This window comes from Micropterus salmoides, unplaced genomic scaffold, assembly GCF_014851395.1.
Source record: "Micropterus salmoides isolate LMB-PRFRI ecotype aquatic unplaced genomic scaffold, ASM1485139v1 Ms_hic_scaffold_18, whole genome shotgun sequence".
Lineage (NCBI taxonomy): Eukaryota > Metazoa > Chordata > Actinopteri > Centrarchiformes > Centrarchidae > Micropterus > Micropterus salmoides.
In genome coordinates, this window is record NW_024040928.1 from 13132961 (window position 1) to 13254856 (window position 121896).

At 40.4% G+C, this 121896-nt stretch overlaps 5 protein-coding genes and 1 long non-coding RNA gene across 9 annotated transcripts; 2 read left to right on the forward strand and 4 right to left on the reverse strand.

Annotated features, from left to right (window-relative positions):
• Positions 1 to 46896: 46896 nt before the first annotated feature.
• On the reverse strand, positions 46897 to 47840 carry LOC119908484 (mitoregulin-like). The gene is made up of 2 exons (XM_038726192.1): positions 47603 to 47840; positions 46897 to 47246 (listed from the first exon to the last, which is right to left on the reverse strand). Exon 1 carries the CDS (start codon positions 47774 to 47776, stop codon positions 47606 to 47608), a length of 171 nt encoding a protein of 56 aa, XP_038582120.1. The 5' UTR covers positions 47777 to 47840; the 3' UTR covers positions 46897 to 47246; positions 47603 to 47605.
• A 1285-nt stretch (positions 47841 to 49125) lies between these two features.
• Positions 49126 to 69254, reverse strand: scml4 (Scm polycomb group protein like 4). Of its 3 annotated transcripts, none has more exons than XM_038726191.1 (7): positions 68881 to 69254; positions 64646 to 64928; positions 59201 to 59403; positions 57223 to 57352; positions 54645 to 54854; positions 53444 to 53589; positions 49126 to 51149 (listed from the first exon to the last, which is right to left on the reverse strand). In XM_038726191.1, exons 2-7 carry the CDS (start codon positions 64887 to 64889, stop codon positions 51024 to 51026), a joined length of 1059 nt encoding a protein of 352 aa, XP_038582119.1. In that variant the 5' UTR covers positions 64890 to 64928; positions 68881 to 69254; the 3' UTR covers positions 49126 to 51023. The 3 variants fall into 3 exon arrangements, with proteins under 3 accessions (XP_038582119.1, XP_038582118.1, XP_038582117.1); XM_038726190.1 differs by having other exon boundaries at positions 54645 to 54857; positions 68887 to 69251; XM_038726189.1 differs by having other exon boundaries at positions 54645 to 54857; positions 68881 to 69250.
• Positions 69255 to 70727: 1473 nt separating this feature from the next.
• On the reverse strand, positions 70728 to 85023 carry sec63 (SEC63 homolog, protein translocation regulator). Its single transcript, XM_038726188.1, has 20 exons — positions 84778 to 85023; positions 83909 to 84008; positions 82391 to 82505; positions 82033 to 82145; positions 81849 to 81910; positions 81221 to 81279; positions 80973 to 81023; positions 80750 to 80858; positions 80325 to 80419; positions 80059 to 80191; positions 78281 to 78373; positions 77917 to 78062; positions 77664 to 77811; positions 76897 to 76979; positions 76654 to 76722; positions 76390 to 76545; positions 76081 to 76254; positions 75632 to 75832; positions 73709 to 73813; positions 70728 to 72393 (listed from the first exon to the last, which is right to left on the reverse strand). Exons 1-20 carry the CDS (start codon positions 84899 to 84901, stop codon positions 72256 to 72258), a joined length of 2274 nt encoding a protein of 757 aa, XP_038582116.1. The 5' UTR covers positions 84902 to 85023; the 3' UTR covers positions 70728 to 72255.
• Positions 85024 to 86066: 1043 nt separating this feature from the next.
• On the reverse strand, positions 86067 to 90830 carry iyd (iodotyrosine deiodinase). The gene is made up of 5 exons (XM_038726798.1): positions 90613 to 90830; positions 88378 to 88575; positions 88100 to 88259; positions 87825 to 87981; positions 86067 to 87578 (listed from the first exon to the last, which is right to left on the reverse strand). Exons 1-5 carry the CDS (start codon positions 90797 to 90799, stop codon positions 87396 to 87398), a joined length of 885 nt encoding a protein of 294 aa, XP_038582726.1. The 5' UTR covers positions 90800 to 90830; the 3' UTR covers positions 86067 to 87395.
• Positions 90831 to 90855: 25 nt separating this feature from the next.
• On the forward strand, positions 90856 to 95848 carry LOC119908880. 2 transcript variants are annotated; one of them, XR_005445350.1, is made up of 4 exons: positions 90856 to 90942; positions 91394 to 91535; positions 92409 to 92483; positions 95000 to 95848. It is a non-coding gene; the product is annotated as an uncharacterized LOC119908880 (long non-coding RNA). The 2 variants fall into 2 exon arrangements; XR_005445349.1 differs by lacking the exon at positions 90856 to 90942 and having other exon boundaries at positions 91069 to 91535.
• Positions 95849 to 97253: 1405 nt separating this feature from the next.
• On the forward strand, positions 97254 to 121583 carry ppp1r14c (protein phosphatase 1, regulatory (inhibitor) subunit 14C). The gene is made up of 4 exons (XM_038727358.1): positions 97254 to 97574; positions 113855 to 113938; positions 114899 to 114931; positions 119041 to 121583. The coding sequence occupies exons 1-4, from the start codon at positions 97341 to 97343 to the stop codon at positions 119113 to 119115; spliced, it is 426 nt and encodes a 141-aa protein (XP_038583286.1). The 5' UTR covers positions 97254 to 97340; the 3' UTR covers positions 119116 to 121583.
• Positions 121584 to 121896: the final 313 nt, after the last annotated feature.

The following is a 121896-nucleotide window of genomic DNA, read 5'->3' on the forward strand; positions in this document are numbered from 1 at the left end:
TCAGAACTGAAGAAGTCCTTTGGATGAGGGATGAAACGTCTTCCAGTATCTTCAACCAAGTCCAGTTGCCCTTCATTTTAACCTTTGTTGGATAACTATGACCTGGATGACTGAGAATCTTCATAGACATAACTCAAAAAAATAATGCAAACTGTTGCGTTTTTTTTTTTATTGTTGAGACTAAAAATTTGTTTTTAGAGTGTAATAAATCTGGAGATGTAATAAATCCAAGGAGATGAAAAAGAGATACATTAGACTTTTAAAAACTAATTTTAAACTTAGCACAAAGGGAGCTGCAACTCAGTATCAGCAAATATTACTGCCCTGACAATACCATCTTCTCTTCTTCTCTCAAGTGCCTGTTGGCATGTGCACATTTGAGGCTTGTGTTGAGTGTGTGTGTGTGTGTGTGTGTCAGCATTTTCTTGCAACCTGTGTACAAAGCAGCAGGTGATTTCCAACACTTGGCACCAGTTGAAGCCAGAGGGCAGTCACCCCCCATTGGCCCTCCGTGTGCTCTCACAAGCATCCAGCACACACATACACACCTTGTTCTAGATGGGCAGCGGCAGTTGTATATGAACAATTGCTAAAGCTTCCAGACGGAGTGGGGCTAGATTGGATCTATACCAGCTGTCAGGCTGACATTTACCCCCGACAGAGGGATCACCAACACTCAGGACTGCTACACCAGGGAGTGTTGCTGCTTCTGCACTTTCCAGCCTTCTTCATGCTGACCAAAACTTTTTACACCAACTCTCTTTACTACCATTGTTTTGCTTTGCCTGTAGGCACTAACACACCATGCTGAACTCAAAGAACTAGCACAAAGAAATGCTGATCAACCACTTTGCACTGTCACATGTCATTTGTTAAATGTTAAGGCACTTGAACACACCTCTAAGACAATGGTCATTTTATCACTTTATCCTGTGATAGTCAGTGTCTCATTGTCTCATCCTACCATTGTCTCAACGTGGACATACATCACAAGTGGTGAACAGCAGATGATAAGGTCCAGTAAGGCCCAATGAGGGAAAATAAGGGCATCCAAACAGTTAAGCTCAGATCCTGCCTGTTTGGCAACACCTGGAAGTTGCCTCTAAGATCAATATTCTTCATACATGTTTACAGTCTATCTATCCTGATTGTCCATACTGTAATTTTACATTATCTATTCTGTTAATGTTTTTTAATCAAATCAAATTGAGGATCTAAATATAGAGGGTGTGGTATGCTGTTCACATTGTAAAGCCCCTTGAGGCAAACAAGTGATTAGTGATATTGGGCTATATTAATAAAATTGACTTATTGTTCAACTAAAGAGGCTCTACAATTTGCCCTGACTGTCAGCTTCTCCTCCTGGTCCATGTAAATGGTAAATGATCTATATTTGTACACGATAAAAAAGAAAAAGTTGGGAGAACTTTTAAGGCAACAAATTCCAATAAAATTTTACATTGGACAATTAAACTGAACATTTTAAGTTTTGCTTAAGAGTTTGATTGACTTTCAGTTTTAACTTTTCTTAACCCAAGTTATCCAACGAAGGTTAAAAATCAAGGGCAACTGGACTTGGTTGAAGATACTGGAAGACGTTTCGTCCCTCATCCAAAGGACTTCTTCAGTTCTGACTGACTGGCAGGGAAACTCAGCTATTTAACCTCAGTTGTGTCGTTATCCCGGGTCATCGATACCGCTGGTTTGTTAGTGTTCCTTGTTGCTGTGACGACAGTCGTTACAGTCGTTAAGACTACCTGTGGCCAAGACTGAACGACCATCGTTGGTATCTTCACCTGAGGCCAATAGGTTACGTTTGTTGAGTTTCCTGGGAAGTGATGAAAGGACAGCATTGTAAGTGGGGGATAAGTGGTGGCGTAGACTCCCTCCTCTGTTCAATGATGGCTTCTCAACCCTGGTGTAGATGGCTTCCTTGACGCCTCTTTCAAATCATCCATCTTCTCTGTCTAAAATGTGCACCTGGTGGTCCTCAAACGAGTGTCCTCTGTCCTTCAGATGTAAGTAGACTGCAGAGTCTTGACCTGAGGAGTTGGCCCTTCTGTGTTGAGCCATGCGTTTGTGTAGTGGTTGTTTAGTCTCCCCAATATACAGGTCTGTGCATTCCTCACTGCATGGGACCGCATACACTAGATTGCTTTTCTTGTGTTTGGGTGTGCGGTCTTTGGGGTGTACCAGCATCTGTCTTAGTGTGTTCTTGGGTTTAAAAAACACAGGGATGTTATGTTTGTTGAAAAATCCTCCTGAGTTTCTCTGATACTCCAGACACGTATGGAATCACAATGTTGTTGTGTTTGACCTTCTTTTCCTCGTCCCCTGTAGTTTTGTTCTTCTTGGATCTTGTGGCTGTCTTCACAAAGGTCCATTTAGGGTATCCACAGGCTGTAAGTGCCCCCTTCAGGTGGTTCTGTTCCTTCTCTCTGGCTTGGGCGCTTGTTGGTATGTTTTCCGCTCTGTGGTGCAGTGTTCTCATGACCCCTAGCTTGTGCTCCAGTGGGTGGTGTGAATCGAAGAGTAGGTATTGGTCTGTGTGTGTGGGTTTTCTGTAAACACCAATCTGCAGGCTCCTGTCCTCTTCAATGTGTACAGCACAGTCCAGGAAGGCCAAACTGTTGTTGTGAACATCTTCTCGTGTGAACTTGATGTTACTGTCCACAGAGTTGATGTGTTCTGTGAAGGCTTGCACTTCCTGGCTTTTAATTTTGACCCAGGTGTCGTCCACATATCTGTACCAGTGGCTCGGTGCTGTTCCTCTGAAGGAGTTGAGGGCTTTGTTCTCCACTTCTTCCATGTAGATGTTTGCCACAATCGGGGATACCGGTGAGCCCATGGCACAGCCATGCTTCTGTCTGTAGAATCCACCGTTGTACTGGAAGTAGGTGGTGTTTAGACAGAGGTCGAGTAATTTACAGATCTGGTCAGGGCTGAGGCTAGTTCTGTTGTCCAGGGTGTTGTCTTGTGTTAGCCGTTTCCTAACGGTTTCTACTGCCTCTATGGTGGGGATGCAGGTGAACAAAGAAGTCACGTCATAGGATACCATGGTTTCATCTGGATCCAGTTTTAGTCCTCGAACTTTGTTTACAAAGTCAATAGAGTTTTGGACGTGGTGAGGCGTGTTTCCCACCAATGGAGCTAAGATGGTGGAAATGACAGTTGAGTTATGACAACTTCTTTTGAAATTAAATTAAACAAACAAACTATTTTGAGTTAGGGGAATTAACTTTTTCTCTACAACCAAAGGCAATTTCTGTTACCACTTACTTAATTAGTGGTAGCTTAGAGACAAGTGTTTAAGTTGTTTACCCATAAAAATGAAGTGGCTCCAACTAGGTTTTAACCTTATTTAAATGTAGTGTTTATGTGATATCTAATTAATTATCATAATCATGAACACAGGATTTAAGTTACAAACCATTGTAAAAATTAGGTTGCCCCAAATAGAATTTCTTCAGAAGTTTATTTTATCAACATTTTTTATAGATATATACTGCGTAATGAATTGCAGTGGGGTATTGAACAAATTTTATTTAAAACTTGTAAAATGTTAACTCCACTCATTAAACATTTTGTTTAATTACAGTGACAAAGTTCTAAGCCAGTGTTCATTAAATCTTAGCTTTCAATGCCCAACAACCTTCTGAGAACCTGCAGTGTTTTTATACAATTTCACACAAAAATGTATTTTAAAAACAAACATAGTCCCTCTTTGGACTAAAATATGTATTTCTTCAAACATAATCTTTATTTTGTCAACTGTCCAGACAAGATTTGTTGAACATACAGAATATCAAAAGCAACTTAACAGAGAAACAATTTCAATTTTGTCTTGTGTTCTGTTTTTATCCTCTTTACTTGACTACCAAATACACTCACTGGCCACTGTATTAGGTACACCTTGCTAGTACCAGGTTGGTCTCCCCTTTGCCTTCAGAACTGCTTTAATTCTTTGTGGCAACTTTCAACAATGTTTATCTAAATCAGTAAATTAGAATTTTTATCTTGCAGCCATGCAATTAATCAAGTGGTGGTAACAGATCCCCTGAATTACTTTTTAGAGTGTAGGAGAAATTATTTTTAAAAATCAATATGGTATACTGCAACGGTGTTTCCATAGAGTCACATTTCTTTAAGGTTTTCTGCACCCAGTGCAATGTCTGTTGGAGCTAATGTATTGAGAAAGAAAATTCAACACCAGTAGCCAGAGATTATCTATGGAGCCAATCCCATCAGCTGACACTGGGCAAGAGGTGAGATACACCCTGGACGGGTCGGCAGTTCATCACAGGGCTGACACAACCATACACACTCACAATCACAATGAACGGCAATTCAGAGTGACCAATTAACCTACTTGCATGTTGGAGGAAGCCGGAGCAGCTGGGGAGAGAGAAGTGGAGTCTATGTTTTTAAATACCAAAACTGCAGTTTCTGGATTTTCACACATCACCAACCTCAAGTAACAGGGACATAAAAGGAACGTAAAAGATCAAAATGCATCTGTCACAGTTTTCCTCAATTATCTACTTACTGTGCTTTCAGACCAAAAGCGAAGCGAGCGTTTTGAGTTTACATACAAAGTCAATGCAAAGACGCGTAGAGCTGCGATTTCCTGTCGGGTAGCACGAAGCGACACGCAGGCAACGTGAAGGCAACGCGAAGACAACGCGAAGAACTTTGCGTGAGTTGAAAATTTCCAACTAGAGTGAATTTTCGCGGGTTCTAATCGACTTCTCGCGTTGTGTGTGAACACTTGCAGCGAATGTACTCACGCGAGGAAAGCGTCATGAGGATTAAATTCGCGTTTGGTCTGAAAGCACCATTATCTCACTTTTTATTTTTTTTCTTGCACAACTGGCTACACAAATTAACACTTTTTATACAGTATGAAATGTTCTTTACATAGGCTTTGTGCTTGTATTTATTGCTTTTAAGGTATGATAGCATTCCACTAGGATCATTTAACATTCATTTAGTAAAAGAAAGATAAGTGACAGCCTGAAAGCAACAAAGCAAAGGCTAGGAGTAATAGAGGCGGTTGCAAAGAGAGTTAACTGTAAGATGGAGTCGTAGAGGTGTTCCAAGACATAAACCATTTGGAGGTACAGACCACCAGACACTGCTGTCCCAAAATCACTCCTTGTGAAGTAGCATCCTGGCTATATACAAGTATTTTGGTGGAGCCCTTTAAGTCAGCATGAAAGTTTATTTCCAAACCCTTTAATGCAGAAGGATGTGTTTCCATTGACTTGAAACCTACATATAACTCTTTTCCAGATATTCACCAAATATACAAACAAAAACACAGATTCAAGCCAACATGAAAATGAAACAAAATAAACCAAACTATAATATCATATATGAATAAAATGATGACACAAGATAAAAGCACTAAAAGCTAAAATTATTATTTATTTTCATTGCAGTCATTACCAAACTAAAACTACCGCCATATCTGAAAGGTTTGGCTCACGTTTGAATATATATATATAAGGAATATTACTGGTGTAGTACAGCAGAGGCTGTCAAAAGGAATGCCATATATTAATTGACACAAAAAGCTAAGATAGGTTGTTCATGTTGCTTTGAGTACACTATAATTTTGCTTGAAATTCAGTCAGCCCAGCAGGACAAAAGTGTTTTTTGAACCCTGCTAATGCATTCAGTGTGATTCCAAATAACATTTGCAGAAGGCTTTTCAAGTTCCAAACATCATTAAAAAATGTGGTCAGAGGATGTGTTTAGCATAATCAAATGTGCTTCACTACAACAGAGTGTAGTACGCATCATGGCAGGGTGCGGAATATCCCCTCATGCTTTCTCTATGGAAGTAATCATTAGGCCATCGAACTGATTTAATGGTAGTGTAGGTAGAGGAAGCTTGCAGGGACAGCTGCGCTACCAATCAACCTGTGCATATGTGTATGTGACTACTGTCGCATCTTGCATCCAGAGCTTACTGAAGAAGTGTAATGATTTGATTACCTCATTTTGGCTACAATGGATGTCACGCAGTGGAAATACAAGAGATTCTCAGGAGGGAAATGGCAAGGAACGACAAGGTTTTTCCAAAGATGAAAATACAAATCCTGCACCCTAACCACAGTAAAAACAAACAAAAGCTTAGGAAGTTGGTGCAGTATGTTGCAACTTTGAAATACAAGCTGACACAATGTTAAGACTCATTGAAGTGTAGTGAAAAACTTGTTGGTGCAGTCATATGCAGGGAAACTGCAGGAGTCAGGACAGATGCAATAAAGAGTGAGGAGGCTTAAGGCTCTGCATAAAGCAAACTTGATGGAGAAAAACATGGCCATTAAAAAAGAAGATCAGCAAGTAGAGAAACAGCAGGATGTGCCAAGTGTGTCTCTCAGGTATAGCAGGGTCAGTGCATGACTTGGGAAAGTGTGGAAAGGAAGAAAAATAGAAAAAAGTTATGTGGTATGTAGTGAAACCAAATTATATTAATTATACCTCCAGTCTATGATGTGTTATGATATTCCCTGTGTTCTGACAGTGGGATGGAGGGGGATTTGTGATGTCTGGGGAGTTGAGAGATTCTGTAGTGAATGCACATGTACAGCTGCAGTAGCCATATGGCTACATGTCTGAAAATTGCAATGAAATTAAATTACACAAAAATTAATCAAACCCCCAAACTTACATTGAAAAATGATAAGAAAGTGGTTTTAATTCAGTAAAACTTCACTGCATAGGGCATCTCTGCCAGCTAAAAGAATATCAAGGCCATTGAGGTAGGCCAGAGAACAATTGCTGATACCTCGTTACAGAAACTGAGTGCAATGGTGTCAGTTGAGATGTGTCTGGGAAGCAACATAAATCCTTGAAACGACATTATTCACCAGCCAACACACTGAAATGAACAGATGTCAGACAGTTGACCAGTTCATAAATATCTTTCCCCCTGAGGATCAGTTCTCTCCCAGTTTACCATGTTTGAGTTCTTTAAAAAGTCTCCTAAAATATACAAGAACATTCAGTCATGAATTGAAGTGGCATCTACATTACAGTCAATTTATGTCAGTTTCCTCTTAAATATCACTGTCATTTGCAAGTATTTCAGAGGTCTTTAGGGATGTTGCTGATGTTAAACCAGATGAGAAAAGTGTACTGTTTTTTTTAACAGTATAGTACTGTAAAAGCATTTTCAGGCTGCATATGCCACATAAATGCCAGCTAGGCTGGGCAGATGGCAGACAGAGGTAGATTTGGGGAAAAAAGCTGATAATCCCAAAGGAAATGAGCACCACCTTGCAGCCTTGCTGTTGTTGTTTTTGTGGTCAGAAGTGCAGCAGACCGTAGATTTACTGAAGCTCACAGTACCATGAAAGGACACAGTACACAAGCTATATAAAAGGAAATTCTTAGCAGTACTGAGTCTGCAGTAAACCTGGAGCAGCAGGGTATGAAGGCTACTGTGTTGTGTGGTGAGATTGGATTGTTGCAAAGTCATCTCCAGTAGAAGATACAGCAGTGATGGGAGCTAATGAGATACATATGAAATAACTGACTGGAGCAAAGATATTTCTTTTTTGTATCTTTGTGGTAAGTTATCTACAGTGCCTGGAATGGGAGGTAGATTAAGGAGATATGGTAGAGAATGTTTGCAGAAATATTGGTTTGTTTGCATCTTAATCGCAATTTTATGTTAATTACTGGTTGTTATGTTTTAATATGCTGGAGATTTGTTGCCATTAAAGTCATTTAAAGATGTGGTATTATGCTCATTTTCAGGGTCAAAATCTTATTTAGGGGTTGTACCAGAACAGGTTTACATGGATTAATTTTCAAAAGACACCAGATTTTTCTCATACTGCACATTGCTGCAGCTCCTCTTTTCACCCTATGTGTTGTACGCTCCGCTCTTGAGCTACAGAGTGATGCATCTTAATTGTACAAAATCTTTGTTTGGAGTTGCACATGCGCAGTTCCCAGGTAAGGACTACTAACCAATCAGAAGCAGAGAAGGACGGGTTGTTAGAAAAAAGGTAGTGTGATCCAAATCAAAGCCGCTTCAGACTGCGACCATAACCTAGTAGATGGTATAAGTTACTCACAACATCATTGTTCCACACCTTACCATAAACCACTACAAAAATCTCCATATTTCAACTCAATTTTACATAAAAATTGGCCAAACAATTTCAATGTTTGCTCAGTAGCTTTCACATCGGGGGTAACAGTAGCATTATAGTTATAACTTTAGCTGTGTTTGCCAACGTTTACAACCACTCCACACTTTAACAGTCTGTGAAGTTACATTGCCGTGTTTATTTTAAATATAATTCACAACCAATAAAGCATACTTACAGGTTGTGATTGTGAATTTCCAGGCACAAACGTTGAACTGTTGCCGGTGTTCTGACAATCTATGCTGCCTTGCTGAAAAATGCTACCACAGCGCAAATCGATAGACTCGACTCAACTCGGCCCTGCTCCGTTTTCCATTGCAGACAGTACCCAGAGATAGTACGTAGCTTGTCGTCCTAGTGACACCACACACAACTGCCGCAACATAATTTTCAATGTGACACACACACCAGCGATCCACACAGCTTTCTCTTTTTAAAGTTAAAACGTTTCAACATTCCTCAGAATGTAAAGACAGATAAGCGGTATGAAAACCTTCCAGCGGTGTTTTCCTCTGGAAACACCTCCGGGAGCAGAGGGCTCTGAGAGTGGGCAGCTGGCCGGCCTCACACGCTCCTCCCACGGGTTGGTACAGACTTCCCCCGCAGCCACTTGCGGAGCTCCTCAACTCCGAAAATATTCAAGCGTTTTTGTTCCGCCATGACTTCTCGTAAAACTGTCAATATTTCGAAATCTAAACAGCTGATTTCTCACCTCAAAACTTCTCAGAAGTGGATTTAGTGATGAAATTCCATACGAAAACTGTAAAATATAAAACTTTCTGTTGCTGGCCTCGGTCTGGTGCAGCAATGACGATGCAGTGAATGGTGAATATTCTCTCTGACCAATCAGCAGTCTGTCGTGTTTTCACGTTACATTTTAGTATCCCTCAGCTCACTTGGAATCTCAACGGAAGTGAGGTGATACGAAAAAAAGTACCTGGGAGCAGGTACAGGTGCAACATTTCTACAATGGAAAACCAAATAAAGGCGAGTCGAGCCAAGTCGAGCTGGTACTGTGCAGTGGAAAAGGGGCTTAAGTAAAATCAAAGGGCCTCCGCTCAGACTAGCTTGGTTTGAGGGCGTGCCTGACCCCGCTTGGCAAGCTTTATGACGTGTTTTCATTGTGACGTCAAAGTGAAGGAAGGGAAACGACTGGACTACAAATGAGCTGTTTTCAAGCAGTTCAGAGCAGAGCTTTCTGTGGGAGATGGGAACTCCCTTTGGGCTGGACTTCGGGCTTTTTCACTTTGCAAACCTGTTACATGCACAAAAAAGATATACAGAGAGGGAAAAAAGCCAAAAAGCATAATAACACCTCTTTAAATGGTCAGAGTATTATTCAGCCTGTGAAAACAGTTTTATAATATTTTTTTCCTCTCAGCTTGTGCTTGGATTTCTAGCAGAAAGCCTGAGTTTGAAAGATGTGAGAATTTTCTACGAGTCTAAGGTAAGACACTACCGAGATGCATTATGGGAAATATAAAATCCACTGTTTGTGAAGTAATGTTTCCTTTTGGTCAGGTCGTGTTAAGATCATTTGCTGAGCTAAAGTAAGCCAAAGGTGACAGCCTGTGACTCTCCCATAGTGTAGGTCAGACTCTGTCTCTCCTCTGTGTCTCATGAGTTAACTGTCTGATGCAGCTGTCTTGATAATGATGCACTCTGTGGTCCATTTCCTAGGTAAACAAAGGTCAAGATTATCTTTATTTTGTTACATTTCATACAGACTGACTGGCTCTCTTTAGAAGGGGTTACATTTGACTTGAATGACACACAGCGTAACTTAGGTTAACTTAGCATAGTGTCTTGTTTTGTACCAATATCCAATAGAATCTTTCCACATGTATCAAGGGGTGAATCCTAGTGAATCTCTATCTATGTCTTTCTGACAGGAGGTATCCTTCAGATTTGGTCTTGGTGCTACACTTTGTTCAACAGCTGGGCTTCAATAAACAATGCTCTGTAAGACATCAGACAAGAGTTGACCTTCTCCCAAGAATTTCTATAACACTGTTTGGAGGCTGGGACGATTATGACTAAAAGTCAGGGTATCTCGGCGTCTGCTGCTTCAATTTAACAGTTCTTCTTTTTATCTGTCACTTGTAAGTTTGCCAACTTTGTGGAAGTGCACTACTAAATCACTTAAGTGGCCCTTTAATTGCAAAGTGTGCATAGAACCTTGTTACTAGAGAAGAAAACCAATATTGAACAATGTTTTATGTCCATTGCCAATGGTAGTAAAAATGTGCGCTTTGTACTATATCTATGCAGAAAGAAAGATTGTGGTTACGGTTGATTAAAGGACAAATTGCAGGTTGTTGACAAAACACCAACTCCAGTCTACTGCATGACATATGATGCACTATGTGCCCATTTACCACCTTGCCCTCACTTTCTGCCTTACATATAGGACGTACTACTTACTAGCAGTTTCTGCATTGGCAGTGAACATTGCCATTGGATGTAAATTGCAAGTTGCAGAATTGTCCAAAATCAATGTATGTCTTGGCGGATTGGTATTGATTCCACCACCAACTATGGAACATACACATGAATGACAAATGAAATGAAAATCCTGAATAAATTAATGGAGAAACATAACAAATGTTTTCATGCAAGGCACAAGAGTTCACTGAACTTTTGAAAGAATGCTGGTCTTCTAACTAGCAGAGTTGCACAGACTTTTGAAGCTGTTCTTTGCGCACACGGTGGAACCACACCATATCAAATTTTTCATTTAATTCATCACCCATCTGTGAATTACTGACAGCTTTTATTTAAGCTTTGTACTTGCTGATAGAATTTGGGTTTTAAATTGCTGAGTGGGCTTTTTCAATCAGCAGGGTCAGCCATCCAATTAGCCTGTTGTCGAGGCCTGTAGTGACTTCAGAAATTATTGAGTTTTGTGTGAACAAGCTTTAAGTAAAAGTGTAGGGCAGTGTATGTGACTACTGAAAAGAGGGCTGTTTTGGGGATGCCACAGTGTATTAAGTGAGCCTGCTTTTGGTGTCTTGGTCATAACTCAATGAGATATTGGTGAGGGAATGTGCCTGCTTGATAAAACCATTGACAAATGCACACTTCCAGCCAGCATTTTTAGATTAGGGGGTGTGAATGGTGCAGCTTGCCACATGCTCTTGTAGATCTGTATCAACGTAGCCTGATGTCCTCCTCCATAATCATGTTACTCAGGATAGTATATCATTCCGAATTGGGTTCTGTGTATTATGGTGCCAGGGAGTGAACATGATTTCAAAATAAAATAAATATAATAAGACATAGTGTAAAATTGAAAAAAAGAAGGAAATTCATCATTTGTGTCTTGTTCTTGCTCTTTTTCTTCTCCTCTGTGCTCTCTAAGTCAGTCCAAATTCGAACTGCATACATCATCCACAGTATCCATGCCAATAAACGAATACGAACGAAATAGACGATAAGCGATAAAGCAGCATGCCTTATAGGCTAGTGCTTCACAAATATATGTGCCCTGCTCACACTGCAGAACGGACAGTGTGAATCGTAAAGGTAATACTCTGGATCACTGCTGTGTCTTGGACAGGTTGTCCCTAAAGGCCATTACATCCACAATAACATATATTATTTAGTTTGAGGGGACACATGATTCATGTACACAAGGTAGCTGTGCACAAGTGTGAAAATTGGATTCATGTTAAATGGAACATGAAAAGGAGGCAATGGGGAGAAATGGGACAAGTCCAAACACTGATAGTGGATACATATCGTTGACTGAGACAGTCACAGTTATAAGCATTCATTTCCTATGATTTAACAGGGCAGATGCACCAAAAGGGGGACTATCATTGGTAAGACATACAGCTATCCTCTGTATGAAACATTTACAACAACTTTTTATGATGCATGTCCATGAATAATATGTTACAACTTTCCTCTTAAGGCTGGTTCACTGACTAATGAATCAGTCAGATTTGTTATGTGACCTGTACGAGGTTAAATACCCTTGGAATCTATGTGTTTAGACAGCCGGCAGAACAGCAGCTACATGCTCTACTGTGCTACAGTGTCTTAACATTTTATTAAAGCTTCAATGTCTATCACATTTTGGAGTACACTATCCGTCCATGATATATGTTTAACTACACTGCATGATTAAACGTTTTCTCCAGAAAGCCTTAGAGGAACTTTAAAGCCTTAATCAATATTTTTATATTAACAACAGATCACATAACAAGAATAGTGTTGCTCATAGTGATAATAAACCCAGAGATAATTATCACCCCTCTGCAGTTCTCCTCAGCTATGTAGCATCTTGCAGCTCATTGTTCTGGTTTTACAGCCTGCAACTTTTCGAATAAGTGTTACCACTCTCTTCAGCAAAAATTCTCATAGAAAACCCATTGTATGCTACCTGCCCAACACAAAATGGCAGATAGACAAAGTTAGCGGCTAGCTGGTGAACATATTGGAACATGTAGCTGCTTAAGAGCCACATGAGAAGTTGGGAAAGTATAACAGAGCTGAAAGGAGAGTGCAGATTGAACTTACATTATGTAGGAGGCCAGAAACATGACTCTGAATGAATGCTAATGTTGATCTTTGTCTGCTGAATGTGTAAATAGGCACAATAAATATATCTGACTTATTTTAGACAAAAATAAATAATAAAGCAGATAATTCATATTTGAACAGCTACTTATAAACAGTTCATATTTCTGCATTAAATATATGGCAAAGGTAGCCTAAGTGTAGCCGCATACCCTACGTGTCTAAAATGTAGCTACACGTCACAATGATGCAGACCACAAGAACTGTGATTGGTCGGCTTGGTAGCATCATATTTCTTCCTACACATTTCTGTATTTTCCATCTTCACCACTTTTTTCAATTTCCTTAGACGCCTTCTCTTTTTTCTGCGTTTCGGTAATTTCACTAAAAGTAACCACTGCTCAACATCAATCAGCTCAAACTCCAACATGATCTACTCAGTTTTAATTACCATTGTAGCCTATGTAGTAGCCTACATCAACAAAAACAGTGGCTGAACTCTTGACTTTTTTTCTGTCTCTGTCTGCTCTCTGCTGTCCTTTAACTATGGGTTTCAGTAGATGGGTGATGCTGGCTCCCTGTTAGAGGTCCAGAGAGCACAGAGAAGTGGGACTGATTGCATTTCAAACATGGTGAAATCACAGCTGATCACTGACCAAGTCTCGACCTGGATCATTGTTTGACCCTGTTTTGTTTAAATGTGCTGATGTACATTTGGTTTAGTGTAAAAGAAGAAGACTGAGCAGTACGGAAAGACAAAAAATGTGCTTACTTGAGAAATGTGTTCATCAGTATTTAAATATGAGCATGTGCATGCTTAGCTTAGCAAATAAGATTCATCCTTCTTTGAGTGCATTAAAAAAACAACAATATGAATGTTTCCCGTCACTTAAATTGGTTGAGACAGATTCAGCCAACACGCATCAAAATATTGAATATTACCATCAGCCTCATTCTCTCCCTCGCTCCTCTCCTCCTTCTCCATTCACCCAATCCAATGCGCTGTCAGTACACAAGCACAAACTCAATCTGCTTCTAATGATTGCTTTATTGACGAGGCGAGGGTCTATTCACTCACGCAAGCCTGCAACAACTATAGGCCAAATCAGTAGGAGAGAGAGGGGAGAACAAACACTGAGAAAGCCAGAGATGGAGAGGCAGCAGGAGAGGATCTGAGCCGTATTTACTCTGGACTAAATAATGGTGAACTTGTCAGAGTTTCAGTAGCAGTACTTTGCAGTTAAAATACAGAAAAAAGTAATCTGTTGGCTACTGTATATCAAGTGTATCTGAGCTACACTGAACAATCAGACTGATGAGACTGATGCAAGATAAAGTAATATTTACAAAAATGTCTTTCCTTTATTTTTAGCCATGCCAGCTTTGTGGCTCTGTGGGCAATGTCAATTTGTCGGTAGGTCTGTCTTTCACTTTGGTCCACACTGAAATATCCCTTAAGTATTCTGAAGCTAATCAACCACTCGACAAGCATTACTGATGAAGTCCTATACTGGCGCATTAAGAAGGTAAACATTCTACCTGCTAAACATTAGCGTGTTAGCACCGTCATTGTGAGCATATTAGCATGCTGATCTTTAGATCAATGCACCACCTTGCCCAAGTAGCTAGAGCCTCACCCAGCTGCTAGCATGGCGTACACTCTTAGTCTTGTTCACTTCAAAATAGCTTCTTTCTTCTTTGGCGCTATATTTGAGACAAACATTTTGTTTTTACTAGGTGAACTGTTACACAGTGTACATATTTGCCATTAAAATACATGACAGATCATTTCATAAACTTCACTCACACTGATATGTTTCTCAATCTGCAAGCAGCTTACAGTACATTTTAAGACATCTTCATTTTTCCTGATGGAATCCTCTGAGATAATTCCTGAGCTTGGGACATTTCTCACGAGGATTTACATTTTTTTTAAATTTCATATTAACATTCAGTGTGAGCCTGGGGTATAATCACCAGTATCATATCTAAGAATAATTCTTGACAGCCAGCCTCATCCACCATAACAAGATTAAATCTCTATGAGATGCTGGCTAAATTGAGCTAAAAAACAAGTAAAGCTACAGTACTACTGCCCACCCACTTGGATTACACTAAAGTATTGTGTCTCCTTACAAGCATTACAGTAGCTTGTAAGATCTATGCATATATACACGCTGTCAGAGAAGTTATTGCTTATTTTCTCTCACACACTGTAGATACAACATGAGAGTTGTAAGGTCTAAAATAACGATTTGTGTTTTGTGTTAACCACTCCCTTAGCAAATATGTTAGCACTGCCTAAATATTGCAGTTTGAATCGCAAATTACAATTGTCAAGGACTTTTATTTTAACACCAGCCATGTGCTACATAAATATTACACAACAGCAATGCCACGATAAACATTTATTATTTATTCATGAATGTCTCCTGAAACATGTCTTGAACCTTTTAAGAAAGTGCTATGCAAATTCATTTCAAAGAAAGTGATTCAATCTTTCATTTCAAAAGGGGCCGGTAATCCCAACACTGGAAATTAAAGTGAAGCTCACACAAAAAAAAACAATCTCAAACCATCTGATCCCTGTATCTGAGCGACAAAGATCGACAGAAACGCCCGCTCAGAGATGAAAATGGCGGGGAAGAAATGCAATTCTTATTTATCAGTTCTGTGTAAAGGAGCAGCATTTGACTTTTCTGTGGAGAGAAAGCTCCTCATGTCATACAGAGAACTCTCTGAATTAATGAAAGACGCTCAAGACGTTCTTTATTAACATCTGTTTGTTGTGGCTTGGGGACCATCAGCAGTTCAGTGAATTAAAAATACATTTTTGTTGTTTTGTGCTGCGGGCGCCAGTGGAGAAGGTCAACGTGCAGAACAAAAAAAAACGACAAACTAGTATGTCAAGTATCAGGGGATGTAATTTTTGTGGTAGATATTTCAACCAATCTGTAGCCACATTCTGTATTTTCCCTCAGTCTGCACATTTGAATAATGACTAAACATCAGGGGGAAAAAAGGCTTTGAATGAAATCACTTTGTATCATTTCTCTGCTCCATTCTCCTGCAGATGCCTCTCTAAACACATCCTGTCCTCACTGTGTCATATAGACCTGTGCAACAGAAACATGGAGCCAAGACTACTGATTGTTTCTTTACATCAGAGAAAAAGACATCAATGTGTGTGTGTGTGTGTGTGTGTGTGTGTGTGTGTGTGTGTGTGTGTGTGTGTGTGTGTGTGTGTGTGTGTGTGTGTGTGTGTGTGTGTGTGTCACTGCTGTTGAGCATCACGGAGGCTGGAGAATTGAAGTTGCTGACTGGTGCTGGAACAGGCCTTGTAAATCTGCTTTTATTCCCCTCCTCCACCTCCTCTTTCTCTTTGTCGCATTTCAGATGCGTGAGCCATTCCAAGAGAGGATCACTGATTAGGGGTGTGTGTATCGGTACACTGTATACATGTGTTTATGTGGGTGAGAGAGAGAGAGAGTGAAAGAGGCTGGGAAAGAAGTGTGCTTTTGCCTGCGAGTCAACATCTGTGTGTGTGTGTGTGTGTATATGTGTGTGTGTGCGTTATGTGTGCGCTTTGGCTTGAGCAAATGAAGCCCTCATGCCTCTGTGTGTGTTTTTGCGTGGGTATTTCTGGTGATTTGTAAGAGCAAGAGGATCACAAATTCCTCTCAAAAGCTTCCCTCCCTCTTCTCCTTTGCGGTCTCATTTTGACGGCGGCTGGCACTGCCAACTGATCCTCTTTATACTGTATGCCTTTGTGTAGAAACCCATGCCATGCGTTTGCCCATTACACTGCAACTTCAATGCACTGCATGTAACACATTTGTCCAAATTCAATATACATGTAAACCCCGTGTTTTGCTGCCTGCAGTGATCACATTAGAGCTGACAGGAACTACAGAGGCTCATTTAGATAACTGATACAAGTTGGTGACAAATAAACAACAAAGTGTCTTTGGAAGGTATTGGCCACCACAAGCTTCTCATAGATTCTCTACAGGAGGGATGAACACCATTCTGAAAGATATTCTCTCATGTTGAATTTTGATGATGGTGTTAGAGAGCCCTGTGTAACACTTCAGTCCAGAATCTCCCACAGGTGTTCAATTCAGCTGAGCTCTGTAACTGCGTAGACCAGAGCTAGTTATGTTAATCATTTCATACTCATCAAACCCCTCGTGCCCTGTGTGGAAGGATCTGCATTCAGTTATACAGTTTTGTCCTTTAATTTGTCTCCCGTTGACTCACAGGTAATCAAGAAGAACATCCCATTTGCTGGGAATTAAGGTTTAAATGGCACTGATAGTTACAGTAAATAATATATTTATTATTATATTATTATTATTATTATTATTAGTAGTAGTAGTAGTAGTAGTAGTAGTAGTATTAGTATTATTATTTCTTTTTATATTATTTTATTTTATAAAACAATTTATAATTAAACTCGTGTTAAATTCACCGTGGGACACCACTCTTAAAGAAGTGAAAATTGAAAGCTATTGATGGATAACTATTACCAAAATAACCATCATTGGCTAGTAAGTTGAAGGACGTAGAACAGGTTGGCGATTTAAAAGATAAACAAAAGCAAAATACAATATGAAATCTAACTAAAATGCACTAAACTAAAAGGACAAAAAGATGTGTGTGATAAGGAGAGCGTGTGTGTGTGTGTGTCTGTCTGTCTGTGTGCGTGTTGGGTGTGCGAAGAAAGAATCTGTTTCTGTCTATCTGATCTGCACCGTAAGCTATGTGAAGCTATATAACGCCCAGGTACATTACCAGTCTATAAAGGAAGAAAAGTTGCTTTGGTGTGCTAGTTGTTTGCTGGAAAGTCCATTGTGGAGTGACCAGGTCAGGTCGGGAAGAATTGTGGTTCCGTCACACTCTGTTGCTGTGTTGCGTTCCAGTCGTGCAGATGGAGCTCCGTTTGTTCTCTTCAGAGTTTCTACTTCTAAGCTACTTTGTTGCTTCTGTTAGCATGTGAAGTTAGCAGGAAGACTTTGTGTCGTAGCCAATGAGTTGGTGTGCAGGGGGGGGTTTGGTTCTGCTGCTCCGAGCAGGACACGAAGCTGTAGTGGTCGAGTCCAGAGAAAAGAGAGAATGCAGAAGTTGCACTAAGGTTTTATTGATCACAGGCCCTAACAGTGTTGGAGCCCTAGGCGAGATTTTAAATTGGCGCCAACAGACTGTTTTCTTGCATTGTAGGGAATTTATGGGGTAGTCTTTTTGAAATGCAGAAGCATTGGTTTGGTTTCAGTGGTGGAGGGGACTCAAATGAAGAAGAGGGTTTGGGGGAGAATTTTAAGCACTGAAGACTTAATTTCCTGCATTCTGGTGAGAAATTCTGCACCTATATATGTTAGAAATATCTTTATTTATATAAAGGGAAACACAAAATTCATTCAGCAGGTGACAATTCGAAATCTAAAAAATTAAAAGAATGTAATGCAGTAAGGCTCTCAGGCTTTCTGTAGATATTACTTTTAAATATGTTTTCTCCTGTAGATCAACTTTTCTAATTTAATAAAATCCCTGCTGAGTCAACACACATGATTTAGTCTTCCTTTCCCTTTTTTGTCTTTTGTTTGTTGTGGAACCTCTTCAAATGTGCATGTGGCACCTTTTCACCTCAGTGATAAATACATTTTAATTCAGTTAGAAAGTCCTGTACTTTAGTAGCTCATGTGTTTCAGCAGGTTTTCTACTTATGTTCAAAACTTTCTGCACATTCAGAATCTCTCCCACATATCTGTGTATTCTCTGACATGTAGAGAAAAAAGTCCGAATATTACGAGATCATCATTTAATATTTTTCAAATCTACCTGCTCTATACTCCGCTTTGCATAAAGTTATTGCTCCGGTAGTAGTTTGACTGACACAGTTTGGGACTGCATGTTGCATAGGAAACTAACTGACAACAATTGAGACCGGCGGAAATCTCACCACAAATCAACACAAATTTTAACTTCAGCACCTCCTCAGCTAGGCGGAGTTGATTCGTGCCAAGTTGAAAACTTTCTCTTGCGGCATCCCCCTAACATTTTACGCCCTAGGCAACCGCTTATGCCACGGGCCAGCCCTGATTGATCAGTTGACATCATGAGTACCTGAAAGCTAGCTCCATGAGCTGAATTCACACCTAGTTGTGACTTCTTGGAGGATTCTGGGAAACTCAGTACAATGACTCAAATGATAAAAGTTCACCTTAGACCACACAAATGAACCACTTCATCTCTGATTTCACAGAGTCATGTTGTTCTTTGTATTTACTGATGTGTGACTGATGTTTGAGCTGGATGTAATGAGTGAGTGTTTGATGGTTGTTTGCTTCTGGATTAGAAGTTTTATTACTTTCATTTATGTGCTTTGTTCTCTTGAACCATCACAACCCCAGATGACCCCAGGGACTCTTTTGTCACCTGGAGCTATGCTACAGGGGGAAAAATGTGTTTGGTCAAAATGCAGGAATAGTTTTCAAAAGTTCCTTAAAAGGTTCTTGGTTCCCTTGACAGGTTCCTGGGTTGAAGATTGTTTGCAGAGGGGACATTGTTTCTAGAAAGACATGTTGCTGTTGAATTTTTTAGATGTAATTTTTCATGCTGTAAGCACCACAAACAAAATTTCTTTCAGTTTTATTCTCTGTTTTCCTTGGTGCAAAAACAAAACAGTAGTGACTTCTACAGGCACAAGAATGATAACAGAGATAAAATATACAAGGACAGACAAAGAGGAACAGAGTGACATACAAAAAAACTACGTATTACAAAACAAGACAAACCAAACAAGGAGTGTACTCAAAACAGTAAAAATAATTATAATAATAATAACAATAATATCATGCAATTACTGTGATTTAAATTAGTATAATAACAGAATATTTCAGGGAAAATATGTTAAATATGTCTTGTGTTTATGTGTATGACTGTAATTGTGTGTATATTGGGGAGGGGGCTCAAATGATGATTATTGACAATAATAGACAATAATAATGATAGACAATAAAACATTATTGCTTATTTTCCTTTTTGTTATTGTTACATTCATTCTGTATGTAACTATTATTAAAAACACCCCCATGCAAAAAAATCTCAAAGATGAAAAATGGAGTAAAAGACAGCAATCAATAATACATAGGTAATAATAGTAGAAGAAAGACAAATAAATAATACATTGGATAGACGGATATCTCAAAACTTAAAATCTCTAATGAATACATTGATGACTATTCTGATATATTTGTCCTTGCCTTACTTTATCTTATGTACATCAGTCTGCAGCAAGAGCCTTCTTCTCCCCCCTCTTGACATGTTGACTGTGTATTGAATTGTTATTCCTGAAGACTATAAAGAGCAATAAATGTAAAATGGGGGATATTTAACAGTCGCCCATTTGTCAGGTTTTATCTGGGATTTATGGGCAGGTCATGTAGATTTGGCGAACATTTGTCAACTTTCCTTTTGTCACTGTGCTCTTCTCACATCAAGGCAAAGTGGTAGGTCACTTTTGATTCATGAAGCACTGCTCTCTTGTTCACCATTATGATTGTTTAAGAGTGTGCTTCATCAACATCGTGTCTGTACATGTGTGATGGCTGTCTAACTGATGCTTGGTGACAGCTACATGGCCACAGTTTATGTCTTTATATTTACAGTTTGACTAGCATCCTCATCATGATGGATAGGCCAGTACAGTGGCAGAGTGGACAGTGTCTTTATTGCATTGTTACACTGAATGCATTTTAGATTGTAACAAGTCTCAGCTTATCTGTGCATGTGTGTGTGTGTGTGTGTGTGTGTGTGTGTGTGTGTGTGTGTGTGTGTGTGTGAAAGAAGGTAGAAGGGAGAGAAAAAGACATAAAAACATTGGCTTTGGGCTCAGTTTGCCTGAGCTCATACATATTGGGGGAGGTTGGCCTAGAGCTGGAATTTCAGGCCTGAGTGGGACTCTCATATGGGTATATTAGGACTAATGAGGTGTCAGATGTATGTTGGTGGTGTACCGGCTGTTAAGGATAGTGACAGTACGAATGTGTTTGTTGTGTTGTGTTGTTTGCAGCTGAGTTGATAGATATGACTGTGTGCATACAGTATATCTACACATGCTGTATGTTATGTGTAGCTTGTACAGTACATAAAAATACTGTGTACTCACTCTCACTCCCACTCCCTCCTGTTTGTTTGATGTAGCTTATCGGATCGGCCTTGCTGCTGCACTGCTGAGAGGCTGACTTTGTTCAGCGGGAATGACAGCATGCATTTATCACAAGTCTCTGCAAATTAGCATGCTAGCGCGCGGAGCAGCTAGCACTTGCTCTTGGGGCACCTGAGTTGTTATTGCGCATTGAGTGAAGGCATTATCATCGCCCTGACTTGGCACTCTGACACAGGTTAGGGCTAATCATTCCCTGCGGGAGAATCAATAGCCAGCGCAATTCACTGGGAGGGTCAGGGGGGAGAGAAGAAAGCAAAGGGAGGCGAGGGGAATAAAATGGATTTAGTAAAAGGTGTTGTTAGAGTGACATACCGTTGGTTGTGATGTTTTAGTCCGTTACTTAAAAATACTGTTTGTGTTATATTACTGTCAACCATTTTCCAAAACACATTTTTAGATCAATTCTATGTTTGGGGGCAGTTGTTTGCTCCCATTCTTTTCAATACAGTAAAAGAAATCAACTTGAAGAGACACAATTTTTCATTCCAATTGATGCGCGGGAATGCTGTTGCAAGCAGAGACCGTTTTAAAAACAATTCCTTGTTAGTGCGTTCAAAGAACAATTTACACACAAGATACTGGAAAAGCACACTCTGGCTCCTGCATATGTGGCAGAACTACTACGCTGTTATTCATCAACCAGTTCTCTTCAAATAACCAAAATTAGCTTTCTGTCCCCACGCAATCGCCTTAAGACACGTTGTGATAAAGCTTTCGAGGCCGTGGCATCCAAACTCTGGAATGCTCTGCCCCACACCCTTACGGTCTGCTGATTCTGTGGGCGCTTTCAAAAGCAGCTAAAGATACACCTGTTTAGACAGGCATTTGTGTAACTGCATCTTATGTATTTATTGTTCTGTATTGTAGTTTATTTTATTACATACTATGTATTTATTGTGTACTTTTACCACGTACTGTTTTCTTATCATGTATTTTATACATGCTGTGTAACATGGGATCCCTGTATACTCACTCCCCTTCCACCAGTCCAACACTCCTGAAAGCACTATTACAAATAAAGTTTAATTACTTACTTACTAAAAGACTGATTAACAACCTTAACAGCTTTTGTACCACTTGAGTTTTGAACTTGGTGTACCATTACTTTGGTGGTGCATACAGGTACCGCTTCAAAATATGTTATTCCAATAGGCCTTTTTCACAGAAGAAGACGTTTTGACATGTCACAGTATGAAAAGCACAGGTGTAAATACTAAAGCACATGATGGCTGAATTCCATTTAGTGGCTTCAGTTTCAGTGTCCTAGTATTGTACATGCTGGATAGAACAGAGCCACTGTTAAGTATATTCAAACCTGCGCTTTTCTTACTATGACAAGTCAAAATGTCTGCTGTAAAAACGGCCTATCAAAGAAAGCTTTAAAGCTTATTTTTTAAAAACCTATTTCTGTAGAAGGCTGTAAAACTGCTTCAAATGAACTGACTAACTAAAGTGAATGCATTTAAAAATGAATAACAATAAAACGTTTCTCTGGCATCTACCAAGAGCCAATTAAGAGCCTCACAAATGTCACAACCATTGGGTAAATGGGCATTTAGAAATGAATCTGAACAAGCTGGTATAGCAATATTTGGGCAACTTTTCCCCCCTGATATTAATCGAAAAATAACGTTTTCAGCAAATGCTTTACAGTTTGTTAAAGCCAAGATTTAACGAGAAGATGCTTCTGTCTTCCCGTCCTGCACTGGTGTCACATCAGTGCCTAATTTGCCCATGCTACTTCCTAACAGTCATTCAAATTATAGTTGATGGAAATTCTGCTGGTAATAATGTTGATTGAGAGGATTCTCTATTCTATTTTATTAACAGGCTTTATTCACACCGGTGTTATGTACTGACAACTCTCTGTGTGGAATTGAGATTCTGCTCACTGTTAAATGATTTATTCAGGTACTGGAAACCAGTACGCTCAATTGCCGTCTCATGAAAGCCTGAAGATACTCTGCCTGCAGGGTTTGGCCAACTAGAATGTGGCTTCATTATTAAATTGCATTTTGATTGGTGTAGTCACTTATTCGTTATCTCTGCTACTCACACTTTCTGCAACTGATTTTTAATATCTTATAAGGTATAAAATAATACACAAGTGAAACTATCCAATTATAAACATCACAAAATGTCACAAAAATGGATGATAATTTAATAAATTACAATACATTTATTATTTTTAATATATTTAATTAGTAAATGAGGAACATATATGTAGTCCCAGATAATGCTTTCACATAAGAGTAAAGAAGAATACCATCCCCATTTATATCCAGATAGGCTAAAGTAATTAATGATGTTTAAAAATGCAAAACAACTTTTGCTGTGCGAGTGAAAAAGTATTCTTCATTTTACTGCCTAATTAAATGAAAGTTATAAAGTAACTCACATTGTGTCGTTTGGGGGAAAGCAATTAGGCAAGTTTACATTGGTTTTTGGAATAATTTGGTTTTAATTTAGTTCTGCCTTTGTTGTAGTCATTTTCGTGAAATCGAATCCTGAACTTGTTTCAATCAAACAGAAACAATCAGCATGCGCTCTCAAAGAATCAAACAGCATAAATCCAGAAGCGGCACCCACTGAGGCAGAGCCTGTCTTTTAAATTTTTTTTAAACAAATTAAAGACGGGACCAGACCAAAGTCTGCAAAATGATTTATCAATGCACTCGTGTATTTTATTTTTTGTGAATTGTTGGACCAGAAAGGAAACCCAGTGAAGTCGCCAAAGTACAAACACAGTCACTCACTGAGACACATGCCCGCATATTCAAAAACGAGAAAGAAAATACACAAGCCTCTCTCTCTCTCTTTCCCCTACTGTCTGTCTAACTGCATTTGGGCAAAGTGCCTGAACCAAAGCAAATTAATTAGGCAAACACAGTGCACACTGGGGGGAAATTAGACCCCTTTTCTGCAGTGCATTCATCATTTTCGCTTTTGTCTGTCTGTCTGTGGGTGCTGCTCCGGTCCTTGGTGTTGCAGGCGGCACCCCCCTCCTCCAGGGAGCAGAATAGTCTGCTGTGTGTTGGTGAATATTTTGTTCTGCCTCATCAGTACAGTTTGTTTGTGGAAAGTTGAAAAGAGCCTATTGAAATATTGGATATTTTACGGACAAAATGCTCCAAATATCCAAACAGTAAAACTATTGTTGAAATGATGATGAGCCAGGGAATACAAACCGTTTAAAGTGAACCATTTTGCGATTTGGTACAAAATTTTCTTTGACAATAGATTTACATAATTTGTTCATTTGAAACTGCAGAAACGACTAGAACTATTAAAAGCTATTACAGTTAAGGCAGATTGACAGAAACAAAAAGAAGAAGGCTAAAAAGTTGTTTTTGAATCTTTGGAGCTTATCATTTCTGTGTGTCCAAATGCCCAAAACATGTGAATGTATGTCAGGGTGTTTTTTGCTTGTCAGTGTATATCATAGACGTAGTAGCATGGCAAGCACAAACCTTTTAGGGGCCCCTGGGGCAACACTTTGCTATATTGACTTTCCGTCTATCACCCTCTGTGAATTGTGTATGTATCCTGTCACTTCAACTTCCCATCAAGTACACTACACACAGCGGACTATACATTGCAGCTTTATTATACACTCAGTGCTCCTGTGCTGGAAAAATATGACCAGGCTCGAAGGTTTCTGTGTCTGTTAGTTTGTGGTAATTTTATAAAACAAGCCTTCATTTAGGATAAGGTATCTGACAAACACAGGATTTTTGGGGCCCTGTTGGTAATCCACCTTTAGTAAAAGCAGATTTAGACTGAAGATATGACAGTGTTTAAAAAAAACACGTGCATGTGATGTCCAATATGTTCCTCTTTGTACCTGCTCAGCGAATTGTGCAATTTGTTATTAGCTTTCTAAGTCCTCCACCAACTCAGACCACAAATCAGTATAAACAAACACTGCAAGAAAAGACAATAACAAGCCAATCATGGATTAAATGGATTGTGTTGCAAATACCACATGCAAATTGACAAACCAAAAATGTGAGTGAGTAAATTGAACAAACCCTTTCCTACAAACTAAATTCACAGTCTTTTCCTCCCATTTAACACCAAATATAGTCATGCTTATCCACTTCTACAATTTTTCATCTAACAAGTGTTAGAAGATAGATTGACAACGCATTCGTGTCTGTATGGTTAACATGCAGCTAATGCCAGCAGCTGATCGGCTTAAATTAGCATGAAGAATGGAAACTGGAAAACAGCTAAGGTAACAACCAGTGATTGGAGTGGGGTGGTACTCACAGTATGCAGTACCAACACTTCTACATTTTACTTTTCGGTGTACCTTGGCTTTTTGTTGTGCATCATCACTTCTTACAAGCTGCCGGTGCTTTTTTCTGCCCTTTCAATATCAGGTTTCAGTACAGTTTCAATGCACCTTTTATGGGAGCCCTTAAACCTCAACCCACTGGCTTTCATATTGATTCCATCACATAAATGAATGTGCATGACTATGGTGTATGTATATGGAATATATGATGACGATCAGGAGTGTGTGAATTAGAGGCTCTCAAGTTTGTCCCATTAAAGTTATAGCACACTTACCAAAATTAAGGACATTAAAACAGATTTCAATCATAGAAATATCTTAAGATATCAGAGTTGCTTCAAGTCAACTCTAGCATGTATTTAAATTGATACTTCTAGGGAAAGTGAGACCCTTCAACTGTCTTTACCTCTTTGATCATAATTTTAAAACAGGACCATTTGGAGAAACATTTTCCTTCCTCGGAGAATAACACTTTCTTTGAATTATAAAATTTCCCTTACCTCACACACTAAAAACATAAAGTTAACTGAAAAAAAAAAACAGATGCACACAAACAGTATGAGTTATCCATGTGCATATAAATTATGAAAGACTTATCATAATCTAATGGGCCCATGCTACCATTCAGGATAATGAAAGTCAGATCATTTTCTAATTTCATATTAAATATGGAACCACCAAACTCATTTTGATAATGGTGACTAGGAGAGAACGGCAACAGATTACTGATGTGCTCAACATAAAGAGGCAATGCGATATTCCCTGAAGAAAAATCCAGCTCCACTTATCTCACGCTAACACCTTTAGAGCTGCATGAGTGAGGAGACAAACAAAATGTCCTTTGCTCAAGTGACTGTATTGATAAGCATGCCTAAACTCACCTACTCCCTTACAAAAATCAGGACAAACTGAAATAGCCTGCAACATTAAGCACAGCAATACAGCCTGAACTTTAGGGAGTTTTTGTGAGAGACGATGTTTGCAGGACCTCTGGTGTATTATCTGTCTTCATTTGATTATCCAGACAGCCAGAAAGACATTTGTATTGTTGGGACATAAAGGACTGAGGCTCGGAAACTTTTAGGCAGCGGAGCAGGAGGATGTGTCATTCACTGAAGTAATACTGCGCCATATCAAAGCTGAAACATCAGGAAGCTAATGCAATCCAAGTAACAAGCAGCCTTTGATGGCACATTTGATGGCAAGCAGATGTTCTGCAGATGATGTAGACTGTGTGTGTACAGTACTCATGTATGTGCCTCCATGTGCGCGTGTCTACAATTTTCCACTAAAAGCCCAACACTTTCTTTCCGCCTTCTTTGTCTACAGGTGTAAGTGCTGCAGCAGAGCAGGATCGGTAAGTCGGAAATGTAAGATCAAAGGTAAAGCAAAGAGGGACAGAAGATGAAAGGCAATACGGCTGGCTACAGTTGAAATGAGTGGGTTTCTGCCACTGCAGGGAAGCTTTATCAACTTTTGGCTTCAGTGTTCCTCATCCAGCAGCAGAGCATTGATGGCAACTGTCACACATTTTGCAGAACACCATTAAGAGTTCTGCTTTGTGCATCTATTACAAAAGCCAATGTGGGTGCAAGGGTGTTCATCCCGCTGGCAAACATGATAACATTGGAGTGTGATTATAGATTTGATTTAACTGCAGTTCTGTCAGATTTGAGGATAAATGTGTGGGGCTGCCCAGAGGAAAATTTTATTGCTCAATGGTTGCTTTTCTACAGCTCAGGAGACAAAATTGTGATTCTCATTTTATAGAACAGTGGTTCTCTTCCTTTTTTGAGCCAAGTCATTATCCAAATCAAAAAAGATGTTGGCTTGCCCTGAATATTGTTGATTATTAGTACTGTGTTGTTATTATTGTTATTAAAAACATGAAAAAAGCACATAAGTGAATAACAAACATAAATTTTATGACTTTCCCAGGGTACAAAAGCCATGTCAATAACTATACTACTATACTATTTATTTAATAATTGAATGTTCCTCAGAAACTTTTTGTAAACACAGAGACCGTTTTCTTGGATGGTGCACTTAACAAGTGGGGGGTTGAGCATTAAAGACTTAATTTCCTGCATTCTGATAAAAATTTCTGCACCAATTTATGGTGTAAATGTTTTTTTTATATAAAGGGAAACACAAAATTCTGGTGGAGTGTGACAATTTAAAATATAAAAATATATCAGAATATAATGCAGTAAGGTTCTTAGGTATTCTTTATTACTTTATAATAAGTTTCTTCTGTAAATCAACTTACTTAATATCATCCCTGCTGAGTCAACACACATGATTTAGTCTTCCTTCCTCTTTGTGTCTGTTGTTTGGGGAATTAAGCTCTTTAAATGTGATTGTGGCACCTTTTCAACTAGACTAACTCCTCTGTTTTAACACGTTTTTCATGTATTTAAACGGGATAACTGCAGCGTAGAACAGCAAATGGTAGACAGGTAGCCTAAGCAACAATGTGATCAGGTACAGATCTCACCACAAATCCACACGTTAACTTTAGCAGCTCGGATAAAGTGCAGCTCACAGTCACAAACACAGCAAGACAGCGCCTCAGTTTTTCACGTTACATTTTTTTTTGAAACTCTACATGTCACGTTACCGCTTTGGCTCAACCTCAATGCGATTCACAGCGCGAGGTGGCTCCACTTGATTAATCTCACAGCACTCGCTGGTGTCACATCAGGTGCTGGATGCTAAGTTGCTTTCAGGGGAAGTCCGACAGCAGAATAGAGAGGCATTCGCGGTGTATTCCTTGGAGGAATGAACGCTTTTAAGAAAGACATTTTTCCACGGTAATATCAAGAAAAAGAGCGTCCATTTTCCAGAGCGTACACGGTAAACGCCATGTGGCTGAAATTTTACAGATGATTCTCTGACTTCCTGGCTGCATGGAGCTGCGCCACAAGAAGCTGACGAAACACTGAAGAGAAGAGTAGTTATGATTCACACCGTCTCGTCCAGGTGCAGTGGAGTAAATTGTCAGATTTTAATGTTGCAGACCACAGTTTTTGCTAGTACCCCCCCCCCACCCCCACCCCCTTCTGAACGCACCTGGGGGGCGGTGCCGCCCCAGTTGAGAAATACCATTATAGCAGAATAGGTGAGACAGAGCATTTAGCAGCAGTCCTGAATGAATTTATTTCTAAACATACATTACTTTCAATGACAAAATATTTCTTTTTCTTCTTCTCAGTAACTTAACTATAGGGATCAACAGCTAACATCATTTGAAATGTAGGGGAGTAAAAGTATAAAGCACCCTAAAATGAAAACTGCAAAAAGTGCAAGTACCTCAACATTTACACAAGTAAAGTATTTTCCACCCCTAAGTGAGATCACTCCAATCCACATCATTCATTTGGTCATTTAGAGATCTCTTGTTTTAATCAGAGTAAGACACAGGTGAGTTATAGGCAGTTGCTTCTCCTGAGAGAAAACTGAGACATATTTGAGTAGATCCTAGGAGTTATAGCTGAGTTTTCTTTGAGCTCTTTCTCTGATCTCATGTTTTCCCATGTTCAGGAGACATCATCATTTAGAGATCTCTTGTTTTGATCGGAGTAAGACATGAAGAAGTGAAGACAGTAAGAAATGAAATCATATGTGGTTGTTTCTCCTGAGTTAATTTTGAGAAGTAGGAGAATAAAGGTCTTTGGTCTGATATTGAAAGTAGCTCATTTGTAGGAGAAATGAAAGAAACAACTATGAGATCTCTTCTTGGATTTGGTTCCTCTGGGTGATTATGATCAACCTTTTATCACTCAAAAACTGGTTGCCTTTCAAGTTGAGATTGAAGGTGAGATTGTTTTAACTTAAAAAATTGTTATTGTTAAATTGTTAAATTAAGGAAACCCTGTCAGTGCCTGAATGTTGGACCAGGTAACCACATGAGGGATACAAAATGGTCTTGTAAGGATTCCACTACAGGTTGGCATTATTCATCTCTCTCTCAAAAGTATCCTTGCTCAAAGTCATTTTTGCCAATTCCCCGTTAAGCAGAACTAATGGTGCTTTATTTCATTACGACCAGGACGATCAGAGGGCTCACCAAGTGAAGCAGTTTGGGGAGGAAAAATACCTTTTTAAAGGTTGATTAAATCATTAAATGAAGAACTGATTAAACTGTCAGTACTGTGGTGAAAAAGAGACCAAGAAAAGTGGGACCTGAAAGCCAAAATCCATTTATTTACCCAGAGGCTCATTATTTCTATTTTCCCCCTTTATATGCACCACCAGTCCAGAAAACAGTGGCAAAAACAAGTGGCAAGACAAAACAAGACAATGGGATATGGAGGACAAATATAAGAACTGAAATTAAAAGCAGCAGAGAGCAGTGGTAATATTGTATTTTGCTTGTTGCACAAATACAGGTAACTAAATAATTTGTACCAGTTAAAACAAGTTGTTCACTGGTTTGTTGTTCAATATATTTGCATATCTTATACTACTAATAACATGTTATGGATTACCAATAAGGTAATCTTACAGAGCTTGAAAAATGCATGATGGAGGTAGCGTTGCTAGGGCCATAGACTTGCAGGGCTTTTCAAAGACAGCAATCCCAAAGGTGCACAATGAAAAGACCAGAACACAAAACATTTCATCATAACATTGGCTATGTGAGAGGCGGAACACGGAAGACATTGGTTTATTCGGGCCACAGTACAATAGCTAAGATTGCAATTCAATTATTGGGGGCCACCGGTGTTGGAACACACAATGTATTGCACTCAGGCCTGTATAAGGGATAACAGCAATAGGTCACACAGGGTATCTCAGCTGTCCATGGTAAACGATTTAAAATGTTTACGTTGTGCTCCACATACTATTGTGAGTGGACCAATTGGAAGTAGGATTACATCTACAGTCGAAGGAGAGTAATTATATGCACATCACGTAGATGCAAGGCAATCAGAAAACACTGAAAAAAGGTAACCACAAGCATGCTTATTCCATGCCACAAAAGTTTAATAATGACAATGTTTCAATCCTACTTCGATCTTTGTCAGGTCAGAAAATGGAAACCACACCTATATTTATACAACATGTACACCGACAGGCTGACAAGCTCTATGATTGCAAGTCCAAGGATGATGCACATCCAAAAACATACAGCCATACTTCGAAAACTCAAACATATAACTTATATTTAAACATTGTATGAGATTCTTCATCCTATATATCACTTATGTTTAAAAAAGGTTAGAAGGAAAAAAGAAAGCACCACCATCTTTTATTTTTATTTTAGCAAAGATGTTTGATCTCATACTCTTGATTCAGACCTCTAGGCATGAGAGTCTGGAGAGTGAAAATAGAAAAGCTTTCTTTGGAGTAAGAGGGTATTTAAATCACCTCCTCTTCTCAGAGCTCTAACATTGTAAGGTAAGGTATACTTTATTGTCACATACACACTTGTAGCAAAATTCATTCTCTGCATTTAACGCATCTCTCAAGGGAGCAGTGGGCAGCCAATGTGCAGCGCCCGGGGACCAACTCCAGATCTGATCCAGTGTCACTGGAGACTGACTGGAGAACCTAACATGTTTTTGAGGGTGCGGGAAACCGGAGCACCCGGAGGAAACCCACACTGGGAGAACATGCAAACTCCACACAGAAAGGCCCGCACAACAGACAATGTGTCTGAGAGAGGCTACTGGGTGACTTGCTTCTTTGAAATGCAGTGCCACCAGGTTCCTCTGGTCCTGAGTCCAGAGGCAGCTCCTGTGCCCTGCTGTACTGATGCTTAACCACATGTGCATTTGATAGGATAAATAATATTTCTGTGGAGCAAGATATAGTCCCTGTTACTTTCAAGGTATTTCCTGTTATCGGGTTGTTGCATGTGGTACACGTATTTATAAAACTGCATTGAGTGCATGAACCAAACTAATAATTCCCTTAAGGAGGGTTAAGGATAGTGTTTTTAGCAGGGATGACATCAGATTTCACCGGCATTTCTCTCAGGTTAGGGGGATGTTTGTACGCTACTTTAGATAAATCTTGGAATTCATAGTAGTGGATCAGAGCTCAAAATATTCCAGTGTTTTCATATAGGTTTTTCAATATTCATATTCAATATTTTCCTAGAGATGACTATTTTAAATGGCACCTAGGAACATTATTTGGTGATTTTTCTTTTCTGATAAGGCACTCTTCCTGTGCTGGTAAGGATATGCAATTGTTTGGGTGTTTGTCAATTGGTATTTTGTTGTAAGATTGATATCCTGCTAATCAATAATTACTCAAAGAATACTTGGTGCTTTGTTAAAAAACCTGAAACAAAGCTCATTAATGGAGTATTCTCCAATGAAAATCCAATCTATCAATGTAAGAAATCTTTATAAATAGTAGAAAAATTCTTAATTCTCTTGACATTTTCACCAATGCATGACAGTAGCCAACAAGTCCTTCAAACTAAGCAAAAGATATCACCTTGTTTTATGAACTGACGCCCATGTTGTTGGAACACCATCATTTGTAAGTGCCCTCTAAAACCATTACATACTATACTGTATTAACTTTAAAAAAACTGGTTTATATGACCATTTTCTGATTTGCTACTGTTTTGGTTAAGGTCTGATTAGATTTAGGAACAAAAACTAAGGACAAGGCTAAGGATAATTAAGGTTTGGGCACAAATTTAAAGCTAGGATAACATAATGGTTTAGGTTTTTTAAAAACACACTTGGTTAGGTTAATGTCTCTCACACAGTGCCATGGGCTTAGGGAGATGGTCGTTTCAAATGCAGTTTGAATGGTAAAAATCTGTTCAGCCACTGTGGAGATATCAATGTCTAAAGTCAAGAAGTACGCTATAACATCAGTAGGCTATAAGCTGTAGGTGGGTAGGTTGAACATACTGGCCCAGGGAAACATATGTTGAACGACTGACCTAGGGAAAAACATTGCTGAGAACATAAATGAGTTTCAGCTTAAAGATGGCAATTTTCCTGCAAAACATATAATGCTTCATGTGAAATTACGTCTGGGGTTATAAAGTTTAGGGCTGCAAAATGTAGCCCAGAGCTGTTAGATGTTCTATGTGGCTTGAGAATGGCATCATGGTTAATAAATACTTAAATCACAAGAATCCGTTCTATCCCTGTAAGGCTGACATCACATATTGACAGGAACATTTTCTTCTAGGTCTCCTTTCCTCTCCCCAAATAAAAATAAAAAGGCAGCTGACTCCCTTAAGAAATAATAATCATAACACAAGACTTTATTGATCCGAGCTGGGAAATTCTCTTTTAGCTAAACCCTCGCCACAGGCCATCCCATAGCCTCGAGTGAAAGAAAGCACGAGAGTAAAAAGAGAAGAAGGAACATCTTATTTCTCTCTTATGAGCCCTTAGATGACACTAAGATGCTCAATATTCATTCAAAGACACTTGGCAGTTCTGAGTGCAGGAGAGAAAGGGAAATGCAGCTCTTTGATTAGCTGTTTGGGTGCTTGTGCAAAGCAAAGCAGGAGTGACATAGATGATTTTCTGTAGCAAATGGAGCACAATTAGGGCACTCCGTGAAGTGGCATTATGAGAAATGCTCTATAGAAATGCTGTTTGTTTTAACTGTAATTGCCGGGGTGTTTAATGTGATGGCAGCCATTTACTTTCAGGTTGCATACCAACAGGGTGGCTCTGTGTGTCTGTGCAAGAATATACATTTACGTGCTTGTGTTGCCGTTTCATTTTGGGACATAATTAAGATGCACTTTAGATTCACTTTAGACTCTCAAATAGCTGCAAGGTGAGACTTGTGGGTCGCTTCAGCAAGTTAGACATGTAAACTCATCCCATTTCTCAATTCATTTCACTTTCACGAAGAGAATGGTGCAGACAATATGCAAAAAGCCCCAGAATCTAATTTCTACTCTATCCATCTGAATTACAATGCCATCATTATTATTCCAGTGTTGGAATTATACACTCCATCAGCTGGAATAAGCAGTTTCCGCCGATGAGCTGACTTTGTGTGTGCATATTGCCCTTATTGAAATGTGTGTGTGTGTGTGTGTGGCATGTTTATGAGGGAAAACGCACAAGCACAAGCTTTGACATGCTCACTTTTTCACATTAAAAGGTTAATTTTTCAGGCCTACAGTAATTATACCAAGGTTATTGCCTGTGTCAAAATGCGACTTTCTCAAAAAGGAGTAATTGCCAATTGTGCAAAAATGTGTAACGTGACATACAGTGAATACTGAATATACTAAATGTGATGGCTTCTCCTTTGGGAGTGACTGTGTGCTTAGAGTATTCTACATTCATTTAAATTAAACCAAACTTGGACACATCACTCGGATTGTTTCTGTCTCTGGCTAGCTGTGCTTAAAATAAGGACAGTAAATGCAATTGTCAGCCTGTCCTCATTTCAGATTTGCAGGTATACTTACAAAAAAGGACTGTGTCATAATTTTAGACTATTGCAGACTATTGCATAAATGAAGGAAACAGTAGGTGGCCTGACAGTGCTAAAACGGGGACTATCTGCTGTGAGTTTCCATTTTCAGCAAAGGCTTTTTTGTTGTTGTTTTTATTTCAAAGACAAGCTAAAAATCACCTGATAACCTTTTCTCTAGTGGTTTAATTTAATTTGTCACCTAGCTGCAGTGATGGAGAAATGAGCTCTGACTCTTGTGGTCACAAACTCCCATCCTGGGTGTGGTGAGAGGTGCAACCTAGTGATGGGAATTACGGGTCTTTGAAGGGAGCCAGATCTTACGGCTCCGTTCCTTTCCGAGAGCCAGTGTTCTGACGATCTATGCTGCCTTGTCGAAAAATGCTACCGTAGCGCAAATCGACATCTATCGAGTCGCTCTGCCCTATTGAAAAGTGCTACCTTATGTGTTCCCTTTTCCAATCCCATAAAGTTATAACTCTCACAGTATTATGACTTATTCTGTTTTTTGATTATATTATAACATCATTTCAGGGGTAGCGTATTCTGATAGACTAATAATGATTTATTTTTTTTGATGTTACTGACGCTCAGCCACTTTCTCGACTGCATTCCCAACAGCAAGGTTGCACAGATTTATGGGCGTGGAAACAAACCACGCTTGTGGGTCATACGCATGCACCTAAGTAGCACATCTCGATAGGTAGCATAAATCGACAGAACACCGACTCTTTCAGCTCCCAAACGGCTCTTCATTTCTGCTGGTCACTGCCTAAGTTACATTCTTATTTGTAAGATTCTTTATCTGCAATACACTGAAATATTCTGTCACACTGATGGTTAAAGAGGTGGTATTATGCTCATTTTCAGGTTCAAAATCTTAATTATGGGTTGTACCAGAACAGGTTTACTTGGTTTAATTTTCAAAAAACACCATATTTTTCTCATACTGCACATTGCTGCAGCTCCTCTTTTCACCCTATGTGTTGTACGCTCCGCTACAGAGTGATGCATCTTACTTGTACAAAATCTTTGTTGGGAGTTGCACATGAGCAGTTCCCAGGTAAGGACTACTAGCCAATCCAAGACTGTGTGGCTGCAGCCTGGAGCGGTGCAAAATAAAAACTGACGTCTGGTTCGTTCTGTCTTCCTCGTACTTTGGTGTTTTTGAACTGAATAGTTATGGCAATCATGCGAATGGATAAAATACTTAATAAATCTGCTGCTTATCCTGTGTATGTGCCAACTAAACGACACACACACACAATAGAATAGAATAAACAATTGTATTTGCAGCGATTTCCCCATTAAGTGTGGAAACAATATAGAATATATAAATAAAAACGAGTCTTGGAGAGAGTATAACATTTTTATTATTTTGTTCACTGTCTTCCCGCATATTGGCACAAATTGCTGCAGGATCCAGGGTGCGGATCTTCAGAAGATATCCCCTGCAGCTCACCTCTTCCAACATACCCTGTGTTTATAAGAAAAACAGAACAAAATCATACTCTTGATCTGCTCTCATACAGTGTTTAGATTGTTTTTGTTTCAGACAGTCTTTTTTGTTAGCAACAAGCATGCTCAGCACAGTAGGCTGTGCCCTACACATTATGTGTGTTATTTTTAAAAAAAGACACTGATGTGTTCCTTAGGTAAAATCAAAGAAAGGAACCACTAAAGTCTGTTATCATAAATTGCTACAGGTAAAAAGTTAGTGTTGAGCTAATAACAAACATCTAACTTAATTGAAACGCTGTAACATTAGCAGTTTAAAGTGTTAAAGTCATCACAGGTTTCATCAAATAGGTTAACGTCAGGGACACAACAAAAACACCCAGAAATATGCAAATATATTTATGGCCAAATATATATATATATATTTATATGTTTTTAATTGGTCGCATGAATTAACTCACCCGTGACTCCGACACTTTTTCCTTCTTCTCTTGATTGAGACCGGATTGCAAATGACGTTTAGGTGCATACATCTACTGGACAGGAGTGTGTAACACACACATAATTCGCGATTTGCATTTTGACACTTGAAACTACGTCTAAAACAATCTTTCTACCAGATTGCTGGAATAGCATTATCATTAGCATGACAGTCTTCATTTATCAGTTCAAAAACACCAAAGAACGAGGTAGAAATAGGGAACAAGACGTGAGCTTTTATTTTGAAATGTAGAAACTAGCGGAAGGCACCAGGCGGGAGGGCATGAGACAGGAGGCTCCAGGCTGCAGCCATACCCGTCTCAGCCAATCAGAAGCAGAGAAGCGCAGGTCGTAAGAAACAAGCAGGGCCGTTAAATAAGTTAAATAATCTTATGTAACGGCCCTGGAAACAAGGTAGTGTGAGCCAAATCAAAGCCGCTTCAGACTGTGACCGTAACCTAGCAGATGGTATAAGTTACTCACAACCACACAACATCATTGCTCCACATCTTACCATCAGGACTAAACGTTGAACTGTTGCCGGTGTTCTGACGATCTATGCTGCCTTGCTGAAAAATGCTACCATAGCATAGACTCGACTCTACTCGGCCCTGCTTCATTTTCCATTGCAGATAGTACCCAGAGATAGTATGTAGCTTGTCGTCATAGCGACGCCACACACAACTGCCACGACGTAATGTTCAATGCAACACACACACCAACGATCCACACAGCTTTCTCTTTTTTAAGTTAAAACGTTTCATTTCCTCAGAATGTAAAGACAGATAAGCGGTATGAAAACTTTCCAGCTGTGTTTTCCTCTGCCGTTGTTGCTGCAGCGGTCTGTGTGACGGTGGGAGCAGAGGGAAACCCAAACAAAGGCGAGTCGAGCCAAAGGTTCCCCTTCGAGGGAACTCGAACTGCGTCGGTGACGACACAATGGGAACGCCTCTGGACGTGGCAGGGCTGAACTATGAATGAAACTACTCCAATCCTATTGGTGTTACTAGAACGGTAGTGTGTGACGGCGTAATCGGAGGGGGTATATAAGCACGCCGGCGAGACGAAGCAGATCATGTCGAAGCGATTCCGACAGTGTGTCTTTCCATGTGAGCGTTTCATCTCGGAAGGTGATACCCATGGGATGTGCGTCTCATGCCTGGCGATGTCGCACGCTCAGGAAGCTCTCGAGGGGGCTACTGCGACCATTGCGAGGCCCTGCCCCTGAGGGTGCTGAGGTCTCGAGCGGCTCTTTTTCTAGAGGATGGTCGGATGTGCTCCCCCCGTGGCACAGGCCCCGCGGTCGCTGAGGCATCGCAGCGGCTCCGATCCTGGGGTGATCGCTGAGGGTGCCGGAACGGCTGAGGTCTTTTTTCGGTCCTCATCCGCGGAATCGTCTTCCCCTCGTCCCCGATCAGGAGCCCGTTTCTCGGTTTCTCCCACTCGAGGGCTGAGTCCAGAGAGGCTTGCACGATCTGGCTCTGAGGAACTAGATGTGCTTAGCATGGAGAATGACTTTGGGGAAACGGAACGTCATCAGCCCTCGCCAGGATACGAGGAGTTGTTAGAAGTGGTGATGCGGGCTGTGGCGAAGCTGCACATTGATTGGCCATAGGCGGTGCAGCAGCCATCGGTGGGCAGCAAACTAGACGAGCGGTTTCTGCAACACCAAGCGCCACCCCCGCATCGGCCCCTACCATTTTTTCCGGATCTACACAACTCGTTGTGGCCTGTTTGGCAAAGCAGTGGATGCTGTCGTCAACAGGTTCCAGCACGCCAAAACTCAGGGAGAGGCGTTTGAGCGATATCTCCCCCGCCGGTCAGACTACAGGACCGCGATGGCTCAGGAAATGCGGACGCAGCCTTCGTCCAGCACCTACCGCCACAACCTGGGATGCAAGATGGCGCTCTCGCCCACAGCCCCCCGGGAAGACGGATCTGAGGACCGTCATTCAGTCTCAGCCGGCCCAGGGGAAGAGGTCCTGAGACTTCGAGTAGGGGGAGTTCGGCCCCATAGATGTGGACTTGTTTGCGTCCCGAGAGACGGCGCACTGTCCCCTGTGGTTTTCCCTCTCGCCCCCAGCCCCGCTAGGGCTGGATGCCATGGTGCAGACGTGGCCGAGGTTGCGTCTGTATGCGTTTCCCCCAGTCACTCTGCTCCCGGGGGTTCTGGAGCAGGTCCGCCAGGACAGCGTCAGTCTACTACTAGTAGCCCCATTTTGGCCGGCACGTGTGTGGTTCTCGGATTTAATATCGCTCCTAGAGGGCCCGCCCTGGCAGGTCCCTCTGAGGAGAGACCTGCTGTCCCAGGCGGAGGGCCGGATCTTTCACCCGCACCCCGCCCTGTGGCAGGTATGGGTCTGGCCCCTGAGGGGGCGCAGTTCCGAGAGGCGGGCCAGACGACAGGAGCAGTCGAGATGCTGCTCAGCTCCAGAGCCCACTGAGTATTTACACTCTGAGGTCTTCCCGGTGGAGGAAAGCAGATCATTCAACTGGATTGTTAAGACTATTTCCCTGGCCTATCAGGTGTGCGGTTTGCCTTCACCTATGGCCGTAAGGGCGCACTCTACTCGAGGTATGGTGGCTTCTAGAGCCCTGCTCGCAGGGGCGTCACTCCAGGATTTGTGTGACGTGGCTGGCTGGGCCACCCCTCACACTTTTATCCGGTTTTACAGTCTGGACCTTCCTTCTGCACCCAGCACCCATGCGCTCTCCTCCTAGTTGTGCCGTCAGGTTCTGCACGCTGGGGGCAGGCGGGGTTTCGGCGCGGCCTAAGTGGGTATCTCATTCCCATAGTGTCGTCACCGATGCAGTTCGAGTTACGTATGTAACCCTTGTTCCCCGAGAAGGGGAACGAGACACTGCGTTGGTCCGCCACACCTCACCCCGCCTGGAGTGCCTTGCTTCATAGAAAGGGCTAATGTGTCCTATGTGCCGGCGTGCTTATATACCCCCTCCGGTTACACCGTCACACACTACCATTCTAGTAACACCAATAGGATTGGAGTAGTTTCATTCATAGTTCAGCCCTGCCACGCCCAGAGGCATTCCCATAGTGTCGTCACTGATGCAGTGTCTCGTTCCCTTTCTCGGGGAACAAGGTTTACATACGTAACCCGAGACGGCCTCCGCTCAGACTAGTTTGGTTTAAGGGCGCTTGGCAAGCTTTATGATGCGTTTTCATTGTGACATCACAACTAAAGGAAGTGAATAGAGCCGACTCGTTTACAACAAACAAATTACTCGTGCAACCACAAGCCTGGTATTAAGTTATTCTTGAACGAAAAAGTTTGAGTGTCTGTTGGACACCTAGCAGCCTCATGGGTTTGACAAGACTGCACTCAGTCAAGATTTGATCTATCTGTCTGTAAAACCCAAACCATGACACTTACACAGATTAATCAACATGTCAAGAAGGGAGCTAGCTATTTCCCTGTTTTTAGTCCTTGTTCTAAACTAAGCCAACCAGCTGCTGTTACATTTTTGCCCCAAGTGATTTAAGAAAATGTGGCTCTATTTTTTATCCATAAAGCAAGTTTTGTTCTCTTGTGTGAGAAAGCATTGCAGCCTCACGGGGCCGCTAGCTTGGCTGTACACCTTTCGTTGTGTTTCTCTTATTCATGTTTTTCTAATGCCACTGCTTTCAAAAGCAGTCCTCAGATGAGCAAACATTTGTATTGTTGCCACTTTATTTACATGGCTCTTCTGAAGTGAATTTCAAAACTCTGTCCTCCAAGGGCATCTTCACTCTGTCTCTAGAATTAATAGTTATCAGATTTAAACTTCTAATATCTAGTATGCTTTCCACGACCCTCATTTAGGCAATCCATTTAAGAATTTCATGCTTAGTGGCTTTCATAGCTGAAAATGTTTGTGATCAGAGTGAAAAATAGCCTAAGGTCCAACCTATTCGACGTTTAAACACTTTAGCTGAGGTGTGTATCTTAAAAGTTTATATGAGATTTGATGACATTAGTTCATCTTTGAGACAGCAATATATGTGTTTCAGTGTAAACCAACTTTTGAGAACATAGCACATATTTTATGGAAACAAACTAAAGAACATGCAAACTTTCAGGAACTGTGGTTTGGTCAAAGAAGGTTTAAGAACAGTGTGTATGTGTGACAAAATTCAGAAACTTTCTGTGTAAAACACTTTTTGAGGGGGTGGTGGTGGTTGTGCTTTAAAGAACAGTAAAAGCATGTGGCTCTCAAAGTGTTTTTACCTCATAACTGAAGAGCGTAAACAACAAACACTCCCTTGAGTGTGTCCAGATTGTTCAAGTGTACTCAGAACTAAAAAGAGAGAGAGGATGTGACGGGGAATGGACAGCCTGTACGAACATTGTATATAGCTTAATGCCACATCTGTCATTCATTTGGTGCTTTTATCCAGAGCATCTTGAGTGCATCCATTTAGCTGCTCCCAGTGGGAAATGAAGCTCTAACCCTGCAGCACTACCAGCACCACACTCTTCCCATTATAATACCGAACACACTCTCAAAACAGCAGTTTGTACTCATTTGAGCTAAATAAGTTTGGTGTGAATCATCCTGTAGGCAGGAAACCAGCTGAACCAGACCATTTATTAGTGAGTATTTAACTGCTACATAAACTCCCTTTATAAGGACTGCTTCAAGTTCTTCAGTCGTGACTGGTCTTAAAGCTGCACAAATCAATATTTTTAAATGAACAATGGTTCAGATGACTACATGTAATGTGAAAGGTGTTACTAGAATTGACAAACCCAAGGAGAATTAACAATCAACTTTGCAGTTCTCCTCAGCTCTGCAAAGTGTGTTTCAGCTCATCGTTCTGGTTTTACAGCCCACAGATTCACTGTTTAGCTGTTCAGCATTGTTTCCCGCAGAAGCAGGAATCTGATTTCAGCTAAAAAGCCCTGATAAACCCACTACATACTATTGCCCCAGCACCAAAAAGCAGACAAACAAAGTAAGTCAATGGAGAGATAAGTATTTGTAAATTCACAATAAGACACAACAACACGTCCGCATGAGTAAAAAACGTTTCAAGCAATCAAATCACGTGTATCCCAGGTTTTCATTAATCTGCTCTGTAAAAATACACAGACGAGAGAAAAAAGGAGAGAAGAGTTCCTGGTGAGTTCTGAGTTCAGTCAAAGGCTGAGCTGCCACACACAGACACACTCCCACACACAGTGCTACCTACCTTCCCAATTAATGTCTGCACAGTTTGTACACTACACTTTTGGGTGAATAAACACGGTCCGGCAGGAAAAATTAGTCAGCATGATGCAAGATGAAAATTTGCTTTGCTTCCTGTCAACACACCTTTAAGTGAAAGTGGTACCAATATCTAATAGGGGTTGCTTAAGTTATAACTACTGTCCTTATTAATAGTTGATTAGACATTTATTGGGGCTTCATTAATCAGTATTAAAATATTATTGATGGCAACTTTTGGGTTGCCATCTGATCCCTGATTCCTCATGTCTCTATGTCAAAGTGTCCTTCAGCAAGATGCTGAACTCTCCATGTGAGTCTCTTTGGACAAAAACTTCTGCCAAATGAATAAAATGTAATTAATGTTAATGTCATGCATCACTAAATTATATATGAACCATTATAAAAGACATTAGTTACAGCTTATAAAGCCTCTATAAAGAATGCCGTATTAGGAGGTTGTACTGAAACATTTTCAACAGATGTGGTACGTCGAATAATTATATTAGAGACTGATTAATTTGTATGGCTCAAACACTTCTTTCAGAGGTTGTAGGACTGATACGCTGTTGATGAAATTCCTCTGAACACTGCAATTCCTCTCCTGCCAAACAGGATGGAAGTGTTGCTGTTCTCTCCTGTTACATAAAAGCCTTCTGGAAAGGATGTTACAAAATAAGCTTTGATCAAATAAAGAGACATTTAAACCATTTAAATGGAAGTCTATGCAGCATAGTACTTCAATCTACAGTCTCATGGCTTTTCTGAGACATGGTCCTAGTCATCCATAAACATGTAAACACTCACTGGTGTGTGTGGTGTATTGGATTGAAGCTCGATAAAGCCCCAGGTGTGTGTCCACATTTGTGTGTACTCATGCAATATTTATGATTGTATGTGTATGAAAAGCATTAGAAAGGAGTATGTTTTTCTCCTGCATTACACATGCGGTACTCAACTCTTTCCTGTGTAGGTGCATATTGACTGATAGAAAGGAATATTTCGTACAAAACAAAAAAGGGTAGAGAGCTTATTGTGCATTCACATGGGATTTTTTAAGACAATGTAAAATGTCACAGTAGGAAAAGCACAGGTGTAAATACTAATATAAATGATCACTGAATTCCATTTTGCTGTTTCAGGATCTATCATCAACCACCTCCACCTCCTGTTTCACAGGTGAAAAAACACTTAAGGAGCTTAGAAAGACCATCCTGGCAAAACTTTTTTTCAACTGTTCTACAGTCATAAACACAGACTAGACTTAGAAAATGAATCAAAACTATTTTTCTCTCAGTTGCCTCTCAGGGCTTCTGTACACAACACAGTAAATGTTTTCACAGCATAGGTACAGTATATGTAGTAGTTTCTCAACAGTAACAAAGTCGTTCCTGTCTGTTTAGCCACAGATCCACATTGACCTCGCACCTAATGCTCTCCTTGCAACGGGGGAAGAATCACTGTGTATCCTGCAACCATCCTCTGCACACTTCTGCTGTTATGTCATCACAAGCAGCATCCACTGCAGCAAGCAAAGACATCTGATTCTATGGTTAATTATCGTATACTTTCCACCTCCATGCAGAAAAGAATTCCTCAATAGGATTTAAGATTGGAGAGTATGGTGGAGGGAACTCCATCAGCATTCTTGGATAGGACCCAAACCATTCTCTGACGACATTACTACGGTGGACATTTTCCCAGACAATGGCTAAAATTGGCAAGCCATTTCTCAACAAACCTCACAAAGTTATTCTCAGGGATGAGCCATGTAGAGGGTGTCAGGGAAAGTCAGCAGGTGTTGGGTGTTGTATGGCCCAATGATGGGAATATGTGTACACATCATTTTGTTCCCACCACGCTGGCCTGACACATCCACCGTGGCTCGCTGGCCTATGATGTTTTGGCCATGTCTCCTGCCTTTTGCCAATTTGAAACCAGCCTCATCGACAGATACAACTATGGGGGATTTAATTTCCTTCCAGGTGCATTATTCTCTACTAAAAACAGGAGCAGCGGCAACAACAACAACAAAAAAATCAAATATTCTGTAGAATCTTACAATTACAGCAAGCTTGCTCTGTGTTCTTCTCTGTAACTACAGTAGGTATATGGGCCATAATGAAAGGAAATGACACTATACAATATAGAGTGGGTGCTTTACTTGTACATACCCGTACCGGTATCGGCGAAGGTGCTATTGTAAAATTGCAGTCTGGATCTTTATGGCATTATTTACAGTAACTAAATTGCAGATCTCCTGTTCCTGCTGAGGCGTAAAGAGTGCTTTTCTGCCACCACCATGAGGTTGTCATATCGTCCTATATATTGAAAGAGAGAATATCACATTTATTGTACTGTACTGTACTGAAGCATTACTGCAATTGGAATATCATGAAGAATTACAGTATTGCACGATTACATACTATTTTCTCCGGCAAAATGTTTGGATGATGGATGACACTGTGGACTGGTCTACGTTTGGCTGCACCCAGGCAGCCAGCTTCTGCCACTGTAAGGCCATGATTAATTACATGGTCCACAAGTGTGGCCCATATTTCATCTGGGATACATGTATGTCTTTGGAGTCTTCTCCTTGCTACACCACCACGCATCCTTACTTCTCATCCTAATCCATGAGCAGGCTGTTGCCCCTGTACAATATTTATCTGAGCAGTATCCTCCATGTTCACAAATTGTATTAAGTGTGTTTTGCTCAAGCTTGTTTTAGAATTAGTATTAGTACAGGTGTAGTCTGTTCACCCACAAGTCTGTTAGATAACTGCACAGCATGTGCCATTGTTTGATGTAAGAACTAAGAACAATGCAATTTATGAAATGTGATTTTGACAATTAGATGGACTACTCTGCATGTGATGACTTACACCATGAAATAATTCTAACATATTTTGGAGAGTAAAGACACTCAACTGAAAGGAAATAAAATCTATTTTGATCAGTATATAACCAATTTTCAAATTGTAGACAATTGTGTGTAGTCATTTGCCTAAATGTGCTAAAACATTTACAAATGGTAAGAAAGAATAAGAAATGTTTTTTCTGTTGTGCAGAAGTAATAAAATGTTACTATACTGTTTTGACGACTTGAGCTTTCTCCTGTTTCTTAGTACTATAAACATATGGTCCTATTCTTACTTATTTTGTTAGTGTATCAAAATGTTCACAGTGTTTTTAGCTGTGCCAGCTGTATGGCTTTATGGATGGCAATGTCGGTCTGTCTGTCTGTCTGTAGTCTACAACTTTGATCCAGATCGAATTATCTCAACAACTATTGGATGGGTTGCAGTGAAATTTCATACAGACATTCATATTCCCTGGAGGATGTATCCTAATCACTTTGGTCCCCCTAGAACAATCCCCTGACTTTTTCTCTAGCACCATCTTGAGGTTGACATTTTGGTTTTGAGTGAAGTGTCTCAACAACTATTGGATAAATTGCAGTGAAATTGAACAGTGAACATGTACAAGTGTCTTCCTCAGGATGATTTTAAATAACTTTGGTGATCCATCAGCTTTCCCTCTAGTTCCATAATCAGTTCAGATTTTATATTTGTTCAATTCTTTCCCCCATCAGCCTCAGCTGTACTTTGTGCGTAGCACTAATTAGCTAATGTTAGCATGCTAATATGTTAAAATAAGATGATGAACATGATAAACATTTTACCGCTCAAGGTCAGCATGTTAGCATTGTCATTGTGGGCATTTTAGCTTGTTGAAGTGAGCAATTAGCTCATAGCACTGCTAAGTACAGCCTGACACAGCAGCTCGCATGGCTGTAGACTCTCATGTTTGTTCTGAAAGCAGCAACACTAGCCAAGGCCTTTTATTATTTCTCTGCTTCCCCAATCTTTCACACTGTTTAAATCTAGTCATCGTTTCTCCTCCGTACTCCTCTCTCTTCTCTTCCCTCCATGTTTTGCAGTCACCCTATAGCCAGAGGGCAAAATCACACAACCAGAAAGCCAGTGAGGAAGCTTATTAAACATGACACTCACTGAGCACACTCAATATAGGCGAAGGCCATGGGCTCTGAGGTCTACGTGCCAATTAGGAAAATCTGATCAATCATACCAGTCAATCTGAGCTCTCGCTCACTCTAACTCTCTCTCTCTGTATTTTCCTCCTCTATTTTTGCTTTCTTGCACATATCTAGTCTATTCCCCATCCCTCTCGTCTACTTTGAAAATACTTCCCAGCTATACACACCAGCACTGCTGTTGCACACAATCACGCACAACTTGTTACAAAATAAACAGGGAATAAAAAGTCGCTGTCTACACACACACACACACACACACACACTCCAGCAAGCTATTCATCACAATTTAGCTAGGCATTAGACATTGAGGGACAATAACACCCTGTCTAGAATAGCATCTAAAGCACAAACAGCTACAGACTTCTCCTCCCATGACACTCATATTTCCCCTCCATTTGTCAACACACTCTCTCACACTTTTTAATTCCCAATAAGATATGTCTGTCATCCTTCTTTTTTTCTTTAAAAACTAGGCTATGCCATTCAAGTAAGTTTAAAGAGAACATCAATCACAATCAGCTGAGTATTTGATCTATTTATATATATTTTGTACTTTTTAAAATGTTTTTTCTGAAGTTATACATTTCTTTTTAGCTCTTTTTATTGGTGTTTAAAAAGATATTTATGATCAATGTCATGACACTGCCAGTAGGCAATGGTAAAACTGCACCTCCTGTAATGTTATGTGTAAAAGTTGCCTTAATTTAGTTTTCTTGTTAATGTAACCACTCTATTATAAAAAGTACTGTATCATCTCTTAAAACGTCTACAAAGAAATATGATTTTTGTTTGTTTTTGAGCACTGACAGCTACACCAGCATGCAGAGATTTTGCACTCTTTTCTGTAAATATAGTGAGACGTACAAATTCTACATTGCTAGGGGAGATGGAGCTCAGTAAAGATTTTTTGTATTTGTCTGTCATCTTAACTTCACCTGAGTCCTCTCCACCTTCTTTCTCATCAATCCACTGATGGAGTGCTGTAGGAAAAGTGTCTTCTTAAGGTCTTGTCAAAAGCTTGTTAAGAGGTGGTAATAAGCTTGCTAGACTGGTGATGATGAAAAAGAGAGATCTGCTCACAAGATCTAATTTCAGAGCCAGCGACTAGAATGCTGTAGGCAGACTTGTTTTGTGTGCATAAAGTATTAAAGTGCACTAGCACCACCTATAGACAAGCTGTGTACATATGAACCATCACATTTATCTGAACATCTACAGTAAAAATATGTGTGCACAACTAAACTATATGAGGTTCTATGATATACAAATAATGGATTTTATCATTAAATATCATATGTGCATGAAAGTTGATCCTTTACATTGGAAACAGTAGTTTGACAAAATAATCCGCATCTCACAGTCGGTCAGCAGACAGAGTGAGGTGTGGTTGAAAGCTCATAAAAGCTAGAAATTGGATCTTGAGTTTAAGATTATTTTGTCATAGCACATAGTTTGAGGATGATGATGCATCATAGGTAGAGATTTATTTTTGTTAAATGTACTGTAGCATCTCTCCTCTTAACATTCACACTTGACAGGTGATGTGGTTTAAGACTTTTATTTTTAAAATCACAAAAATACAGTTAATATAGTCTTTGGATTTAGCACTAACTTTGCTGTCCAAGTTGTGATTCTCACTTTCACCCAGCAGATGGCACCACAACTAAGAACAGAACGTGTACAGTAAGTATTATGCTTTTAATATTAATACTTATATTGTATTGGCAGCCAGCCTTGTTCAGGTTCACACTCACCTGTCATCAAGACTAATTGCAGGTGTTTTGTCGGTTTGTATATACAGAGCACAAATATCCTAGGAGCGACCCTCCCCTGTTTGATGCTAAGTGTCAAAATATTTAAGTAACTTAACCCCCTATGAGTTCTGGACATGACTTAAACTCTTTTGGCCATGTGACTGTTGAGTCACCTCAAATGACTGTCAATGATTGGAAGAATGTTTGAGTAAAATGCAATAGTGACAAGAGCCACCATATGAGAGAGCCTGTAACCCCAAAAGCTGTAACCTCAAATAAAATAAAATAAACATAAGAGAGACATTAAAAACACAAACATTTATTTGACCACATATAAAACAGACAGGAACTGAGACATGATGGAATGGGTGGAAAAAACAATGCTGAAGCCAGATCCCAAACTTCTTCCATGATGGTGTCCAAGGGCAGAAAAGAAGCTGCTGTGTGCAAATGATGACTGTATTCCCATATCCCACATTAAATATCAAGTTCAGCCTTGACTTAAAAAGGTGTGGTGGGAAAATGTGGGTAGTGCAAAACACAGGTATGTCATTTCTTCTCCACAGTCACAGACTTGTAGCACATTCCGGATCCAGCAGCTTTACAGAGAAGACCAGCAGCGTTCATCCACACCACACAACCGCAAAACCTGCCAGACAAAGAGGATTACAATTAGAAACTATTCACTACGGGAATGATGACAGAAGCGAATATCGGTTTAATTACCGGTGTAATTATAAGCAATAACGGTGTTCAGAAGCATATCCTCACAAAGACATGCCAAACTTTTGAAGCCTTCATGACAGACTGACTAACAAGTTTCCTATCATTATTGGGCGTAACAAATTATGCTTGTGAGAAACCAGCGTAATTTAGGGCAGCACGTTCAGCTAAAGGCCAACATCCAAGGTTTTTGTCCTAACTCTTTAGAAACAGACAAGTCAAGAAGGCTTAAGTAGGCCTAACTAAGATTTACCCAACGTAGCAAGACAACTTTCACGTTACCATTCAAGATAAATCCAGCTTCTTCTGAGTTTCTGCCAGTTTCTCTTGTAGCCGTTTCTTCCTCCAGTCCAGAAACCTTCTCCTCATTCTGTTAGCCTGCCACCCCGCCAGGAAGCCGGCAGCGAAAGAAACCACGACCGCGACTTGTAGCGTCCTCTCCGAGACTTCTGCCATGTTCACCTCTGGCTGACAGATGCACACATTTGTGTCAGCCGCATGAAAATACTACAGGAAGTGAAACGCTCCTATTCACGCGATATTACAGCAACGTTAATCTCGCACGCTCCAAAATAAAGGTCCGGAAACCCTCTCTAGAAAACCGGGGTGAAGTTAGTTTAATATTCAACATTCGTCGGTTTTCGTGCCTGTTACATTCAATAGGATCGGTGTCAAAATCTCCATTTCTCCCAGTTTTTGGGATATATTGGAGAGCTAATTCAGGCAGAAGTTTCACAGCTGTGATCAATAAAATGAGAATCCCTTAACTCCAATATCAGGGACACAATGCCTGAAATATGTACCTTTTGACATTGTAATTTCAATATCTTGCTCATTTGTGATCAAATCACCTCTCATCTCTCCAGCACATCCTCTCACAACTTTCACACCTGTAAGATTTTGACACCGAGCTATTGAATGTAACAGGCGTGAAAACCGACGAGTGTTGAATATTAAACTAGCTTCACCCCGGTCTTGAGAAAGAATAGGCCTATAATTAATTGAATATATTTTAATATATAGGTTCATAACATTGATTGAACTTAAGGTGCAGAATTTAGTAGGGGCGGTAAGAACATGTCCCTATCAATATCCAGTCCTACTTAATTGTCCCTTGCAATAATTTTGATCAAAACAATGAAATATAGGCTAACCACTGTTGTCAATCTAGTCAATGTATTTGGTACACAAACGGTTAACAGCTCTTGTTTTCTTCTACAAGTACAACGTTTTGCCCCCTCGTATGCCACACAGTGGCTGCCTACCTTTTTCAGACCCTCAGACAGCTGGTAGGTGATTTTCGGGGGGTGAGAGGGGCTGGCGCTATCCGTGGTGCTGGAGACCAGAGAGATTTTTTTTTTGCTTGTTTACCTTTTTACTCTCAGTCCCGCCCTTCTGTCATGACAATAATAGCCTATGCTCTAAACTATATACTATAAATACTCAATAGCCTAATAGGCCTACTATATTGTAGCCTATAGTGCCTGGCTACTCTATTAAATAGTGTCACCTTCGTGATCTAAATAGCAGCTGTAGTCGCAAGAATATCATAGAGACACAGAGCTGCCTGTTGTATGCCTATTCGTATTTAAGTTTGAAAAGATTATGTTTTCCCACCTTGCATGCCACACTGGTTTGGTCTGCTGCCTACCTTTTTTAGGCCCTTGGCGACTTCATTTCTAAAAATCTCCTGTCAGGAGTTGTTTTTAACAACAATGACATGAAGTATCTGCACTAGGAATTAAGACATACAACTTCTAATATAGACTACTACTACTACTAATAATAATAATAATAAGTCGGACTTCGTTGAACAAGAAGGTTTATTTTGTCTGGAAAAAGTATGCTTTAAAAAACATTATATTAAAAAGAAAAGAAAGGTCATTAGGGAGTCAAAATGTATTAAATATGGCTCACAGGTGTGATAAAGATTTGTGGAAATTTCTAGTTTGTGGAAACGGCTCCCAATAGCCCAATAGTCCAAAATACCTTTCCCAATTTATTGGGAAAGGTATTTTGGGAAATAAAATGTGGAAGTTTGATGTAGCCTAAAGCTCCCTAGGGCTCAAGACAATCATGAAATGCAGAATGCATACATAGAGATACATGCTGTACTCACATAAGCCTGTGGCACTGACTTTAACACATTTGAGCGAAACACATAAAACACAAAATATTAAAGTGAGTAACAAGTAATGTACAGTAAGTTCTAAAAAAAGAAAAAAAGCGTTGTATTTAAAAACAAGTTGTACATGTTTGTCATTTACTACATGGGATTGATCATTAATGTGTTTTCCAGTTCTTGTTTTTTTACAGTTCTATATGACAAAACTGAATTAATGCTTGAAACATTTTATTTAATAGTTTTTCACTTTTTTCTATTTGGAGATGAACTACCGCTTTATCATTAGGCAGAATAAAACATGAAGCATTTAAATTCAAAATGAGGAGGTATTGCGTGAGAAGAATGTAAACTGTAGATTTATCAGAGAGTCAGACAGAGATATCGATGAAGTGTATGAGGTGAGAGATTAAGTTGTTAAGTGTTGTGGTTGTAGTGGCAGTAACGGTTTCAGTGAGCACCAAGTTGTACAAGTTTGCTACAAGTTGCTTTCTCTCACACCAGGTTGCAATCCCAAGTGAAACAAACGCCTCACTAGGCAGGTTGCAAAGTGGCCTGCTACTCTACAAGTGCCATGTAACATGATATACATGAAAGACACCCCAATGTCTGTATGTCTCCTTTCCTTCCTGTCATTATGAGCGCTGTGTGATTACATGCGCCTCGGAGTGGTGTAACGCCTCACTGTTGTGCTGTGCTGTGGTTTGTGGTGAAACTAAATGTTCATGTTAGCAAATCACTTTGTTTCACTTTGTGTCGAATACATCACTTGTTTGTTAATGCTGTTATCCGTGTTTTAATATTAAGACAAAGACTTAATACAAAATTAAATGGATTAGAGAAAGGGAAAGTCTCTCCCTCGAGTCAGGATTTCTCACTTATATTAAGAATAATTCCTCTTAATTTGGATTTACTCAAAAGCGGCTGACACAAGCTCAAGGTCAAAGTGAAAAGATTTCAAAACTTGCTGAAGAGTTTGAGAGATCAGTTGTTAGTTACAGTTTGTGTCTAGGAATGATACCTGGGTCAACATTATCATCAGTTTACAACAAAACTAACTAAAAAACTATTATTTTCAAACTGCAGCAGCATTGTACCAAAACCTAAAGACTCGAGGAAAAGCACCATCCACGTTTGTTAAGCTCCCTGTCTCTGTGGGTCGTCTGAGGTGTTGATACGGTGTCTATAATTAAGATCTGCACAAATACATGCTGTTGAGAGTCAGATGTTGTAAGCTGTGTGAAGATTGCAGAGTGGACGTCAATACAGGCCACGCTTCGATATGCAGTAGCTGCCATATGAGTGGAGTCTAACTATTTATAATCTAAAGCCATTCAGATACCCAGTAAACAATGATGGTGATGAAATAATTCCTTCAGCCGCAAATAATCTCAATATGTACAGTCAACATGTCCAATTTGTCAACAAAATGTTGTGCAGATGAAGTAAAAGCCATTAAGTGCACAATCTGGATCCAAAGGCATTCATGATGTATTGCTGATGGTTGAGAAGGTTTGAGAGAATCCGCACTGGTACAGTTTTAGTGAAAGGTGATCAGGGGTTTGGCTCCTCTGCAGTAAATCACAAACGATTCTGTTTAAGCCTGTCAATGTGGTAACAGAGTTTGAGCGCAGGTCCCAGCTTGAGTCCCAGATACTTCATCATCATCTCACTTTTCAGCAAGAGCAGAGCATCTCCGTCTATCTCCTGAAACACATCACAGAACTGTATGACTCAGAGGATACACACTTTTCACCTGTCTGCGCAGATAACTTTATGCATACAATACTTCAATATTTACAACAACGCTTTAAATCCTGCACCTGTAGCATACTAACCACTTCAATAAATAATAAATTAAAGTAAGTCCAAACAAGAAGTTATAAAATTTGAAAATGTAAAATAACAGAACAGCTAAAAGAAAAACGAAGATACTAAAAGCAACAAGTTTTATATATATAATAAAGCCTCATACCAACCCTTTTATCCTGTGCTCAGGCTCAGAGCCTTGTGGCTATGATAAGAAAAGCCTGGTCACTTTAAATATTAATCCACAGACCTGCCTGAGGATGAGAGGCAGCACAGTAGTTTATGGGGACCTTAAGGGCTTATAATATAGCTTGGAGCCAGACCCCTCTATGCTTTAAAAATGCTTTAATAGTCATAATTTGGCTTCCATATCTGATTTACATTCAGGACCGCAGGGATGGATAAATAGAGCCACACTTGTCTCATAACAGATATTTAATTTAAAGTGGACCCTACCTCTTGCAATGGGTTTAACCCCAATGTATGATGGGATGTATGTATTTATCTTTTTAATTTAAAAGGGACTATGTGATGCACCGTACCAGATTATAGCTTTAAGCTAATTTACCAAGACCCTTGGCAGGTCAAAACAAGAGACAGCATGATAACACAATACAAAGGTATACGAAAAAAGAACACACAAGACACGCAATACAAAGCTACACACAATAGCACACAAATCAAATGTAACCAAAAATGTATGCTTGTCAAATAAAGGCAAGTCATGAAGACCATAAAATAGAATTCAAGGTCAGTGAGTACAGAGCTGAGCAGCTTTTAACAGACCTATAGAGCTGCAGCTCTTCACATTGTTAGGCAGGATGATTTGTGGCTTTTGCAGTAAAAGCTGATTGCCCAAATTTGCAACATGGTGAAATGTAGTTTTTAGAGTTTGTTTGTAAATGAACTGTTGGCTGTGTCCAGAGAGAGACCGCTTCAAATGTTTTCCAAGTTGTCCTTTATGTTTTTAACCATGTTTTTAATGTTTCAAATTTCGATCTAGGATCACGGCAAGATATTTAAAATCAGTCCTTTCAACTTTGATGAGAAGATCAGCGTTAAAAGGTTTTAGAAATAAACATACCTTTTGTCTTGTTAACATTTAGACTCAGACATGATTGATCACGTCAACGTGTGATCATTTCCAACTTTCAGCTTTAACATTAAACTGTTGAGGGAGAGTGTTAAAATATAGGCTAAATAAAAGGAGGCCTAACATTGATCCTTGTGGAACACCTATTTTATAGTTCATGTTACTGGACAGTGCGTCACAAACTTGAACACATTGCATGCTGATAGATAAATATGAAGATATCCATGCCAGTTCCAGTGTTTCCCCTATATGCAATCATGACCGCCTACTAAAATTTCCCACGATAATTAAACTATGCGCTACAAATGTTTTCACTCGCACACTGTGGGAGCATGGCACCACTCAATGCTTGGCTTGCTTCCTCTCATCGTTCTATACAAAACATCTACGTGACAGATGCTGTTATAACAGCGTAACTCCTGTAAGGAATCAGGAGGTGCGTAACGAGTGTTTGATTGTCCGAGCGGCAGAAAGTGACGGTGAACGCGAGCGGAGGAAAATATTCTGGCAGTAAATGTACGGTGTTGGTTACAGTGTGTCGGCTTCTCAAGACCAAGAAAAGTCTGTTGTTTCCCCACCTGCTGAAAAAGTGAAGCCTGTTAGTGCTATGTTAGCATCCCCCCTCGTTCAATTATTTTTCAGATGAAAGAGTGGTTGTTAGGAAAAGAAAGGACGGTGGTGACTGGAGGAGCTCAGGTTAGTAAAGCAAATTAGTGATGCAAACTAGTCCTTTTAAGCTAATGAGGAGACGTTTCTTTTTGGATTTTAATGTGCAAATAAAATTCACCTCAGAAGGGAGGTGGTAAACACTGAAGTTTTAAACTTATTATACTCTGATGTGCATCGCATGCTCATGGACACAAGAGCAATACTGCTGAGACATGTTGTGTTGGGGTTTTATATTCAGACAAAAATTTTGCTTCACCTCCACTGCTATAACTCCATCCTAGGGGAAACACTGAGTTCTCAGATGAAGTCCAACTACTCCTCCTTTATTGAGCATTTAATTATAGGATGAATGTAAAGCTCTTTTTAAATAAATGTTTTTACACTATCTGTCGATTTTCATATGCTACAGTATAAAGTACACTTCACTCACATGCTTCCTGAATGCCTCAGCGTGGGGTCCCAGGGCCTGGGGGTCAGCATCTTTGATAAACCGAACAACCTCGTCAACACCCCAGCTGGACGGGTCCTTACCAGCAGGACGCTTGTACTCTCCAGTGTCTGGCATCGGACTGTAAGCTAGGTAGCACAGGAGAACAGGTCAAGATGCTCAAAGGCTTATCATAATGGGGTACCAAATATACAAACAAACAAATAAACAAAACATTGACATTCTTATAATGTCACTTGACAAGAGTTCCACAAAGAACAGTTCAACATTTTGGGAAATACGCAAATTCACTTTCTTGCTGAGAGTTGGACGAGAAGATCAGTACTCTCATATCAGTCCATTTAATATAAAGCTATAGTCAAGAGATAGCTAGCATAGCATAAAGTCTGTAAACAGGGGGGGAAGAGCTCTGTCTGAAGGTAACAAAACAGCACTTCTGAAGCTCATTCGTTAACACGTTGTATCTTGTTTGTTTAATTAGTACAAAAACCAAACTGTTACAAGGTCACTTTGTTGTTTTTTCGGGGTGTTAACTGCAGGACTTCACCTTGGCTGGGCTTTCTGGAACCTTCTCGTTACCATTACTTTGCCAGGCAACCAACAGAGACTCCAGTCACACTCAGTTTGGAAAGCATTAGCATAACTCATGCAAACAAACGGAACCAGCAAAGTCACAGCTCTTCCTGAGATGTCTAGCTAATTTCACAAGTCATAGATATTTCTGAATTCTATTTTATGTTGGAGCAATGTTGTACAATATAAAACCATATTTCCACGAGTTCCCACCTAATTGTTCAAAATGCTCTTTGTATAACTTGGTCAATGAAGAAGCCAAGGGGTTTCCCAGATTAAAGGCTCTGCACACCCACCCACTTTACATTGGGGCAGGGCTAAGATGGAAATTACATGGGACAGACCAATAAGAGTAAGTGTAAGTTATCCAATCTTAACAGGTGCTACTAGAGAGAGAGTGAGATGTCAATCAAGTACATTTGGCACACACCTCCACTGCACTAAAAGGTCTAATCAGGCAAATAAGTGAAAACACCTGTGCAGGTGGACCATGTTAAAGGCACAGGTACAAAGCGGTTTTGCCTTTTAAAGGATGAAAGCAAAATAAACATATAAAGCAAAATTACATTGATATAAACTTGTAATGTGTTGATGGACTTGATGGCCTCACCATTCCTGTTTCCTTCCTGGAAGCTTCCTGGGCTTGACGCTTGTCTGCACAAGCCCATTGGAGTAGAGCAACTGCTGCCACGGAAACCATAGGAGTGCTTTGGTGGGTACTGTGATGTCATGACATTGAAGGCAGAGTCGCTGGGATCTACAGCATAGCGCTTGGAGTCCACTGGTGGGTCACATAGGAAGTCATCAGGCATTGGTGTCTCTGCTGGAGGAGGAACGACAGGAAGTGGCATCATTAAAGGCAAGCCTGTCTTGATGTCTTTTTAGTGTGGCAACGTCAGCAGGTTTTCAATTATCCTGAAATTTATCAACATCTACTACATGGATTGGCACAAAATTTGGACATGGTTCTCAAATTTGGACATGGTGGATGTATCCTAATGACTTTGATGATTCCCTGACTTTTGTCTACCATGAGCTTGTGTCAACAACTATTGCTCAATGAGGATTAATTACTTTGATCACTCTTCATCAGGTCAACATTTCAGTTTGCCCATTACTTATGAATAAACACCTGTAAACCTAATGGCATTCCCATCAGCTTTAGCTGTACTTTGTGTTAAGTGCTAGTTAGCAGATGTTCCTAACACACAGTTGGAAACAAAGATGGTGGACATGGTAAACATCATGTTAGCATTGGATGTTGATGCTAGCATTCAGCTCAAAGCACTACTGTGTAGCCGTATACACCAAAATGGTCAAGTTTATGTTTATTCAACATAAGGTCAGGTTCAGGTTTATGTTTATTCAACATTTAACACTAAGACAACAGCTTTGTACAACAGCTGTACATCAAACATTTGCAAGGATCTTACTATCTGTTTAAATATTTTACTTTGCTTTCAGGCCAATATAACATCTGCAGACTTATGGATATTAGACAGCAGTTAAATTGTTCATGCACTTTAAATTGTGAGTTAAATAAATACATAGGTAAGCTAACTTAAAGCATCTTCAGCCTGTAACTGCTTGGATGTGAAAGGGACAAAATTGTGTCAGTAATTCCTCTGAATCTGCTCCCTTTGGGCCAACCGTTTTTCAGCTTGTCAATAATGTAGATGCCTGCCGGTTATGCCAGAGCTGGGCAGTTATGGATTTACCTGATGACAGATTTATAAGATTGAAATACTCCACTGAGATGATTCTGAATTACCCCTTCTTTGTGCTCACACAAAGGTCAAACGTATTGTATTGTATTCTGAAAAATTAATTATGTGATAAGATCTGCGCATGTGAGTTTGGAGGCTTATATTGACACACACACAGTACAGAACTGCCTGCATATCCGACAGTAAATGCCAAATATTTTTGCACTTGACATATAGTTTAATCATTTAAATTATAACACTATATCCTTGTATATCTACATTAAGAGTCAATAACAGTTTTCTTACATCTTTACATCCTAAAATCTTAAATGTTCTTAAATAAAATGTGTAAATACTATAAATGGTACCAAAATAATAAAAAAGGTAATATATTTTTGTAAAACAAATATGATATAATACAATTTTCAGTATTTGAAAGGAAATGTACACTGCTTAGACACCATACCAAAGATTATCCATGAAAGACAGGGACTATTTTTGAAATACTTCTCCATTCCACTAGAGGAATGATTTACATATGTGTTTGGGTGGCACCACAGGGAGTACACTGGTTTGTAGTGTGTGTATATACAGTGTGTGTGTGTGCACGCTGATGTACGTCTACAGTCTGACATCAAACACTTTTCATGAATTGCAAGAACAAAGAGCACACCGCTGGTCCTTGACACATGATATTCCCATTCCCACCTCAAATACGCTAAAGACTATTTTTAAATATTTGCTTATTCAGAGCAGGACAGACCGTGAGGGGGAAAAAAGGGAGAGGAGAAACAAAATGAAAGCGAGACAGAAAGGATGGCTGTATGAGATGTATTTTCTTTTGTAAAAGATTTAAACATTTTCCCCAGAGCCTAAGCAGGAGAGGAAAGCTAGATGAGAAGACTGAAAGGGAATAAGAACAAACATATTTTTGGGTTATGTTCAAAGGCATGTTTCTTATTTTAAAGTATGTAAACATACACAGTAAACCTATAGACACTAATACTGTGTTTGATTCAACATGCAGCCATGCACAAGAGTGTAATGTTGAACATCTAAACACATATCACAGAGAACAAGTCATATGTGTATTTAGAGAACAAAGGAGAGAGACACCACACACTGACAAGGGTGTATTTTAGCACAGAATTGAGAGCAGTGTAGCAGAGGGTTGAAAACGATCAGATAGAAAAACAAAAGAAAGGAAGGAAGGGCACATTTGATACCACAAAGTCACACCACCAAGTCAAGCTGTGAGCATATAAGTGTAAAAATGAGGACCCCCTTCCTCATTCTCAATGGCCCCTGACATTGTAACTTGAATCAACCCCTTGCTTCTCTAATATCATATCCCTCCTGTTTTATTACCATTACATTTTCTGATTAGGATTTCACTCTCTACAGACCCATCATCATTTATGTTCTAGATAGAGAAGCTTATAAAGGTTATGGTGACAATGTTTTTAACGTGTGTGGTGTTACCTGTTAGGACTTGTGGTGTGGCAGAGTGGGGGACTATAGCAGCATCCTGTGGAAGGGAGCCCATCTCGGGCTCTGGTGTGCTGCTGGGAGGAGAGTTAGCTAATGGGGACATCACCATCCTGGGCTTCAGCTGCACATATTCAAAGGCACACACACACATACATACACACAAATCAATCAATCAAGAAAAACATAAGGATGCAGGCGGCCCCATGTGACAGCAATTCTCATCAGAAAACCAAATACTGACCTTACAGCTAGTGGGGCAAAATATGTAATGTTTGGCCAAACATTACATGTTTTAAGTATTAACTAAAAGTGGGGGTAAATTATTCTAATCAAATACACATCTTTTTTTATCAAATTCAGTGAATATCTCCTCAGGGTCCTTTAGCTGTTCATTCTGTGTGTGTGCACTGAATAAAAATTCAAGGTAACGTTATGTACTCAGCCCTGGCTCTGTAAATGGGAAACAAACAAAGTGGCCTGCACCCCGCAACACAAAACTATTCCAGCCATGTTACAGCCATGATTTGCCCATTGGCATTCAACTTACTTTCTAGTTTGCCAAAATATGCTGTTGTTGTTAGCTATAGTGGCAGGGCAGTTGTGAGTATCACTGTCTGGAGCTGGTGTGCTGCTCTGGGACCATCTCATTATGCTAACCCACAAATTCACTAACATTAGTTACATTACTTGATAATTCTTTCGCGCTCTATCATGGTATTTTTCATGGTGTTCTCCATAATCGCTTACTCCAACTTGAAGGCCTTTTTAGACGAAACGCTAATAAGTTGTGTGAAAATCGTCAAAGTCAATTCTAAAATTCAAGCCCATCTATCTCTACAAGCGTTTCCACACAGAGTCTGAACCTTTCATAGTTTACCGTGAAAGGTTTTTCCGTGGGTGTTTTGATTTCTGCAAATTTTGGATGCGGATAAAAACAAGCCAACCACCACAAAATTTACTTTTGCTCACACAATCAATAGATTTTCTCGGACGTCAGTGTCATAATTACGTTCACACTTCACACAACAAGATGGATATTGATTGCTTGATCCATTTGGTCTCACAACATTGTACCTTGTTTGACAAACAAAATAAAGATCACAAAGAAAAAGGTGCAGAAACCTCCGTGATACCTACATTAACAAAGGAGGATAAATCCACAAAGAGTGCAAAGCAAGAGGAAAGCCAAAAAGCAATGGAAGCATATGAGCTCATTGGCTTTCCTTGAGAAGAAGGTATTATAGTATGATCATTATTAACTGTAAGTCTTGTATTAAATGCCACGAATCACATATAATAAAAATATACAAATGATAAACTCATTTAGACTCAGTCCAGTCATTAATGATGAAAACCAGTGAAATGAAGCTCAGCATGTAGGCCTACACTCATTACAACAACAGTGTCAATGTCAATACCATTACTAATGACAAATGTAATACCAATGCCTACATTTTACAGGTAGCGGTGCCCATACCAGTGATTTAGCCAATAATTAAAGGTATGTAGTTGAGTTTTTAACCACAGTCACATCGTGACTGATAAGACCCAATCAAGAAGCAGCATCGTTTTCAAAATTCTCTGTTTATGCTTGCCCAGGCTGAAATGCATTCCCAGAGTTTTGAAGTTAAAACGTGTTCAAAAGTCTCTGTTTTAGGGGTTTAAAAAAGTCATAGTACTGTGGACACTAGGTCCTCCCAACAAACCTGCAATGCACCAACAAAAGGCACACAAGAAGAGAACTGCTAGCTATGTAAATGTGAACACAAACACTGCAGGTTTTAATATTTTCATTAACTGTGCTACTGATTTACTGTTCGGCCACAAGGAAACTGAATGTAAACATAACATTTATTTACAAGAACATTTAACAGGATGGCTTTAAAAATAGCACTGTTAACAAAATATGCTGGTTAACTCTCACACAAAAGCAAATATTTATAAATAAATAAAATGATGACTGGCTGACCTTAAAGCCCGGTTTCCTGCCTCTCTTCTTCGGGACCTTGAGAGGCAACAGAGGCTCGACGTAGTGACTCTGAAACTCCAGCTTACGAATAGGAGGCCGTCCTCTCTTCCTGCCAGGTACCTTACCCTGGGGGCCCGCTATGAACTGGGGGCCAAGAGCAGGGGTCTGCATCTCTGAGCCGGCAGACAGGGTACTCATCAGACCTGAGAGAGACAGAGCGATGATTAAATGTAATTTCAAAGTAACAGGAAATGGCAGCTTTAAACTGCACGCACCACTGCCTCAGCCTCAAACTGGAACGGAAACTTAGATATATGTGAGACTACCCCCTCCACACACACACACACACACACACACACACACACACACACACACACACACACACAGAAACTAACACACACATAAATTATAGGAAATAGTAGAAACAAAGCCACATAGAGCTTTGTACTCCACCACACCCCTCCCCCTCTCCAACTGCAAAAATTGCAATAAATATCATTACTGCACAGACAGAGACAAAGCCACACACACACACGCGCGCGCACAGACACACAGGAAGTGAAAGCAAAGCACATATACCCACAACACCCACATAATCAAACAATGAATCAAGTGTGCATTCTCTCTCTCTCTCACACACACACGCGCGCACACACGCACACACACACACACACACACACACACACACACACACACATAGCAGTGGTTTCAAATGTTTGTCTTGGTACCATTCATCCACATGGCAATGACTTTCACAATACATCTCTCTCTCGAGACCTATCTCGCAGTCGTTTCATTCATGCAACACAAGCGCTTACCTGACATGGCCTTTGAATCTGAAGCTAAGTGGCCAACGTTCCACCAGTTAGCAGACATATACCTATAATTCTGGTGTTTCTAATAGCTGAGTAATACACAGAACTATAGAACTAATATAGAGAGACAGGCAACAATCCTCTTCTACGATGACAAATACTTTGTTATTACAGAGAGGGGAAATACAGGAACAGAGACAGACAAGAGCACATGAATATGCGTGGTGCCTTCCATCCTCTTCCTCTCAGACTGAATCACATTTTTTTTAAAGCTTCAAAATTTCCACAAAAATTGTTATTCTGAGCATTGCCTACCATGCACACAGCCGTCTGGTGATCGCTGTCTGTGTGATGCTTCACTCCAGCAGCAGGTTTCTGAATATTCCCCTGATGGATCTCCCACAGTCTGCCTCTACTGTTCTCTGCTGCTACGCGCTGTCAAGACACCGGCAACTCTGTGTGCGTCTCTCTCTCTCTCTCTCTCTGTCTTCCTCAATCGCCAACCACCTTCCTCCGAAACAACCCCCGTCTCCCCTCCCCTTCCCTTCTACCCTAACCCCCTTCCTCTGTGTCCCCTTTCAGTCGTCATAGCAACACGCCTCTAACATCCCGCGGCAGCCGGCAGACCTGCTGAGCTCAAAACGATGTCTGTGTGTGTGTGTGTGTGTGTGTGTGTGTGTGGCTGTGTGGGACTGTAATGTAATTACAGTTGCTGCAGCTCAGGGTTTTTCTTTTCCATCTTCAAAAAAGGCTTAGAGCGGGTGACAAGGGATTCAAGCTGTGCAGTGTTTTGTGCAACAAGCGCTCGGGTTACAGTACTGTAATCTGTCCTCGAATTATTTCTGAGGAAATTCAAATGCAAATTTCTGCACAGGAAGCATAAAGTCCATATTTTTCAATTTTAATCACTTTTAAATGCCTGAACCTTTCTTATACAGACAGGCTTTCAGGTAAAGAGATACATTTTCTGTAAACATCAAAAGGTTTGAGCAGAGGCCCTTCAGGATTACTCTGCTGCTTTTGTTTGTGATGAAAGATCATATTGCTGTCAAAGCTCACAGCCTTCCTTTTATAGACTCTCTTTGGCTTCGTGTCAGCTCATGTACGCTGCTTTTGTTTTATCTATAATAAAAAATCTACACGTGGAAAGCAAAGAGACCAGCCAAAGGCAAGGTTGTGTGAGTAGTTTGCCCACTGAGGTGCAGGTATTAAAAAGAGAAGCAGACACCTTATTTGTTATTATTGGCTACAAGTGTTGAGTAAAACTCAGGTTTTTTCCCCCTCACCACCACATATTGATTAGCTGCGCTCAGGTTGCTACGCTGATTTCCGTTCGCGGTCAAAGAAGCCACATAGGGGGGTTTTAACACTCAATCACACTCAGGTTAACCTTTCACAGGGAGGATCAAAGCTGTGCCCTCGCCTGCACGTGCAGCCGCTGCGAGCGTGTAAAGAGATTTGTCGGGAGCCAGCTGTAAAGCGGTCGCTCACAAGTTCTTCTAACACTGAATGTGACAGGCCAGACAAATTGCAGTATTTCATTACTTGGAGCCCATACGTGAGAATAAAAAAGAGACAATAAACAGCAAGGTCAGGACAATAAGGCTATGATACTGCTGGCACATGGTCACACACTTCATCTGCACTGTGTGTGTGTGTGTGTGTGTGTGTATGTGTGAAGGAAGGAAACCGTAAATCATAAAAGTAATTACACAGTGAGATTAATCCTGATCTCCCTCCTCAATCAGTCCTGTCCCATTACGGTGCATCACATTGCAGACAGAGACAGACTGAGAGAGAACAGATAATCATCTTTTACTTAAAAAAATGGATATGAGGTGGGGAAGCCCATTAAAACTTGCTGACAATATGAGCCAACACCATTTTTTTTTGCAGCTAAGGGGATAGATTTGCACCACTGCACCGCACCCTAACACAGTATGTTTGGGGCCGCAGCCTAATTTGTCAATGGCTAATTAAGCAATTAAAGTGATCAGTGAACCCCTACGCCCAATTTATCCTCTAACTAAGGGATGCTGTCTCCTCTTGGAAGCTGAACGTTAGAGAGAAGCATTTGAAAGCTTTTGGAGCCCGCTGTTTTGGGCACAGTAATGCAGCAATGATCAGCAATGATTAGCATAACTTAATCGCCAGCTTCAGGGGATGGAGATTTGTATCTGTTTCACTTATGCAGAGGGGAAACTGCAATGAAGTGAGTTATGCTAATGCCTCGCTAAACTGCACACCTACACGCATATAAACAGACCCTCTAAACACTACCACACACACACACATACACCTCCAAATGAATGCATAAAATAACGCACATTTTAACTAGAAACTACTGTATACACCCTCTCCTGGTTGTAGAATAGATTAGTGTGTGTGTGTGTGTGTGTGTGTGTGTTTTCTAATCAATGTAACAATATAACAAACCCCCTGAATTTATTTACAGCTCAGGCAGGGCGTCACCATGGTAACAGACAGTGAAATCGGATACTGCGCCAGAGTCATGTGATAAGGTGGGTATAAATAAACGCATAAACAACAATGTGTGTATCAAAAAGGCGCGCGCGCACACACACACACACACACACACACAGCCCCTCCTTATCTCCACTGAGCCCCTTCATAACACAACACACTCCAGAAGACAGGGAAGGTGAAGTGTATTGTGCTTTTCATCAGTTATGGGTCAGGGGGGAAAATGGCCATACTTCAATGCCCTCTTCTCACACTTATATACACACACACACACACACACACACACACACACACACACACACACACACACACACACACACACACACACACACACACACACACACACACACACACACACACACTATATGGACGCAACTGAAATTGACTTCTTGAGTTGCTTTAATTTCCCTCTAATGATGTCAGTGTTGTCAAGTAATGTTAATGATGTCAAGTAACTAGTTAAGTAACTAAGTAACTCTCCTGGTCCTACCGAACAGACCGTAACTCTTTATTTATTTATTTTATTTTATTTTTTAATATATTTTAATTTTTCTAACACAAACACAAATACGCTTTAATTACTTTACGCTTTGATTACTTGTTTAATGAAATGTATGGGGTTGATTGTTCTTATGTAGTTTGTATGATGCTTTGGCAATATTGTTGTTACACATTCATGCCAATAAAGCTAATTTGAATTGAATTGAACTAGTTAATAGTAACTAAGTACATTTCCTTAAGTACTACTTAAGTTCAACTTTTAGGTATTTGTATTTTACTTAAGTTTTACTTCATGTACTTTTTACTCCACTGCATTTGTGTGATAGCTGTAGTTACTAAGATATAAAAATAAAATATGGTATATTGTTTTACATAAAACTCACCTTTAATTTTAAACACTTACATAATTATTTATTAATATAAATTATAATATTATAACATTCTGCTCATTATGAGTATATTTTCTAATAATACTTACATACTTTTACCTAAGGTACATTTTGAATGCAGGGCTTTTGCTAGTAAAAGAGTATTTTTACATTGTGAGGTTGCTACTTTTACAAAAAAGATCTGAATAATTCTTCCACCAATGATACAGTTTTTGTTAATTGCTAACAAGCATGGGTCAGTACTGAAGCCACTGTTTTAAAACTCTTCAGTCTGCATTAATCTCACTTTCAAAACTCACACAAACCAGCAAAACACTTCATACATCATACGTCTAAAAAATAAACTCATTCAACCATAACACTGGCAACAACTGATCAACTTAGCATACATTGTAACTTATAACAAACTGACCTAAAAAATACAAACAACAAGGAGAATTACATAAATTATGAATTTATATCTTTGAAGTGTGAAGGATTTTTCACATAAATTAGTATTTAATTATAGAATAAGAATATACTTAAATACTTCACTTCTTTACTTTACTTCACTTTATTGACTGTGCTAGGTAGGTAAGAATAAGTAAGTACTAAGTATATGTAACATGTCATTAATATGTCAGAAATTCAGCAATTAGCTTCAATATCCTTTATTTTTCTACTATATTACATAGTTTACTTGTGAAAAATAAAAAGTTGAAACAAAAAACAAATTCCCAATTGTTTATACAATGGTACCTGAGACACAATGACCACAACCTGTGATAGATGTATCAACCTCCTGAACCAAGCACATTTCCTGCTTTACACTCATTGTAGTTCTGAACCACATTCAAAACACTACCCACAGTAACCTATGCACTTAGATTTAAACATAAAAAATCACATAAATATTCTGCTAGATTTTCTACATATCTCAGTCTGGTTGCTGCAGAAATTCAGGATATTTAAAGCATTTGAAAAATGTGCTGCAAATATACAGTGTTTTACAGGTGGTTGAGTAGTAATGAAAAGAGTTCATGCATTTTGTGTGAAAGCAATAAAAATAATTCACAGTTGGGCCACATACACTTGTGTTTTGCTGACTGTGTGAGGAGTTTTGACAATGTGATTTCAGTTTTGACGAATGCATGTTAGCAATTGAAAGAAATTTTAAAACTGCAATCCCGAATACCAATACCAATTACATTCCAGCAGATACTTGCAGTCTAAACAAACCACCCTTGAAATAAGAGTGTCTAAGAATCAACTCTTACCTTGCACGCAGAAGTCAGGGGCCTGGCTCCTCAGTCTCCGCCCAACTTTCTGTGACTCTGCCTCCAGGTCCACCAGCTGCCAGCAGCCCCGCCCCCGGTCGTCACTGCGATCCAAACGCAGACGAAGGCGTACGCCCTTGCTGAGGACGCCGGGTAACCAGGCAACAGGAGCAGGGGGAGGAAGAGGATGGGTTAGTTTCAGGTGGGAGTCAGGTTTGAAATCCCGGCCTCCTCGCAGCCTCATGCCCTCGTAGCCCTCCAGGGGAAGGCGAGATACATCACACTGAAGAAACAGAATGAAAACAATAATATACATCAAATTATTCATCTGTGAGACAAAGAGCATGTTGGACAGGTCCTTTCAGTCTAAATTCAGCTAATCATCTTTTTCTCATGATGTAGTTCTCCAAAATTTCATTTCCAACATTAATTGTGTCCTCTACAAATTAATTTCAGACCTTTCAATCCTCAGACTCAACAATTAGTGTGGAAACAACAAAAAGGCAGACTGACTGAAGGAAAGATGGAGATGAAAAGGGGGAGAGAGGGAGAGTCGAAGGCGCATTAAAAGAGAAAACAAATGGGTGAGAGGCGGTTGTGTAATTACCAATGTGTGTTCAGAGGTCAAAGAAATAAACTGTGGCTAATGGGAGAATATGGCTTTGCTAATGATAAACGTATTGGGGACAATGTGTCTATTGTGCTGTAAAGTGAATGCAATTTGGTCTCCAGGCTGCTGGATTCACTGATTAACTTTAACTAACTAAGCTTTCAGTCTTTTCTGTATTGGACGGAACAAAGGCGGGTGACGAGGGGAAAGAGGGATGCAGGGAAACTTGTTAGAGCTGATGGAAATGTTCACATTTTCAACCTATTACTGCATGCAGATCTTTTTTTCTGTTTGGTGGTGGTCAGTCCTGCGGTAATTACTGCTCAGAGTTTACCCAGAGCTTTATTTATCACTATCATGCTAAGGGCCAGTAATGTGTGTAAGTTCATAGATTAATTTGCATGCTTGGAGACCACATGAATTCTAAAGCATTCTGTCTCATCACAGAAAGTGTACATAATATATTTGATTGATATGATTAAAAAACAAGACTAAGACTCAGTACAACAACAGTACAACAGTAGCATCAACTTAGGCGCAGCAGTGCTTTGAATCATGCTAACAAAACCATAAATCTCTAAGTAGTGGAATGGCCGACATAATAAAACCTATGTAAATATTCCCAAGGTTCTTTATTTCTATTTCTGAAGTGAGATATCTAGTTCTTCAGATGACTTAGAGTCTTTCACACAAAGTATATATTTTGTGCAAAGTAAAGCAAAAGCCAAAGGTCCATTATCCATATCCACGTCCATATCATTATTTTATTACCTGCCTACTGGCGATATGAATTATTCGCTACAATTAACGCATTAATTATCTACTTTTCATTTGTCAACTAGGTGATACGAGCCTCACTGGAATCAAAAAGTGGAATATTAGTTAACAGCATCCGCAATCTATGTGCATGTGACTCTTGCCAATTGTGCTGCTTTGATCATACGTAAATAAGCTGACAATTTATAATCATAGCTGACTGAAAAAAACAACAAATGTTCCCATTTGAGAAGCAGTGACAATAATGGAATTTTAGTTTTAAAACAGGACTTAAATGATTAATTATCAAAATTGTTGCAGACTTGTTTTTTGTGTCTTGACTTATTGATTCATTGAGTAATCATTTTGGCATTCATAGACAAAATGTCACCTCCAGTTTGTCTGATATAAGAACGCCCTGCACCTTGTACAATATATTTGAGGGTCAAAAGTGGCAGAAAATCAGCATTCCGGTTTCCGCTGCTGCAGCTGTTTATCAGAGTGTAGAAGCTTTCTTATTGTGAAGACTGACAGAAAGCCTCTTTACTTAGTTTTATACAGTCACTATGACAGGACCAATACTGTGTCATCCTGTAAACATTTCTCTCTGCAACCCAGCACTGCTGACCATCTTTTCTTCATTAAAAAATCTTTCTCAAACATTGCCTTACAAGGGGAAAGAGGCTCAAAACAAACTGTGGGATATCCTTGTGGTTCTGCCATAGCTGCAACAACTGTAGGCTCCAGTTCTTCTCTTTCCAAAAGAGCACAGTGCTTCAATAAAAAGAAGTCATCAAGTCAAAACATTTTGTTAAACCCCAAAATGATTGTGTGATTGGGGGAGTGATCTGAACCATCCTGTGATACGAGCAAGAAAGACATATCAGACTGGACTGGACTTGGTCACTGAAATGATTTTCCCGTCGGGAAATGATAACCTTGGTCCCAGGACTTGGTTTTAGCTCTGCTGCCGCCACTCACCATGTTTGATCCAGGGACAAATATATTTAACAGGGGAACAAACAGATAACAAAAAGTTACACCATACACCTTCTGTGCTTTTGTCCACAGAGTTGTGATGTTGTCGGGATAGCCAATATCTTTCTGTGGAAATGCAGTCATTCTGCAAAGTGCAACCATTTATTTGACTTCAAACTGTCGTTTCAGTGGGCATATTTTGCATATTTTACCGCATCCACCACAGCACATATGGCCTCAAGCAAATTTTGTCTGGTTTGAGGGAAGTCAACGGTTAACTGTCAGTATATTTAAATTTGAGCCATTAATTTAGGCCCATTGATAAGAAGACAGGAGAAGTGTGTGTGTGTGTGTGTGAGTGTGTGTTGTAGGGCTGTCCCCGACTAAGGATTTACACAGTCGAATCAGAATCGTCAAGTCTTGCCGACTGATAGTCGAATCATATGTGTTTGTGTGGCGACAATTGAGGGGACAGAGACTGTCATAATTGATGCATGAAAGGTTTAAAAGTTTCTTTCTTTTTACATTTTTATTTACAGCATTATATTTTGAAATTTATATTGTAATAGGCTGTATGGCAACTGGTAGTTGTGTCTAAAATCAGACGTTGAGCCCTCCCATATCGTCAAAATGGTATGGCCCAATCCCAGTGTCCCCCTAAACTCTGAGCCCTGGAGCCTCACAGACTTTACTGACATCGCTTGGAAATTGATAAGGTGCAAGAGGCAGCAAGGGCGCAAAATGCTGTAAACAGGAATGGGACAGCACTTTGCTACATTATCACATAACCTTGAAGACGCTGAAACACATTGCACACTTTGTATGTTTTTGCCTGATTTTTAAGTCTTACAGGCTCTTGCCCTACAGAGTGGCAATGCACTGTCGTTGGTCAAAACAGCATCATTAATCAAAAACTAAAATAAATAGTTGACTAAACTAAGTGTGTAATAAGGTGATTGCATTCCTCTGACTTCATGTGTTCTATCTTAAGAAAAATTTTAGCATCAGCGTTGGTTTCCATGCTTGTTTGTTTAACGTTCTTCTCATTCTTCTTCTTCTTCTTCTTCTTCTCTTATAAGGCAGATTTGCCTGATATTTCTCTTGCTTCTGGGTGTCCCCTGGTAACCCCCGTGTTTCACGTCACAATGAACTGTGGGCAATTCCCTCAGGCAAAGTCTGAAGAAATGCGGACTTACAAAAAGGGCTCAAAATGTCCGCGAGCTTGACTATTCGATAGTGGGACAGCCCTAAACCCTCACGGATTTACCGGGAACACGCCTCAAAGCCTGTGAGTCAGTGAGTGTGGACATTGGGATTGGCCCTGTGATCTTACTTTCTTCACGCCGCTGCGAAGCTTCCACTGTGAGACTGACAGTCGAGTCAGGCTCCGCCCGAAATATTATAGACCCATATGGAGGTCAACCTCCTGAGCCCACTGCTATTTGCCTATCTTAAAAATGTAGGCCTACTTACCTTATGTGCATAACATACTTAAGGATTTATCAGTGGCAATTAGGCTAATTAATGCTCTACCATGACTATAAAAAACACTAACAATAACCTACCACATACAGACATTCATGTGAAATCAAATAGGATGGTTTCTCATATTTATCATTATGATTTATTATTTTGAAAATTGGACAGTAGGCTAAATTAGGCCCTGTAACAGAAACATACAAGTCTGAAGCATCATCATGACACTAGCATGCAGCATATGGCATCTCTATAATTCACTCTACAGACTTCTATAGGGACTGAAGTGAGTTTATGTTGACCTTGTTGTAGGATAGACTAGGTAACTACATATAGTCACTATTAATATTGTCCTAGCAATAATGTTACAAAAATGTTGTTGATGCCTTCAAGTTCGTTTTGTAATAAGACTTACCTATACCTATGTCGACGGGCTCAGCGGCGGGAATCCATTTCCCCCGAGCAGGCTGGCTGCGGCGGTGCGTGGAGCAGCAGAGACGGCAGAAAAACCAGGGGAGACTCGGCTTGGGTCAGTCCGGGTTCCGCGTTTGCAGTCACGGCCGGGAAGCGAGGGAGCACCGCGGGCTGGTCTGGAGTCTGCGGGGCGGGAAGCAAAACAAATTCGCAATTTTGACCTTACCGACGCTGTCCGGAGGTTTGAGAGTTGTAACGTCTTTACTGGTGCAAGTTGGTTGGTGGTGGTTATTGGGTCGTTAATAGGTAAGGTGCTGGTGAGGATAATTTTCCTATCTGGCTTTAATGCTGCATCTCATTTACCTGCACTGGTTCAGCAGACTGAGAGGTAGAGGAAGCACGGTAATAACTCAGGAATCCTCAAACTGCAGAGCTTCTGCCCCCTCTTGATAACATAAAACCTACTCCTTGATAGACATGGAGTGTGTTTAAGTTGCGCCCAAACAGAAAGAAAGACAGCAGTATATAGCCTAATTATAATTAGTTATATATTCCTTTTTACTGGTGTGCCTCACAATTCATATTTTTACTTAGTTTGTTTTATATTACATGTATGCTGATTGTTTGATGTGTAGTTACACTATCGACGGTAGCTATCTAGGAAGAATATTCATGGTGTTATCTTGGTAAACTGACAAATTTGCAAACCTTGTGGACAGGGAATTCCCACATCTGTTGAAGAGGAAATTGGCCTGCATGCCCAATGCAGTAACCACAGGAATATGCACCATGTGAGCGCAGCAAAATAAAAAAGAATTATTTAAAAACCAAGGCTAGATTTTGACACAGGGTCCCTCTACAAGATTAGGTTTTTGCAGGACCCACCTTAGTTGATATTGTGGCTCTCTAAAAGGTTTGAAATCCATCAATCTACTAAAAACAAGTGACAAGCATACTTAATCCATTTTAGAGCTCTAGCTGGTGTGTATCCGTGTCTGCACATCAGTTGCACAACTGGCCGATATTTTCCACTTAACTGCTTTTAACTGAGATATAACTTTGTGATTACAAGAGAATACTGTGCCATGACCGGGGGGTGGGAAAAATGACACCATCTCATTTAAAAGTTTTTATTTGAAATGATTTTAAATACAAATAATATATTTTTCCATTTACAATGACAGTTCCTTTGTAAACAAAAGTGGCAGATAGTCATTGGGTAGTTTGTCCAAACTGAGGCGGCCTGCCGGCAATCGCCTGGACAATGTCTGTCATGGGAGAGATGGTGTCGTATTTAACCTTGCAGTTTTTTTTTATCCACACAGCGTAAATCACTGATGCTACATTCTATTGCAGAGCGATAAATACCCAGAGTACAATATTACCTGTTCGCATCCACCTGCCTTGAACACAATTACAGGAGGGGAGAGTGTGCGCACAGATATTCATACCTTTACCTCTCCCGCAGTAGTCCCACTAATATATTCCGTTTAAAAAAACCCTGTTAAGTGTGGATGTTCATGGTGGAAAAAAACAAACAAAAAGTAATTGACGTACAGTGAGAGCCCACAGAGCTACACAAGGAAGCCCTGATTTTCTTTTTTGTGCACTCGAGTCTAAAAGATGTAAAAACCAAGGCTAGAATAAAACAAAACAAAGAGGTATGTTACATTTGTTATAACTACAGCTTAACCCAAGTCATTTTAAATGAAAAGGGGGTTCTCTTGGTGAGCCAGAACTGCTCTGTATTCCTCAGACAGAAACATAAAAAACAAACAAAAAAACCCCCAAAACAATTCCTCCAGGTTTAGTGGGGGAAAATTCAAAATGGCAGTTGAACATACAAAACTGAGTTGTTCTGCTTTAATGACTAAATAGAAAAAGGTGCTGGACAGAATATGCTTAGTCTTACACAAAAAGTTCCTTTCAACAGGTTTTTGTTCAAGATCCTGAGCGCGGTGAATCAGGGATCTCACACTCCAATCCCTTTAACACAGGGCCAGTCACATGTTGCACTGATCTTCTTTCAGCAGACAAAACTGCATGTATTATGGAAACATCAGTGATATGTTTTTTTTCCTGACTGAGCAGCTTCAGGTTTCTATGAAGAGACTAAATCTAAACTGAAACAATTTTTACAAACACAAAGGAAACTCTCCCAAGAACAAGTGGTGCATAGCACCCAAGGACTTGTATGGTGTGGTATTTCAGTTGTATTCATAAGGCCTTTTTGGACAATGAGTATACACTGGAATGTGCTACAATGTAAAATAAAATCAAACCAAAGCAAAGGATGAAGAGAAAGGAAGTCACTTCTCTGAAAATATATATATGACTGAAAACTCACAAATTTTATGTAGTATATGGACAAGAGGAGTACTCACAATTCAAAGAAATCTTAACACTGCAAGTTTTGTCATTTCCCACCTCCATTATACTTGAGGTCACAATTCATTTCAAGATCCACCTGCTTTCAACAGCTGTCTCTCTCAAAAAGTACAGTTTGACGTGGATCACAGGGGCAGAACAGGCATCATTAACAGAACTGACTAGAGATCATCTGTGGACATCTCCTTCAACATACAGTGAGTACAAGTACATACAAGTGACCGGCTGGTGTGACAGCGAAGAAAAACTAAACAATAAAAAATGACAGGACTCAACTGTGCCCCCGTGCGCTTAAAGGATCAAACATCCCAATGGCTGACTCGCATGTGATCCCTGACAGGGCTAAAGCTCACACTTCTGCAGTTTTAAGAGTACAATAGAAAGTATCATTGGTGTGGAAAACATTGGTGCAGAGTGATTTTAAAATTAGCCGCGAGAATGATGTCATGATTTCCATACGGCGGCCATGTGGTTTTTTACCATTAATTTTGCAAACGGAATTAGCTGTTATACATCCCCTCTCCCCAGCATGAAAAGAAGAAAAGAGCCCAGATAATAGGTCCTCCAGTCCATAGTGTGTCAAATCTTTCATACCTGTACAAACACATACAAGGTTACAAACACACACACCATTCGCTCTCTCATGCACATCCACTCTCTCACACACACACACACACACACACACACACAGGACTGGGTAAGTATTCACAGAATTTTCTTCCGCCCGCAACGGAAAGTGAATGAAGAAGTCTCTGTAGAAAAGAGGAAATGGAGGGGTCAGGGTCACAGTCCATCTCATTGTACAGATAAAAATGGAGAAGGATGGCTCTGCTTGGATCAGCTGTCCCTGGTGATTCTGTGTGTTTGGCATGTGTGACGGGCACAGGTTTGTTCCTCCTCATTCGCTGATCTTGAGTGCTGTTGGGGGGTCAGGAGTGGGTGGTAGGCCAGTCCATTGGGGGGGGGGGGGGGGGGGGGAATCAGACAATCAGTCGTTGTCTTCGTCATCGTCTTCACTCTCCTCGATGCCGTCACTGTCTTCCTGCTCCTCGTCCTCCTCCTCCGTGTCGGGGATGTCCCACTGCGGGTGGTTGTCAAGCATGGCCTTGGCCTCATGGACCTCCAGCTGGGAAAACACAAGATTGACATGTTTTAGCACATGTTTTGTCATTTTACGATGGCACAATAACTCTAGTCACTGACTATTTTAGAGCCGTATTGATCAATTTTAGAGAATCAACAGACTGTTACGCCGGACAGTGTAACAGTGAATATGCAGCAAGTCTATTTTTGATGGAAGACGATCGTGTATCAACAATTAAAACAGACATAAAAAGGAACCAAATCGACCAAATCTGAGTAAGCAAAATCAGGCAGGCAAAATGCTCTTATTCCGAAATGCTCCATGTGAAGCCGTGCAGAGAACGGAACAAAACCGGGTCACAGAACACTGTGATCTGTAGTAGAAGCACGAAAGGGACAAATTAACAAGTCAACAACGTGTGGCCGGCTAAACGCTCCTCTGCTGAAATGCTTACAGTGTGAGTTGACGCCGGTCAGAGGCCGGAACAAAACCGCAGCACAGCAGGAACACGGCGCAGATGTTACCCTCTGTGAGTTTGGGGTTAGGAATAGCTGTAACCATTAAGTCATACAGACTGACAGGTGATAATGAACAGAGTGCAATTCATGCAGAATACACCTCTGTTTGGACTCCGTGAAATCCATCCCAACCCCACCCCCTCATGTTACCATGGTTACCAAGTGATTTGCATAAACATATATGTCAGTTGCAGATCGTTCCTAAGATTGCTTCTTCAACAGTTCCCGGCAAGAAGATGAGCCCTGAATTAAAGCGCAACATGAACTTGACAGATGGGTGTGATAAGTAGTGTGCTTTTGGTTTTAGTGCCAGACAGAATGACTTATTTATTTGACTTATTTGTTTTACAAATAAAGCTGCAATGTTTTATAAATGTAAATTACAGTTAAATAAAAATCTAATTTTAAACTGCATAGTGAAGACTAGAGACCACGTAGAGTCACCTTGTCTAAATTAAAAATTCAAAAACGATGTCAAGACTTAAAAATAGCATTACAGAAACAGTATTTTAAGATAAATACTGATTATTTCTGAAACTCAACCATGCTTGGCCACATCACACCATAAGTGCACTCTAACATAATGTATAAACTGTAAGCTAGCAGTATAATTCATGCTCTGTTTGACCGGTAACAGATCCATATTGGGAAAGACCTTGGCAGCAATTAACACCATTGCTCAGCGAGCTGCTGGTACATTTTGGCCGTGGCTTGTGGGTGTACGGTCTCAGCTCTGCAAATCGTTTTGTGCTTGCCAGTGGCAGGCATTGACCACACCCACACACCCACTCACCCACACACACCCACACACCCACACACACCCACAGCTTTGTTGTCACCTTGAGTGGTTTGATCTGGTCCAGTCCCAGGTAGGAATCGGAACGGAGGATGACAGAATATTGGTAGTTGCCCGTTTTGGAGGGGGCCGGAAACTTCAGCTCCACCTGGGGAATGACAAACAAACACCAAAAGCACACACAGCTGTGAAATCAAACCACATGAGCCCTTACAGTGTACGACTGCTCGACATATTAAGTGTAGTGTTACGGTAAAGCAGGTGTCAAAACAAAATGCCACCACATAAAGAAACAAGGTGACTGTCATCTGCAGAAAGCTCGCCTTCTTTTTTACTTTTTCATCAAAAACAGAAACACTAAGAGAAGCATTCAGAATAAGGCAAACCTGTAAAAGGACACAAACACTGCTGAATTTTACAAACTTTGACAACCTTATAGCTGCAGAGGGACATAGTGCGGTAGGTAATCACAGATGAACCACCACATGATGATGGGGTCCAACTGTAAATATTAGACCAGCATTACCTCAGGCTGTGATTACTATGTTACGCAATTACATATGGCAAACATCTAATTATCAGCTAAATGAGGCTAATTATTATTCAGCGCGTTAGCGGAGAATGAGCCGTGAACACAACAGCAATTTACTGCCCTGCCTTGTTGATGAAAGCAGCCCCTCTGCAAAAACACGTCCGTCAAACACGCAGCGTATAAGCAGTCACACAAGACAAACAACAGGAGGGACTGTTGAGGTGACGGGCTAATTGATTGCTCGACATCGACCCCGTTATGCGTGGGCGGGTCACCTCTTGCCATTACATTCCTTCAGAGCGGGGTACAGCTGGTCATGCAGACTTACTACAGGCCTCATTCAGCTCATACTTCGCTGTCAATCCTTATTGTTGCCGGAGAACACCGGGATCAGGAGGTGCAAAGCGTGCAAAATAAAAGCACTCACGCACTCCTCCGAGGAAATAATAACACAAGTGCAAAGGGTTGCCTAGCAACAGGATGTGTGAGGCGCTACAGTGCACTGGAAAAAACATGAACACTTTAACTTGTTAAGAGCTACTCCAGACGGATTATAGCATAAGCCATAATATACCCTGAAAGCAATTTAATATAAACACACACACAGAATTTATTGTACTGTATATTACAATGCAAAAACTGAATGAGTGCTGAAACGTGAAAACCATTTATTGATTATCAAAATCATTATTTATTAAGGACCTTATGAAATGCAAGGATTGTCTTTTTCTTTATTATCATGGTAACTGCTTCTGTGCGCTACACAGCTGTAGCCTATTTAACTTAAGTTAAAATTATAGGCTACATAATTTTACCTGATCGGCCATCATCTAGTTTAGCGTGGATTCTTTGCCATGCACATTCCCTCCTGTGGATCAGTGATTTGTGCTGCGTGTCGTGTACAAAAAGTAAAAAATAATTCAACTTTGGCAGCAGGCGTGTGCGTGAGGCGACACTTCCACTCATTCTAACAGGGATACTTGCTACTGAACATAGACTATGCTGCTCCCTGATAAAAGAAAAATGTTTCTGCTGATACTTCTTCATAAAACAAAACAAACAAAAAAATAAACAGATTTATATACGTTAACCTAAAAATCCTAAAATTATATTGCGATAAATCTCATTGTGTTTTATTGCCCAGCCCTAACTAAAAGATGAATAAAGTCACAGTCACGCTGTACAGGCATATGTTCACGTTTACTTCTCTAGCCCCTTACCTTAAGATTAACTATCACAACTACATGCCTAAGCTTACCCTAACCTAAACCTAATGGTAACCTGCACCATAAAACCACATCTTTACCCTCAAAAAGCAGATTGTACCCGTGTGGACCTCACTTTTGTCCCCACAAATCACACAAGTCCCCATCTGGTTAGTGTGCATTCAGGTGCCTGGTATCCACTGGGATATAAAAACACGCATAAACTCACCTCTTCTGTGTCTTTTAGTGTGCAGACGTGGTAGGGCATAGAGACGAGGGTCTGGTCTCGGCGGTCAGCGATGTAGAGCCACCACCACTCCTGCTTCTCCTCGGGGAAGTAGAGGCTGTAGACAGGGTGAGTCACCTTTGACTTGGTCTCTAGCAGGGCCCTCTCCCGCCGCTGGATACTTTGCTGCAATGCCTCCCACTCCTGACAGGGGGGGGTGGACAGTGGAGGATTAGGTTAGCAGCAGGTAACAAGCAGTGTTTCTTAATGGTCTTCTCAGTGGAAACGGTATCAAGGTCACCTTATGTTCAGGCCAATATGGTACACAGATTGGCCTTGTGCTTTCAGGTGAGGAATATATTAGGATGGAAACAACAACACAATACTGAATGATATTTGTCATATTCCTCAAGGCAGATGCTGACACATGCACCTATAAGTTTCTCACTGACCTCTTCATCGTCGCCAGCCATCTCATCCACCTCTGTGTCGCTTTGTTTATCGCTGTCTTCGTCTCTCTCGCTGGGAGAGTCCTTGTTGGCCTCGCCCTCGTCTGACTCGCTGCCCTTGTCTGAGGCCTCATCCTCTTCCTCCTTCACTGCTGCCGCTGACGCAGCTACGACTTCCTGTGACATCACCGTCGATAACAAGAATTTATGATGTAAGCAGCATTTTAAAATTATTGTAATGAGAAATTAATCAAGTTGTGTGCGTATAAAAATCACAAAGCAGCTTTAATTGAGCCGTGATTGGACACGTACATTTCCCGCCACGTTGCCGTTGGCTTGCTTGGTCTTGACAGGTGCAGGAGTGGCCTTCTTCTTGGTTAATTTTTTCTTCTTGGACTTGGTTGTCTTCTTAGCCGCTTTACTCTTGTTCTGCCACACTTTTGTTTTGGATTTACTCGAATCTGCTTGCTTTACACACAGACAAATTAAAGTTAGGTAAACACTGCAAGATTTTTACTGATGGCTAAATCTTAAACCAAAAATTGTGTTGACTTGTGCTGTGTGTGTTATTCTTACGGCTTCCTCTGTAGTGGCAGCCTCCTCAGCTAGGCACAGCGTTGACTCCTGCTCCCTTTCAAACACCTCCTACACACACACACACACACACCTGATAAACAATGCATACATTCAACAGTACACTCTAGTGGTCATCCATGGAAATGCTCCTCCATGGCAGCAACATCTATTTCACTACTTTAAATGTTGCTTTCTAGTAACTCACTAACATGTCAAATTATAGTTTGACCGAATGCTCCTTACCGCCATCCGTTTTCTGGTTAAGGTGACAGTTACTGTGACAATAGAGCCTGCTGTGATGTTATTGCTGTCCTCGTCATCGAGGACTGCAAAGACACAGGGAAAGAAAGAAAGGAACTTTCAATATGCGATTACAGAATCTGTAGCTTTATTTACTACTTTAAATCTAACTGATTAGAAGTCTAAGTTCGTCATCTTATTTTTTTTTCCATACTGCATGCAACGATGTTCAAAATGAATCAAAGACATTGCTTGACTCTGCAGGAAAATAAACCTACCTCATTTCCAGAAAAACCGTACTTGTGAAGCCTGTACCAATTTCAGTACCTTTTTGATCAGTCATTGCTAAAGCATTGCTTAAAACACTGTACATGTTATGTACCTTTCTCTATTTATAAATGCCATCTTCAGATGGAATTCAGATTCAGAGTAAAATGAAAATTGTGTGCATCCTGATGGTGCATATCCACATAAAAAAAACATAACATGACCACAAAATAAAGAATATGGGCCGTTATTTCTCGTTGAGGTGAAAAGCTGTCTCGCGATATCAGCATGAGGGATTGTGAGGGTGAAAGTAGCTTAGAAGATGCCCCCTGCCCACTTTTAAATCGCTTGTGCCAGCATTTGTTTTGTGAATTTCACCCGAATAAAAGGGAGGTATATTTTGTCAATGAAGAATTCTTAAACAGTGTTAAAATATCACACCCATTGTCGTGAACCCAATATCCGAACAAAGTGTGTTTGTATGCGCGTATTTTAGGACTGACCCTGCAGTTTGGTATCCATGGTGATGTTAGGGAAGCTGCCCAGCACAGCCATGACCTCGTCATACTTCTCTTCCCCCAAGAAACGCAGCATGCTGCGTCTGTCAGAGTCCTTGAGACTCACCAGGTCCTGGAGGCTCCGAACTTTATACTAGAGAGAAGAAAACAAATGAGCCATCGCAGGACCAATCTCTTTTCTTATCTAAACTGCTCAAGTATAATGTAATGTGTGCGTGCGCCGACACTCTGCAGTTACCTTCTTAGAGATGCAGTAGCGGAGGTGCTCCTCCTCAAAGTGGGGCAGCTGCAACAGTGGTGACTTTGACTCCTGCAGACCCTGCACTATCATTTGGGTCAGCTTCATGCAATTCTCTATGGTCCCCAGCCGAGGAGCATGGAAACCTGGAGGAATGCAAGTCAGGGCGCGCACACAGGGAAAAAAACTTTGTTAAATGACTCCCTTCATTCCCCCTGTGTGATATATTGGCACGTTTTTTAACCAGTGGGCAAAATTATCAAAGAAGTTATGCGGGTTGAGGATTGTGAGAATGTTATTCAAGGTGATAACTCACATTATATTGGACGTGTGTGTGTGTGTGTGTGTGTGTGTGTGTGTGTACCTCCTCTGCTGTTGGCCATCATGGTAAGCTGACAGCCCACGTTGATCATCTCCTGGAGGAGAGCTGGACTCTTCCTTACCACAAACCTCTGATCTGGAACAGAAACAAACACGCATACCCATGTGACCTTCCTCATATTCTATATTATTTCACTACCTTTTATTTTAAGTTAATATAGCACTATTACACATATAATGGTTGAAACTCTTAAACCTTTCCTCTGTCTGGAAAACATGCAATAGTCAGTCCATTACAGCAGGATTTATCATGAGTTCAGTATAAGGTCGTTGGAATGTTTTCCCAATACAATTGAAGATTTATTTATTTCCCATTTTTGAGAACTCTAAAGAACCAGTTCCTGACCACTTGTGTTGCGAAGGGAGACATGGAGCTATACAAGCCAACTCACTGTGTATTATGTGCGCACATGAAATACAACAGTGTTTTAACTGACATGAGGGCAAAAAAAATGGCACTCATTGACCTAACGGTGGCACTATAACAATCGACATTACATTTTTGCAAATATCTCGAAAACGGCTTTTTTTAGAGTCAAACTTCTTCCATCATTTTAATCTCTGGATTCATCTGCATCTTTGCTCCAATTTTCTTCTGCTCTAAAAATGTCATGCAATGTTTTATCACTTTTCTCAAAAACCTATTTTTGCGAACCTGTCAAACCGCGTTTGGACAATAGACCCGAAACTTTGGCAACAGCATCTACGGACTTCGCTGATCTAAAGTTATCAAAAGAATTTTGACACTTGTGTCTTTACTTAAAATTATTCCAAATATGTTAAATCATTTAACAACTATATCTCCACAAGTCTTTGTTCAAATGCTACCAAAATCGACATAGAAAATCCTCTAGATGGACGATATCAAGTGTTTCAAAGGGTTTTTAGATCCGTTAAACGGTGAGTCTGCAGTGACATTCAATTTCTTGCTGTAACTTGTACAGTCTTGTAGTCAACATGCTGTGACAGGGGTTCGAACAGTCAGTCTTTGGATCTGCAGGGCAATGCATTCACCACTGGACTATTAAGACATAGAAATATTTCTTTAGTTCTATATTTGGCATGGCCAGGATTTGAACCATCATTCTTTGTGTCTGAAGAAGAAGCACTTAACCAGTGCACTACACTGGTGAAGTAACTTCACAGTAACTTGTACAGTATTCACAACATTTTCTTTTTTGCTCAGTGTTGGATCAAACGCCACAAAAACAACAAGACAATACACTCAACGCAGGATGATGTGTGATTTTTTTCAGAATTTTATAACCAACATTTTAAGTTTAAACTGACAAAAATATCTCTCTGGCACATGTAATGTCATTGCCTCAACTTGTGTGTAATCAGCCTCTCACCAGTAGCTCAGTTAGTAAGTCACCTACTCTGGGGATGCAAAGAGCCAGTGTTCAGATCCCCAGGTGACCAAGTCCTACTTGCCAAAAACGGGGGTGTTCAGATCAAAGTGAGTCAAAGTTTTCTTGTTCTTCTTGGATCCTCTGACACTTATTTTTCTCTGCTAAAAAGTGTTTGTGCAGCATAAAACACTAAATCTGGCAGGTGGGTTGAACATTTCACCTACTAGTCAGGTACATATAATGACAATATTTGACTTCAAAAAGGCTTGGCTTCGAGTCCAAATTCTTTCATCACTTTAATCTCTTAAGTCATCTGCATCTGGTCTTCTCCGCTGAAAATGTCAAATTTTGCATTTGCTTGGATACCGATCATTGCCACTTGAGGCTATATCAAACTTTAGTGTCCTACCTTCCTCTATCTCTTCTGATACGTCCATGCGAGCCAGGTGAGCAAGCACTAAGACCCTGGCCTTCAAACTGTAAGGATAGCAGAATGGAGGCTCCTTCTTCTTCACATTGATGTTTCCCAACTCACGTATCAACTGCAACACAGATGGAAAAGGTTGTTTACATGCTTGGGGTCAATCTGCCCTAACACATTTGCAAGTTTCCTTTCCAATGACGTTGTTCTCACACATGTATACATGAGCACTTTGTGTTGACACTTGTTAGTACCTGTGGTACTTCGATGTTGTCTGTTGGTCGTATCGTGGCTTCTTTATTGCTGCGTGGGTCGAACTCAAATGCTGCAGTCAGCACCATGGCTAACCCTGGAGAGGGGAAATGGTGAAAATCAGGATTAGACAAAAAAAAAAAGAGGGGGAAAAAAATAGGAGAAATGGATTCATAAACCTGGTTTGTTAGGTGGAACTCAAGCTTGTTTACCAGTGCAGTCTAAATATATACAAGGAACTGACATATTGATCATTACATGAAAAATATTAACGCAGCAAGTTAGAATGACAATTTATGAGGACAATATCATATATTCACCACATGAACAGTCTCTGTATCTCAGTTTTTTTTGGTACAGTTTAATTGTGGTTGAATCTGGTCTTGTACATTTTCAGTGCCAATGCAGTGCAGGAAGGGAAACTCACGTTTCATGTTCATGTTGGGTGTCTTGTACATGAAATGCATGAAGAGCTGGGTAGTGTTGATGAGGATCTGATCCCCACTGTATCGTATAGAGCGGTACCACCATGTGCCCTGCGATACAGGAGGGAAAAGGAAAAAGGAATAGAGAAGAAAGTGAGAAAGCCAGGGGGCAACTTTTTTATACAATCTGCTGCACAGAACCTGGTTTTAACAGTGAGGACTTACCACTACAACAGGAAGGATGACCATAAAGGCTAGTCCATATACCAACAGCACCTACAGAGGAATGCAAACACCAAAATTGTAAATTAGATGCACAAAACTTATGCATAGGCTAATACAGGTCTAGTATGTGAATGAGTGCTCCAGTATGATATTTGAGTCTTTTATGACATTGGTTCGTTGCTAGTCAAATACAATACATTCCAGTTTATAGATTAAAAGCTACATTGACATAACCAGTAAATATATACCAGCATTGAGTTCTTCTGGTCAACAATCCAGGCAGGCAGGGCAATACCAAAGCTGGTTGCTAGAGAGAGAGAGAGAGAGAGAGACAGAGACAGACAGACAGACAGACAGAGAGACCAAAATGTCAAAGCCCTGTATTTACACATTGTAACAGCACAGGGCTGTGTCAAATTTGGCATCGTTGACTAAGTTGGAATTGCACATCACCTAACAGAACCTGAGAGACACCCCACCCCTCATTTACATTATGAAAAAGGAACATCTTTAAAGCTACAAGCATCTCTTCAAAATGCTCAAGAATTCTTCTATTAAATGACTAGAAATTCAAAAAGCATAATCCATTTTTAGAAGCCAGCAAAATCTGTATAAACACGTTATTTTTGGTGCCCATAGAACATGCATTATGAACACCCACAGTACAAGTGTGTGAAGGTGGGAGCCCCTTTTTCAGCGTAGGCTCTGGGTGTCGGCTCTCGCTGGAATGAATGGGCTGCCGTGTTTCAATTCATCTTCAATTGTTTAACACATTCATGACTACAAGAGGCTGACTCACCAGCATCAGGCACAGATGGTATGTCAACACATAAAAATGCAAATGAATACTGCGGGATTTAGCCTAGCTTCACTCACCTCCTGGACCATCTGGGTTACCGTATATTTCCCAGTTCTGCCGTGACTGTTCATTGGTCAGACTGTGGAAAAAGACCAGTTAAGTAGATGAATCAATCACCCCAGACTGACTAATCTGTTGATCGATTATGCAAATGCTGTCTTGCAGTCTGGCTTATCAAGTCAAGAGAGGAGAAACACTTACGCAGCATAGGCTTTGGCGATTCTCATGAATGTGGCCTCATCACCACCTTTGTCAGGGTGGAACTTGAGTGACAGTACACGGTATTGCTTCTTAATTTCTGAAAGTGATGCACCCTGGAGACAGAATTACACTTACAGCAACTCCTTACCAAACCACAAACAGCATAAGGAACAGATAAAAAAACAGAGAATACTAAGGAGTCTCAAAAGTCCTGAAAGATGCTACTTTTTATCTTGTTTTTTGTTTTATTCTACACAAGTTATAGATCAAATTTATTGTGCATACAAGATAAAAAATTCTTTAAGGACGTTTAAGGCTCTGTAGAATACAGCAGACTTTATGTTTTGTATGTTTTTACCGGGTCCAAGTTGAGGACTTCATATGGATTATACTCCTGGTACTCTCTGTCTAGCTTGGACACCTTATAGGCTAGCAGCAGGAACACAGCCCAGCCAAATAACAAGGCTGCTTTTCTGAAAATGGCACACACAAACAGGAAAACAAGGTCACACAAAAACATTCTCGGGGAGAAAAAAATCCTGCTGGTCTCGATTTTACAGACACCTTCTCACCTTTGGCTTGTAAGTGTGTAACTGTTTGGAGTTAAGATATTCTGCAGAAGCAATCTGCAATGCAAACTAGCTTTCAGCATTTAAAGCTCTAAACATTAGGTTGTAAATGTGAGTAAAAAGGCTTATCTTAATCTACTGCATACAAGCAGAAGGGCAGGACGTGTTCTGACATAGTTGTTGTTTGGTATTTATGCATGGAAGTTGAAGTTGTTTCCATGACAATGGCAAAACCCTATGGCCTGCTCTGCAGCATCTGTTGCCATGACAACTGTTCACTAGCCCAAGTTGTCTGAGAGGCTCAACCAGAAAAATACATGTTGGACTCCCATAATAAACACCACCGTTATGATACAGTTGAGGAAAGAAGAGGAAACTGATGAGAGCCTGGCTGAGACCAACATTTTGATTCATTCCACTTAGTAAATATGCTGAATGCTTCTACCCGCTTCAGTCACGATTGCAAGCATGCAAATAAAGAGTTAAAAAAAAAAGGATGTACGTCTTGTGACAGAATAGAAGTGCAAAGTGGGAGTATGAAGACACGCAGCTCAGAAGGCAGAGAGAGAACAAAGAGGAGCCTCAGACAGAAACACTGTGACAAGGAGGAAATGAGTGGGACAAGATAGGGACGAGTGAGACACTGAACAGCACTTGAATACCCATCATTCTACTAACCCACACACGCAGACCGAATAAACACTGAGAAAAACAGGATCACGTTAAGAGAAATGTTAAACAGTGCAACCCACTGTTGACATAATTGAGAGGTTTACACATGATGAAGACTACATAAGCCGAACCTGCGCCAGAAATGACCCAAGACAAGCACTTTCACACACACACACACACACGATGAGCAAGCCAGCCCGCACTACAGACATGGCCTTTGCTTCATCTTCACACAAAAGCAACATCTCCGACCAGCTGGAAACACACACACACACACACACGCTCAGTGTACCAGTAAGCTATCAGAATCAGCCCCAGTGGTGGGAGGATGACTGAGCCTTTAAATGCAGAACAGCTCAAGCAAGTCACACCCAAACAACAGAGTTGATATGACATTTGTTAAGAAAGGAGGATGAAGCAAACCTGTGATTATGCTGCCAAACAAGTTATGGCCAATCACTGAAGTTAACACATAAAATAGTATCATAAATAACTACCAACTGTGAATAATGCAGAAGTACCTGAGCTGTCTAAGGCCAACTTTAAGCAAGAAGGGAGTGATCTACTTTCAGAGACGGCTGCAAGCTGTGTGTCGACAAGCACTGGCCTTCCCTATATATAATCATTGGACTCACTTTAGTGTTGGGACAACACTTTGCTGTGACTTCATCAGCCTGAGCCGGTACCACAGACACCTGCCATGCACCCTCCTCAGGCTCTTCAGACGCAGTTGTTCTGGAAAGAGGATGGACAGAGAGAGATTACTGACACATAAGTCCCATCACTGCTGGTACCAGTTAATGCCAGCATGTTCACTTATTATTATTATTATATTATTATTTCAATATAATAATTGTCAGCAACATCTTGTTAGCTCTGATCTAAGTTGACCTGTGATGCTGCTATTCCCAGCTGACCAGGTGAGTGAGGTTTGTTAGTATACATTACATAACCCATGTTAGATATGATCTGTAGTTGACAAACAGATTTGCTGTACTAAGATAAGCAGATATCGGGATAAAGTCAATAAAATGAACAGAGGCAGGCTTAGGAACCTGCGAGAATGACGCTGGATTTTGGTGTTGAAGCTGTAGCTTAACTAGCCAGCACTTAGCTTAATGTTTACCCACTGAAGAACGCAAATACTGGCTACATATGTGAAGTTAAGGCAGTTGGTTTGCCAGATGATACGCAGTAAAGCTGTTGAGGCAACTGTGTTAACACTGGCTGCCTTGTACTAACAGTTAACGTTAAGCTCTTTACAGTGAAAGAGACGTGAACACTATCTTTGTAACGTTTGCTAGCTTACATTTCACAAGGCAACTGTTAATGCAACCGATGTTAGGTTATGTTGTTAGAGATACAGCCTCTGCATCTAACAGCGAGCCAGCCTGACAAACAAACTGGTGAGCGTTTACAAGCCAGGATGCTGGCTGAACTCTTCAGGTTCCACTGGCTGAGGTGAGTTAGCTAAGTTAGCATTGAGCCAGACATCGGGCCTTACCAGCATTCTGATCCCGGGGCCAGAGGTAGTATGTGGCTGGGATCACAATAAGTCCGACGAAGGACGTTAGGAAATAGAAAAACGTGTTGCCGCTGTCATCATACTGGAACTGTTGCCCGGCCATTTCGTAGTGGCTCTTGGGTCGCCCTTCTTCTCCACCGCTGCGCTTCCCCCTTCTGGCCCAATGTGTGCGACTTGTCAGACCGTTACCTAGCAAGCTAGCATCCAGCAAAGATAGCTCTGATCGTCGGTGTACGTGGTGTACGCCTGCGCATTGTGGCCTTTCTTCTTCTTCTGTGCGTGATTCAGGGGTTTTCCAGCTAGCGACTGACCCCAAGAGGTGGAAAAGAATGCACGACAGAGTGTAAAAGAGTTTTTGAGCTCAACTGAAGCAGTCAAATGGGTATATGATGTCAGAAAAAACATACCCAGCGGTGGAAGAAGTATTCAGATCCTTTACTTAAGTAAAGTAGTAACTAAGTAGTATTACTAATAGTAGTAAAGTAGTAATATCACACTGAGAAAATACTCCACTACAAGTAAAAGTCCTGCATTCAAAACCTTACTTATGTAAAAGTAGATAAGCATTATCAGCAAAATGTACCTAAAAGTACCAAAAGTAAAAGTACTCATAGTGCAGTAAATGTTTCCTGTCAGTATTGCTATTATATATGATGATCAGAGAGAAAAACAGCCCCGTTTCCAGCTGATTTAAGGTGAGTTTTATTAGTTTATTTAGATCAAGAAGTAGGATAATTTTCTCAACCCCTAAAGGACCACTTCATCTTTGAAGTTAAAATCAACACATTTGAAGATACATGGTTTTCACTGAACAGGAAAGGTATGAAAAAGTGTAATTTAAAATTAATTAGTTATTAAAGCTGTTGGACAAATGTAGTGCAGTAAAAAATACAATATTTGCCTCTGAGATGTAGCAGAGTGAAAGTATAAAGTAGCAGAAAATGTAAATACTCTAATATTTACTAATACTACTAACTTGTACAGTACTTGAGTAAATGTACTTACATTCCACCACTGAACATACCCAATGACTTTCTTAAGAATTACATGGGCAGGTTCTGCAACTCTCGCACTCATAAAAACCTTCCATACATAACCATGATGCTGATGGACAACAGTGGTTATTACTGATTATACTTATTTGTTTTGATCAAAATTATTGCTAGGGACAAATTATTCCCTACTAAGTTCTACACCTTTGGAACTGATTTGAAACACTACCGTTTTTTGGCTGCTTAGCAGAGAAAAAGGAGCGCATTTGCAACAAGTTTGGTGTTTAAGATAACATATAAACCTTTATTTAAACAGGAAAAGTCCCATTGAGACACCTGTAACATAAAATACCCTGTTAACACAGTAAATTTGAACTTCTTAAGACAGCAGAAAATAGTCTGTTAACACATCATTTTGGGTATATAATCAGTTTCTATGGGGAAACAACTAATAATTATAAAAAAAATAATTCCCCACTCAAACTAACTTGAAATGAGTTAAAGAAGAATAGCTTGTATACAACATCATACTTGATATAATCATTCAATAAATCTAATTTAACTTATATGTCCCTTCATGAACACTGTTGAATATGAATCAGTTTTCCTGTTAAAACCACATTTGTGTTTAGAAAAAGATTTTGCTGCTTGAACTTATTTAAGGGGCATTTACTGAACTCTGAAAAACTCTATACTTATTGCATTATTAATGATTATTAATAAACACTCAATTTGCGGAACAAAGATATGTTTTATTTGAAAAATAACAAGCAGCTCTGTTTAATTCTGACCCGGCCTCTGTCATGCCGCTGCCGCACTTTCTCTTTCCCTCCATCTGCTGTTGTGAAAAGTTATAGAGACCGCCTTTGCCAATACCTACTTCTGTATGGCTACTTTTCATTAGGAAGGTGCAGGTTAATTTTCTCAGTCACATGACCTGCTCCAGTCCACGCCCAAGAAAATCTTTCAAAACTTAAGAAATGCATTGGACTAATAGTACAGAACAAGAGCTGTTCTCTCTCTATAAAACATGTAGTGGCACACAGCTGCCACATATTATACACAAAAATGTAGAATTATTATAAGACAAAAAAGGATATTACATTTTGTAACAATCGAATAAACTCAGTTTTAGTCACAAAAACAAATTACACAAGCAATCCCAAAGCAAACAACTGGAAATATATTTTCTTCTTGGCAGCAGTGCTGGAAACCATCTAGATCTCATTTAGTTCCAGAGTTCTCTGTTTTTGTTGAAGGCAGTGCGGTTGACCTTCAAATGTCTGCACACTCTGCTTGTCTGATTGATTTAACATTATGTAGTCTAGTCTAGTCTATGACAAGATTGATGTCATCCATTTTAGGTTCTCTATCTGATGAGTTACACACATGGACATGGTTGCAGATGTGCTTTGCTCTCAGTTGTTTTGTTAGGTTTATTGTTAAACAATAGCTTTTTCTGGTTTACAAGACTCCAAGCTCAATTAAAACTTTTCTAAATCACATTTGATATATGTTTTGTTGATTTTTCAGCTACGGGCAAAGAGGATGATGAAGAAAAATGTGTTTGCTTTTTGGTTTTGTATTCTCTGAAGATTGATTCTGTCATATGTGCACCATAATATCATCCAGAGGCTTGCGTTCCAAGTCAGGCACTGTGGCGTCAGAAGCAGGATAACCTACGGGAAGTAACATCAACAGCTTCTCATTGGTTGGCCGTTTGAGCAGGAGCCTGAGTTGAGGGCCACAGTTTAACGGCGTCGTTGTGACGGTAACGAGACCCACGTTCTGATTAGGAAATGGACAGAAAGAACAGACATTCAGTCACATTAACTAGACATGTTCCTGTCTTTTATAAGACAAACACAAAAAGTTATGTAGTATCTCCTTAATTGCATGCATTTTCAAGAGGCTCGGAAGATCCGTGTAGTTCTATTTACACTCTTTCTTACATGCTCTTGTTTAAATGGCATTTATGACCAAGAGAACATGGATTGACTGATCTTTATTTCGAGATGTGATGTTATTCTTTACCTGTAATGCAGCCAACAGGATTCCACAGGATATGGAGACGCTGATTTCATTGTAGTAATGTGTCTTTTTCTTGCCGTTTGGTAAAATCCCATAGGTCTGTTTGAAGATTAGGACCAGGTAAGGAGCAACATCCAAGTACTCCTTAATCCAGTTTGTCCTGCACGAGGAAGGAAGTTGTGACAAAAGTGAGAGACGTGTGGAATTTGAAAATGTATTACTTTACATTGGTCCCTATTGACTAAGGGAGTAAGTGTGGAGTAAGTATGGGTGCTCACCTTAGTCTGGCCAAATCACTGACCCACTTTTCCCCCATCCTCTGACGGTAGTTGACCTCCTCTTCTTCTTCCACTATCAGTCTGATCTTGTGCTTCGTCTCTGGGTCGGACACCACGACAAATGTCCAGGGCTCTGTGTGTGCTCCACTAGGGGCTGTACCTATATGTTTTGTACGGAAAAACAAAAACATAACATAGCTGCATCTAATTATGGACATTTTTTTAGCTTTATTGCAGTTTAACAGTGGCCCATTGGTCCTCTTTAAATTTGCACATGCCTGCAGTGCGGATGACATTATCGATGACTTCACGGGGCACCGGCTCTGGGCTGATGAATCGGACAGACCTCCGCTGGTTCAACAGAGTGTAGAAATCCTTGGATCGCTCCAGCATCATCTCCTCAGGGTAACGTTGTGGTGAGTAGGGCACATGTTGAAGGTCTTCCTCCTCATTGCTGTCCATCCAATCACCATCCTCTAAAAAGGATGACAAAAAGCTGGACAAGTGAGCAGCTTCTGATATAAAACATTCAAAACTGTTACGGTGGGTGTTAATAAATTTGTAAAAGCAGAACACTTGGATTGTTATGGATAGTTACAGTCATCTTTAATACGGCAAAAAATGTTTTACATAATGTACATTGTTTAAGTGCACAAGTCAGCTTAATGATTAATATGATTTCAAACATATTTAGAAATATGCATTATGTAAGCATATTGTTCACTAAAATAATAGATTTTGCTACAGGGTCCCTCAATACAATAATTGGCCCCTGAGGGTCTTGGACCCAGACACACTTGCCCACTTGGTAATCCAGGTTTGAGCTTAATATTGGTGCAATCTCATCAAAAGGCAAAGATATGATTATGTGTAGCAGTGGAAGAAGAAGAAGAAGTAATCTTTTGCATTCAAGATTTTACTCAAGTAAAAGTACAAATATATGAGGATACAAATACAATCAAAGTACCAATCTTAAGAGTGGTGGTAAAGCAGAATGACCCATTTCAGAATAATGTAGGTCTATATTAAGACATTTGATTACAGATATTGATGCAATAATCTCCTTTTTGCACCTCCTGTGACAGTTGTTTGTATCTCCATGACCCATCTCAGAGGTGGTGAGTAGTCATGGTTTTAAATGTATTTTTAACACAGTAAGTTTGAGCCTGGCTAATTGTTTCCCTCACTTTTCCAGGTTCTTCCTAGTTTTAGACCACTGCTGTCTTACCCATTCAGTTTCTTGTTTGCCATTTTGGTTTGTTTCTGTACTAGTTTAATGTCTGATTTTGTTCTGTTTTCCCCATTTAGTTGTCTTTAACTTGTGTTTAGTTTAGATTTGCTTTAGTTGTATATTACGACTGTTAGTTTGCCCAGCCAATTATGTCTTTCTGATATTTTTAGATCAGGGTGCCATTTTGTTGGGAGGCTAGGTACCTGTGGCAAGGTCCCTTAATTTTTCTGCATGTAAGTAATTGCACGGGGACACTACATTGACTGCACCAACTTGCTGTGAGGTTTGTAGTGGGTAATGGTAGAACGCCTGGGCACTGCTCAGCGAGGTCTGCCTCTCCACAAGTGACCTGTACTTGGTTTTGTTTAGTTAGTTTAGGAGCTGGATTCATTAAGTTTATTTGCATTTATATTAAGGCCTTTATCAAATTGTATAGATATTTTAATCCTACCATTTTATCATTTTGTTGCTTCATATTCTTTCAGCAGTTTCACTCCCAGTTTAATAAATTTTGAAACGCTCCTCTGCCTCAGTAATGTTCCTGTGCCCCCCCCCTTTTTTAATTCTCCAAATCAAGGTTAAAATACAGTAGTACTTCAGTGCAACTCCCTAGTTAGTGTGGCTTGGCTTTCATTCAGTTCCCCCCTTCCTGTTCCACCATGCCACAAGTACATCACTTTAATGTTGCAGCTGGTAAAGGTAGAGCTTTACTTTAGCTACTGCTGGGTAGCTTTTGAATAAAGTCTTAAACTCAAAATGAGTTATTTTATCAAAATTGACAACTTTAAAATAGTACATAAAGCAGTAAATAAGTATCTCAAACATACTTTCCACCACTTAAGTCTCATAAGGGATGCTGTCTATTATAGGACATTACAAATTTTAACTCTTCAGAAAAGCATGTAAAATCTTTATGCAGTAGGCTACTTCATATTTTGCATGACTTCTTTAATGGAAATGAAGCGAGCAGGAAAATGAAGAATTCTAGTCACCCTCTTAGTCCATACAGGCTACATGCTATGCACCATTACTGATTAACCCAGCTGTGTATGTCCAACGACTATTCCTAGAAATCTGTTCCTTGTGCGCTCCCCCGTAAGGCGCGTGCACGCCTCTTTAGCGCGCAAAACGCTTCCACCAGAGTCTGGGAAATATTCACACAAGAAGCAGAAGTAGCAACTTTTTTTTGGTGAAAACCCTGATTGTATCGATTCTAATACTGAAACAGACATTTTCGTGTTAAAGGACCGAGTCAGAGTAAAAGTTTCCCTTCAGCTCTCACCGTCTGCTGTGATTTCTGTTTCGTCCTGTAAGTCCTGGTCCACCCACGGTCTAAACTCCGCTTTTGGCTTCCCTTCAGCTTTTCCCGGGTAAGTCGAGGTGGTCTCCCGTGATTTCACCAGCATGAAGCCTATCACCAGGCACAGGACCACCGCCAGAACAGGCGTGAGGACGGACAGGAGAGCCATGACTGGCGGAGTGGAGAGAAGAGGACACGGGCACCTGCGCGCTTGTGTGGCTCAGCTGAGTGCAGACCTGATGTTATGAAACACTTGAACCGTTATCTGAGGGCTGGGTCTGTAGCCACTATGCGGAGTCAGCCTTTTTTAAAGTGAGAAATGTCCCTTGAGCTTTTGTGAATTTGGTGTGTTCTGTAGCGCAGGTCTGATGGGGGCGCAAGCTCGACTGATGCATAAAAGAAACCCAGTGATCACTAAAATGTGGTAGTATTGTCCTCCTCCCCGTCCTTGAGTCCTTTCATGAAGTCTAAAGTTAACACTGAATTAGTTCATTAAGCATTTCTCTGCAGTTGTGCAGCACTTGGCCTACACTGTAAAAAGTCCTTCAATGGCCCTGTCCATACGACTTCATTTTAAAATGTAAATTTCTTTGAAAAATTTAATTTTCTTTTCCTTTCTATTTAAGTTACAGAAAATTTAAGTGTAAATTTTCCAGTAACTTGCCATTTGTTGCCATTTTGTTGTACTTCCTAATTGATTTCACAAAACTCAGTTTAAGGACCTATGTCACAAGTAAATTGTCAGGACACGCCTACATTTCAGTTAGTAACCATAGCAACAGCTGAACTCGTCTGGGCGTGTCCCACACGCGGCTGTAACGGCTGGGCTGTAACGGAGGTGACCAAACTGCAGTGCTGACCTGACCAGCTTTTTCAGCAGAGCTGAGGACAAACACTAAACATATGTAAGTAACCATTTTTACTTGTAAAAGTTGAATTTTAGTCGAATTGGCATGGATATATTACTTTTTCTCATGCTAGAAAACCACTCGTTTCCTCTATCATGTGTGCGTTTTGAGGATGCCCGAGGCATTTCCAAATGTGCACTAACGTTAAGCTCAAACGGATACGTTAAACGAGTTTTAATCAAATGCGGTTTCTACTTTATCAGGTTTTCATTAATGTACAATGGCTTCCCGCTTTCAGTAGAGAATTTAAAATAAATGGACGTTTCCTCTTGTGGCCGTAACGTCTGGACTCAAGATGGCGGAGGAAAGTGTTTGTTTTTTAGGTGGTGGAGTTAAGTTAATGTAGTTTTAATGAATGTTAAATATTTTGTCTCAAACAACTCGCTTAAAATACTCCATGAAGCAGGCTTCGGGAGAAAATTACAAGAAATGAATTACTAGCTTTGACCAAATTCTTGCTAGCAAGACGTGCAGGATGGCGGGTCCTGCTTCTCCTCCATGCTCTTAACATAGACAGCCCCCGTAGAAGGAGCACCCTATGGCATAGAGAAGAACTCTACATGAATGTCCATTTAGCGGGGGACTCAAAATGGTTGGACCCTATTGAATGGAAATAAATGTAGGCATATTTCCTAGCTTATGATGTGTGATTACAGGTTTTAATGTTAACTGCTGGGTCTGTATCTCCTGCTGTATTTTCTGCTTGAATGCTGTGAGAGTAAAATCAATCTTGATGAATCAAAGACTTCTGTTTTCCAACACTTCTAGTAGACATGGCTGTCCAAAAATCAAAACGTAGCCTAGTTTTGTCAAAGTATATATTTTTACAAAAATATTTTAATATTATCACCTCCTGTGTTGCTTTTTCAGGAGACCACCAGATCTCCTCCAAGGAGCATATCCGCTACCCCACAAAGCACTTTGTGTCATTCAGAGACACATTAGGTAAGTGATCAGAAAACAATACATGTTTTTGTGTCAAACTATCATTATGAGAAATGGATATTCCAAAACCATTTTATTGGGGGGAAAAAAATCTTAAGCAGTTTTACTAAGCTTGTTTCCAAAAGGCTAGATATGATACCTAGGGCTGCAGCTAACGGTGATTTTAGTATTCAAAGCTTTGCTTGATTATTTCAACGATTCCTCGATGCATTGTATAAGAAGTACTTTTGCTTGGCAGCATGGAAGGATGGATTAGCACACAGATAGCATGGATTGTCTGAGCTACAGAGAGAGCTGGAGGGGAGTTAAAAGGTGCACCTCCCGACAGCCAGTTAACTCCGGACTGTGAGGTTGCAACTCATGGCCCTCAAGGAGAACAACAAACGCACGTGTATACACTTTCAGCTGAGGACTGCGGCTTACTTTGGCTAGCCTTCAACTAAACAATCAATCATGATTTCAGGTAATTGCTGAAGTTACTGTTAAGCTGATGATACACGGAGCAACTTCTAGCGCAATCGTGCTGGGCAACATTGCTGTCAGTGGTAATGAGTAAAGATTACTACCATAATCCCCTTCTCCTACCACCCGCCCCGCACCGCCGCTATCCGTTCAAAACATAGTTGGTCTCGCCTCCAGCAACATTGCTTAAAAGGTTGCCGTGTCATCAGCTCAAGCTTGTCTGTGTTCCACTGGCATAACACCAGGGCTTTTTGTTCAGCTGCCATCGTGCTGTTGCCGAGGTGACAAGTTTCGTTTTACGGTGGACAGACTGACATTACAGAGTTTTATTTATTTTTTCTTTTAGCTTGAAATAATCACATACTTTGGACACTTTCTTCTTTGTCCCTCACTGTTTTCTCTTCCTCCACTTTGCAAACGGTTCCATTATAATCACGTTGTGTTCAGTGTATGTGCAACAGTAATCTCTGTGCGAAACACTGTGCTGTATAGTTATATGGATTAAACGAAGCATCAATTCAAAGAATTTGTGTTGATGAATTTTATCAATTTAATCAATAAATTGTTTCAGCCCTAATACCTGATAACAAATGGGATGGCCCTGTAAATTATGCAGCACTGCTGTACCGCAAAAGCCTGATATTGTAAAGCATTACAAATAGCATCATGGGACCTTTAGACACAGCCATATCTTGTCATGTATACATGTAGACTGCCCATGCTCTTCTACATCCTGGAGGGCCCTCCAGTCTTGTAAAGACAGCATCCAGAAGTAAACTGACATAACTCATCACAAGTAACATTTCGTTCACCTGCCTATTATGTCAAAGAGATTTTTCTAACGCATAGGTAATAATCTGAAGAATAATGAGACTAATCTTTGAAATTTACCACTTTATTTTTCAGTTTTGATTAATTAAACTGAAAGTACTTAAATTTTCACAAAATGGCGGTGTCCTAAAACTTCATTGTATTGAAAAGAGAATTCAGACCAGCAGTGATTATGTTGTAGGTTTGGAGTGATATTGCTAAATGTTTCGTTATTCACTCATCAACTCTAGGACCCAAGTGCCTCTGCAATGAAGAGAGATGTGACTCTAAGATGCCTCACTGAGTATATGTGAAAGAGTGGACAGGACCTTATCTCTGAGTACTATGCAAGTATTGTTAAAGTGTGGTTGGGTCTGTTTCTGGTTTTACTGGTCAAGTTAAACCAGTATGATTTTATGTGGGCTGACTGATCCAGCATTCGTCATGTGTAGGTTGAGAGAACCAGCAGCATGGAGATTGTTAGGAGGCCTAGAATAGGCGATTTTTAAGTATTAAGTAGAGCCCTATGCAGAACTTCCATTTCTGAAAAATACTGCCTGCTCAATGACTTGTGTATTCTCCCATTTTTTATGTACAGATTTTTAAATTGAACAAATATAGGAAATATTTAACATTTATTTACTTACAGATTGTTTAATCTGTATGCCTGACAGATATGCATAATGTTACATTTGTGAAAGGAATTATGAGACACTGGGACACAGGTCTCCAGCTCCACACAGATCAATGAATACATGCTGCATTTAATTGCTGGTGGAAAAGGGGTATATCTGGGCTTTTCATTCAGTAGGCTATTAAGTGTTTTATATAAGCTGTTGCTAACTGGTAAACATGTTCTTTACTGGTCTTTCCCACTTTGAAATAAGTGGGGAAAGACCAGTGGATTTGTCAAGAACCTTTGATAACCTAGTTTTCCACCATCACTAATATCCAGCATTCATTTGGGGATCTGAGTATGAAGTGTCTGAGAAAGCCACACACTGTTACATCATACAAGGCAAAAATTATTGGATTTTTTGTTATAGATCTGTACATAAAATATTATTTAGGTTGTGATAGGTTCATTTGTATTAAATTTATTGAAATTGCTTAGTGTTGTGTGGATTTGAGCACACTTGCATTTTTTGGGTCTCCAAAGATGTTATAATCTTAATCTGAACATACTGTACATTCTGTTTTTATTTTTCCTTAAGTGCAACAGTTTCAATTTTGTTGTCATACAGGGAACTGCAGAGTGCAGCGTGCATGAGGACCTGAAAATGCAGTTTGAGGATCTAGCCTATGCTAGCCATGAACCAGATGTGGTGGGCATCATCGAGGGAATCCAGTGCTTAAAGATCTTGACAATCTGACCAGAATCTCCAGTATCCATCCAATCTTTTGAAGACTTTTTGTGGGACTCAACGCACTTCGCCCAAAACCAACTGCCAAGTTAATAAGCCTCAACAAGCTTCTCGCAAAGATTGTTGGCCTTGCACTGAAAACAGACGAAGTTTTGTTTCTGTTGAGGAATGTTATACATTTTCTTGGCCTGATGTGTGATTTTTCAGACTGTTGCACCTGAAGGCCTTTCAAGGATTGTTTGTGGGACTCTGCACTGGGTCCTCAACTAACCTCCATGGTCATTAGTTTCACTAACAAGTTTCAAGCTTAGACAGTGAAACATGACAGTCACACTGGCTGTCACAGATTTTTTTTCTTTTATCAAGTGTTTTAATAGTCACTGAAATACTGTCACAATATTGTATCAAGCTGCAGTTTGTAAGCTGAGGTCACAAGTTGTAGTATGTAAAATGTTAACAATATTAAACCATAACTCACAATGTGTAAAAACACAGTTGCAGCTTCTGTCTTCTAGCGCAGCTTTTGTTCTGTTACCAGTGATGTCAAATGATGCCTGAGGCAGACTGTTGGCTGTATTTTTGAAATGGTAAAATTTGTCTCTTCAAGATTACTGTTTATACACAGAAGAGGTGCTGGAAAGGTGTTCTACTACACATAGGCTGTGGTCAGAAGATTGTCAATTTTGCATAACTGCATTTAATGGCTTTTAATAAATGTTGGAAACAATACATCCTTTTCTTAAATTTATGATAATGCTAACTAGTTATTTAAACTAAATTGCACTTTTACAACAGAAAAAAAATAACAAAGAAAATGAGTATGAACTGATTCAAAATTCATTTTGAATGTAACTTATTTTAATTAAGTTTGATGTGGTTAAAATGCTGTCCATTTTGACAATGGCTGAACTTAATTTTTTGGCAGTTTTTTTGTAGACTATTTAATATAGCATACACTAAAATGTTTGTTACTGAGTTTTCCCAACTTAAAAAATCAAGAAGTTCACTAAACTAACAAAGTGGTTGGAAAATGTTGCCTTATTTTTTTAAAGTTAGATCTAAGTAACAGTTTTTAGTGTACTTTAACACTTTCCAACAATTAGTTATTCCCTTTGTAGCTTTTTCAATGTTATGCAGATCCTGTAGAGCTCCAGTTGACAGGGCAGAAATGTGTTGTATCTTAATATTTATAGTGGAACAAGCATTAGCCTAGTTTGTCACAGTTAGGAACTCTGCTGCTGGCTGGTGTGACCCATATAGGACCAGCTGTGCAATCGGACTTTTGGACACCCAGTGCAATCATTAAACTTGGATTAGTTTAGATAATCTAGGGAAGGGTGCGGGTAATCAGATACCAAAGTGCATGATTTATTGCATAGCACCATGTTTTGCAATATGTAGGCTACAGTGAAAATAGTTTCGTTGTGTGAGTAGGCTGCTGTCACTCATTTTCTGACAACAAAAACGTATCCATATGACCAACGGGTGGCGCAAAGAGCTCTCCCAATGCCAGACATAGATCTCAGGTTTCAGAATTGTAAGCTACTCATTTGAAAATATTCCGGTGGTTCAGTATGTATCACACAAATAGACAATAGTCATTTGCATATAGGATAATCCAATAAATGAAAACACAAGGTGGCAGAAGAGCGTGGGAAATGGGAAAGCGCTCTGCTGAAGCTTTCGAGAGTCTGCTTGCTCTCCAGCGCGCGCCGCTGTGCAGACAAGCACCATTGAGAGAATTTGGTTGGCGCACTGCAAAAAATACTCACCAAATCTCGTCACATAAGCTATCTATCTTTAAAAAAACAATCTTACTTTCTAAAACAGGTTTTTCATCTTTCGGGTCATTTCAAATGTTTTCAATAGTTCTCTCAGTGCTCTGCCATCGTAAGCAGCCGTGGAATGGCCGTGTCCAATTATCACTGCACCTATTAGGCTACTTGAAACACTGATTAAAATCCATAATTTCTTGCCATTCCACAAAAAGGTTTCCTTTTTTAAGGACATTCAATTTTAACACGAGACAGGCGCCCAAAGATGCTCATTTCTTGCAGTGTGCGCTCCGCCTTCTCCTGTCTCCGGCGCTGCGCTTTAAATAGCAGCTGTTTAAAAGCTCCTCACCATTCTCCTGTCTGCCGTGCAACACTCAGTCCCACTCAGCACCGCAGACCTCACTCATTCACACAATTTGTTTACTAATAGGCCCTCACATCCCGCAATGTCGGCCGCCAGCACCGAGACTAGTGCCCCACTGCCCACTGCCGGCAGCCGCGTCTTCTTCCAACCTGCGACCGCGGTGGGCTGCGTGGGCTCCGGCCCCATCACCGGGGAGGACCCGGTCCAGAAGAAACAGGGCAAAGTGACGGTCAAGTACGACAGGAAAGAGCTGCGGAAAAGACTCGTCCTGGAGGAATGGATCATTGAGCAGCTCAGCGAGTTGTACGACTGTGAGGTGAGTGGAGCATACCTGCACCTCCAAATCACATAGCATACGGTTCGTGCGCGCACTTGTCTCTGATACCCTCAAAACCATATGGGCATTTAGGGAGACAGGTGGACAAGTGTAGGCTGTTGAGGACAGAATGACACACAGGGAAACTGGTCCTTATGCAGACCTGCTTTGTCAATGTGATGGATGAGCATATGGCTGGCTTTAGACTCACTAATATATTTAATCGGTGAATCCTCGCTCTGTTTGACTGAGTTATGGTATGCTTTGAGTTGCATTATCTGGATCAGCTGGAACTGCAGCTTATCTCATCAGTAGATGCTCAATCACAGCGAACATCCTCCACTAAATAGTCCGGGTCTTCAGGTATATTGGTGTCTCTTGGCCCTCTGCGACACTGATAGGCTATACCTGCAGAATAGCGGAGGGCGTCTAAGCCACACAAAAGCTGCCTGGTTAAATAATGTGGCTCTTTGCTGAACTGCTGGGCACTCTTGACATTGACACGACGTATTGTCTCCTGTCTCATCCCTTCTGCCGTCGAGGGAGAGAAAAGGGAGAGAGGTGGCGTGGTTCAGCGAGGTCGAGAATGAGAAGGGGAAAGCGAGAGAAACCGCACGGTTGCTCCTTTTACGCACCAGTCGCCTCGTTCTTTTTGGATTGTGTCCATTTTCCGATTATATTTAAGATTTATGTTGAGAAATTGCATTCTACAATGGGTTTATCTTCACTAAATCGCTTAGTGTTTCAGTTTCTCTGGTTGTGTGAAACGATGCCCTGTGTGTTGGAATTAATTCCTCTAGCGTTTCCTCTGACCTTTTAAACCTTTATCACCTTTGGAGGGAAGATCTGTGGCAGACGATATTGACAGCCCATTTATTTTGCGCTCACAAGTCGCCTTCTTTAACATTTAAAGGGGTGGGGGAGGGGGTGTGGAGAGAGAGAGAGAGAGAGAGAGAGAGAAGTGGTAGAAAGAGAGAGATTCTATAGGTGATGTGTTAGTGCCACACACAGTAGCCTATGCTGCCTGAGCCAAAGAGGGGGGAGGGGATGGATTGGAGGAAAGAAGGGCAGTGGGTTAAGGATGTGCTGATGCTGTGACTCTCCTCACCAGCCAATCACCTCCCCTCTGCCTCTGGCCCCCTTCCTTGCAACAGAGGGTCTACACAGACACACGCCACAGGCATACCGTGTGTCTGTCACCTCAGACTCGGCCAATCAGAGATGGAACAGGCAGGCGTGAGAGTGCAGCCACATGTGCCTGCACACATGAACCTGTCTGACTTTCACTGTGGAGGGTGGGTGGGATGTATGGGTGTGAATGCTGGCGCGTGTGTGAGCCTATGGTGTGCATGTGGTTATTCATTTATGCAATATGCTGCATCTCCAAGTATTACTAAGATTGATTGCAGTGTGTGCGCATGCGCAGAAACACCTGCACAAATCACAGCAGGGCACTTAATGTCAACATCAAAACACTATTGTCTGTATCAGTAGCTGACAGACCATTGCAATGCAAATATTTCTTCCCCATAAAGGTAAATAAACTGCACGTGTGCAAAGCCATTACAATTTCCTTCCTTCCTGTGTCTCCAAACTGCTTCTAAAACATTACCAAGAGTGAATCTTTCTCGAGCTGTCGATCCCTAAGCTGCTGTTTTTACGGCTGTCATCTCGTTTGCGAGCTTCCTCTTCTCTTTACAGTCCTGCTGTGGTTCTCACTCAAGTTGAAAACCGCTGCATAGCCTGTCTGAGAGCGAAGACTGGTTTACATTTCAAAGCCGGCTGAGCTCTTGGCTGTGTGTCAGTCTGCCGTCAGCAGGTGCGCTTGATCTGCAAGTAGCATGATGCTACTACCCCCACACGGATCGACTGATCTATTTGATGTTTGGACAAGGGCTGGAGTGCACCGGCCCAGCGTTGATCTCGGGGAGTCACATCTTGGTCTTGCAACATTTGCCTTTCTCTTCCAACGGATGCTGTCCCGTGATTTGTTTAATGCAAATGCATGTTAAGCTCAAAAGTCAAAAACACTCTAGCAAATTGCAGGAAGCACTCGGTCTCTGTTCAATCTTTTTTTTTTCCACTATTGTAGCATTACCGTGGAAAATGACTTCACTCTCTTGGTTGCAGACGTTCCTTTTTTTCTTGACGTCAACTTAATGAAGGCGACTCTGCATTCCAGATTTCAATGCAGATATTCCCAGCAGCATGCCACCTCCTCATATTATGTCTTTCACACAGCAAATGGGATATTATCACATGATAATCCCCTGGCTCTCTGGCGTTGTTGCCAGTCTGATATCATGCTGGCTGCTGGAATAAGCACAGTGTTTACTGGTGGTAGAAAGACATGGAAGCTGGCAAGATTTCAGAGGACAGATGGTAATGAAACCAGTACATCATTATGTTGACCTATTGTCACTTTGGTGCATTGTTAGGGCTTTCTTTCATCTGTGCATCTGCCTATTCATCCATGAATAGATAGATGATGGTAGTGTTTGAGCAGGTGGTCTTTATTGATGATGTTTGTCCACATGACTGTAAACAGGAAGTAACATTCCTGTCATGGCTGTTAACGCCTCCATGTTCAGATTTAGATAGACACGGGTGTATATGTTTTGTGCGTGCATTGACTGTGTGTGTGTGTGTGTGTGTGTGTGGGGGGGGGGTGCTGATTTGGCTTTGCTGGTCTGGCTTAAAGGTCAGCCTCTGTATCAGTTTCATAAGAAAATCTGATACTAGAGAACATCACAGTGTGTTTGTGTGGGGGTGGTAGTTATGTGTGCTGATGCTGAAAGTAATGGAGGGTTAACTAGTTAGGTGAGAATTTCTGTTTCCAATTTCTCATGTGCAAAATATGTCCTAGGTCTCATGAGAAGCAAAAGACCTAAAGTGTTCGCACACAATAACGGCAAGTTCAAAAAAGGCTAACTGATACATATACTGTACATTGTGAAAATAGACATGTGCAAAAAGGAAAACCTTGCTGTCCAGAGATTCAGTTCTCAAAAGAAACGAACAACAACACAAAAATGCTGTGTGTGCACACATGACCACACACCCACACTGATAACCATAGCAATTATGTATCTGGTATGTTAATGATTTAGTTTAAGGCATTGCCATAAGTAACTCAAAATCTTATTCCCTACACAGAGATCATCTTAAAAGGGAATAGTTTAACATTTACTATGCTTACGTCTTGCTGACAGTTTGATTAGAAGATTGATACCACTCCCCCTTTTACTGACTTGAACTGGCAACCCTCTAGTTCCTTAGCCAAGTCCTCACAGATTGAGCTACTGCCGCCCCTTACAGAGTCTCCTGATGGACAGATAGCTTTACCTGCTGCTGAAGTCATTTCTAACTGCTGCTAACGGGCTGCTGTTATCTAGTTAGCTCAGTTAGTTTTGCAGCTAATGGTCATATTAGCTGACTCTTCCCGCACCAGGAGCTTGGAGCACCGGGGGAGTGTTATCACAGGAGCTTTAGACTGCCAGGAGGAGGAGGCTTTCAGGTCTGGTGCTGGAGGGACCCAGCAGGGAATGCTGGAATGCGGAATAAGCAGCAGAAATAGAGCCGGGCGAGCAGGCAACAGAACCACACTCAGCAGCAGCAAGATATTTACAAATCACAGATTTTTACTGCAATGCTATTTTTTCCCCTCTTCCTGTGTCTTGCTGTCATTCATTAAAATGTTTTTGTCCAACATTGGCTTTAATTTGCCTTGAGCTTCTGTCTCTCTTCTCCTCTCTCTCTTTTTCTCTCTCTCTCTCTCTGGGCGATAGGATAACAGAAGGTGAGTTCTGTCAGAGATGGATTCCCCTCTGCTCTCCTGGGATACATTGCCTCTATTCATTTAGCGGTTCGTAGGACAGAAAGGGGAGAGGAGAAAGAGGAGAGCACAGAGCGGAGGGGTGGCAGAAAGAGAGAGAGAGAGAGAACAGCCGAGAACCCAAGTTCTCCCAGTACAGCTCTTGATATTGTAGAGGCTTGGACTACAGCATCCTATTCTCTCCTTGTCATCTTCTGCTATTCTGTTGTCAGTCAAAGCCATTGCTCACAATTGCATTACACTATAAGTCAGGCATTGTAGTGTTTTCTCCTTCCAGCTCCTTCCAGTCATTACTTTTCCTCACTGGCTCTGCTTGTGATAATCAGCAACACTTTTATATATAATTACTTTGTATATAATAACAGTTTAGCTTATATCCATTACTGAAGTAAAATAACAGTGAAGGAGCCTACATCTTGATTAGGGCAACATATAAATATATATTAATATTCATTATTCATTAATATAGCGCTTATTTTCTTGATTAATTATTTGTTTGCTCTAAAAATGCCTGTATACATTTCCTAAAGCCTAAGGGGGTCGCCCATATTGTCCAACCAAAGGTCCAAAGATATTTGGTTAATTATCACATAAGACAAAGAAAAGAAGCAAATCCTCACATTTGAGAAGCTGGAACCAAATAATTAAGTTTAAAGTACTTTAAAGGTCCTCACCGTTTAAAGGATGTGTTGACAAAAAGTAAGTAGTAATTGTGTAATTTTCTTTTTTTTTTTTTTAGTTGCAGCATAATCCAAGTCCTTTGCACATCTTCTTCACAAACCCTCCCCACTAACACACTCACTCATTCAGTTGCCCACTGTTACTTTTACTGAGACTGAACCAGGCTGTGTTGAAGTGCAGATTAATGCTGAGGTCAAGTCTAAGTGATTTAAAAGGCCAGACGTGTCCGCACAATGATGAGTCCTCAAACACCTCAAAAACCTAAACACAATCAATGAAGGCTGTTGAAAAAAAAAGGCCTTTACATGGTGTGTTTGTGTGAGAGATAATAACACATCGACAGAGACTGACAGATTGGTGTATCTGTTGACAGCTCTGCGGTTCTATGCATGTGTTGTCGGGGTGCACGCTGCAGAGGAAGGGGAGAGAGACACTGTAATGCCCTACTTTTTCATGGCTCAGCGTCAATAGAGCCCCACTCAATGAAGCTTATTCATGTGTACAAGCACAGACACTGCCGACAGCTATCTCTCTGCCCTCGGTCCTTGTGTCTGTGTGTGTTTGTGTGTGTTTATGTCTGTGTCCATGGGGTTTGTATGGATGTGTGTAACATGCTTTTTGGGTTGATGGTATTCCGCTGCTCTTTGGCAGATTTGGGGTGGCGAGCGCGGTCATGGGTACTTTTCCACGAATGGATGAGCATGAGCCCCTTGTACTCAATTGTAACACACACACACACACACACACGGGTCAGTGTACATATTTGGAGCAAAGAGAACTGTAATACTAACTCTAACTAAGTCTTCTGCTCTCTTTCTCTCTGGATAATCATTACCACAATATGGGATGGGGTTGGTTAGTTTCCACACAGTTTTGTGTAGGAGTGCTGTCTTAAGCCTGTGTGTGTGTGTGTGTGTGTGTGTGTGTGTGTGTGTGTGTGCGCGCGCGCCATGGACAAAGGAATTTGGGTTCTGTTGCTGACCTCTCTTTCCCCTGGCATCAATGCTAACTTATAGGTCTTCTGTTTGAATTATTATCCCCTCCTCCCCCCTGTTTCTCCTGTGACCTTGTCAATAACATTTCCCTTCTCTCGCCTTTCATGGTTTTCTTGCTGGGAAGGACAACGACCATGTATTATGAGAACCTCATAGGGGTACCAGAGGAGTAGTAGACAGTGCAATTCAAGCCAAGTCATTAGCAACGGTCAATAGGTTTAGGAATAGCATGCCAGGGGATAAACACACACACACAAAGACAGAAGCATTGTGTTACCAGATATACTGTCTGTACACATACTATAGATATACAGGTGTGATCAGGCAATATTCAGTGATCTAGGTTATTGTGCAGGTATATAAAGGTGTTTCTTCATCATTTCCCCATTTATTGGCCTATTCATATGTGCATTTACCTGACGCTTTTGACTTACAATTGCTATACATGTCAGAGGTCGCACACCTCTAGAGCAACTTGGGGTTAATTGTCTTACTCAGGGACACAATGGTGGATGGGTCACAGTGGGGAATTGAACCCAGGTCTCTCACACCAAAGGCATGTGTCTTATCCATTGCACCATCACCTTTGACAGATGATGATGATGTGATTCAGTCCATCAGTGATGAACTGAACACATCGCACTCTGACTGATGGCAGGAAGAGGTCTTTGTCTATTTTTAACCAATTTGATGTGTATTACAATCGTCCAAAGGTCACAATTTTACAAAATGTTAAGGGAGCAAATGGGAAAGAGTAGTGAGAGACGTGTGGGAATTAAATAAAAAACAGGAAGAAAAGTACATGCATGCATCATAAATTTGGAATCCAGAATAACCACCATCATTTCACTTATTATTACAGCCGTGCTGACAGATCCACCCATTGGGAGATTTAGCCAGTCAATTGGGTGGTTTGCTTTAACGAGTGACCCTGATGTGTTTATGGATCTGGGGGGGGGAGGTCATTGTTGTGTCTGTTATCTGTGCTTTCGAAGCCAGACATTTATTTCTATCTGCCATTTAAATTGCATAGACACAAATAGATGTTTGCGTAGTGTCCGGGCACGTGTTGGCACATTTCATGTAGCACCTGCAGACACATGCATCTGCCGCTAAACAAATCAGAGGTGCTGACAAGAAGGCCTTTTAGCGGGCATGATAGCCACCAGCTGTTGAAACAGTTATAAACACATGCAGCAGAAAGGTGTCAAATGTCCATCTCAGAAGCAAAGCCAAGTGCAAAGGCCACAATGGTGTTTTTTTGTCGTGTTGCTTCATCTTGCAGTCATTCTCTACACTTTTTTTCCTCCCTCCCAATCTCAACTTCTGACCCACCGGGACGCCCGCCTACCTGTTTTTTATCCTCCTCTGCCTCCTCCTCTCTGTGATTTTCCCCTGAGCATTCTGTTACTCTGTCATCCCTTTGATGTTCACATACATGCAGTGTACAGAAACATTTAATGTATTAAAAAATAAAACACAATCAGTTTTATTACATCAACCAGAACAAAAGGAAAGAAAGATAACAAAAACAATGACGATAATATGTTGAAATGAAATGATTTAAGCAAGATTACATCTTTTTTTTCTTTTTCTTTTCCTGTTTCCTTTCCTCCCTGTCCTTTATGGTATCCCACTCTATTAACCCTGTATGCTATGTGTATGTCCTTAGCTGTGATACCGTAATGCTGCCATGGGGGGTTTGGATGTTCCTACCAACCCCAGGAAGGCATCAGGCATCAGGTATCAGTCTCTCTGCTGCATAGAAAAGAAAATAAAGGGTGAAAAATAAAAATATCCATGAAGAACAAAATGTCTGCAGGTTGTTAACTTCAATTATAGATCTTGCAAATATAGCCCCTCGAGCCCCAAGACATAGTCAAGTAAAAATATCTTGAAATGGCAAGGGCAATTGGCATTTATAGTCGAGTGACACATGTTCAATTTGAATAATTTAAATTTTTTAAACATGAACCACCAGTTTATATTTATGTTTGTTCAGTGAATTACTCTTCTTGTTTCAAATGCGATGTCAGCTGCCACCAGATGCAAATTGTGCAACCAGAGTTGCAAAAATGGAAAGCCGCTGAGAACATGGAAGGAAGAGATGTTGACTTTTCACACTCACACACTGACTTTCTTGTCTTCCTATGACATCTCCTCCCATCCCAAGATGATCCAGTTCATCACTGGTTTCATTGTCAGCGGGCCGACACAATTTATAAACTGGCTGTGTACGAAGAGTGACTCACTCTCTATGGCTGGCACTGCAAAGAAGATGCAAAACACGTCGTCGTTCACACGTTTCTGTGACTGAGACAGAAGGAGATGAGGGGAAAGACTGAGAGAAGGAAGATCATAGTTTTGACTTTCAAAGTCAGTGGGGTGTGTTCATGTGGGTGTGTAGTTTACTTGTAAGTCTACCTTTGCATGTGCTAAATGTCTTCATATTTGGCAGTGATAGATCCAATGAGTGAGCAAGAATTTTTATTTAATAAATTTGTTAAAAAATAACCTATTCCTGGAAAGCTTAGCTGGAGTTTATCGCTGCTACATCACTGCTTATACTATACACAACAGAGGGGTTTCTAATTGCCTCTGAACTTGAATAAATCTATTAATTTGACTGGCTGACTTTGCTTTGCTGCTGAGAGCAGAGGTCCAAATAGACCCCAGCTGTCAATTCATTAGCCTCAGTGAGAAACTGTGTGCCTGGTAAATACAGTAAAATGAATCACCCTGAATCACAAAACTCTGAAATAGAGTCACAAGACAGATGCTGGTTGAATCCACAACAACACTTTGTCTGGGCTTTAAATCAGGATTTTAACCAAAGTGAGCATGAGGTGATTTCGAGCATTTGTGTATGTCAACAGGTGCTATAGGCGTGTAAGCTGTTAGAGGGCGGCTGCTGCTTCAGTCGTTTTCTAAGGTGGATATGAGATGCCAGTTAGGAAGCATCTCAAATGTACTGGTTATGCAGCCCATATCAAACTGCATCTGAAGGCTGGGAGATTCCCAGCTTTTGTTACAGTATCGTGGCATCTCTGCTGTTTGCAGATGATGTTGTCTTTCTGGCTTTGATATACGTGATATTCACTGTGTTCTTGAGGAGTTTCCTGCTAAGTGTGATGTGATCAGTGTGTGTGATCATCAACATCTTATAGGAGGATATATATATATATATATATATATATATATTTATATAGGTGTGCTTTGGCTATGTGTGTAGCTGCTGAAGCTACACCGTGTGGCTAACATGCCCCTCTTCAAAATGTTGCCGTTACAGAGATACCACATGGAAGAATTGTGATTGGCCAGGTCTGGCTGCTTGTGCTCTTCCTCGAGTTTCCACTGCCTCTGGAGATTGTTGATAGTGAAGACAACATCAAGCAAGTTGAAGAAAGACTCAATAATCGTCTACTTTTCAGTAGCACACAATTTAGATAAGATGTCTCTCTGTCACAGTAAATGAAAGATCGTAAGCACGGCAATTGTTTCAGTTATAAGAGGTTAAGGCAAAATGGAAGTTACTTGGATGTAACTCCAGTTCTTACGTGCTTAGCTCATTGAACACTCTATTTCACAAGTAAAAAAGGATGTAAACACAGTTACGGTACTGTGAGAATACTGTCTGATATAATATATGAAATCCAACACTTGCTGCTATAGGTCTCTACTGTGGAACTGCCATTAACCCCTTGCAGTTCTGTCCCTAGATTAAGTCTGATTTTGTGGCTTTCTCCCCAGGAGTTATTTTCTTACAATTATACCAGTGCCATCCAGGTGCAGTGACAAGGATGTGTGCATTATATCAAACTGTGGTGGTGTGGACAGGACTGAGCTACAAAAGCAAAGTTGGTCCAAATTTACACTTACAGACAGGTATGTGGAAGCATTATTGTGGAGTATGCTTTGCATGTCAGACAAGACATGGTCGGAACACTTAGCTGAACTTTGAGCTCACTTATTGAAGTTGTGAAGGAAAATGACATGGGGCTACTACAACCCTACTGTAGAGAAGCAACTACGCTGTGAGGGGTGAATGTATAATGAAGACATTTATGTCGTAATGAATTCCCAAAATTCAACCTTTGAGGATTAATTCCCCCTCCCAACCCTCTTTTTCTAGCAGTTCCCCTCTCTGATATAGGATGTCCTCTAGAGTACAGCTGAATCAGCGTGGGAAAGAGCTTTTGCTGCAGCAGCTAACTTTATCCAGTGAAGTCACATCATCCGGGCTGCATGGTTTCAGCAAATTGCCTCGCTGGAGGGGGAAGAGGGAGTTGCTTGGAGTCGGAGGAGGGAGGAAGGCAGGGATGGATGGAGGGAAGGGGAGCTGTGGAAACATTTCTTTCTAAGACTGCACCTCCTGTACTGTTCTGAGTATTTCTTTTAATTTCCTCTGCATCCTGAAACATGGAAACCTTTATGGGAAGCCTGGCAAAGTCTCTGCCTCCATTTTTTATCAATTCTTCTGCCTTTGTCCTCTTGTTCACCTTGATCCTCAGGGCTTCTCAGCTGTTTTTTTTGACTCGTCCCATCCTCACCCTCCCATTCTCCAGTGCACAGTAGCTTCTCCCTCTACCTCATCTCACACGGTCTCACAAGAAAAATTCAACCCACCTTGAGCTCCTCCTCACTTTGATGTGACACAGCATGGCAGCGTAGAGAGAGGAAGAAAGCTGAGCTGTGAGGTTTTACAGTGTTGCACAATCCTCCTCTTCCTTCCCCTCTGCCTCATCATCACAGTGACCCACTTATCTGTGCGCTCCCCATCTCCATGCATCTCATTTTCTCCTCTTATGTATTCTAATTACTGCTCTCATGCGTACTTCTCTTCATTTCTTTTCACTTCCCAGTCTTTTTTCACCTCTTTATTACTGTCATCTCTGCACTGTCCCTAATTTAAGCATCTTTTGTTATTTCATTCTTTGGCTCATTAAATCTTTCCTTCCTCCACTTTCTTTTCTTTTTTTCTCTCTTTAATGACTTTTGTCTTGTTTGCAATATCATCTGAACATTTTGCCATCTCCTTACTATTACAATTCACCTCCTTCTCTTCCTGTTCTACCATCTTTTTCTACTAATTCTGTCCCTCTGTTTTCTCTTTTCTCTCTCTAATCTTTATCACTTGCACACAGAGAAGTGATTAAAGAAGCGTGGGTGTTAGTATCTTATTTGCCGGATAACTTCTCCTTGAAACCAGATCTGTGTGTGTGTGTGTGAGTGTGTGTGTGTGTGTGTGTGTGTGTGTGTGTGTGTGCTCAATAATATATAATTTATGTGTTGGATCTGTCAATGTCAGCCACATTCTGTGTGTATTACTGAGACACTCAGTTTCAATACATCTTTACAGGCAGAGACTGAATGTTCCTGTGCTCTTTGCACCACTGGAACATAACCCCACTGTTTCTATCTATCTCTCTCTTGCTCACACACACACACTCTGAAAATGACCAGAGAGAAAATGAAAACTGACGGACAGTGGTGTCTTTTGCTAAGCCTCCATTTTCATTTGAAATTGATACTTAGAAATGACATTTTTTTTGTCTTTCTGCTACAATAGCATTGAGCTGTTTTCTCACCAGCCAGCCAGAAATCCTTGCTAATAGGAGTGTGAAATGCCTCTGTTAGCCATGAGGCCTTAGCTTGCTCTTCATAGTGGTTTGTTGAGAGTCTCTCATCAAACAGACTTTATTTCTTGGATCAAAGTTCTACTGTGGTGTTTCAAGCACAAGTTAGCAGCTACCCAGCCATGATCTAATCATTACTGTAACTGTAGATTGTAGACTTCTGTGCATGACATACTTTATATATATATATATATATATATATATATATATATATATATATATATATATATTAAACCTAACATTATTTTATTTTATTATAACTGACCTTAGCAACAGCCCTTTAGCAATTATCTCCACAGGAAGTCTTAGCCGCTGTTCAATACAACTGGTAGTTCTAGTTGTCTGTTGTATGAGTAGGCTATGAATAGTAATAATCATGAATCACTTGGCCGAGTGAAGTGATTCCCTGTTGTAAGATATTTGACTCTTTGTTCGTGAAGAGCATTTAAATAGAGTCTGAATAGAGTTTGTGGTGAGTCACAGGGTCGGGCCGCTTACATTAGCTTTGATTCACTTCATCACAGACGAACCAGACTGAAAACGCTGCTGGCTGCTTAGCTGTTGGTGAAAACAAGTCTGACACACATGCACACACTTTCTCTGCACACAACAAACACACTGACTGGGCTGTTTCGCTCTCCGTTTCTCTCTCAAACTCTCTTTTGCTTGCTGGCTTCCCTACATAGTCAACTCAAAGTTGGCTTCATTCCAACAAACACTTTGCTACTTGTTATCACTCTTGCACACACTATCCTCTATGATACACACTAACTCTCTTTTCCTGTTTCCATCACTGTTTTTGTTTTTTGTATACGCAGACACACACATTTGCCCTCATCTGCACACAACTTTATAACTTCACCTTTCTGAACTGGTTGCTGACACATGCCTCTCCAACATGTTAAACCTTTATCCAATATAGCCTTGTCAATTCCATCATGCCTTAAATTGTGGGCTGATAGTGTCCCTCAACACCTCACTCAAAAATAAAGATTTTTCATCTGCATGCTAGCATTTTAAAGTATATTTCATTTATTGATTGCCACGTGTCCAAAACACAAGAAGAATTTGTATGTAGTTTGTTGTTCTCTTATGCACTTGTATGCTGTCAGGCATACTAGGGTTGTTTCTTTATGATGTGTGTGTTGTTTCTGCTGTTTGGGATCACATTAAAGAATAATCTCCTGTTGGTACAAAGTGTAGTTGTACCTAGCTGTATCTCCCATAAAATATATATGTTTAGGATGGTTCTGTATGAGCTGTATGAATGCCTTTTCAACCTGTGCATCTATCCACTGTGAAATAATCAGCACAAAATAAGATCTTGTTTTGGCATTATTTTAAATGTATTCATGTGTGTCTTGCCTGGCCCTCGTCTCCTGGCTTGTGCTCTGTCAATTTGTCACCCTTCCACTGCTGGCAAGATGGAAAATTATTTTCCACCGTGGGGAATGGGTGTGACCTCAACTATTTTAAGCTCTTAATCACCGGCAGGACAACAACAAGTTCCATGTCTATCTGCATGTTAAGTGTGTGTGAGTGTTTCCATTCGGTACATTTATCACACTGTGGTACTTTCTCACAAGCTCCACAGAGAGACAAAGCCCTGTGGTGAGCGTTTCTCTGCAGAAGTTTGATGGCAAAAGTGTGTGTGTGTGTGTGTGTGTGTGTGTGTGTGTGTGTGTGTGTGTGTGTGTGTGTGTGTGAAGACACAGCTGCAGTCATGCTTCAGACACAGGCCATGCTTGCCCTATTCATCACCAATCACAGTGATGGATAGATGGACAGATAGATTGATTCACTGAGTCCATGTTCATAGATTGGTAGCTGCTGTCAGGTGTAAAAAAAAAAAGTCAACCTTTCATGAAGGAGCAACCGTCTTTTATGATGTGTTCTTGAAATTCTCGTTTGGATCCTTAATGGGTTTCATCTGTCCTAAGGGCATGAAACTTGCTCAACCTCATCTGTCAACCTTTCAGACCTAATTTAAGAATAATGTTGCTTGGCCATTTAGAATTTTTCTGATAAGCCACCCAGATGGTAGGGGATTTTGAGAAATGGTAAATGGACTGTACTTGTATTGCGCCTTTCTAGTCTTCTGACCACTCAAAGCTTTACACTACATGTCACATTCACCCATTTATGCACATTCATATACTGATGACAGAAGCTACCATGCAAGGTGCCAACTCATCAGATGAAAGAAAATAATCATGCACGCACACTCACACACTGATGGCACAGCCATTGAGAGCAGTAATTACAGAAACAGTGATGTTGAACATAAAGGCTTTTTAAAAGCACTGAGGGCTCTGATAGGTTGGGAAAACCTGCATTTTGTGCGTTTTAAGGCTTATTATTAATTATGATTATCAGAATGAACTAGTAAATCTAATCTTTAACCAAATACATTTAATATGTGATTTAAAGGTTATCTTTACTATCATAATTATTTTAAGCCAGAAGTTGTAGAAATGGTATTTACTGCTATTCGACAGACATTAGCTATTAGAGACATCATAATGATTAGATTTTGCTATTTCCTTATTTATGTGGTATAACAAACTGACTTATTAAGACATTGCAGCATGTATTCTTCAAATACAGAAAACAGGTTATATCATTAGCTAGCCTAGACAAGTTTTTATTTTTCAAAAATTGCTATTATCTAGGCACAATGATGTTATGGTATAAGAGATGCCAGATTCTGGTCACTTCAACTCTGTTTTGACCATCTAAGATAACTTGTGCCTGTTTTGTTGAGCATGTTGTTCTGTTTGTTTATGCTTGTTCTGTGTATGTACATTGTAAGACCAGGGTTCAGATTACTCATATGATATACAAACACCTGGCCAATAAAAGTGATTCTGATTCTGAAGTAGCTACTGCACTTCGGCTAAGGAACGTGGGGCTTTACATAAAAATGAAAAATTCAAAAACTGAGTTACTAATGCATTATATTCATCATGTCTTCCCCTATCTTTAACACTACGACCTCCCTTTCTCCGAAAATCTCTGTCTATCCATCCAGTCATCTGTCTGCTCTTCAGTTTGAAATAACTCGTTTCTCCTCTGATGTTTTGGATTTGCATACATCCTGAGTCCTCTAGTTCCACAGCATACACACTTAAATACTAATAGATGACAGGCTTTGATATGTTCTGCCACATTCCCTCGTTTCTCAGCCTTTTTTTTTGGTTTCCTTAATGAGAGAGGGATTTCAGAGCAAGACCCTCTCACTAAGACAGTAATACAGATTTCAGAGAAAGAGGTTGAAGGGCTCATCTGTAGAGAGACTGAGATGCTTAAAATGCTGAACAAATGCAAATGAGATATGTGCAAGCAAGGTATGAGTGTCACTGATGCCAAGTGGAATTTTTGACTATGCAAACAGACATGAGGTTAGGTCTATGTGTTTAAACATGTACATTTGTGGTGTTTTATATGTGTAATCACAGTTACAGTAATGATTTATATGAAAAATGTCAGTTGCACTAGGTAAAGTAATTCATCTGTAGTCATACTGTAAAACATAGAGCACATAATGTACCACACTTGCTGCTTGTCTTACATTTGATATTGTAATTTCAAAGGTATAATTGTGAGCTAATTCTATTCTGTGCACATAACGCACCCACGCAAAATTGAAATCACAGTGACTGAGCTTTAATGCTTAGAGCTAAAATCAAATCATCCTTCCATCCTCCATGTTCCCGAGTCTGAATACCAGTGCATGCTCCAGGCAAAAGTATATATGAGTTCTCTGAGAGGCTTAAATACACACATAAACATGCACACATACACAACATGTTTTATAACTGGAAACAGTTTTAATATTGTAGCATCCAGGGTCAAGGGAACAGGGGATCATCCTCCTATGTTACTGTCATGTTACGCAGTAGGTATTGTCATTTTGGAAAGTTGGTCAACAGCATGCATAAAATAAACTTTTTAAGCCTTGTTCGCTGCCCAACGAGGGTGTTCAATCTAAAATATGGCTTTTTATTGGAACCTGACTGCACTGATAAAAGATGATAGAAGTTAGTCTAGAGAATATTGCACTGGGATGCAGTAGAAGGAGATGCTGAGTCACCAGACAAGAACACCAATATTTTTAAATCCTTGCTCTTGAAAGATCTTGGTTATGGCAAATAAATTATGCTAAGGTTCGGGAACTAAAACACTTGGTAAGGGTAGAAAAAGATTGTGGTTACAGTTAATAAAAAGGCAAACATAATTGCAGGTCTGCAATGGAAGGCAAACTGCGGTCTTTTGCATGAAAGTCCTAATTGCTACATGTCCATTCATTCCACCTCAACCTCCACGCCCTCACTTTCCACCTTGTTACATAAAGGGCATACTATGTCCTGCCTTCACAATGAATGTGGCCATTGGATGTAAATCGTGAGGTACAAAATCATCCAATATAGATGTATTTCCTTGTGATACTGGCGTGGGACAGCAGCAGTAGAGTCCATTTTGCTTCAGTTATGCAGAATGTTGCTGGTGAGTAATAAAGCTGTTGGTAAAGAGCACCACCTGGATGAAGGAACTACACTTGTTTCTTTGGCTTTAATTCCCAGAAGGGAGAGTTTGGAAGATACATCATGTGGTAGCTGGAAGGGAAGGGTTGATCCTCCCTGCATGCCTCTTTTGCACAAGCCTTGTGGTGAAATAAAATTGACCAGAGGAACACAGGACCTTTGAAGTGGTGCTAAGCAAAATACAGTCTCTAAAAACCAAGCCACTAAATTGCCCGGCCCTGGCAGCGCAACATTACTCAATGACATTTCCATATGATGTCTGCTCTTAAAAGGCAAATATATGTCCGGGCTGTTAGGAGCTTGAAGTGCAGATGTGGAAACCGCGATTTGAATACATATTTTTTTGTGCTGAGGTGAAACAAAGGAACTGAAAGTGAGAGCAAGTGTGTAATTGGGGTTGGTTTTGGTGAGGGGTTAGTGTCTAAAAAAAGTAAAAACATTGTGAAAATCATTCCAACACAATGATTCTTTAGTTTTCCATTTTAATTTCCTGTTTACCTCCTCTCCTCTTCCTGGTTTGCATGTCATTGTTATCTTTACACTCCTCTGTTTCAGCAACTCACTAACCAAGACTGTTTTTCTCTTTTAGGAGGAAGAGATGCCGGAGGTAGAGATAGACATAGATGACCTGTTGGAGGTCAACAGTGATGACGAGAGAGCCAGCAAACTGCAGGTATACCCCTGTGGCTGTGTGTGTGGCTGTCTTTACACCTACATATCTATTTTTAACAAACCCCGTTGTAATATACTGCACATGGATCAACGTATAGGTACCTACTTTCACAGTGTACATACTTCAGTCAGTAATTTCCATCAGCTCCAGACAACATCCCTGTATGTCTTGTTCCTTTCAGCTGTGGGTTATACCCTAAGAGTGTTCAGACACATCACTGTGTGTTATTCATAAGTTCAACTGCTGGGTCTTTTATGCAGTTTGTGTTTGTTCAACCCAAACAGCCAACAGATTGACTGTACAGACATTTGCTATAGCTAGCTAGCTTGCAATATACGCATGATTGTGTGTGGGTGTGGGGAGTGTGTTTGTGAGACAACTCAGCCTCTGACTGAACTCATAATTCACCAGGAACCACAGTCCTTTCTACCATTTATGAAGTAGATTCGTAAAGTCTCAGTTTGACGCAACTGTGCGGTATCTAAATTTTGCTTCCTGACCACACCTTGAGAGCTAGACACCATGTTTTCTAAATGTGCTAAAGGAAAAGCATCGCTTTGTAGACAAACTTGTCACATGACTGCTTTGAGAAACTGGCATCACTGCCTTTTCTGCTGTATGTTGGATTTCTCCTTGTATTTTTCATAGTGCCGGTGCATTCAAAGACACTGTTGTTGTTTGATTCTGGCAGCCTGATGCTTAGCAATGATGACTTACATAACCAACATTGTCTGCCAGTCAGTTTGACCCTAGCTGTACGGAAAATATCTTGAAGTGACATGTTGTTGTCATGTTGTATTTGGACGGTTATTCACACAAACAAAATCCATACACCAACCACTGACAAAACTGACCCGAGGACATCAAAGTGTACCTTCATTTTACATTTCATCTTAGCAAATAAAAAATGAAAAGTCCATGAGATGCCCACTCATTCCCCTTTTTTTGCCTTTTACACAGGAATCATTAACAGACTGCTACAAACCAACAGAGGTGAGTATGTTTAGTGTGTCCATTTTATTGGATAGCATCTAGCTATCCAATAAAATGCTCAATATCAATGACCTAGCAGCTTGTGTGTAGACGAACATTATTGATGTTCACATGCACTGTTCGATTTGCAGAGTATAGACCACTGCATGTTAAAGCATCATGTCCCAGATGAGTATGTTTAATGTATGGTGACACTCACACACATTTATTATCTATTTCCACAATAGAGACAAAGGTTAAAAGGACCATAAGCTAAAAACACACATGCACGTGCGCACACACACACACACACACACACACACACACACACACACACACACACACACACACACACACACACACACACACACACAAAAGACAGTGACACTGATGCTAAATTTGTTAAGTTAATAGATTTGACTAGGGTTAGTATATGTAGAGGTATGGCATTGGGTCAGCCTGTGACAGACACTACTAGATCACTGGAGTCCAAAGCTATGGAAGTGTCCACTTCGCACACACATACGCACTCTATGAGGGGCTGTCGCAGTGAAATAATTTCCCCTGCGGTTGTATGTTGGGGCTTAACAGCGCGGTATTATCGTATTTTTCAACAGTGAAATAATTTGGTGCCATATAGCATTGTGTCTGTGGATCTCACCTTACTGCACAGTAGTGATGTGCGATACCAATTCCTATACGATCCAATACCAAGTAATACCCAGGCTGTTATTGCCGATACCGATACCGATACTTTTACATATTTTATTTCTAGTTTAATGTGACCTCCCCCTCCCCTCCCATTTCTGTATTTATGAGGGAAATAAAGAGTAGGCTTTAGGCTTACCAATTCCAAATAATAGCTGCATAATGACAAGACATCAAACTACTGTCATATTTTTTAATTATAATAAAACTATCCTGCTCAGAACTGCCACTTCATTACATCATCATATTATTGTGACTTAATCTCAGATGTTTAGCAAAGTTTGCGGTGTATTTCACTGTCTTTGCACACACATCACACACAGCATCATTATTACCTTCACAGATACAGACAGACATGACTGCTTTTACAGTCAGTCATAGTAAGTATTCAATAGCGGGAAATGTAAAGGGCTGCAGCAGCTCACTCCAAAGAAGCTCAGTCACAGAGCCATAGCGCAAGTATGGCTATGACAGGCGGAAGGAGAAGTAGTTCCTATCAACCAGTATAATTAGACCATCCTGGTGACCGTAAGATACTTATGATAAAACACACAATCACTCCAAATGACTGTGTTTACGATCCTTTTATGTGAGTATCGGTCCAAGAGCAGGAAACGTTGGTATCATAAATATCGATACTTTAGTATTGACTCGCACATCACTACTGCACAGCAAGCCACTAACAGCAGCTTTATGGTCGGAGCAAGTTAGCTGCTTGGAGCTAGTCAACAACATTGCCAAGCAAACTCAGTCTTTTTCACTACGCTACGCTCACTACACATTACGCTCGTTATATTAGTGAGCTTCAAATGAGGCTTACCTTTCACAGTTTTTCTCGACTGTCCCTCAGGATTACAACATTAGTCCAACATCACCGAGCCTGCTAGCCACATTAGCCGCGCAATATGCTAACGCCAAGTTAGCTAGCCTTTAAAATAAACAGTAAAACAACACAAAACACGGCAACACTTACAGCTTCCAAGCTTCAATTAGGTCACATACAGCCCATGGCAATCCGTCCTTGAACCGTTACAGAGCTTGTTACGGTTGTGAAACTTTTGAAACACTAATTTATTAATTTAACACACCCTGAAGTGTAAGGTATGAATATTGCGGTTGTTGCGGTGCTTGTCATCCTCCGCGGAAGGCTTGACCAATAGCGCGGTATTTCAATTTTGTGGTTATTGCGACAGCCCCAGAATCTAAACCTTTGTGAATAGAGTAGCACAGATGCCATTTTGAACACAATCTCAAAAAGAAGGTATCACCTGGGGATTAACAGTAAAAAACAGAAGCAAAGGAGAGAAAAGGTGAATGCGGCAAAAGGTTGGGAGTGATGGAGGGAGGATGAAAGGAAGAATGAGAGCACTGTTAGAAAAGGGGACACTGTACAAAAGGTACAAAAAAACACGAGATGAAGTGAAAAAGTAAGCGATAGAAGACATTACAAAGAAATAGGAAGAGGATTATGCATAGGAAAATACAGCTAGATGGAGAAAGACAAGTAAGAGTATAGGAGAGAGAGAAGGAGGAGATAGAGGCATCAGTAATTAGGTCATGAGCAGCGTCACCCATAATGAGGGATTCTATTCCAGCATATTCTCAATCACAGTCACACTTTCGTGGACCTCCTATCTATACCTCTCACTTAAATCCGAGATGCAGGTTTTCTTTGTCATTTATTCATTTAGCAGATGCTATTATCCAAAGTTATATATGTCAGAGGTCGCACGCCTCTGGAGCAACTAGGGGTTAAGTGTCTTGCTTTGTTGGATATGTCACAGTGGGGAATTGAACCCTGGCCAAAGGCATGTGTCTTATCCACGGCGCCAACACCACCCCGAAGGGTAATACCGCCATAACTAGAGTTTGTTCCGCCATGTTTGTTTTCCATCCCTATAGTATGACTATAGTGACTAGTATGACGAATTTGTTCTTCGTGCATTCAGCACAAATCAAGACATTTTTGAGTGAGCTTTGCTCAGTATACTGAGCTCTCCCTAAAGGTGCGTTCCCACCGAAAGCGAATCCAGCGTTTTGGGTGGCTTGATTACATACATACTCAATGCAAAGACGCGAATTTGCGTGATGAGGCATTATCAGCGGTGAGACTGTCCAAACGTCACCGGCGGCTTCGGAGCGTTGTTTGGAGAGGACCAGGCGAGCGGTGTAATGACAATCCACTGGCCGACGGGGAGTTGCTAAAGAACGGGGAAGTGGACGGGGAGTAGCACTGACAGACATATGAATTCATATGTCTAACAAAACGGCATCATATTGTAGTTATTTCGGCATCAGTTTGATCCGTTTTTTGCAATTAAATCACAGCCAAAGGGTTAACTTTATGTTCATATAGCTGTAGTATCCGCGGGCTGTGTTTATTCGCTTAAAACGCCAAAAAAAAGTCCAGCGGCCAAACTCGCGCGAGTAAAGAGAGGCGAATATTAAATTCACTTTTGGTGTGAACGCAGCTTTAGGGTTCTCCCATTCAGTTACCCATGGCACAAATAAACTCAATCTAATTCATTGGGTGTCTATTACCATGAAAAGCAGACCGTCACATTTGTTAATGCTGCATTAGATGTCAATATAAGACCATAAAACATACTGCCACTATGTGTCAGATTTTGCGTATGTGTCAATAGTTTGACATTTTGGGAAATACATGTATTTTTTCTTGTTGAGAGTTAAACGAGAAGATCGATACCACTCTTGTGTCTGTATACTAAATTTGAAGTTAAAACTAGCAGCCGGTTAACTTAGCTTAGCACAAAGACTGGAAACCTAGGGAAATGGCTAGTCTGGTTTAGTCTGAAGGTATCAACATCTGCCTAGCAGAACCTCTAAAGCTCATTATATTTTGTTTGTTAACACAAGCTGTGGTTTTACGAGGTCTATCTTCTGTATACTACTAGAAGATGTAAATTAGTGAGCAAAAGAGGTGCTAGTTTGTTTTTTACACTGGACAGAGCCAGGCTACCAGTTTCCCCATGTTTCGAGTTTTATGCTAACTTTTATCCAGAGTCCTCATTGCGTGTCTAGGCAGAGCATCCAGGCCAGGCTGCACCTGAACACACACTGGGCACTTCTTCGTCACGTTCTCCATGGAACCTACTCCAGGTCATGTGGGTCACGTGTCCGCTCTGCCTAGTCCAGAGACACTCTGGCAACGAAGAGCGGCCCTGGAGAAGAAGTGACAACGTTGCTGGCTGTTTACAAACCAACCAGAAGAAAAACAGACACAACAAGAGTTACACATAATGACAATAAAGAATAATGACAGTAAAGACCAATATAATAAAGCCTTTATGCTTGACTCAAACTGTTAACTCATAGTACTCCTCGCATGTGTGTGTGTGTGTGTGTATGTGCATGTGTGCATGTGTCTGTCTAACTCTCTCTCTTCTCTTGTCTCCCTACAGGACTTTGTCCGTGAGTTGCTGGGCAGGATAAGGGGAATGAGAAAACTCAGCGCGCCAACTAAGAAGGGCCTATAATGGCTGTAATGTCAACCATCAACCACTACGTCATCTCAGCTCCACGTACTTAACCCACTCAACATGGACTGTCATCACAAAAAAAATAATGTATCTAAACATAACAGCATTAGTAACTATTCTGCAACCTGCAAACATGCACCACAAACTCCATGCATATAGCACTAGTCATTCATTTCACTATCACATAGAATAACAAGTGTATTATAATATCTGACTGTTGAGAGGTACTTAAGGAAGAGCCAACACTGTTCAATAGCATACAGCCACAATAAAATGTCCAGCCCTGGAACGTGCCAGAACTGCAACTGTGCTTTAACATGAATACCACCTAATTCCACATTTCAGAGCCATGTTACAAGCCCATGCTGTAATTCCAACAGCCATACTGACTAAAACACAAACAAATCTCAAAAAGGGAGGTGGTAAAAACACGTTTGTACCGCAGTAGGTGTGAAATTAGCTGTAGCACTATATAAACACAGTGCTTCATGATTTTGTCATTTTTTTACTGAGGTGTTTTGCTGTTAATTCTTTTTAAAAATGTACTGTATGTTGCCATTTATTGTTCATGTGATTGAAATGTGGTCTTCAACAGTTTTCGTCCTACTTTAAAGTCGACCTCCTTATCCTTACTCCGTCAGCACCTGCAAATATAAGGGAGCTCTGTAGTTTTATTTTAAGCACAAGGCGCTAATACATCAATTCTATGCTTTTGTGAGATTGAAACTCTAGGAAGATTGAAGGAACATTTTAGGAAACAAGGCTAAAATAGTGTGACGATTTTTGCTTTTTTACCCGCTGTTCTAGTACACTTTTCACCACAGCAAAGGCATGATGGGTGTTGCAGTTCTCCGTATGAGACTGTAAAACCTGTATGATTGGCAGCCTTTCACTTATTATGTTATGTGGTTTTGTTCATTGCTCTCCCTCATCAGAATACATATCAGTTGGTCTTTTAGGTTGAAGCACAAAGCCCAAACATTGTAGTTGTTTCTCACACTCTGGTTCACGTAACTCTGCTAACTTGCCTCTCTAATAGTGGTTGATGTTGCCTTTAAGAATTTTCAGGACCAGTTCACCTTTTTCCTCAGCAATGAACCTTAACTACTGACAACCTAGAGGCAAAAATGGTTGAGAAAGAGAACCTGAGGGCAACTTGAAACTTTGACACTTAAACCTGTCAGGTCCTGTAAGGGAAGGTGTGCCAAAACTGAGAGTATTACATCATAAATGTCATATGTCATAGAGGCAGTTAGTGCGACACAGCATGTCCACAGAGATTGTTTAAGTTTGTCTAACGTCTTTGGTTGGGCGCAGAACTTCAAGATATTGTTAAGATGACTTTTCCAGGTTGTAGAAAATATGTTGTAATTGCAAAACTCTGGGTTTAAGAGGTGGATTTAGTTATTTATTGTTGTTAATGATCTTCTGCGCACCACCACACTCAAAAACCTGTAAGCTCTGGTACAATCATGACTCTTGTTATGGGGTTGGGCCCAGTTTCACTTCCGAGCAGTCAATCGTGAACCAACCGGAATGGAGCAGACCTGAACCTGCCAAGTGATGTATACCCTCAGCTGCCAAAGACAAAAGCAGGGCAATGTTTGATTTTAACATAAAACTTGCAAAGCACCCGTCTTGCATGCTAACAGCAGAGAAAAAACACTGATAAAGAGTATAGATATTATGAACTTATAAGCAAAAAATACTTTTTTGACATAGCTGCCATGTCTGACTTTGTAGAACTTTTTGTGTTGAACCAACGCGGCTGTCACGTTGGAGAGAATCCAGGAAAATTTTAAAAAATGGTGCTGTTTTTGATGTTCTTCCCAGGTTTTGGTTGTATAGGGCGCATTTTAACTGTTGATTGATGCCAGAGAAATGTGCCTGCAAGAAATGTATGTCTTCATTGATGGGGTGCATACAGTCTAAAGTGGCATCCTCTTTGCATTTCTTTTTCTCAATCTGAACTGGGATGGATGGTCTATTTGTTTGAAAAAGATCACGCGTTTTCCGGATCAGTAAATTGGAAGGAAAAGTTGAAAAGGAAGCCATTACAGACAACAGAGATGCATCCAGGATTCATGCCGAGGTACTCCATAGGATTTTCTCTGTCAAGAAACAGTTCAGGGGCAATAGGCTGATATTTTATAATTTATGGGATTTCATGTGGAGAGTATTTTGAAAGTGTCCATACTAGAAAGCTTTATGTTTGCATGTGTTTTTAGAGTTGCATGTTGAGGGGAACATTTTGTTGGCCCAAAGGTTTTTATTTCACAAAGTAAGACACTTTTCCTTTTTATACCTTTTATTATTATTAAGACTAAAATATTCAGTTTTTCAGCTGCAGTTTTGTTTTTCTGTACATCCACAATAAGCGTTCTTGTTTTTAAAATGTAATGTGGCGTGTGGTTTGTTTTTGCTGATAATAAAAATGCAGAAGGACTCTGTACTATTTAAACAGATGTCTTCCCTGTGTATTGTTAATTTTTTTTATAGATAAAATGATGTGTGTGTTTGAGCTTTATTCAAACCAATCGTTTTACATTTTGGAAAATATGCTTATTTGCTTTATTACGGTAAGTTAGATGAGAAGAGCGATACCACTCTCATGTCTGTCAGGTATATATACAGCCAAATTAAAGCCAGCAGCTAGTTAGTTTAGCCTAGCATAAAAACTGGAACAGGGAAAACAGTTGACTCTGTCCAAACTATTAGCAACTCTAAATCTCACTAATTAACATCTTGTATCTTGTTTGTTTACAAAAATCTAATTGT

Coding starts and splice junctions, on each gene's coding strand:
- LOC119908484 (XM_038726192.1), bottom strand. CDS start 47,776: ATGGCAGAAGTCTCGGAGAGGACGCTACAAGTCGCGGTCGTGGTTTCT.
- scml4 (XM_038726190.1), bottom strand. CDS start 64,889: ATGAGGCTGCGAGGAGGCCGGGATTTCAAACCTGACTCCCACCTGAAA. Junction 59,404..64,645: donor CCCTGACTTCTGCGTGCAAG/GTAAGAGTTGAT, acceptor TGTCTCTCTCAG/GTCTGATGAGTACCCTGTCT. Junction 53,590..54,644: donor CCAGGAAGGAAACAGGAATG/GTGAGGCCATCA, acceptor TGTGCTACCTAG/CTTACAGTCCGATGCCAGAC.
- sec63 (XM_038726188.1), bottom strand. CDS start 84,901: ATGGCCGGGCAACAGTTCCAGTATGATGACAGCGGCAACACGTTTTTC. Junction 80,859..80,972: donor TCATCCTTCCTGTTGTAGTG/GTAAGTCCTCAC, acceptor CCTGTATCGCAG/GGCACATGGTGGTACCGCTC. Junction 78,374..80,058: donor ATCAGAAGAGATAGAGGAAG/GTAGGACACTAA, acceptor TTTCTGTTCCAG/ATCAGAGGTTTGTGGTAAGG.
- iyd (XM_038726798.1), bottom strand. CDS start 90,799: ATGGCTCTCCTGTCCGTCCTCACGCCTGTTCTGGCGGTGGTCCTGTGC. Junction 88,260..88,377: donor TAATGTCATCCGCACTGCAG/GCATGTGCAAAT, acceptor CAAAACATATAG/GTACAGCCCCTAGTGGAGCA. Junction 87,579..87,824: donor TCCTGTTGGCTGCATTACAG/GTAAAGAATAAC, acceptor TTTCCTAATCAG/AACGTGGGTCTCGTTACCGT.
- ppp1r14c (XM_038727358.1), top strand. CDS start 97,341: ATGTCGGCCGCCAGCACCGAGACTAGTGCCCCACTGCCCACTGCCGGC. Junction 97,575..113,854: donor GCGAGTTGTACGACTGTGAG/GTGAGTGGAGCA, acceptor TTTCTCTTTTAG/GAGGAAGAGATGCCGGAGGT. Junction 114,932..119,040: donor ACTGCTACAAACCAACAGAG/GTGAGTATGTTT, acceptor GTCTCCCTACAG/GACTTTGTCCGTGAGTTGCT.